At 42.3% G+C, this 144,179-nt stretch overlaps 1 protein-coding gene across 1 annotated transcript; it reads right to left on the minus strand.

Annotated features, from left to right (window-relative positions):
* Positions 1–15,361: 15,361 nt before the first annotated feature.
* On the minus strand, positions 15,362–92,641 carry LOC124788792 (gamma-aminobutyric acid receptor alpha-like). Its single transcript, XM_047256075.1, has 8 exons — positions 92,579–92,641; positions 89,575–89,795; positions 61,874–61,956; positions 51,430–51,564; positions 51,184–51,336; positions 49,113–49,273; positions 48,815–48,970; positions 15,362–15,787 (listed from the first exon to the last, which is right to left on the minus strand). Exons 1-8 carry the CDS (start codon positions 92,618–92,620, stop codon positions 15,362–15,364), a joined length of 1,377 nt encoding a protein of 458 aa, XP_047112031.1. The 5' UTR covers positions 92,621–92,641.
* Between the last annotated feature and the right edge of the window lie 51,538 nt (positions 92,642–144,179).

Genomic DNA, 144,179 nt, shown 5'->3' on the forward strand with positions numbered 1-144,179 from the left:
AACTAAAATTATTTTTAATAAACGAATTTACAATGGTGTAAGTATACTTGATGTATCTAAGGAACTGAAGTATGAGTTTCACTGTAAAGTTATGAAACTAAAATATGGTGAAAATTTTGATCTTTGCTGTGGAGACACATACAGCTATATCTGCAACCTACATACTAAAGGTTTCTATGAAAGCATGAAATCAATGACTGATAAATCTGGTACTAGTGACTGTGCAACAGATAATATATACAATATTGCACAAGTAAACAAGCAAGTTTTAAGAAACATGAAAGATGAATGTAATGGAAAAATAATGAGAGAACTTTGTGGTTTTATGGCAAAAATGTATGTTTATAAAGTTGGTGACAAGATAGAGAAAAAATTGGAAGACACCAATAAATGTGTTGTTAAAATCAAAATAAGCTTTGAAGATTATAAAGCCTGTTTGTTCAACAATAGAGAACCATGAAGTTTATATGAAACATTAAATATGAAATTTTTCAATTGCAGTGAATAAAAATGCATTGACTCCTCATGAAGTCAAAAGATATGTTTTGGAAAATGAAACAGATACATTACCATATGGTCATTATTCATTATTATCACACTCATAATCAAAGACTTTAATTTAGTTTTATCTCTTCACTACTATCACAGGATAAAATAAAATCCTAATAAAAACTTTTTAATGTAAATGGAGTACCTACTCAAAAAACTCAGTAACCCAAACAAACCTGATTTGTGTAAATACTAGCGAGCTAGAAGTAAATGCTTTGTATAACATTACTGAATGCAAATATTTTGATGCTAGATATCTAAAAAGAAGGGCAGATTAAATGGAGATACAATGGATTACAGAAAATTTAAAATAGTGGTAATGAATTTCATGATTTGGAATTTTTAGTTTAATTCGTTTTATTACTCTTACTCACTGCTGTGCTGGTGCATATATTTTTCCTCAAATGAGTCACATCATAGTAGTTTCTTACAAAATCTTGATTAATGCCCAAAATATTTTTTAAAAAAATATTAAAAATCTATATTTGAAAACTGGTTTTATAATAAAGGAATTCGTTGTCCTTATTTTATTACATTGATTTTTTATGAAAGGGGAACATTAGAGAAAATAAAATAAAGAATTTGAAGCTTTAGCTATTTTATATTTAATTTTTGTTAAGTGAGCTAGAAATAAAGTGGTGTACAGTAGATATGATTTGTAGGTTCTGAGTCACACACTCAAAATGTATCAAAATTATATATAAAATAGCTAAATTTTTCAATTTTTTAAAAATAAAAATAATATATGTACTGGAAAAATAATGGAAGAATTTTGTGATTTGAGAGCAAAAATGTACCCTTATAAAGTTGGTGACAAGATAGAGAAAAAATTGAAGGGTACCAATAAATGTGTCGAAAATAAGCTTAGGACAGTCATACATGATTTTTATTCGTAAAAAATTGAAAAATACAGCCATTTCTATACGTAATTTTGATATATTTTGAGTGGGTCTCTCACATTCCACTAATTACATATACTATTGGTAAGTTGTAGCCTGTCATGTCCCTAAAGACCTCGATGATGATGGGGTGCTAAACTATGACTCTGTTTGCTCCTGCCTTTCTAAAAGTAAGCATTAATTAACTGCAGGTATGAATCCAACTGAGTTGGGTGGCAGTAGCTTAGAAAACACCTAACGTTCATTTGTATCGTTTTGGGTATGTACAGAAGTCTTGCTTCAGTTCATAGTTGTTTTCGCAAAATTCCTAGACTGTGGCTGTGGTGTTGTTGTACTGCTTCGATACAGTAATATGTTTGAGTCATGTGTTCCGTAAGGTTAAAGTCTGACAATAAATCATTCTTTGTTTTGGAAATAAATATTCCTCGATTCCACTTTCTGTTTATTTTCTTATTTATCTTTCGTTCTTTTCGACTAGTTCTGGGGTCGCAGCTCGATTCCTATGCACTCATGCAAGCCATTAGCCAATCCATCAGGCGAGTTTCCGACATTACGACTGATCACAGTTAGTTTACCGAGCTATGGAACATCTATTTCCAAAACAAATTGTCCACTATAGACTCACAAATAAAATTCTTCATCAAAAGTAGTGGAAGAGATCATGAAGCGTTACTCTTTGTGCCAAAAACTTGCCAGCCTCTTGTTCTCAGAGGAACGTACGGTATGCTTTCCAATACCGTTATTATTCAACAATGCAAACAGTAGTCCCAGCCCATAGCGAGAAAGGACTTACTTTCCACTTGGAAGTTGTGCATGTTATTATTTCCCAGTGCAAGCAGAAAATTAATTGTGCAAAATATCTTCATCGATAGACATTATATCTCGCTATTAACCTAGTCCAATTTATTGCCAATGATAAGATAAAAAAATGACAGTGTCAGCAGAGAGAGCGATGGAATATGTTTTTCAAACTGTTTAAGTGCAGTTGACGATATGTGAATTGCAAAAGGCTCAACACGATTTAAAGGGATGTTTCACACCAGTATCTACTACAGAGAAAAAATATTTTACTCATGGTAGGCATTCCATTGTAGATATGAGTAAATATATTATTAGGTTACCCACATGCTACAAAAACTAAACTCTGCATTCGACTACAAAAACGTCACATCTCTTCAAAAATTTATGTACTTTTCTCGAAGAAGATCTGGAATCACTTGAAAAACAGATTTATGTATTGTCTGTATATATTACTTTAATTTTTTTTAAATGATCGGTTTTGATTCCACATGAGCCATCTTCAGGTTCAACTAATCAACATTTCTTTTACAATAACATCATATTTCAACAACAGTAAGCTCACCAAAAAAATTGTTATTAATTCAGTTTGGAAATATATTTTCATTCACATATGAGAAATGTATCAGACGTCTCCAGTTGGCAGTTGCCCTTTGGAATACAAAACCAATGTGTGTTCTTCCATGAGATAAAGTATGAACAGCTGCATTATGGACTGAGCGGACCTGAAATTACAGTGTGGAGAACGATGTTCTGTGTAACTTGGACCGGCTTTACCGTCGTCACTGGGGATCTTTTGAGTTTGGGTTTCAGTTTGTTACAGCATTCCAACGAGGAACGAGGAATATAGAGAACTTAAGAGAACGAATTTTATGCGTTGCTATAACAGCCCAGCTTAGAAAATTTTGGTGGCAGTTACTTTAGACATGACAGAATGTCTGTGTATAAATGGAACCAAGATATTTCCAGTTTGAAAAGCTGAATGGGTACTCTTTTATTAAACGCGTTCTGTTACGCCATTTAGAGTGATCAAGGTATTTAATAGCTGGAGGAGGTACATGGGAAGGTCAGCTGGGGCAGCCCATGGGGTTAACCAGTAGGCACCGGCGCATCTCCTCTAGTGCATAAACGAAACTCTCACTGTGAATGAGTGATGCAGAAATTCTACCACATATTATGGTACGACCCTTTAATGCACACACCACAACATTCAAAACTAGATCATATTATTTATAAACTTCCACATCCTCACCTAATTTTAAAAATGTGTAAATTATTTGTGTTCTTTAAGGAGAGATCCTCTGGGGTGGGTTCAACTTTTTGAAATCATCTATACAGTGGTTAGGGTCTGAGGTGTTGCACCCTGAAGCCATTCACCAAAGTCGGATGTTGTTTACAAATAATGGACGAAAAATAACTTTGCGTAGGCGTTGAAAATAATAGCATTCTGCAGAGTGGCAGCGTAGCTTTAATTAAGGTACATTCCTGATGTACAGGAGGTTGTGGTTTCGGATCCCATCTTGTGCTTTAAAATTTCTTATTGTTGAACCGTTTTCGAAATGATTTTGATCATTACTTTTATTCAACTGACTGGTTTTGATGTAAATTTTAAAGGTTTCTAATCCTTTGTCACATCACTTTAATTATTGTACTAAGTTTTATTTGCTCTCATTTTTGCTTATTGACATTTGTTTTTCATTTCAGGTTTTTTGAGCATACAATTTTCGTTGTTTTTCTTAGTATTAGTTTCGATTTAATTTCTCTCGTTTTATCATTTTATATTTTCGTCCATTTTATTGAATTCGTTATCTATGTTCATAATTTTCCTTCAATTTCGTTGTATTTATAGTCCCTTCTATAGTTTAAATCTTCGATTGCGTTATTTTGCTTATAATGCTACTATAATTTATGTTTTAAATTTTTGTGCTATGATTACCATCCAAAAAATGTGCATCTTGTAACGACAAATACATTGTTGACATTATTCATAGCTAATGTAAATAGATTATTTCGCCTTTTGTTTTTTAAGTGACAGATTGGCAAATGTTAAACATTTGAATGTTATGAGATATAGATAAAAATAATTGAAATCATCAAGATGCCAAATTAGAAAATAATGACAGGAAGAAAAAATGAGAACAAATAAAAAAGGGAGAACAACGTTGAGAAAGCAAAGGATCAGAAATAAAAAAGTTACATTTAAGTCAATTAATTGAATAAAAATAATAGTCATTTGATAAAAAGTTTAGTGAACTAAATTTTAAAATACATGACAGCATTTGAACCCACAGCATCCTCTACATCAGGAATGTATCTCAATCAGTACGCTATTTTGCCTCTATGTGTAACACTCGCATTTTAAAGACGCTAGAACATTACACGGAAATTCATTTGTGACGAATACTCGCAAACGAGGTCCTAGTTTTATAAATGGCTTTGACACGTGATATCTGAGACCCTAGCCTACATCATAGCATAGATGTCCACCCCTGAGGACCTTTCTTTGTTAAGTTAGAAACAAAATGTTCATATTAATGTATTATTTAATGAGAAGATATTCATTTTAAATACATAGTTTTAATGCCATTTAGATCAGCGTTTGAGTGCGACTTATTATGACCCCCCTTTTATTAATGTTAGTCAATTCGTGAAAAAGATCAATTTAATTGTAATTTAATGCACGTCATCAGGACGGAGCAGCATGGTAGGAAGAGAAGATAGCGGCAGCCCATAGGAATATAACTAAAAGAAGTAGTTGGCTAATGCGTAGTAAGCTGGTCTGTGGAGTCAAGGTGTTTTTAGCTATGTCATGTACGGATGCTGCCATTTTAGAAAGATTTTAACGGTGTGTGAAGCCGTAATGGCACCAATACTAATCAAGAATGTTTTATGTTACGTTTTCTGTAAGTTATTCGTGTACACAGACTTGAACCCTGCTACATTATTATGTGCAGTTCTGTAAGCTGTTTTGTGTTGCTAGCATGAGACAAATTGGTTTTAGATCTTAGATCTGAAAATGGCTAGATTATTGGCCGAAACTAGTAATCCACCCAAATAAAGAAGATTTTATGTGCAGTCTTGACTGACTCGGGTTTCAGTCCCTAACATAAATAAAAATTTTACAACAGATCGCGTCTCTCCTGCTTGACAATGTCAAAGAACTTGAAAGTAAATAACAATAATTATATCGAACTCAGACTTAGAGTCCAGGCTTGCTATAAATTGGCGTTTCACGGGACGCTGGAGTGGAAAGACCAAGCACTCCTGGGGAAGCGCTACGGTCTATTCCTCTATTTGGAACGAATTCCTAGAACTCACATGGCTAGAAAACAACACCCATTCTCTCTCACCATAGCTTTCTTCCCGAACGATTTGCTTTGTTTCTAATGCAAGCATGGTAATTACTTGGTCACCTGGGACTTGTCGTTTCATTTATAACAGTGGTCTTCAAACATTTTTCCTCAAGATCCAATACTGACATTGTGAGATGGTAGCTCGAGCCGCACCTTAATATTAAGTACGATATTGCAGTGCCTGCGTTATTCTGAATTACGATGCAAAGTTTCTTTGAACATGCATGCACGTCCAAAAGAACAGGCACTGCGACGACTAGAGCCGTCATGAAATACACGACTTTTTCGTATTTGTCCACCGACACCAAGCAAGCGAATTACAAGCAAAATGTCTCCTCTGTACGGGACTATACATAATGGATGCACGAGAATAGATTGTAGGCGCATAGTTGACGACATATGGAGGTTTAGCTCTGGCCGTGAGTCGTGTATGGATAGTCGAATGGCATGGTGACAGCTCCCGATAAGTGGGAAATCCGGGTTCGAGTTCCGGTCATGCACAAAGTTTCATTGTCGTCATTCCATTCTACGGCTGATGGTTGTCCATCTTGGCAGTTGTGAATACACTTAATGTATTTAATATTAATTGGTAATCTACATAAATTAGTTTGTTATGAGACTCCAATAGACAGGTATGGGCAACTGCCATCTGTCACCTGGAAAGGTCACCTGTCGCCACTCAGTGGGCGTCTAGTTGCGGTATGGGCGTGAAAATTCCAGCCTTCGTCGGCGAAAAACAGCAGTCAGCATGAGTGCACGAACCAGTCGCCTGCCGTGGAGGCCCACACGCAGCAACTTTCGCTGAACTGTCGTTGAGAAGACCTTGTTAGTAGCCCCTTTGTTCATCTGGGCGGTCAGCTGCACAACATTTGCACGTCTATTCATCCGTACGCAGCTCCGCAGCTCTCGTTCACGCCTTTCATCTATGGCCCATGTTCAACCACAGTTATCTCGGCGCCCGTTTTGCATAGAGCCATAAAAGTCTCTTCGGGTTTACTGCAAGATCCTAAAATCAACTCGGTTCAAATTTCGGCGATTCAGCTGTTCGCTATCTTCAGGAGAACGCTGCTTCTGCTGATGAGTCCCGCTGAGAAATGAGAGCCAGTTTGCCGTGCATGGTATACTTTAACCACTGCAGCACGTAAACTTACCAGGTTCGGAAATGCTTCCACCCTTAGACCGAAAGTCAATAATCGTTCCATTTTGGACGTCGGATAAATCGCTCAATTTCCGCGCTACGATAACAACTGCACTGTTTTCAGTGCCCGCCCGACACGCTTTACAAACCCTCCACTGCTAGTGTTTTCACCTGCCGGCTGTGAGTGGTTACTGCCCGTTGACGTCGAGCATAGGCGGTGGACACATTAACGCGACTGGACCGTGTAATCACCAAATGCATTCTGTTTTCCGAATCGACATGGTAGCTAGTGCGAGGTAAGACCGGCCGCCAGTGATTTAACTGGAGTAACTGGCGCCCAGGCAAAACCTCGTCCTTGTGCCCTCCTCCCCCTTACCCAACCCATTTTTTCTTCAATCCTCATTACTGCTTATTCAGTTTATTAGTTTACTGAGATCAACACGACATTACATTGATACTAAAGATTCATATTTCAGTAATTCTTTTTTTTATAATACAATTCAAAACACGGAAAAACACACAACGCAAAGTCACATTGTTTGCAACAACAACGCGAGTCGTTCATCATTGCAAAGCCACAACATACACAACAATAAACACAAAAGATACTCCTTACACTTTTCGTTGAGTTGACCTGATTGGTATAACTATATTTTGTTCATCATAAGAATAAACTTGGTGCAATCAAAAAGAAACGTGATGGTTGGTCAGCACATGTACACTGGTCTTGTTACGCTGTTGGAAGTAAGTCCTACTTGCATATTGGATGTCTTAATACTATGTTACGGTAAACGAAACTTTAAGATATTCTAATGTGTTGACAGTCACGAGCGTTTTTCTTAATTATGCTTTAGCTATGTAGTTTTTATTTCAAAAATCGTGTATAGTCGCAGTCTCTGAACTATTGTGCTCTGATTCTCGCTCTATTAGTGCGCAGTATGAAAATGGCTGACTCTGATTCCCATTCCGTAGTGAAACAGGAGCGTAGATACCGGTTAAAAAGTGACGAGAAAGGCTGTTCTTAATAGTTTTTGCCCGAGGCTCTGAACTGTTTTCAGGAAGTGTATTTACTTAAGCACTTTTTCAAAACACGATGCATAGTTGAATCGGTAGCGTGGAAGAGTAATAATTCTGTACGATCCGTGGATCAAGGGTTCGAATCTCGTATTGGTCTCCTTTTTTTCGTTCAATTTGGAATACCTACATCTCTTAAATGTAAAATTCATCAAATATATGCTAATTAACACACATCTAATCATCACCGAGCGAGGTCGCGCAGTGGTTAGCACACTGGACTCACATTCGGGAGGACGACGGTTCAAACGTGCGTCCTGCCATCTTGATACAGGTTTTCCGTGATTTCCCTAAGTCGGTTCAGGCAAATGCCGGGATGGTTCATTGAAACTGCACGGCCGACTTCCATCCTTCCATAATCCGATGGGATCGATGACTTCGCTGTTCGATCCCCTCCCCCCAAATCAACCAGCCAATATCTAATCATAATTTTGAATTAAAAACGCATGTCTTCTTGTTTCTAATTACAGTTTTCATTGCAAATATAAATTTTTAACACTTGACATTTTAAAAAAGGTTGTTTAAGTTAAGGAAACGCAACAAATTAAATTTTAGTACAAAAATGAAAAACAGGTACTCTTTATTTGGACGATGTCCACTGTTTTATGACACAGACGTGGTGTGACACGATCCAGTGTGATTAGCGTTGCGGAAACATGGGAAACAATAATTTTCACAGCAATGAGCAGACCATACAAGAGCTGCATTTTTGTCCGCAGCTCGTGGTCGTGCGGTAGCGTTCACGCTTCTCGCGCCCGGGTTCCCGGGTTCGATTCCCGGCGGGGTCAGGGATTTTCTCTGCCTCGTGATGACTGGGTGTTGTGTGATGTCCTTAGGTTAGTTAGGTTTAAGTAGTTCTGAGTTCTAGGGGACTGATGACCATAGATGTTAAGTCCCATAGTGCTCAGAGCCATTTGAACCATTTTGCTGCATTTTTACACCTGTGCCACTGCAATATGAACCCAACAGAATTGATTTGTCGCGAGAAGTAAAAAGACATTTCGCGCTGTCAGAAGCAGTGGGCCCAAGCCATGAAGCTTTGTCGCACGTTACTGTCGGACGATGGCGGGGTACAAAATGGCACGTCATACAAGAAGAGAAGAAAATGTGGCGCTTGGATGGCTTCGTGGATTCGGTTGTTGATTGACTCGTTGTCAGTATAGCAGATGACAGTTCCAGTATGAAATGTATTTCTCGATCCGTGTATGAAAGGAATTCAGAGACCACCAGGCGACTGACTGTAACTAATACCTTCAGTGGCTTCAGTATCTTACTATAAGGTGAAATCCCTGCAATACGCTTTAGCGTCATGCATATATCGCGTAGAAAAGTTACCCTGTGTTTGATTTAGGAATTTTCATCAATCTTGTTTTTAATTACAATACTATATTAGCTAAGAACGAGATCGAATTACGCTTTTCGTCGAAACCCCCAGGAAACATGTAGCATTGCTGGAGTTTTGCCGAATATTAGGTCTTTCCCTTCACAAAGTAAATGACATTCGAAGCTATATTGTTTCTCTGCTCGTGTCTTTTTACCTCGTAACTGCAACTGCTCGCATCACTCCAGGTCAGCTGGACCACTTGGCTGGGCAATGTCATCCCAGTTAACTGCGGCAGTAAAGCTGTTGTCCGGTATTATCGCTCTGTCGATGTTCGCGTAACGCAAACCGTAAAACATATCCCTATTATCACACTTGACTGAACACGAGACAGGTTGGCTTCTGCTCCACCTGAAACGAAATCCAATGAGATTCCAGCAAACGCGGAAGAATACATGGTGTAATGTTTACATCCGGTTTATTCTTATGATGAACACAGTATAGTAGCCGGAAAGAAGACAGTAACTCCTATAAATCTGTGAGAGTAAATCTTACGCAACTTTTGCTCAACACAGACCCATCCGAATTACCTCACTCATGCCAGCCCCTTTCCATTTTTGTGCGCACCAGTCCTGGCCGTTCTTTTTCTCCTTCTTCTTCTTCTCCTCCTGCTTCTTTCCCCTCCTACTTCTGCGCACCCATCTCTTCCCTTTTCCTTTTGTCCTTCAAATTTGTTTCGCCTGCAAAAAATCGTGCACCTACGGCAGCGGCGTCGGGGTGCGCGTCCCAGCTGCCAAGTCCTACTAACGCCACCGCCCCACACGCTGGTTAGACTGCAGAGTGCACATTGGACGCTGCCATGTCCATATTTTTACATTCGAGAAAACCTCACTTTTGTATTTTAATTTATTTAATCAAATAATTCAAGGAGCACATTGACCTTTCAGAATGACAAGGTGTCAACTGCCACTTCATTCGTTTCGTGTAAACTGATGTCAAATACTGACTAACTCATTATTCAGTTGCCTCTTCACCAATTACAGTGAGTTTTTGATGTAGTACTAGTCAATGCTTGTCACAATAAACTGTAAATAACATTTACAAAACCATTGCAATAAAAATGCAACTTAACTGTGTTAACCTTCCCCCTACCTCATTCTTTGTAAACGAGCTACTGCAAACAACCTCTGGCAACTACATGCATGTTCGCGTGGTACTTACCTCTGTCTCATTTCTTCAGTCAATTTATAGCAGCAAATTTCCTTTGTCTTGTTTCGTTACTTCGAAAAATGAACACTTTAAATGGTAGATATTTTTCCCATTTAAATCATGATGTTTGTTAGCATGATAAGACGTGATTGAAGAAAACTCATAATTATACTAATATTCAACTTTATTTATCATTACTTACAAGTAAAATAATTCAGTAATAAAAATAAAATTAGGTTGCAGCTGTCGAATAGAACCTCGTCATTCCAACGAATCAGACGTACTGATGTTAGTTGGAACTTCTGCGATCTCATAACTCGGCTATTTCTCCACAGAGTGTTCACGAGTACGTTCTACATGTAGCAGAAGCTAGATAGAACCTAATGACACTAACACCTCATTTTCTTAGATTTTTTAAGTCATCGACATATGAAAACATCGTGCTGTTGTTCTATTTATGGAATATACTTAATATTAAAAGATTGTAGTTAGGATGAAATTTTACTTCCAGTGCTTACTTTGGCAGGAAATAGTTGCGGCTCTAATTGTAGAGGAGCTGGAATTTCGAGGAAAACAGGATTATGTCAACGTTATATATTTTCATTGCAAGAATTTTTGATGGAAATAGTTTATATGGACAACAAATGAAAATATTTATGAAACCGCAATATTTCCTTTGGTACTAACACTGCAGCTGCTGATTTACTCGTCTTTAGTAATGTTGTCAGATACACATTCGCAGATTCTGAAGTCATTCGTATCTTCCACATCTTACTTTAACTTCTCCTCGATGTTAATAAACAAGGGCTGTGTAAGGATGACATCGGTTGATGTCCTATAACTATACTGTGGCCCTCTCTTTGTGTCCCCGCCTTTTGCATACGTGCAGCTCATGAAAATTTTCCGTTTTTTCCTTCGTTTTCATTTACTATCTGGTTGTTAAATTTAAACTGATCATATATTTAGAATTGCCTTTTGTTTGCTTGTAAGCCCCTGCCTTGCTAGATTGCAACTTCCTTTTTCCCGTCAAAATCCATAATTACAGATCATTTGATATGAAGTGATATCCTGAAATTACTCTCGTATCCCGCTACGTATGTATTTTAACTTTAAACTTGGAATACACAAATATGTAGCACACTGTTATGGTTTTATTTATTTTCATCGTATTTAGAATTGTTGGGAATGTTAAACTCCAAATCACAGTCTGTGATTTTGAATTCTTGATGGACGTGGTTATTATATTACTGATCAAAGGTCTCACTACTTAGATGTACAGAAATCTGTCAACAGATGGTTGTTAAATGTATAATGCAGTAAAACAAAGTGTTGTGCAAAATAAATGCCTTAGGGACCATGCTCATGCAGTGAACAGTGTCCTGTGTTTAGATGTATCACCTAATCATAAAGCATTCACAATATCTTTACTTGATCGATAACAAGCGATACATGCTTACGTTATCTCAACTGCGGGATAATTATATATAAATCATGTATTGGCGTTCTAAAATTTCTCTAAAAATACACAACAAATATTGTTTAATGCACATGTTTTACATAGTATATGCACTTGAAACTGCATAGTCTAGTAATGTGACAGCTAGAAAACAACGAGGATTAAAAAAAATCGACGATATTGTTCCGATTATATTTACATATTTTTCATGCTTCTCTTATTTCTTTGTTTGTTATAATGATACACTATACACAAGTAAACGAATGAGAACAGCATGCAGCAGCCTTCAACTATTTGACATTAATTACGAAAGAAAAACGAAAAAAAAGAACAGACAGATGTATTGGCCCAGTTGTACATAATTTTTACACGAATGTTTCGACTGGCAGCAGGCAAATAAGAAGCATCGCTACATGAAGAATTTAGCCTGAATCACTATTCAGCAGCTTTGGTCACGAATTTGTTCAAGCGAAAACCTCGCAGGTCTTTGTTGCATGATTTGAGTTACTCGTTAACGAATCTTTAATCTTAAAATGAAATACGTATGTACATAAAATTTCTTCTTCGTGCATCTCACCATTCAGCATGAACCCCATAAAATTTCCCTCCCTTCTGGCGTCGAAAAATTCAGCACTATGATATTATTGCACTAGAAAAGTACGAAAATGCACAACACTTCCTATGCCACATATGGAACTGGAGGTCCCAATACGGAGTAAACATCACATGAAGCAACTTCATCCGTACTGGGGAGAAAATTGTGATGCCAGAAACTTACTGTGGAATGACCTAAAAATAATATGTCACTTGATATGATCATGAAAATCGATAGAAATCGATGAATGAAGAACTTTGGAGACGTGACATTGGATTTCGTAGTATTTCGTTGTTTTCGTGTTATAACTTCCATGTTATGACAGTATGCCATTCATACGCAAACATGTCACTCTTGGTACGATTTCGTATAATTTACGAAGCCTTCAGGTGATAATTACATGGAAGACACTGTTGTCGAATGTTGTATGTCTTTACCGTGGTGTAGTGATTGGATATGTGGAGTCAAATGGTCGAAAGAAGTAAGTTCGCGTTGTGCTATGTTCTGCTATTTTCTTTTTTCATCTTCGCATTTTTAACAGATTCTGGAGCGCTCTTGTTAATGTAATAGAAATATAATGTGTAATATCCAGTGTTATTTACATATAGGGTGTTTCACACCTTGAGTCGAATTGAAATAGGTTATAATAGGTGCACAAATGATTATATTGAGGTAGGAAAGCTATGGCCGGAAATGAATATTTATTGTGTTATGAACATACATAGAGCATACCGCATAACAACAACGTAGCTCATAGTAATTGTTCAAAGTGACGACCACCAGTCTCAACGAATGCTTGGCATCGGCACATGAAGTTCTACCACACTCCCTCAAAGATCCCTGGTGTCTGGCGTACGAGACTTGGAACCTAGCAAACACGTCTTCATCTGTTTCTACAGGGGTTTCATACACCGACGTCTTGACGTAACTCCAGAGGAAAAACTCCAGAGATTTGAGATCTGTAGATCGCCCTGACCACGACCTCCCCTTTCAGTCCAACGACGAGTGTACGTGTTGTTCAGGAGCTCGCAGACGTTAACGTCAAAGTGGCTGGTGCACCGTCATGTTGAACCCACATCCTTTCGTCCACAAGAAGGGGTACTGTCTCCCAAGAACTGTGGCAGCGCATCTCGCAGGAACACCGAGTAACGTGGACCAGTCAAACGGGGATGTAGCAAATAGGGTCCTATTAGCTGATGTCGGACAATGCCTGCCCAAACGTTGACGGAGAATCGTTGTTGGTGGTCACTGATGTGGGTAGCGTGGGGATTGTCCCCACTCCAGACAAGGCTGTTGCGTCTGTTGAAAACACCATCATGGGTGAATGAGGCCTCATCTGTGAACAAAACAAACTGTACCAAGTTCGCCAGTGTAGCACTGCGGTGGATAATCATTAGCATAAGTGAACGCGGGACTCACAATGCGTTGGTTCAAGTTTTCAGAAGTTCTTTTTAATAGGGTATAATACTGTTCCACCAGTACTCTGTATTCTTCTAAGTGGTGCATTTCGTGGGCACGTTGAAGAGTGCTATTGTTGGGTGGTCGGCCACATGATTCAGCACTGTCTCATCAAAGTCTGGTGTTCGGACATGGGTTGGGCAGGAATCTTGGCTGGCTCTCTGTGGCGTGAACGACCTCACTCAAGGAGATAAACTTCTTCCAGTTAGGATGACGCCTTATGGGATAGTTTTCTATGTAGATACGTGTTGCTTTCGGGCACTGCATCCTATCGCACCCTATTTTAAATGCATGTGTGCCGACTCTCGCGATGAGTAACGATCTGTCTTTGAATACGTGATGAGTAACGTTCCATCTTTGACTACGCGTCATGCACTGTACATAGTAACACATGTCACCACGAACACAGTACAACCTGTCTGATGCAATGGACAACTGACACCAGGGATAATGCAGCACAGGTTAACAGGCCAGTGCTATGCATGCGGTTGTCACAAGACACACGTGCTATGAGCTAAGCTGTGTACGGTATATCTGTGTTGTGGTCAGGAGTGTACGTTACCTGTTCCAGTGTTCAACAGGCACCCAGAATCTTCGTGAGAGTACAGCAGAACTGCAGGCGCCATTGAAAACATGAACTGAGACTTGCGGTCATCACTTTGAACAGTTACTATGAACTACGTTGTCGTTATGCGGTGTCCGCTGTTTCTGTCCATAACACAAAAAAATGGTTCAAATGGCTCTGAGCACTATGGGACTTAACATCTGAGGTCATCAGTCCCCTAGAACTTAGAACAACTTAAACCTACCTAACCTAAGGACATCACACACACCCGACCGTAACGGTCGCGCGGTTCCCCATAACACAATAAATATATATTTTCGAGCAGTGGTTCCCTGTCTGAGTATTTTTTTTATTGCTTGTGGACTCACTATCACCTGTTTAAATTTGGCCCAAAAGGTTTGAGACACTCTGTATAAGAGCAATCTCTTGCTACGTACGAAACGAGCAGCTACATTTCTATTCTTGCTAACACAAATGTTTACCTTTTTTTTAATATTTTGCGATTTCCAAAGGTGTGGGAAGCCATATAAGCAGCAATGCCAATTATATTACTGCTTGCTACAGATATTTAGCCGATTCTTCGGAATATGTCGCGATTTCCGAGGTCCACTCACACACTTGAGAACTTAGTACCCTTCGCAGCTTATGGGATCGATCGGTGTCGACTTTCGTGGTGGCATCGAGTGATACATCATTTTGAAGTTAGTTCACAGCAACCTTCTAGTCACACTAGCCTCTCCCGAAAAACTGCAGACAGCAGCAACACGAAGGGAAAAGGGTGGCCATACTTTTCCTATAAATATGTTTGCATTCCACGACATGGTGCATTTGTTCCTGAAAGATCTCTGTTTGGACTACAAGAAGCAAAAATCGGCAAAATCATGCGTAGTCCACTTCGTTACTCAGGCGTCCATATTACTGGGCTATACGGGGGAAGCGGGTGGAGCTAGAGCTTGGCAGAGGGCAGCGCCGCGTCGTCCCACTGGAACTCCTCCTGGTAGGTGTAGTAGGCGAGCCAGTAGCAGACGTTGAGAAGGCCGAACGAGGCGGGGAAGAGGACGCGCGCCGCGCGGTCGATCTGCGAGACGCTGTTGACGTGGCGCGGCGCCGCGGCGTCCCTGGCTCGCTGTGCGGCCTCTCGCTGCCGCTGGCGCCGGAAGGCGTCGTCGCCCGCCAGGCAGTACAGCAGCTGGCGCCAGCGCGGCACGCGCCGCTCCGTCTGCGTGTGGCGCGTCACGCGCGACAGCGGCGCGCGGCCGCCGTGGCCGGCGGGCCCGGAGTGCACGTGCAGCGGCACGGCCGCCGCAGCCGCAGCCGCCGACGCGCCCACCGCCGGCGAAGGCGAGCGCGACATGCCGTAGCTGGGCGGGTCCTGTGGGCGGGGCAACCAGGCTGTCACGAGCACATCAGCACTGCACTACACTGCACTCATCATACTCTGTCGAGTGCAGCTTCTAAAAGTGTGCAAAGGAGTCAGAGATATACAGGGTGTTACAAAAAGGTACGGCCAAACTTTCAGGAAACATTCCTCACACACAAATAAAGAAAAGCTGTTATGTGGACATGTGTCCGGAAACGCTTAATTTCCACGTTAAAGCTTATTTTAGTTTCGTCAGTATGTACTGCCAGTTGGCCGAATTGAAGGAAGGTAATGTTGACTTCGGTACTTGTGTTGACATACGACTCATTGCTCTACAGTACTAAAGTGCGCGTCATTTATGTTGGCGGCCGAGTTTAGGTTCGTTCTGCGCATCTGACATAATAAAACACAGTCAGCCAATGAACAGAGAACGACGTTGCCAGATCTCGACTGTAGTGCAGAGCATGGACGAGTGTCTTCAGATTTAGAAACGTTCAGTCATAAATAAAGTAATAGAATAAAAGCAATGTCTTGATAGCAGACTTTCTTTTATAGAAAGTTTGGAAAAAACATTGTTTGTACCAATTGCTTCATATTGTATTAATTAATTAAACCAAACAAGCAATAAGACTCCTAATTCAGGCGACAGCAAGGAAAGGTGTTTGTATCAATCTCACGAACCGCTGTTTCGCAATAAAGAACAGCGGTAATTGTTTATTTCCTATTGTACTTCGACGAAGCGTGAGTAATTCATAGTCATACCAACAGTGTTTGTCAGTATTTTGCGTGACCCCTTATAGTCCTCATGGCATGTTCTAGGCAGACGAGCTGTGTTAGCGCAAGTGGTAAGGTGATGGGCATCTATGCGAAAGGTTATGAGTTCAAACCTTCTATGGTGCATAATATTTTCATTATTCAAAAACAATATCGAAGTGCCTAACTTCACGAATTATATTCGTTTGAATGCAATTTTTTGAAATTTCTAGTGCTTTGTCTCTTCATTAACCCTTTCGCTGCTGCAGACACGTGCTCCCCGCATTCCGCGCTGTGCGCGATTTTGTCATCACTGCACTGCTCGCCTGTGCAGACACATGGTGTTCTCACTGTTTTGACACACTTATCATTCGATTTCACAAAAAATATTTGGCCCAAAAATTTGATTTTTACAAGTCTTCTTGACTGATACCTTCCCCCTATAAATGACTTAATTTTGTTTCGATGTTCAACACATTTCTTATGCAGCATTAAATGTAGTAAACCATTGCACGAAATTTTGAAGAGTTTGCAGATGTAGAAGTCCATAGCGTATACTTCCCGTATGGTCGATTTTAGTTGCCACAATGTTGAGAATGAAATGTGGACAAGATACTTAAATTTCACATAAAATTTACTGTATAACAATATCTCACTTAATTTAAGTACCACATAGGTGTCGTATGTAATACTGAGAAATATTCCGTCTTTCGCGACTGTAATAAAAGTTTTATTTTATTTACACCGGACGCGTTTGGCTTTATTTTAAAGCACTTCAATCAATGAAAGGTATGGCACATACACAATGGTACTCATGTTCTCTTTCTTATTTTTGTTCCACAGTCGCAGTTTTAGCAATTGTGCTGAAATATATTCCTCTTCTGCAACTGTAATAAGCGACTTATTTAGACCAGACGCGTTTCTCTCTTTTGAAGCATCTTCAGTGGACAGTATTTTGTCTCCTCCATTGCCAAGTCACCTTTCGTAGTTTTGTGCTGCGGTAACACAATATTCAACGTTTGTGTTGGCTGATCAGTGTTTTAGCAAATAAATGATGTTCGTGTGTGCCACACAGAAAAATTATATTTGACATAGCTCAGAGCACTTCACTGATAGACGGTATATTCAAGTCCTAATGTTTTTGTAAGTCCACAGTTTTGTTTAATGTATTATGTCTACTTCCTTTTGATTGACTGAAGTGCTTTAAAATAAAGCCAAACACGCTCAGTGTATATAAAACTTTCGTTACAGTCGTGGAAGACGGAATATTTCTCAATGTTACATACGACACCTTTGTGGTACTTAAATGAGATATTGTTATACAGTAAATTTAATATGAAATTTAGGTATCTTGTCCACATTTCATTCTCAACATTGTGGCAACTAAAATCGACCATACGGAAAGTATACTCTATGGACTTTTACCTCTGCAAACTCTTCAAAATTTAGTGCAATGGTTTACTATATTTAATGCTGCATAATAACTGCGTTGAACATCGAAACAATATTAAGTCATTTATGGGGGAGAAGGTATCAGTCAAGAAGATGTGTAAAAATCAAATTTTTGGGCCAAATAGTTTTTGTGGAATCGAATGATAAGGATTTCAAAGCAGTCGGAACACGATGTGTCTGCACAGGCGAGCAGTGCAGTGACAAAATCGCGCACGGCGCGGATTGCAGGGAGCACGTCTTTGTAGCAGCGAAAGGGTTAATGCGGCCGTGGTGGCTTTACTTCATGAACTGCGCGCTCCCCCCTAAACGTAAGCTTGCGAACTATGCTATACTATGGTGCTGCTTCTATTGGCGCGTGTGTCGTGTGCAACTGGCAAAGCAGCAATCTCCCGCGTCTGGGCGGGCATGCGCGAGCCGCCAAGATAAAAGAATTGAACTATAGCATCAAGCACATCAGTACGTAGCATCAACAGGTTAGTGTTCATCACGAACGTGGTTTTGCAGTCAGTGCAATGTTTACAAATGCGGATTTGGCAGATGCCCATTTGATGTATGGATTAGCACGTGGCAATAGCCGTGGCGCGGTACGTTTGTATCGAGACAGATTTCCAGAACGAAGGTGTCCCGACAGGAAGACGTTCGAAGCAATTGATCGGCGTCTTAGGGAGCACGGAACATTCTAGCCTATGACTCGCGGCTGGGGAAGACCTAGAACGACGAGGACACCTGCAATGGACGAGGCAATTCTTCGTGCAGTTGACGATAACCCTAATGTCAGCGTCAGAGAAGTTGCTGCTGTACAACGTAACGTTGACCACGTCACTGTATGGAGAGTGCTACGGGAGAACCAGTTGTTTCCGTACCATGTACAGCGTATGCAGGCACTATCAGCAGCTGATTGGCCTCCACGGGTACACTTCTGCGAATGGTTCATCCAACAATGTGTCAATCCTCATTTCAGTGCAAATGTTCTCTTTACGGATGAGGCTTCATTCCAACGTGATCAAATTGTAAATTTTCACAATCAACATGTGTGGGCTGACGAGAATCCGCACGCAATTGTGCAATCGCGTCATCGACATAGATTTTCTGTGAACGTTTGGGCAGGCATTGTTGGTGATTTCTTGATTGCACCCCATATTCTTCCACCTACGCTCAATGGAGCAGGTTATCATGATTTCATACGGGATACTCTACCAGTACTGCTAGAACATGTGTTTGTACAAGTACGACACAACATGTGGTTCATGCACGATGGAGCTCCTGCACATTTCAGTCGAAGTGTTCGTACGGTTCTCAACAACAGATTCGGTGACCGATGGATTGGTAGAGGCGGACCAATTCCATGGCCTCCACGCTCTCCTGACCTCAACCCTCTTGACTTTCATTTATGGGGGCATTTGAAAGCTCTTGTCTACGCAACCCCGGTACCAAATGTAGAGACTCTTCGTGCTCGTATTGTGGACGGCTGTGATACAATACGCCATTCTCCAGGTCTGCATCAGCGCATCAGGGATTCCATGCGACGGAGGGTGGATGCATGTATCCTCGCTAACGGAGGACATTTTGAACATTTCCTGTAACAAAGTGTTTGAAGTCACGCTGGTACGTTCTGTTGCTGTGTGTTTCCATTCCATGATTAATGTGATTTGAAGAGAAGTAATAAAATGAGCTCTAACATGGAAAGTAAGCGTTTCGGGACACATGTCCACATAACATATTTTCTTTCTTTGTGTGTGAGGAATGTTTCCTGAAAGTTTGACCGTATCTTTTTGTAACACCCTGTACAGGGTGTAAATTTTAAGTTAACAAACCAGAATAACTCGAAAAATAAGCTTCACATGAAAAAATGTGTAGAATCCAAAGTTGATTATTTTCGAGGGGGACATCTGCTGGTGCTAAAATTAGCGCGCCACCTCAGCCCCTTGGGGGTGGGGCGGGAGGCAACTTTAAAATTTCAAATGGCAACCCCCATTTTTATTGCAGAATGAGATTCTATATAAAAACTACATACATTTTGTCTTAAACATTTGTTTTGATTCTCGGTAGTTGGCGCTGTAATTCAAGGAAATCCATGTTCTCATTTCTGCGTGGAAATGGTTACGGACAAATAACAACTGAGTTCACTGGTTATTAAGTAGGATGTTTGGTTAATTAGTTAGCTAGACAGATAATTCTTTTGATAATTAAAAGTTGTGTGGCCTCATGACCACGAAACAAGAAAAACTTCTCCAAATATGCGGAAAAAATTAATGTAGTATTTGGGTCAACATTTGTAAAACTCTAAATGCTCTCTCTCACACCCCACCCTATGGGGAGAGAGGGAGAGTTTTAGTTTTAGCGAATCAAAATTTATAAAGTAAATATTTTTTATTTATCCGTAACCATGTTCCACGCAAAAATCAGAGTATGGATTTTCTCGAATTACAGCGCCCACTACCAAGAATCAAAACAAATGTTTAATACGAAATGTACTTAGTTCTAGGCGCTTCAGTCCGGAACCGCGCGACTGCTACAGTCGCAGGTTCGAATCCTGCCTCAGGCATGGATGTGTGTGATGTCCTTGTGTTAGTTAGGTTTAAGTAGTTATAAGTTCTAGGGGACTGATGACCTCAGCTGTTGAGTCCCACTGTGCTCAGAGCCATTTGAACCATTTTTGCACTTAGTTTTTTATGTAGAATCTGATTCTGCAATAAAAATGGGGGTTCCCATATGAAATTTTAAAGTTGCCTCCCACCCCACCCGCAAGGTGCAGGGGTGATAGGCTAATTTTAGCACCAGCAGATTTCCCACTCGAAAATAATCAACATTAAATTCTATACATTTTTTCGTGTGAAGCTCATTTTGAGAGTTATTCTGGTTTGTCAACTTAAAATTTACACCCTGTATATTACATTAACGTAAAATAACTTAAAAATTCTGAAATATCACGATGTAGTACGTGCTGATATGAGGTATACACAGTGAGGCAGCTAAAACTGGCCACCATAAATATGGGATGCTTCACGATGAATAGCACAGAAGTGGCATTACTTCTAGAAACGTTGTAGTGATCCACTGAATATTGCAATCCAGAGTTTATTTTAGTATATATCAATCGTTATCCTTATGTACAGTATATAAACCAGAATGTATCTATGTATGATTGTGCGGCATCTCCTCATAAAACACTGGATCGATTTCAGCCAAATTTGGTACACTTGCTGTTTACGCTAAGAGAATCAGCACTGTGGGGGTTAGAAAATCTTACCTCCCACTGGAGTAGAAATAGGGCCAGGTAAGTGTTTGTACTCCTAACATGTAGGCTGTCCTGCATGATAAGCACCTTAAGTGGGTAGTATCCCCATGCCTTGGAGCAGCTACACGTGCAGATCAGCACTGCTGAGCAGAGGGATGAGGAATGGACGGTAATAGGGGCGCAGGATGAGGTGAACAGACAAGTAGGGGAGGAGGATATGGACATGCAGTGAGGTGGAAGAGGCGATCAAAAGAGGGGTTAGAAAGGGATGGACACAGAAAGGAGAGTATGAGACGCTCAGGGACAATGTGGAGAAGGAAATGGACAGGTAGAGAGGGGACGTGGTAAGTTGTGCAGATACACTATGTGATCAAAAGTATCCGGACACCTGGCTGAAAATGACTTACAAGTTCGTGGCTTCCTCCATCGGTAATGCTGGAATTCAGTAGGGTGTTGGCCCACCCTTAGCCCTGATGACAGCTTCCACTCTCGCAGGCATACATTCAATCAGGTGCTGGAAGTTTTCTTGGGGAATAGCAGCCCATTCTTCACGGAGCGCTGCACTGAGGAGAGGCATCAATGTCGGTTGGTGAGGCCTGGCACGAAATCGGGTTCCAAAACATCCCAGAGGTGTTCTATAGGATTCAGGTCAGGAATCTGTGCAGGCCAGTCCATTACAAGGATATTATTGTCGTGTAGCCACTCGACCACAGGCCATGCATTATGAACTGGTGCTTGATCGTGTTGAAGGATGCAATCGCCATCCATGAATTGCTCTTCAACAGTGGGAAGCAAGAAGGTGCCTAAAACATCAATGTAGTCCTGTGCTGTGATAGTGCCACGCAAAACATCAAGAGGTACAAGCCCCCTCCACGAAAAACACAACCACAATGTAACACCAACGCCTCCGAATTTTACTGTTGGCACTATACAGATGACGTTTACCGGGCATTCGGCATATCCACATCCTGCCATCGGATCGCCACGTTGTGTACCATGATTCGTCACTCCACACAATGTTTTTTCACTGTTCAGGCGTCCAATGTTTACGCTCCATACACCAAGCGAGGCGTCGTTTGGCATTTACCAGCGTGATGTGTTGCTTACGAGCAGCAGCTCGACCGTGAAATCCAAGTTTTTTCACATCCCGCCTAACTGTCATAGTGCTTGCAGTGCATGGAATTTCTGTGTGATGGTCTGGATAGATGTCTGCCTTTTACACATTACGTCTGTCTTCAACTGTCGGTGGTCTCTGTCAGTCAACAAAGAAGGTTGGCCTGTATGCTTTTCTGCTGTCATGTCCCTTGACGTTTTCACTTCACTATCACATTGGAAACAGTGGACCTATGGATGTTCAGGAGTGTAGAAATGTTGCATACTGATGCATGACACAAGTGACACCCAATCACCTGACCATGTTCGAAGTCTGTGAGTTACACGGACTGCCCCATTCTGCTTTCTCACGATGTCTGATGACTACTGAGGTCGCTTATATGGACTACCTGGTAGTAGGTTGCAGTACAATGCAACTAATACGAAAAACGTATGTTTTGGGGGTATCCGGATACTTTTGACGACATAGTGTAACAACAGCATGGCCTGTAGTGGCTACACAGGCCTATCAGCACGACTGGGCATAGAGACTTGGGGGAGGAAATGACAGTGAGAGAGGGGGAAGGATGAAGTCGACCAAAAAAGGGGGAGGAGAAGTTGGACAGAGAATTCGTGGGGATAGACAGAAAAATAGAGGAAGATGAGGTGGACAAAAACATTAGGAAGAAGGTGGTGGTCAGAGAGAGAGAGAGAAGGGAGGAGGAGATCGACAGAGAGCAGGGATGAGGAGAAGGACAGATAGAGAGGTGACGAGACGTGTTGTGTGGGTATTATTGGCATGTCTTGCAGGGGTTACACCTGTAGATGGGCACGACTGAGTGTAGAGAGTGGGGCAGGAGATGAACAGTGAGAGAGAGGGAGGATGAGATAGACAGATATAAGAGGAGCAGGAAATGGACAGAAGAGCGGCCAGGGGAAATGGACAGAGGGGGAGGGGGGGTGAGGAGGAGATGAAGAGACAGGAGAGTGGGAAGGGGGAGAGGGACAGTTGAAAGTGGGAGGATGAAGTGAAATGAGAGATGGGGGGATGGTGGAGAGGACGCCATAGAGAGGACGAGATGTGTGCAATACAAGTGTCGAATGCGTACATGAACAATCCTGCGGAGAGAATAATTCAGTAGAAATTTTCAAGTAAAGTTTCCTAACGTCTGATATTTGAAAATTATGGTTAACATTAAAAATTTAGGAATATTTCAAACAAGATACTCACAACCTAACAATTTCAGAAACTTTCGAGTTAAATGGTAAAAAATTATTGCAATGTTTCTCAGTACTTCCCGGAATAACCTGTTGATTTAATTGCTGCCTCGATTCTGCACGATATCGGGTATACCAGATGTCGAAGATCTTTTGGTTTAATGACTCTGAAAAATGAACTGATGAGGGTCTGTAGCAGCTCCCTCTTGTTTTTGAGATACCGTTGTGAAACCAAATTTTCAGTCCTGACTACAAGTTCTGGATCAGATTAAGATCGTGACTGCTAGCAGGCAAAGTCAGCACGCTAATTCCATGGCCAGGAAACCACTGCTTATTAACTATAGTGCTGTGACATGGCGCACTGTGTAGCTGAAAGTTGCGCTGATCGTTCTTACCCTGAAACAAATCATGAATAGAGGGCATCATTTTCAATATTAAGCCTTCTTCTTGGTAATATTTCTCGTTAATGTTGACCCGCAACACTTTGCAGACGCCCAATGTCACGTCTTGCCATGTAACCACACACTATGACGCTGATGGGATGCTTCATAGTGGCAGTGGTGCACTCAGGCAACAAGTCTTTGCCTGGACGACGACGAACGAACTTAATTCCATCGCTTCCAAAGATAATGGTCTTAGTCTCGTCACTCCAAATGTCTTTAGCTGCGTCTTCTTGCGTCCACTCCCTAGCCCGTTTCATACGTTTCTGCCTCTGCATTTTGTTCAATAACGCTTCTTTTCGTACTTGGAGCCCTCGCTACCAAACCATTTTCACAAAATTTTTGTCTCACCTTTCCACCAGAAGCTTCAACCCTTAAAGTCTTCAAGATGGCATATCCATCTTTTTCGATTCGCCGATGATCTTGCAGAGAAATACGACAAGTTCTATTACAGTTATCTATATCAGTCAATATTGGTTTTCTGCCGGTTCTTGGAGCATTTTTCGTTGACCCCGTTTCTTCATACAAATTGCAGGTTTTCCCCACAGCCGACCTCGCAGCGCCTCCACCCGGCATTTTTGCTATTTTTGCATACATGTAACCTTATTCACCGAATGATCAGTCAGGTTCAAGCTTGATTTTCATTAACTCTACCTTCGACTTCACTTTCCAGTTCTCTAGACAACACAACGTGCAACTGTCCTAATGGGGTCTTGTCGTTTCTTTGTGAGGGCAGTACTGCTAATAATCTAAAGGATCAGCTCCTCTTCTTTGTATTTATAGGCTTCGCCCTTCAGTCTTTATCACAGGCAAAACTCTTCGGGGGTTAGGTCCAGCGACCTTAGTGGCCAAACCAATTTCCGGGAAATTTTAGGTTTAGATGATGAGACACCTGACGACTAGAAGGTTCAAGAGCCCCGCCTGATGGAACAACATATCCATGCTTGAAACGATAGGAACCGCTTCCAGTGATGCTGGAAGCTCGTTTTCTACATAACGCTGTAAGATGGTGCGGTAACACAACAGCCCCGGTCTAATTCATATCTATCACACTGCACCATACATTTATAAAGATGCATTCTTGAAAATGCGCCACAATAAAATGAGGTAGGTTTTTGTCGGGTCACGGATGTCAGTTACTTGTGTTATTGACACCGTCGCGAGTAGTGGCTTCACCAGTAAACTAATGACCTCACACAGGGCGTCACTGCTCAAAGCCGACAAGTGGAACCAGATCGTGTGCCTGACTCCAATATGCGAGTATCCAACGGCAAAATTGCAATCGTTTGCATTAAACACCTTCCAAAAGTTGCTGAACCCGATGAAAATGACAAGCATAGAGGTCGTGCGTAAATGATGTCCTTCATATTCTTGTATGCTGAACAGCGATAGTCGTAGATTAAATTCTATGTCTGCTTGTTGAAGCAGCAACTGAATAACATTATTTGCTTCATCTGCATTTCTTTTGATTTGTAGGTTCAGATTAAATACGACTGCTGGGCACTCGACTAGTCTCACATAGTTTAGTGGAAACAGGAGTAAATGATCTTGAATCTGACACTCTGCGGTGAGAAAATCGTCGCCTGTTTTTCCTACGAGAAACAGCACGTTTCCATTACAAAACCGGTACACAAATACTCAGCATTTCTATGTGCGGTTATGCTTAAACGATGCAGTACTGACCAACAAATCACAACCACAGTTGAAAACTTGAATTGTGTGTTCTCAAGCGCAGCGTGAAAACATAAAAGACGATAGATAAACCCATAGCAACTGGAGTATCAACACGAGAAATGAAAATATATTCCTTTAACAGCAGCTGTATCTCGGTAACCAGGTGTATCTGTGTAACCAATATCAAATGGACACTTGTAGTTTAATAAGGAATATATTATGCGAATTAGTTTATACTACTACCTGTAACAAGTCCGCCCCCGGTAGCTGAGTGGTCAGCGCGACAGAATGTCAATCCTAAGGGCCTGGATTCGATTCCCGGCTGGGTCGGAGATTTTCTATGTTCAGGGACTGGGTGTTTTGTTGTCCTCATCATCATCATTTCATCTACATCGACGCGCAAGTCACCGAAGTGACGTCAAATCGAAAGACTTGGCCGGCCGCTGGTGGCCGAGCGGTTCTGGCGCTACAGTCTGGAAGCGCGCGACCGCTACGGTCGCAGGTTCGAATCCTGCCTCGGGCATGGATGTGTGTGTTGTCCTTAGGTTAGTTAGGTGTAAGTAGTTCTACGTTCTAGGGGACTTATGACCTCAGCAGTTGAGTCCCATAGTGCTCAGAGCCATTTGAACCATTTGAAAGACTTGCACCCGGAGAACGGTCTGCCCGACCGGAGGCCCTAGTCACACGACATTTATTTACCTCCAACAATATTTACTATTCATCCTGAAACTCTGTTTGTATCAGGAAGAATTGAATATATCCGAGTGGTTTCGTTAAATAATAGCAGCGAATGTGCCGAATATTCCGTCGTACACACCGGCGCGTATCGAAGGGAAGCTGGGGAGGGAAAAGGGAGGTGAAAATGGGAATATAACATCCCGCATGCAACGTTTTATTAGAAGCGTTTACTATAAATTTCAAAAATTTCGGCTGATTTTCGGAGAATATGATTGAGGTATAATCCAAAGATCGCGGTGCCGTAACAAAGTCGGCACCTCGCGTCGACACCAGGAGAGCTAACGATGTCTCGCGGCATTCCGCAAAGCCCGTATGGGAGGCGCTGGCCAAGTCACTCCCTCTCTCGCAGCGCCTCAGCGCCACCGCACGGAGGCCAATACACAGCCGATTAGAGGAAGGCTCGGCCCAGTTCGTGACCTCCGGTCGAGCACACAACATCGTCTAGTTAGCACACATGGGTTACTCATATCTTATTTTGAACTGCCATTCTGAACTTTGTACTTCAAGATAAGAGTTTAGTAAATGTGTCCTTCAAGTGATGCTTGGTCCTTTAGCAATGGATAGCATAAAGTTAAGAGAACCTTTTAATCATTCTTGTAATAAAGTGAACTTATGTTTCATATCTTTTAGTCCCACTCCACCATCTCCCAGCGCAGTCAAAGAGCCCACAGTTACAGTATACTGCACGATTGTTGTTTCGTCAGGTCATAACAGTGACAGCATGAATACTAGGATTCTCGAAAAGGGGAAGAACTTCTAAAAAGTAACAAGTTCCGTCTAACACGAAGTGCTTTTCAGTTCCATTCCTAAAGGTGACTCTCGTGGACTGGTGACTGGCTGCACAGAACACTCCAGTCCTAGCACCAGAAGATGATGAGAGTGACACTCACCGAAACATCACCCGGATGGGAGTATGAGAAGATTCCACCAATAATAAAAGTTTCTAAAAAAGAAAAATAAGGAATGAGTCACGAACGTCAACAGGAAGACAGCCTTTACTTCTGACAAGCGAGTGCTGATCATTCCCGAAAAATTTGAGTGATCCATTTCTCAACAGGTATTTATTTCCGGATGTAAGTTTATAGTTATAACCAATAATATCTCCTGTGAGAGTATGGAACACTGTTTTAAAAGCAACTGGTATATGTATTGTGAAGCAGATGTCAGAATATCAAAAGCTTTGAAGAGAAGTGCAGAACGTTTCAAAGTTAACACGAGACACAAATTTTAAAACATAATAATGTAATCTGAAAATGTTTCCTCTTTAACTCGAATCCAAGATCCGCCTCTTCCCCCACGTAAAAAAATTAAGATTCAGTAACTCATTGGTGAATGAAAACGTTTAGAATTTACTAATTCCTTCTTTTCAAAATAGCTCATAGCAGTAATCATAAGTATAGCAGATGGTATGAAATTGAGTCGAGTTTTACAAATCCGGTATGACGTCAACTGTTTGAGACAGATGAAAATTGGTGTCGGACCGGGACACGATCCCGGATTTTCCGCTTATCGCGAGTGGTCGCCTTAACCACTTCGGCTATCCGAGCACGCCTCCAGGTCCGACGCAAACTTGCGTATGTCACGTAGTCCACAACTTTTATGCTCGCAGATTTCGTGATTGCGGCACAAGGAGAGACTAATATTGTATGAACATTTTAGCCCGTTGAGGGTTTCAATTTCTGTGTTTATACAGTGTCTGTACTTTCCATCAATGATGTATCCATTCCTTGCTGGGCTAAAATGACGATAAAATATCTGTATCTCCCTGTGTGGGAATCACGAAATGTGCCAGAGTAAGGGTTGTGGATTCTGGGACAGACAAAATTTTAGATCGGGCCTGGAGGGTTGCTCGGATAGCCGACGCTTCTTTATTTTTTAAAAAAAAAAAAGCTCGGACGTCTGCCGCTGGTAACCGCGGATGTAGTATCTAATGTTGGTTCTGCCGGAAGGCCAGACTTTACGTTGTATTTATACTCTCTTTACCCATAGAAGGGCACAGTTGCACGAATAAAGAAACATTGATTGTTTAACCTGCCTCCCTGTTCCAAAAAAATAAAATAAAATAAAATAAAAAGAATTCGGTGGGGGCGGTTGAGGGACAGGATGGGGCACACATAGTGGCCAGGCCTCCGATTGCGGGCCCTGTCCACCCTGGCTCCACCAACCTAAAGCTAACCGCTCTACTTTCTTAAGGCAAAAAGATGTTGGAAAAAAAACAGGCAGTTAGGGCAAGTAAGCGGGAAACACGAGATCGAGTCCCGGTTCAGTACAAATTTTTGTCTGTCACGAGCAACTGATGTCAGGCTGAATTTGCAAAATGCGAATCCATTTCGTAAAGTTTACCACAGCTATAATCGTCAGAACAGCGTCTGTTCCTTCAGACATGCATGCATTGTAATATGAAGATACAGACACTTTATAAACAAAGATATTGTAACCATCAACGGTGTACAGCAGATGTGTCTTAATTATGTCTCCGACGTGGGTTTACCAGTTCCTGTTATTATCTGATTGTAGTTCCCATTAACGAACACTATATGTCTCCTATATTTGTTTCTATAGTTCACAGGAGGACTAATATTGTCTTTAATTGCAATATCTGTATCACAGACAAGAAGGAAAAAAATCATTCTGTGACAGTGCAAGTTTGACATCATAATGTATAACAAACAATAAAGCATTCTATAAAGAACTTTGTGGTGCACCATGCTTGACTCCTTCAGTTTCAGAGTCCCTGTTTTTCTGTGGTTAACATAAAGTTGGCATATATTAAGACAGAAACAAAAATCATATTGTGTCGGCCAATCCGTCATAGTTTAACTTTCGCATCAGAATATCACGCGTGCACTCCACAAGAGTAAATTTACAACTACTGCTCAACATATTCTGCACGATGAAGATAATTTGTTCTTAAATGGTATCAACAACGTGAGTTTTAGCGCCCTGATTAGAAATTTCTGAGAAGAATTTCGTTAAAAACAGCAAAATTCAAACATCTATAAAACGCAATCATCAGAATCTCGTATATCTTCCGTTCTCTCCAAAACGCTTAATTACCTCAATGTCCACTGAAGAGCCAAAGAAATTGGTACGCCTGCCTTATATCGTCTAGGGACCCCGCGAGCACGCAGAAGTGCCGCAACATGACGTGGCGTGGACTCGACTAATGTCTGAAGTAGTGCTAGAGGGGAATGACACCATGAACCCTGCAGGGTTGTCCATACATCCGTAAGAGTACGAGGGCATGGAGACCTCTTTTGAACAGCACGTTGCAAGGAATCCTAGATATGGTCAATAATGTTCAAGTCTGGGGAGTTTGGTGGCCAGCGGAAGTGTTTAAACTCATAAGAGTGTTTCTGGAGCCACTCTGTAGCAATTCTGGAGTTGCGAGGTGTCGCATTGTCCTGTTGGAATTGCCCATGTCCGTCGAAATGCACAATGGACATGAATGGATGCAAGTGATCAGACAGGATACTTACGCACTGTCAGAGTCGTTTCTGGACGTATCAGGTGTACCATATCACTCTAGTTGCAAACGCCCCACACCATTACAGAGCCTCCACCAGCTTGAACTGTTCGCTGCTGACATGCAGGGTCCATGGATGGTTGTCTCCATACCCGCACACGTCATCCGCTCGATACAATCTGAAACGAGACTCGTCCGACCAGGCAACACATTTCCAGTCATCAACAGTCCAATGTCGGTGTTAACGGGCGCAGGCGAGGCATAAAGCTTTGTGTCGTGCAGTCTTCAAGGGTATACGAGTGGGCCTTCGGCTCCGAAAGCCCGTTTCGATTATGTTTCGATGGATGGTTCGGACGCTGACACTTGTTGATGGCCCGGCATTGCAATCTGCAGCAATTTGCCGAAGGGTTGCACTTCTGTCACGTTGATTGATTCTCTTCACTCGTCGTTGGTCCCGTTCTTGCAGCGATGTCGGAGATCTGATGTTTTACCAGATTCCTGATACTCACGGTACACTCGTGAAATGGTCGTACCGGAAAATCTTCACTTCATCGCTACATCGGAGACGCTGTATCCCACCGCTCGTGAGCCGAATATAATACCACGTTCAAACTTACTTAAATCTTGATAACCTGCATAGTGTAGCAGCAGTAACCGATCTAATAACTGTGCCAGACACTTGTCTTATATGGGCGTTGCCGACCTCAGCGCCGTATTCTGCCTGTTTACATATCACTGTATTTGAATACGTATGCCTATACCTGTTTCTTTGGCGCTTCTGTGCATAATCACTCTAACTTTCTGGAAGTCATCTTTCGTTCTTCTTCTTGGTTCTTTTGAAATCACTGGATTGTATTTCTCACAGTAATTTATATATTTATTTTGAATTATCATTACTAGACTCACTGTTCTTCATTCTGTATGTAACTGATATATGTTACGCTTTCAATATTAGGCGGCTACTTAATACTGTATGCAGGCTACACTCACTCGTAGAGAGGTGAAGAGGCTAGTACATAATTTACGGAGAACAATTTGTTTGTAAATGCGATGTCAATAATAAGATTCGCAGGTTGTACCGCTGTCGGCAGTGAAGGTGAGAAAGAATGACAAGACCTACTGAACTGAAGGAACACCTACTGAACATAGAATATGAACTGGGACCGAACAACAGAAAGAAGAAAGTATTGAAGAGGAGAGAGAGACTAGTTCGACAACAACATTAGAAATCACGCGGTACACAAAGTGAACGAATTCTGCTACCTTAAAATCGAAATAACGAATGATGGACGAAGCAAAGAGGACATAAGAAGCAGACTACCACAAGAAAACGGTGAGTTCCTTGTCAAATGAAGTCTGCTAGTATAAAAAAAGACTTTAATTTGAGAAAGGAATTTATGAGAATGAATGTCCAATGCACTGCGCCGTATGGAAGTATTTCATGGATTGCAGGAAAATAGGAAAAGCAGTCGAAGCGTTTGCTGTGTGATGTTCAGAAGGAAGAAGAAAAGTAAGAGGACTAACAGGATAATAAATGAGGAGACTCTCTATAGAATCATCAGTGAAAAAAGGGATATGTGGAAAACATTGACGGGATGATAGGACATGGGGTAAGACCTCACAAAAAAATTGCCATGTTAGAAGGGAGCCGTAAAGTGAATTAACTATACGATAAGACAGAGGCCTTGATATATACAACAAATAACTAAGGATGTAGCCGCCCACATCAAACCATTCACAAGAATGACGAAAAAAACAGCTCTTAAAATGCCACACACAATCAGTACATGCAAAGAGATCACTACAGCCAAATAATATCTGTCTTATATATGCAGATTCAGTGAAACAGAGGTAGCGAATTAAAAATTCCTTGGCATTACGGTCGATAGATGTATGACATGGAAGAATCACATCAATAAAATTTGCTACAACGCAGAGACAAACATATTCCTAAGACAGAAATGGACTGGGATAATTGCTGCATACTCTGTAAACTAAAAGTGCTAATTACGTATTCTGCCCACATCTATCTAGTGCACCATAATATGGGGAAATGAATCCCATATACACACAGATATATTGGTGAAACAACAGAAGAAACTTTCCCGACGCACTATACGTTATCCTCGAAGACATTTAGCACAAATAAATTCAGACAACAAAATGTTTCGAGTGTCTGCTCATTATGCGTCTATGAAACGATTGTGTGCTTCAAAAGTAACGCCACAAGTTGATTAGTTACTTAGCCCCATGTTTCAAGTATTATTTACACTATAGATAGTCTTTTCAACACCTTTTACACATTACAGTAATAGAAATGTTTCTACGGAATAGGAGGATTTGTCACGGATAACTTTTTTAGATTGTTTCCCAATTTTGTTTTACTATCTCTAAGACATTTTTTATCACCGAGTTAAGTTATCAAAAAGTTTAGTTGGAGCATTCTGCACCCATTTTTGTGCTAAAGACAACATTAACATGGAGAAGTGAATGCTATTTTTCTCTCCGCTATCCTATTTATGAGCATCATTGTTCCTTTAGAACTGCAGTGGACAATTTACGACAAACTTCATGATGGAATAAATGTAGTGTAAAGCATTATTGAGAATGCCCAACTCCTTAAACAGATACCTACAAGATGATCGTGGTTGTGCATCACATGTCACTCTTGCAGCACGTTTTTGAGCGATGAACACTTTCTTTCTTAGAGGTGAGTTACCCCAGGACATTATTCCATATGACATTATTGAATGAAAATATGCAAAATATGTCAACCTACTGATTTGTTTCTCTCCAAGATTTGTAATTATTCTGAATTCTAATATGGCTGAAGTAAGCTGTTAAAGAAGCTTCAAAATATCATCACAGTTTAAATTCTACTCAAAATGGACAGCAAAGAATTTTGAAGTTTCCACCCTATTCATTATTTTCTCACCATGTGTTACATTTTTTGCTTGTGCAGTACCCATAGATATGGAGAACTGAATATGTGGCTTTTTAAAATTGACGCTAAGACCATTCGCAGGAAGCCACTCAGGGTACTGTTAAGAACATTGTTAAGCAGAAACTTACATGCCTACAATATACGCAATAAGACTGATAATCATCCTGAAATTAAATGGCTTAGACTAAATCAAATTAATGCTATCATTTCTAGTTTATGATCACCATCCCACTCTTAACTTGGAAGAACTTTGACATACAGTAAAGACATAGAAAACAAAGCTGCTATATTTCTGTCATTAGACAGGAAAGTCGATATCCTGCAATGTCTGCTATGAATGACTGCCGGCCGTCACATGGGCCTGGCTGCTGCAGTAAAACCGAAGATAAAACGCGGCCAACGTGCCGCTGCACAACACTTCGAATCGTGCCGTGCTAACGTCTCTACACTGCTTACACTATACTTTTGTCACCTCACTGTTTACTGGATTTCAATTGGACTGCGTTTTGAATTTGTATTTCAAGGATTATTGACGGATTTGCTTGACCGTGGACTTTCTGAATCATTCTCTTGGTGCGTTCTACAGTATGCGATAACACAGTGTAGACTGAAACTGTGAACTGTGAGTACCATGCGTCCACGTCTTTTTGTATAATAAAGAGTGTATTGCGCTGTAGCAGGTGTAGTATTGATGATAAGGACTTTAATTTAGCAAGTATTTGATGATAACAAACTTAAGTTCAGTGCTCACGAAACTGTGGCAGCAAGAGATGCAACTTCAAATGCAGTAGAAGCCACAACAAGAAGAACAACGGATGCAACAGGTGCAGCACCAGGCACGACAAGAAGAACTACAAAAGCAAATTCTGGAATATCAACAACAAAAGCAGGAAGTGCTTATACTACAGCTGTTCATCAAGCGGGCACAGCCTACATCTCCACCACTCACGCCATTTCCTCCAGAAGACAGAGACTGGCATTCACACTACAGACGTCTGGTGCTCCACTTACAGGCCAGTAGCATAACATGCGTTACTAAACAGTGTGCTTTCGTGCTATTTACTAACTGCCAAATACTGTCTCTTCTACGAAAATTACTCCTTTCGATAAATCTGAGTGTTTAGGTTTCTCTGAAACCAACTGTTTACTGTCCAAGAAAAATGAGCAGCAAACAAATGTTCTAGGAGCTAGGCTCCCAATTTTTCGCTGTTGTAACATATGGTATCACTCATATGCTGCATGGCCAATTGATCTCGAAGAGGTAACATGTAAGTGTCGACTTTTGTTTGAAAACCATAACTCTAAACAATCCTATTCTGAGTCGTTATTGTGTGATGTAAACACTGGGTGGTTATAATTGAAGTGTGAATACGAACGAATTAAGCTGGAAAAAAACTGGTTACAATTTTGGCCACCAGTTACAAATCTGGTGCATTAATTTCATGAAATACATATAGAAAAGTTACGATATGTGCTGGATTAGAAGCAGGACATGGGCAGAAAAGGTCAAAGAAGTGAGAAAGACACAATGTTGATATTATTATTAACTGCTGCTTACAAAATTCGTTCAATATGATCACCGGAGACGTCGATGAGATGTTACGTACCTAAAACGAAGTGATCAAGAGTTGCTTGTAGCAGTTCCGGTGGAATCTGAGCAACATGTCCCTGTACACCGGCCTGCATATCAGGTAGAGACTGAACATGTAAATGCGTTCTTTTAGATTCCCCAGAGCCAAAAATCACGTGGATTCAGATCGGGTGATCCTGCAAGCATGCATCTCGAAAACGTCTGGAGATACCATGTTCGTGGAAGGTTGCATTAAGAAGATCTTACATTGGACGAGCGACATGAGGTGCTGCTCCATCTTGTATGAAACAGTGGTTACCACACAGTTACGCTCCTCCAAAGCAGGAATCACATGCTGTGCAAGGCGGTCTCCATAACGTGCAGAGGTCTCAGTACGCCTGACAGGCCCACTGGGTGTATTCTCTTTAAAGAAGAACGGACCGAGCATAAAGGTACTTGTGAATCCACACCACACAGTCAGATACGACGAGTGCAATGGCTCTCTGTGCGCAATACGCGGTTTAACAGTAACCCAAATTCTGCAGTTCTGTGTATTCACTGCACCCTTTAGTGTAAAATTCGCCTCGTGACTCCATAAAATATTGACCGGCCACATTTCATCAATTTCGATCTGTGTTATAAACTGAAGAGAAAATGCAGAACTTTGCAGCAACGCGTGAAGTTACAGTTGCTGCACCCTGTGGATCTTGTAAGGGTACGAGTGTAAAACAGACTGAGAAACGTTCCTTAGTGTTGATTATGGGACGGACAATCGTTGTGACAGCGCACAAGTACTAGCAGTATCTGGGAGACATGCACCCGGTCAGCTGTAGCAACAGCAACCTCGTTGATAACTTCCAGTTGGATAGGACGCCTTCCTCTTTCCAGCATAAATCGGTTCTGCATAGATGCATTAGCACATCTACCAAGTTACGCTGTCGTATTACAATTACAGCCCACTTCTGTAAATAGCTGCACTTTAGTTATCCATAATTGCGAGGGTACAGCTGAAGACGTTATCCTCCAGCAAGTTAAGAAATACGTTCAGCAAGATTGGCTGGAACACCTTCCACACCGCTCCCTTCCAGAACTGTGGATGTATTGTTCTCCAAAAAACAGGATCCAGATGGTACTCGGAGTCCTGATCCTGACAGACGACGATCGTCCTGCCGCCACTACCTAAACCTCACCCTGGGGGATGACCTGCATGGATGCGCTCGCGAAGCTGCAGGCCCCCTGGCCACATCACTCAGGACATCGAGGGGACAGCCCGCTCCTGTGACACTTGTGCGTTGGCGCTGCCAGTACCTCCACAACTATCCCCGCCTGGCCAACCCCGCAGCGCCCATGTGAGCGTGTCCATGTGGACTTTGCCTTTTTCTTCCTCAGAGATGTGGCTCGTTGTCATTGACTCACTTTCCAAATTTCCTTGCGTAGTTCGAATGTCAAATATGATAGCAACAGAGACAGTAAGCACCTTCCAGAAAATATTCGCCATTGTATCGGTCCAAGATACAACCATTTGGGGCAATGGCCACCAGTATGTTCAAGGATTTCTGCACTTGGAACGGCAGAACGCACCCGGTAAAGGAGCCATTCCACCCAGTCTCCAATAGTCAAGGTGAGTGGATTACTCTCATCTTTATTTTGCCGACGTGGAAGATGCTTTAGCTGCACCCAAGGCCAACATCCCAATTCAGTTCCTGGCCTCCTACTGGACCACGCCGATTGAAGGATGCTCTCTGGTGGAACTGCTTTTTGGCTGCCGACGCTGTACCCTCTAGGACGTCCACAGGCCTGAAATGCATCCATGAGAGCCAAGTGTCGCCCCTGCTACTAGGTGGGCACAGGGGTATGGGCTTACACCTTCGGGAGAGTCCCTGGATAGATACGAAATGTCATCAGAGCCACACACACGGCAGACGTGCACAGCGGACGCCAGTAATGCCGTTCTGGCATGACACTCCAACCAGCTGCACCCACATTTAGCGACTTCCTCCACAAGATAACCACCACTGACCGTAGACCAGCTCTATACAAAATTAGATGCCTGGAAGACCTCAGGTTCAGCATCGTTGCAGCTGGTTCCCCACGGAATGGGATCTTTTCCCACCTTCAGCATCGCCGATTTCCAGCATGGAATCACAGACCACAATTATCCAGCATCAGCACCCCATCACTCCACCAAAACCAGAAGGCACAGTGACGCCAGAGATTGAGATGGAGAGCAGACATTTAGCTGATATGCCCACCAACACCTTCCCCTGTCAGTTTAGCGATCACGATACCAAAAGGGACACTTCTGGCCCTACGGCCAGTTAAAAATAGATGGTGGAGACGTTGTATCTGTATCACCAGACAGCGAGGTCGACTTCCTGAAACATCCATTATCAACGACTCTTCCGGCGGCTAGTAACCAGTAAGAGGGGCCTGTGGACTCTCACTGGGGTCTTCTGGCCACTGACGTCATGCGGTAGACAAAACCCGAATGAAAGTCGTTTCAAATTTTGTTGTGCTCAAGTCTCCAATAAGACCGCATTTTCGTTACCTAGCTATTTACTGGATTTCAACTAGGCTTCGTTTTAGTGTAGTGTTCTACGGATTACTGAGGGATTTGCCTTACTCTGGAATCCATGGCTTATTCTCTTGGCGTCTTCTACAATTTACGAAGACTGAGTGCGGACTGTAATTGTGAAATATCAAGTGAATACAGTGAACCCATATTTTCTGTGTAATAAAGAGTGTGTTTCACAGTAGAAGGTGTAAAGAAGGCACATTTAGAAACCTATTAAAAGATTACGTATAGTGTGAACAAAAATTCTCAGTCAAGGACATTCTCTAAACAAGAACGTCTTCATCATATAAGGTACATATGCAAACAAAATATATACTTTCTAAACGACGTCTATTTGATGAGATTATTCCTTCTGCTGGTTTTTACTCTTAGTTTCACTTATCTTCAAGGCCATAATAGTCTGCTGTGTTGAAAATGGTGTGATAGAAGGAAGGAAGGTTTATGTTTAACGTCCCATTCACAAGGTGGGATTGAGACAGATTACAAGTATACCTGTCCGTGTGTATTAACAGAGTAAATCAGAATAATATTGTAATATAAATGTAGTGAAATATGAATGAAAAGCTCTCAGGTGATAGTGTTGAAACACCATGACATTCCGACAAGTGTCATACTCATCTCCTGACGAAGGCCCGAGCAGTGGGAAAGTCTGTATTCAGGCGTGGTGTATTTCTGTTCGTAGTATGTTTATTCTTCTCTGTATAGCATGATGTATACTAATATCTGTTAGGTCTATGGACAACAAACACCCGCAGGTGCAAAACGTTTAGTTCAAGGAAAGGGACATCCCTAATATCATTCGGTATAGTTGAAATGATATAATTGCCATGCTAATATAAAGTACTGACAGGTAAAAGGGCCTGAAATACGATGTATATCATCAAGGTTATTCTAGACAAAGACCTGGATGGTTGTCATAAACTAGTCGCTGATTGTCTGTCGTCTTATGGCCGTAGGTTCACAACGAAATATAGCCGACCTGTGGTTATTTAGAAAAAACTGCTCGATTTGACGTATGATTCTTCGCTTTGACACTATGAGCTTGTTTTTCTCCACCCTGTAGATACGTAATATACAACTGATCAAATAATAGATAACACCTGAAGGTCTAGCTAACTTATAGACTCAGATAACGCAGAGAAAGGTATCAGTGACCTTAAGGCTGTGATAGCAACTATGACTATCGGTATCACAAGGAATGTTAAGAAAATATTTTTGCTCAGCAAGGTCAACAGGATACAAATTGCAGAGTATCTGAGTAATCAACAACAAATATTCAGCGCTGAGGACGAAAACGTGGAGCACAACTGGAAAAAATTCAATAGCATCGTTTAATATGCCTTAGACAAGAAAATCTATGTTTCGAGCAAGGTCTTACAAAATAGGAAAGACGTACCGTAGTTTAACAGCCGTATTAGAAAATTTCTGTGGGGAAAAAAAGAGAGCTTTATCACTGAATTTGAGTGACGTCAAAACCTAGAGGACAAACCAAAGCTGGACGAAGGGAAAATGAGAGTAAAGATATGAATGAGACATGCGTTCAGCGACTTTGAAAGTAAAATTTTGTCAGTCGATCTGACTGAAACCCAAAAAGGTTTTCGTCTTACGTGAAACCAGTAAGCGGTTCGAAATCGTCTATTCGGCATCTCAGTGCCTATAAAGGCACCGAAACGGAAGATGATCGTGAGAAGGCCGAAATATTGATTTTGGTCTTCCGAAATTATTTCACCGCGGAAAAATTATAATATGGTCCTTCCTTTCAGTAGTCGTACGAACATCGAAATGACAGATACTGAGAGAACCGATCGCGAAATACAAAAGCTACTACAGTCGTTTAGTAGTGGAAAAGCATCAGAACAAGGTGCCACACCTATAAGACTGTATGAGGAGAATGTGAAAGAACTTGCTCTCCATCTAAAAGCAGAGTACAATAGCTCCCTGGAGTAATGAAGGGTACCTACCGACTGGAAAAAGGCACAGGTCATTCCCTTTTTCAAGAAGGAACGTAGGACAGATGTACATAATTATGGGCCTACATCATTGACGTCAATCTATTGTAGAATTATGGAATATGTTTTATACTCAAGGATCGTGACGTTTTTGGAGAACAAAAATCTCCTCTACAAAAATCAGCATAGATTCCGCAAACAGAGATCTTGCGGAACTCCGCCCTCCTCCTCCAAGAAGATCGATAGCGCTGTAGGCAACGGCGCTCAGGTTGACACCTCGTTCCTTGTCTTCAGGAAGACGTTCGACACTGTCCCGCACTGCCATCTAATCAAAAACATGCGAGCTCACCTTGTCGAACCAGATTTGCGACTAGGTTCATGACTTCCCTGCAGATAGAACTGAACACGTCGCTCTTAACGGAACAAAATCAAAAGCTGTAAAGGTAATCTTCGGAGTACCCAAGGAAGTGTGATAGCACCATTATTGTTTGCAACATAAATAAACGATCCAATAGAAAGAGTCGGAAGCTTTTTAAGATTTTACGCCGATGATGTTTCACTGTAAGAAAGTAGCAAAGCCAGAATGCAATATCGATTTGCAAAATAACCTACAGAAGGTTGATGAATGGTGCAGTCTGCAGCAGTTGACCCTGAATGTCAATCAATGTAAATATTGTGCATATTTAGAAAAAGAAAACCACTAATGTACAACTACACTATTGATGACCAATTGCTGGAAGCAGTATATACCGGAGAACATCTAGGAGTAACTATCCAGAGCGACGTTAAGTGGAATGACCACGTAAAACAAATAGTAGGAAGAATCTTAAGATTCTTAATGAAACGTAACTCATTCACGAAGGAAGCGGCTTGAGTATCGTAAACCGGGTATACTTTGACCGTCGTGGTTACTTTGACCACTCACACACCAAAAGTTTTACAGGTGTCTTCAGGTTTTCAGTTGAGTGTTTACATTATACTGTTTGGTGGTAAAATTTCATCAATATAAGCTAGATGGCGCCATATAGTGCCGATTTTCTTACGCAACAGTTGGTGAAGCTGTTGCAACTGAAGTTGTACGCGAAAATGTGTTTAAATATCGTTGCGCAAAATCCATAGATATTTACCTGGAAAGCTATCGGCGTTTTCAACTATAGCACGTATGTTATTTGATCAATTCTCAAAACAGATCACTAACTAATTTTTTGTTCCCATGCACGTATGTGTCAGTACACAATGATGTGACAAAAGTAATGGAATACATCCCGTCGGCCGGAGTGACCATGCGGTTCTAGGCGCTACAGTCTGGAGCCGAACGACCGCTACGGTCGCAGGTTCGAATCCTGCCTCGGGCATGGATGTGTGTGATGTCCTTAGGTTGTTGTTGTTGTGGTCTTCAGTCCTGAGACTGGTTTGATGCAGCTCTCCATGCTACTCTATCCTGTGCAAGCTTCTTCATCTCCCAGTACCAACTGCAACCTACATCCTTCTGAATCTGCTTAGTGTATTCATCTCTTGGTCTCCCTCTACGATTTTTACCCTCCATGCTGCCCTCCAATACTAAATTGGTGATCCCTCGATGTCTCAGAACATGTCCTACCAACCGATCCCTTCTCAGTCAAGTTGTGCCACAAGCTCCTCTTCTCCCCAATTGTATTCAGTACCTCCTCATTACTTATGTGATCTACCCATCTAATCTTCAGCATTCTTATGTAGCACCACATTTCGAAAGCTTCTATTCTCTTCTTGTCTAAACAATTTATTGTCCACGTTTCACTTCCATACATGGCTACACTCCATACAAATACTTTCAGAAACGTCTTCCTGACATTTAAATCTATACTCGATGTTAACAAATTTTTCTTCTTCAGAAACGCTTTCCTTGCCATTGCCAGTCTACATTTTATATCCTCTCTACTTCGACCATCATCAGTTATTTTGCTCCCCAAATAGCAAAACTCCTTTACTACTTTAAGTGTCTCATTTCCTAATCTAATTCCCTCATCATCACCCGACTTAATTCGATTACATTCCATTATGCTCGTTTTGCTTTTGTTTATGTTCATCTTATACCCTTCTTTCAAGACACTGTCGATTCCGTTTAACTGCTCTTCCAAGTCCTTTGCTGTCTCTGACAAAATTACAATGTCCTTAGGTTAGTTAGCTTTAATTAGTTCTAAGTTCTAGGCGACTGATGACCTCAGAAGTTAAGTCGCATAGTGCTCAGAGCCATTTGAACCATTTTTTTTGAATACCTACCAATACCGTTTCGGACCTCCTTTGGCCCGGTGTACTGCAGCAACTCGACGTGGCATGGACTCAACAACTCTTTGGAAGTTCCCTACGGAAATATTGAGCCATGCTACCTCTGTAGCCGTCATTAACTGCGAAAGTGTTTCCGGTGCAGGATGTTGCGTACGAACCGAGCTGTCGATTATGTACCTTAATTGTTGATGGGATTCATGTCAAGTGATCAGAGTGGCAAAATCATTCGCTCGAATTGTCCAGAATGTTCTTCAAACCAATTACGAACGGTCGTGGCCCGGTAACATGTTTGGGAACATGACGTCCACGTGACTGTAAATGGCCTCCAAGTAGGTATTTCCAGTCAGTGATCGGGACCGGGCGATGTGGCCGAGCGGTTCTAGGCGCTTCAGTCTGGAACCGCGCGACCGCTACGGTCGCAGGTTCGAATCCTGCCTCGGGCATGGATGTGTGTGATGTCCTTAGGTTAGTTAGGTTTAACTAGTTCTAAGTTCTAGGGGACTGATGACCTCAGATGTAAAGTCCCAGCCTGCCGAAGTGGCCGTGCGGTTAAAGGCGCTGCAGTCTGGAACCGCAAGACCGCTAGGGTCGCAGGTTCGAATCCTGCCTCGGGCATGGATGTTTGTGATGTCTTAGGTTAGTTCGGTTTAACTAGTTCTAAGTTCTAGGGGACTAATGACCTCAGCAGTTGAGTCGCATAGTGCTCAGAGCCATTTGAACCATTTGTTAAGTCCCATAGTGCTCAGAGCCATTTGAATTTGAACCAGTCAGTGATCGCTTCAGCTGGACCAGAGGACCCAGTCCATTCCGTGTAAACGCAGCACACACCATTATGGAGCCATCACCAATTTGTACTGTGCATTGTTGACAATTTCCGTCCATGGCTTCTTGAGGTCTGTGCCACATTCGAAACCTACCATCATCTCTTACCAACTGAAATCGGAGCTCACCTGACCAAGCGGCGGTTTTCCAGTCGTCTAGTGACCAATCAATATAGTCACGAGCCCACGAGAGCCGATGGTACCAAAGGGACTTGCGTCAGTCGTCTGCTGCCAAATTTCGACGCTCTTTCCCAAAGGATACGTTCGTTGAACACCACACATTGATTTTTGGTGTTATTTCACGCAGTGTTGCTTGTCTGTTGGCGCTGACAATTCGACGCAAATGCCGTTGCTCTCGGTTGTTAAGTGAAGGCCTTCGGCCACTGCATTGTCAGTGGCGAGAGGTAATGCCTGAAACTTGGTATTCTCGGCACGCTCTTGACACTGTGCATCTCGGAATACTGAATTCCCTACCGATTTTTGAATTGCAATGTCCCATGCGTCCAGCTCCAAGCACTACCGTTCCGTGTGTGAGGTAACGGGCGAGTTGTGGCGACCTGAATATATTTTAAGTTCGGAGTTGGCGTGGCCGCGCGGGCCTCTCGGCAGGCCGACCAAGTGGTGCCGGACATTGGCCGGAGCAAGAGGGGTAGCTCCAGCGTGTGGTCCAGGCTGATCGCATGACTGGGAATTCCATGTTGATGCTGTGACGAGGACTGTGCTTTGTGTCGATGAAGGAGATTTGTACACCGGGAGTGCCAAAGATGGCGGACTTTGTGAAACCATAATAGCAGACATTTCACAGTTAATGTAGAAATTAATAATAGCCAGAGGAATCTTGATGCCTCAAAAAGAAACATGTGGATTACCACTATTTGCACGACGATTCTGATGGTGTAATCAGATTTTCAATATCTTTATTAGTTTAAAGTTTACTATGTGACTGTAAATCATACAAGTAACACCCAGCAACGAATTTCCAAAATCTAAATGGTTCATCCGATTTTGTCGATCGACGTGTCTTTAGACAGCTATTAGTGTAAATCTAAATTGGTATGAATTACTTGAGTAGTACATGCGTTATTGGAGATCAAAGTGGCTGATTACTATTAATCGCATCAGGCCATAAGTACTCCACAGTTACACGAAAAAACGGTAGCAGCATGCTTATAAATATATTTCTTCGTCTATGTCTTCGTTTATATCCGATATATACTATTCTTGAAGAAACTGGTCAAATATTTACTGTGTTTTAGAAAGCACAGAGACATTAGGCTACTGGCCTACTTTGTTTCTATTCTTTTGATATACGTTTATTTAATTTGTTTATGTATTTAATAATGTGTGTTAGAGCGTGTTTATGGTGCAGCCGTAGGAATATTTATTTAATTTCAAGTTATTTAAATGTAAATCCAGTATTTTGTTTGTGTTTCAATATATTTGTGAGTGTGCGTTGGCTTGGAGAAATGGGGAGAGCGCTCCAGCCAGTCACAGTGCTCGTTTAATGGGGAGACTGGATGGAAGTGGGGGAAGAGTGCTGGACAGGACAGAGGAGTGCTAGACGGGAAGCAGCAACGGGCGGGTGCAGGAAAGACTTGGGGAGAGGAGCAGTTTTGTGCGTGGTCGCGGGAGATAAAAATATTTCATAGTGCCGACTTGCGCACTTGCGAGATTTCTGTGGCTTCTGCAGTGGAGACGTAGTATGCCTTTAGAAGTGAACATCTCGCGAGCTATGTCGTTTTTCATAATTCAAAAAATTGTTCAAATGGCTCTGAGCACTATGGGACTTAACATCCATGGTCATCAGTCCCCTAGAACTTAGAACTACTTAAACCTAACTAACCTAAGGACATTACACAACACCCAGTCATCACGAGGCAGAGAAAATCCCTGACCCCGCCGGGAATCGAACCCGGGAACCCGGGCGTAGGAAGCGAGAACGCTACCGCACGACCACGAGCTGCGGACTTTTCATAATTATTTACGTGAAGTAGGACTCTATTGTTTCCCTGTTATGCAACTTATATTTTATTTAATTGCTGGACCATCGACACCAATAAGTGTTTTGCAGTAATAAACGGCATTCTTAAAGGTACTTCTGCTATCGTGCCCATCATTTAAAGTCGTTAAAAATAGTACCTGCAGATTTTATTTAATTGCAGTCTTTCATTTATAAATTTCTAGGTTACATTCAAAATCGCAATTGCCGAGTAATAGGAAGCTTCGACCATTCGATTCAGGTGTATGTTCAAACTGTATACTGTAGACTCAGCAGTATTTGGCTTGTAATGCGCCAACTACGTATCCTAGCCCCTACACAACGAAAACACCCAAAACTACACTCCTGGAAATGGAAAAAAGAACACATTGACACCGGTGTGTCAGACCCACCATACTTGCTCCGGACACTGCGAGAGGGCTGTACAAGCAATGATCACACGCACGGCACAGCGGACACACCAGGAACCGCGGTGTTGGCCGTCGAATGGCGCTAGCTGCGCAGCATTTGTGCACCGCCGCCGTCAGTGTCAGCCAGTTTGCCGTGGCATACGGAGCTCCATCGCAGTCTTTAACACTGGTAGCATGCCGCGACAGCGTGGACGTGAACCGTATGTGCAGTTGACGGACTTTGAGCGAGGGCGTATAGTGGGCAAGCGGGAGGCCGGGTGGACGTACCGCCGAATTGCTCAACACGTGGGGCGTGAGGTCTCCACCGTACATCGATGTTGTCGCCAGTGGTCGGCGGAAGGTGCACGTGCCCGTCGACCTGGGACCGGACCGCAGCGACGCACGGATGCACGCCAAGACCGTAGGATCCTACGCAGTGCCGTAGGGGACCGCACCGCCACTTCCCAGCAAATTAGGGACACTGTTGCTCCTGGGGTATCGGCGAGGACCATTCGCAACCGTCTCCATGAAGCTGGGCTACGGTCCCGCACACCGTTAGGCCGTCTTCCGCTCACGCCCCAACATCGTGCAGCCCGCCTCCAGTGGTGTCGCGACAGGCGTGAATGGAGGGACGAATGGAGACGTGTCGTCTTCAGCGATGAGAGTCGCTTCTGCCTTGGTGCCAATGATGGTCGTATGCGTGTTTGGCGCCGTGCAGGTGAGCGCCACAATCAGGACTGCATACGACCGAGGCACACAGGGCCAACACCCGGCATCATGATGTGGGGAGCGATCTCCTACACTGGCCGTACACCACTGGTGATTGTCGAGGGGACAGTGAATAGTGCACGGTACATCCAAACCGTCATCGAACCCATCGTTCTACCATTCCTAGACCGGCAAGGGAACTTGCTGTTCCAACAGGACAATGCACGTCCGCATGTATCCCGTGCCATCCAACGTGCTCTAGAAGGTGTAAGTCAACTACCCTGGCCAGCAAGATCTCCGGATCTGTCCCCCATTGAGCATGTTTGGGACTGGATGAAGCGTCGTCTCACGCGGTCTGCACGTCCAGCACGAACGCTGGTCCAACTGAGGCGCCAGGTGGAAATGGCATGGCAAGCCGTTCCACAGGACTACATCCAGCATCTCTACGATCGTCTCCATGGGAGAATAGCAGCCTGCATTGCTGCGAAAGGTGGATATACACTGTACTAGTGCCGACATTGTGGATGCTCTGTTGCCTGTGTCTATGTGCCTGTGGTTCTGTCAGTGTGATCATGTGATGTATCTGACCCCAGGAATGTGTCAATAAAGTTTCCCCTTCCTGGGACAATGAATTCACGGTGTTCTTATTTCAATTTCCAGGAGTGTATTAATATTTCAACACTGAGTCTGAGGGTAAGTAGTTGAGGGCCACCTCATTTTTAATTTTTAAAGCCCGCACGCGTTCAAAGTCTGTTATTTCCTGTGGTGTGACCATGATGACGTCGGACACTTTTTCACGAATTATTTGAGTGCAAATGACAGCTCCGCCAATGCATTGCCGTTTTATACCTTATCTTTGCGTTACTACCGCCATCTGTATACGTGCGTATCTTTTGTCACCTCAGTTCATTATTATTTCTGAGGTCATGTGCATGAATTTTCTGTTTCTTACTCTGTACACTAGTCATTGTTACCCTACGACTACAGATACACATTTGATTAATCCGTATTGATGCCAATGTCAGTGTGGCATAAAGGAATACAAACATTAACGATCGCTGTGCAGACAAAGGCTCATTTGTAATTGTTAATGTAACTACAACTAAGAAAAACAAAGTCAGTCATATAGTGGTCAAATAGCAAGCTTTTGTGGTTCAGGCAGTGATTCACGTATGACATATAACGTCATATATCTCCGGGAATAAGGAATGAAGTTTTCTTTGGTCACAAAAGCCAGATATCGACTTGATAAATCAAGAACAGATAACCTTAGTTCTAACTACATTGGATGTTTTGAAACGAAGGTTTAGGTTTAAGATGGATGAAATTGAAGGTATTACGTTCAACTAAACTTGGAGCTATGTGTGTGGTACTCCAGCATAGTACCTTCCACTATATTTATAGTTTAGACGATGGATCACACTGTTTATGTACTGGACTAGGTTTTCTTTTTCTTTTAGTCTGGATCAGTGTTATTATTTTGAGGTGGTCAAAGTTACATTACGCTTTTGAAATACTGACCGCAAATGGAATAGTAGTTGACAGCAGTGGAGAAATTGTAGGCTGGTCAATGTATCCCCAAATCCACGCTACCCCTGACCACCTTCAATTTTTTCTGTTAGTTTCTTTTTCTTTTATAAAATGTATTGTACTAATTAATATGTAATTCTTCCATACATACCTGTGTTTACTACCGTAAATATCACAGGAATTAAAAAAAAACAGTCATGATAATCACATTTGAATCTGAAAATCGGTTAAAGTGTATCCGATTTACGATACTGTTCATCAATCTGGGACCCTTACCATCAAGACTGACAGATTAAGCAGAGAAGATTTAACGAAGAGCGGCGCGTTTCATGATAGGATTGTTTAGTCGGCGCGAGAGCGTTACAAAGATACTCATCGAACTCTAGTGGCAGACGATACAAAGAGGCCTGGAATTTTGAGAGAATGCTTTCCGGGAAGAATCTGACAAGATGTTATTTTCTTCCACATACATCTCGCGAAATGATCACGATGAAAAAGATCGAAAAATTAGAGCTAACACAGAGGTTTACCAACTTTACTCTTCCCATGCGCTATCTGCGAGTGGAAGAGGGAAGGGGTAACCAGTGGTACCAGGAGTACCCTCCGCCACACACCGTTAGGTGGCTTTCGGAGTACTGATGTATATGTAGAAGGGCCATCTTGTGAATTTGTTTAATAACCGACTGGGAATACTGCGAAGACTAAACAAAGAGCTCTATGTTTCTTCGATCAACAAAAGCACGTGCATGCTTTGCAGGAATACGCACTAACATCAGAATCGACGAGAATGGGTATAAACCTCGAAACGTTCGACTTACTGTTTTCTTCAGTAAGTAGCACCCCGCTGGTAATTTCGTTTATACATCGGTGCTTAGTACATCGCTTCAGCTTAACTTCCAAGAAATAGCAAATTCAGATAAATACATCATCTGAATAGCACATCTTCAAAACTTTGGGAAGTAACTGCGCCATGCAGTTGGTTTAAGGACTATAATAGCAACAAACTGTCACAACTTCGACAACTTCATAATTTGTACGATATGTGCACTCACAGTTGTTTGTATTTCACTTAGCTCTAAGACTGTGGCCGGCCGCGGTGGTCTAGCGGTTCTAGGCGCTCAGTCCGGAACCGCGCGACTGCTACGGTCGCAGGTTCGAATCCTGCCTCGGGCATGGATGTGTGTGATGTCCTTAGGTTGGTTAGGTTTAAGTAGTTCTAAGTTCTAGGGGACTGATGACCACAGATGTTAAGTCCCATAGTGCTCAGAGCCATTTGAACCATTTGAACCATCTAAGACTGTGAACTGGCGTCTACGTAGTACTGCTATGCGAGCATGTAAATGGAGGGAATGCTGTATCTTTCGATAGTTCCCATCTATATTTCGGAAAGCTATCCTTGCTGTTATTTTTCTTAGTGATCTTTCATCTTCTGCCTAGCCTTTCCCATACTTCCTGTAGTTACCGAGGTAACATCTGTGGACTCGCGAACCGTGTCATTTTTGGCAGCACGTGGAATTATCCTGTGAATATGCGCATTTACCTGGCTGGAATGTTTCATACAGCCAGTAAGGCTGGAAACCAATCCACGTGGTTTAAATATGTGGAACGTAACTGAAAATTATTCTGTGTTAAACGAAACTTGTAACTTTTTAGGGTTTCTTGTCATTTAAAAGAATTTTAGTTCTCCGAAAGTTAACTGAAAAATTTGGAAATTAATGTATGCAAAAATATAGACACTTATGCTAACATATTGTTTGGAGGTGGAGGGTGTCGTATCCCCCAAGATCCCCCACCGTCCTCCTTTGGGTCCATGTTTGATTATTATTGTACACGTCAGTTCCTGTGGTTCTTTTAGGCTCCTTCCTTCATAACACATTAAAAACAATGTTACACTAGAAAATCGGCTTTAAAGCTGAAACCAAGGTCGTTTGCAATAAATGTTTATGACTATAGCCAGAAGTGTCCATTATATAATGATAGTGATGTGTCAACAGGAATTCATAGACAAGTAACATAAAAATAATGGTAAATTAGAACTGCTGGTTTTCTATTTTATTTGCTACTGATGGCCTACAGATGGGCCTTATATAGAGTTTCTGATTGCACTGTATGATGCACTAACGCGCTGGCAACAACGTTAAAAAAATTTTCAACATATTGCCACAAAGTAATATTGCTGGTCACAGGTGGGTCCAGGTGGTCGGTAGGGTGTTCTTACGTTGTAGATCGGGCAGATGAGCGAGCTGCGTCTGCGGCCGGTGCGCATAGCCGGACTGTTCTCTACCGGCTCCGGTGATGGTGAGAAGGTCTCTTCGAAGGGCCCCTCAATATCTTCCCATTCTTCTTCGTCCACGGGAATTTCACCGCTACCAACCTGAAGTATATGAGGAACGAAGATGTTACTGTAAGGAATTTGCCAAATGTGAGACCACTGGTTAATTGTGAGAACAACGCCACTGCAGCTACCAAATACAGCGATTCTCAGAGAGTGGTATGGAGAGGACGAGCGCTCCCACCTTTGTGAAGTAGTGGACCCCTGCGAACTCGAGCAGGGTGGCTATGCAGTAGAAGAAGCTCATCAAGAGGAACCAGTCGAGCGCCGTGGCGTAGCGGACCTTGGGCAGGTCGGTCCGGCTGTCCAGGCTGATGGTGGACAGCGTCAGCACGGTGGTGATACCTGGGGGGCCGAACACAGGGTTCTCAAGTTCAGGCACCAGCCCTAGCTTCTCAATATCTTAAATACAATTTTTGGTTAATCGTTTCAGCAGAGCGAAAATAACACTCTGTAGAAATTACAGAATGGAGTTTTGTCAGAAGTTTCATAGCCAAATGAAGGGTGGGTAATGGTCATCAGCGAGGATCTAATTTCGCAAAAGAGATTTCATTACTTGAAACTAATCGGAATAATTGAAGAAAGCTTAATTAGTGCTTTGAGGGAAAATTCTTCCTTTCACGTTGAAAAAATAAAAAAATAAATATGAAATTACAGCACAAATCATACTTTTCTGCTTACTCTTGATCTCTGTACTTTTAATGACAATACCGATCCATTTTGATATACATTATATTTCGTGCTTTTTGAACAAAACCTGGAAATTTAAATGAAAATGTTTGAAAACAAAAGAACGGTCAAAAGCTCGCGACGCTGTATGTCTAAAAGTAAGAAATAAAATAGATAAGAGAAATATTTGACGTGACTTTGATTGGTACTCTAAATCATAATCCACCAGGCAAATATTCTCTACTACTTCTTTGAAATTCAAAGTTACACATTAAATTTTAAATTGTCAATCGCCACTCCATTTGTTGTATGCGATTTCGAGGGTCTTTCACATGTTCCCGTAATCTATTTCATTTATTACTTTTACATTAATCCCTTCACAAAGCATTTGACTCTTCTTTTCAGATATTTTTTATCATTCTCTTCTATCAGTTTGTTGAAAAACTTCCTCTTCTGTACACAGGCCTCCTCTTCTACACAACAGATACCGGCGTAGTCGTTATCAGTTATTCTAATGGGACGTGCCCTTTTTTGTGATAAAGGATTTGTTGGAATTCTACAAAGGGTGGTCAGAAACAGACCGAAATGCTTTTAAGGGTGTTGCGACGATTCCAAGTTAAATAGCATTCAAGTTAGCCAATTAGGCCTTTGCGCACGCAAATTCAAGTGGCACCCCAGAGACGTTGTCGTCAAACTATTCTTCGTTTCGTTTCCGACAACCGTACGAGAGAATGATACAAAAATTGGACATGGGACGAAGTAAGGATCGAACCCGAGTCAAAGGCTGAACAATTTCGTGCTCTATCATCTACGCTATGACAGCAACTGTCGTTTCCTACAACCGGACGAGAGAATGATACAAAAATTGGACATGGGACGAAGTAAGGATCGAACCCGAGTCAAAGGCTGAACAATCTCGTGCTCTATCATCTACGCTATGACAGCAACTGGCACTAATTGTGTCTGGCGGGCACCTTGAATCTGCGCGCGCAGCCGGGGCACCTTGAATCTGCGCGCGCAGCCGCCTATTTGGCTAACTTCAACGCTAATTAGCTCGGAAATGGCGCGATGTACCGAATTTTTTCTTAACAATTATGTCGCAGCACAACCTCCTCTGTAACAGCCTTACAAGCTTCTCAGACTGTTTCCGACCGCCATGTAAATGTGCAACTGTGATGATTATGCAATATGTGGTTTTCTATGTCAGAAATAGTTATGACATTGAGCAATGTTAATCTTTTCATTCCGAGAAGGTAGTGAATTATCGAAACCGGTAATAGTAATAAAGAAGATTGATACAGCTCTGTAGCATGGATTTTATACGTGACAAAGTGCAAGAAAAATTATGCACGTTCATTGGGATTGACGGTCTTCTATTTGAACAATTGCTATGAGCAAAGTCGTTGTTGTAAGGTGTACGCTATTTATGTCAATCGGAAACTTTATATTAAATTCTGACCAGTAGCCTCTTATCTCAAAATAATCAGAATCTTCTACCATATGCATAGTTCTGACCCCAAAGGTTTGCAACACTTTAACTACAATTATTTTGAGAGATATCTCAGCACAATTATTATGAGTATTACCCAGTCCAACTCTATCACTAGTTGCTTCTCGATGTATCCAGAAGGATACCCACGAGAGAACCACTATCAGGATGCAAGGTACGTAGACTTGTATCAGGAAATAGCCTGTGTGCCGCTGGAGATTGAAGTTCACTTGGAGGACGGAGAATTCTCCTGCAAACAAAAACAGTTTGCTGTCGGCCACTATCCGTAATGCTTTGAAAAGTCTGAAACTCAGACGAATGTTTGTGAGAGGGTGTTAGCGACCTTCTCGGCGCTTGTAGGTGAGGTTCCTCTGCGGGTTCCCCATGAGGTCGAACTGGGAGAGCGCCATGCCGGCCACGAAGCTGACGCTGCCCTCCGACTGCCACTGGTACACCAGGTGCCTCGTCGTGTAAGCATCTGCAACAGCAAGGGTGAGCACGCTCTTTGCCATCGCTTCATCACGTGCTTAAAAATTCGATAGGTAACATGCATTGGACATTTCTAAAAACGGTATTTACAGATGTTGTACAGACAAAGACAGTTATAAGAAACAGGTGCGAAGAAATTGTAGGCAGCAGAAGAAACATTGCAGCTGATCGACGAAACAAGAAAATATAACAATGATCAGGAAAAGATGGGAATACAGCAATTTAAGACACTCAGAAATGAAATGAATATGAAGTCCAGGGAAGCGAAAGGGTTGCAGATAAAAAGATGAACAACTCGAAAAAGAAGTGTCCGAAGCACAGATGTAACATAAAGGAAAGTCAAAATAACTTCCGGAGATTTTAATAGCAAAGTCGTTAACGTTAAAAGGGCAAAAGCAATTCCACTACTTAACGCAGAAAATATAGCAGATATGTGGAAAAGGTACATCGAAGATATTTCATATCTCAAAATAATCATTTTACGTTCCCGTACTGTTTATAAAATTTTGACCCTGAAGGTTTCACATATCCAGCGTATTCTATTACATCCATTAAAGTTATACAGTGACGGAACATTTAAAACACACGTCAAAACCTGAGGTAGGACTGGAACCCGTGACCACTTTACAAGGCGGTGGACGTTACCACCATCCTCTGCTCTCTCATACTCCTCATGCTTATTGTTGGTGTGGTCACCGGTCCTTAGGCTGGTTTGGCGCAGTAGTCTATTCTTTCACTTTTATCGCTTGTCACCTATCCTTTCCATTTTAGCACATTTGCCGCATCGTACATTATAAACGACCTGCCTTACGTACTGATATCTAGGATTGCCACTGCAGTTATCATCTTCCATTTGTTCAATTAAATTTTCACCAGTGATGGTTTTCTATCTTCATTTAATTATATTTTTTATTAAAAGTTTTGGCCGGCCGGTGTGGCCGAGCGGTTCTAGGCGCTTCAGTCCGGAGCCGCGCAACCGCTACGGTCGCAGGTTCGAATCCTGCCTCGGACATGGCTGTGTGTGATGTCCTTAGGTTGGTTAGGTTTAAGTAGTTCTAAGTTCTAGGGGACTGATGACTTCAGATGTTGTCCCATAGTGCTCAGAGCCATTTGAACCATTTATTAAACGTTTCTTCTCGTTGACCGATTGCAGGACGTCTTCATTCCTTACTCGAACATTCCATCTAAGCTGCAAGTACAGATTTTCATTAATCTTCTTGTTGTCTCGAGATCTATATTTTTGGTTGATATCAGTTGTGTCTTTTTGAAATAAGTCCTATTGTCTCGTATAATCCTAGTTACTACGTATTTCATGGATCTTATTTCTTTATCCATCAGCTTCTGTGATTAGCAAAAGTATTTCAACTCTGCAAGAGGTTTTCCAAGATGAAAATTTAGCTATCCAGCTTGCTCTATTGCTCACCAAATTATCTTAGTTTTTTTGGTTTATACGCATATTATTGCCATAAACTAGCGTACCTACCCACAGTTTCTGTTAACTTTCGGCGATCCATCGAAATAGTCTTTTGTTTCCACATCACCTCTTCAACATAACAATTAAATATCAGTGACGAGAAATGATGATCTTGTCCTATAGCTGTTTTCATTTGGGCGTCTCCTGTCGTTCCATTAGTACTCGCCAGTCCAATCTCCTTCGCACAAAATAACAGATTACCTTTTCATCACTGTATCTGATACCACACTGACGAGGAGCTGAAAATACTCATATTTGCTTTCATTCAACATTATCAAAAGCCTTCTCCAACTCTACTAATGTAATGTACGTTTCCGTGTCTTTTTTTCTAATCTGCCTTCTATTAATAGCCGCAGAGCTATAATTGCTTCTCTAATACCCCTGCCTCTCCTAGACCTGAACTGATCCTCTCCTGATCTACATTCAGTTTTCCTTCCCTGTCTTGGCTAAAGTATTCCTGTGGAATTTTTGATGCAATACTTCACTAATACTTGATACTGTTCTTATTCATGCGATCCCCAGTTTTATAAATCTCATTTACATGCTAATATAGTTTTTGCTCAACCGATTAGCCTTATAACCATGAGAATAAACATTTTTAAAATACAAAGCAAATCATTTACTCTCCCCCAACCATCATCTTACTCAACGTCCTAATTTTGAATTGTACTAATTTCTTATGGGCTGCTGTAACGTTTCTCCAAGTATTGATTTCATTTTCTCCCTTTATTTTCTGCTTCAGCCAACTACACATCTCTAATGACTGTGACTGTACTACTTAAAGTAACTGAATATTATTCTATTAACAAGATCAATGTTATCCTTCTTAATTTTGTAATCACTGCATAACATATTTTCACTATTTCCTCTTTTTTTTAAGTTTTCTCCATTATCAGTTACTTTCATTTCTGAATGACCGATATTATGGTCACTTTCAACCCTTTTCTGTTTTCTTTGTTTCTTCGCTAATTCCAGTTAGTCATCCGTCATCCATGGGTAGCTGTTTCAATTATAGCACCCATTCTGCTGCATTTACCATGCTCTTTTACGGGAATTATATTGTTTTTCCATACCAGTAACTCCTGTAAGTGACATTCTTCTTTTGTCATATGTTATTCCAATGCATTCGAAATCTTGATTCTTCCTGCTTATCTAGGTGCCAAATTATCGGCTGCTTTCTCTATATCATATTAAATGTCAACTAAACTTCATTAGTACTGGGTTATGGTCAATTACGACGTTAGTACCTGGATAACTGTTCCAGTTCTTAATTTGGTTACAGAATCTTTTTTTTTAACAAAGTACAGTCACTCCGATATTTTCTTTGATCCCCTTACAGGCCTACTTCCTTCTCAACGTGCTCTCGATAAAGATGTTCGTAACAAGTAACACAGCACAGAATTCTATTAATACGTCTTCCATCTCACTTCACTCATCGAGGCCGAACTCTCTCGGTATTTTCTTTTTCCTATCTTTACCGACAACTGCATCCGTTCTTCCGTTATGACTGTATTTTTGTCTATTTTAACATATTTGAGAAGCTAATTAATATCATCACACATTTCTTCAGTTTCATACGTTTCTAAGCCCGAAACATATGTCTTGAGCTTCAGTGACAATCTTTTTGTAACCGTTTATGACTCACTGAAGATTGAGTAAACGAAGAACTCAATAATAAATATATTTTATTCTTATGTGCTGAATTTCCGGAAATAATTTATTTTCAGTTGGTAACCACTATAAGTTAAAATTGTGCTGTTTGAAACTAAACTGGAGAAAGATCGTGGAACATAGTGGAATTTTTTATTTAGACTGGCAAGAGTAATGGCTATAAAACGATAAATAATACGGAATTTTAAGGAGTATAAGTGCAATCACAAGTTAATGAAATTTCAGGATTTAGAATAGAATAGATTAATCGATAGCCATATGTTGTAGTATAAATTTCGAAAGAATACAATTCCTGTCCGTTAGACCTTTCATAATTGTTTGTGCAAAAAACTGAAAATAATAGTATTTAAAAGAGCAACATGAATAAGAAGTGTCAATTGTGCTGCTGCTGCTACAATTGCGAAGAATATTACTTTTATTTCAGAAGCTGCCATTTCGTGTATGGTGCGACATGTTTTTCTGCTGCTATTTTGGTCCAGTGCATCAACAGGGCTCGGTTTCCAGTATTGTTATTGTTTTCATGTCATGGTTTGCAGAAAGATTTTGATGTGTAAGTGAAAAACAGTTTGTGCAGAGATGCTGCCAATATCTTAGTTGGCGAAAAAGAAGTTTCAGTCACAAGAGTTTTTTAACAACTGCATGATTCCACACTGAACTAGCAGTACCGTGTGCAATACTTCCTTAAATTTGCGTTGCAGAACGATACTCCCAATATAAACGATTTTTAAGAATAGACACTACAATAGAATTCTGAACGATATCCATTCTTTATACTTGCATAAAACAGAGGTACAGTGAAGAGGAACGTGCTATGACACACGGATTTAAAACTGTTCAGCTTGGAGTGGCAATGACTTACTAAAAACAATCAAAGATGAAACATCTCAGTTTCAAACAAACGAGTATAACTTAGTCATACCCGTGATTACATCAGACATCCGAGTGTAACATAACTATTATGAACCACTTCTAGAGAGTAGAATAAGAAGCAGATTTCTTTCTTTCTACTGAAAATGAAACTGTTACTTTTCTTGATGAAATGGGCATCAAATTATCTTGCACATTCTTATGACTTTTGTAAATAAACTAAGAAACGAGTACAGGTATTTGCAACCTTGCTAAAAAGATAAGACTTGGTACAGGAAAGTAATGCAATGCATTTTTTGAACAGAAATTTAATTCTTGGGTGATATTATGAATAGTTTAGAAGTTAGCAGCTTGGAGAATTTTGAGTTAAGATGTTGGCGTGCAAAAGTGTCAAAACTTCATTTGCTATAGAATTACAACTGTTTGTGCTATGCATAAAAGAGAATTCACAGAAATGATCCAATCCAATTTACTCGTGCAAATATTTTAAACTAAATTTTCAAAAATCCTACTATACACATTTGAGCTCTCTTTACACCATTGCATGTAACCTCTCAAAGCACCCTTAAATCTGGTACTCAGCAGCTACTAAAAGCATTCAGCAGGCAAGATGACATAAATACAGGGCTATTACAAATGATTGAAGCGATTTCATAAATTCACTGTAGCTCCATTTATTGACAAATGGTCACGACACACTACAGATACGTAGAAAAACTCATAAAGTTTTGTTCGGCTGAATCCGCACTTCAGGTTTCTACCGCCAGAGCGCTCGAGAGCGCAGTGAGACAAAATGGCGACAGGAGCCGAGAAAGCGTATGTCGTGCTCGAAATGCACTCACATCAGTCAGTCATAACAGTGTAACGACACTTCAGGACGAAGTTCAACAAAGATCCACCAACTGCTAACTCCATTCGGCGATTGTATGCGCAGTTTAAAGCTTCTGGATGCCTCTGTAAGGGGAAATCAGCGGGTCAGCCTACAGTGAGCGAAGAAACGGTTGAACACGTGTATCTGGACATGCTGGAAAATTGGCTCATGTCACAACTGGAGACCGACAGCGCCGACTTCATCTTTCAACAGGATGGTGCTCCACCGCACTTCCATCATGATGTTCCGCATTTCTTAAAGAGGAGATTGGAAAACCGATGGATCAGTCGTGGTGGAGATCATGATCAGCAATTCATGTCATGGCCTCCACGCTCTTCCGACTTAACCCCATGCGATTTCTTTCTGTGGGGTTATGTGAAAGATTAAGTGTTTAAACCTCCTCTACCAAGAAACGTGCCACAACTGCGAGCTCGCATCAATGATGCTTTCGAACTCATTGATGGGGACATGCTGCGCCGAGTGTGGGAGGAACTTGACTATCGGCTTGATGTCTGCCGAATCATTAAAGGGGCACATATCGAACATTTGTGAATGCCTAAAAAACCTTTTGAGTTTTTGTATGTGTGTGCAAAGCTTTGTGAAAATATCTCAAATAATAAAGTTATTGTAGAGCTGTGAAATCGCTTCAATCATTTGTAATAACCCTGTATTTCTTTATTTAAGGGGAGTTAGAACGGAAAAAATTGTTCACATTTTCGGATTTTTATCTCATTATAAAATTTGCAATTTTCCGAATAAAATGATATATTTACATCACATATAAACTCACATGGGAAGTATTTTATTTTATTTTTTTAAATATAATCTACACCAGTTGACAATGTTAAAATTTTTACTTGGATTACTTCAAGATCTAATAAAATCTGTAATTTTTTATACAGATGGCTGTGGATTGCTGTGTTATAAAGGTTAACAGTGTTGGTCATGTCCAGAAGAGGATGGGCACCGGGTTGAGGGAGTTGAAACAAAGTTTGAGAGACAAGAAACTTTCTGATGATAAAACCATAAGAGGCGGGCTGACAGACATAATGATTGATGAACTTCAGCAGAATTTTGGGATGGCCATTAGAAATAATACTGAGGATTTGTTGAAGCACGCAGTATGGGCTACCTTCTTCAACAGACTGTCAACTGATGAAAAACCAGTCAGTACACCACCTTTGCCCCCCTGGACCTGATTCATGGTGCAATTACCGCAATGCACAGTACTCAAACAGATCATACAGCCATAAACATTCCATCTCAGCCGCAGTCATGGATATCATAAAACCTATTTACAGAGAACTGGCAAATCCTGAATTACTGAAGAAGTGTCTGCATGGTCAGACTCAAAATCCCAATGAGTTGTTCAATAATCTTGTATGGACTCACTTACTAAAAAATGGGTTTCACACGATCGTCTTTTTCGAAACCCATGCTGATTCCTACAGAGTAGATTTCTAGTTTCCAGACGGTCAGAGTGGCCGAGCGGTTGTAGGAGCTACAGTCTGGAACCGCGCGACCGCTACGGTGGCAGGTTCGAATCTTGCCTGGGGCGTGGATGTGTGTGATGTCCTTAGGTTAGTTAGGTTTAAGTAGTTCTTTCTAGGGGACTGATGACCTCAGATGTTAAGTCCCATAGTGCTCAGAGCCATTTGAACCATTTTTTGCCAAGCTGAGGGAGCCTGTGAATCATTGAGTTATATCATTCTGTATGTGGTTTCACTAAGTTGATCATTAAATTAGATAATACAGTCAAATCAAGGAGCATCAGATGTATCAGAGAGAGTAGGAGGAGTCATATAAACTGACGAGTCCAGGAGGATTGCGAGCTCAAAGAGGATTCTATCATTCGGAAGTCCTTCAGAGATCATTCAGAGGTCACATTGTGGGACTGATTCAGAGGCGATTGGAACTTCATTCTGGGATGACTTGAAAGTTGCACATCGTTTCAAGAGATTCTCGTGCATCATGCTAAGTGATTTGCTCGCTGTTTCGCATTAAGTGTTCTGACTTTGACTTATGAAAGTATGTCAGCCTATTGTCGACTCAGTTTTCAGACGCTGAGAGGGATCCCTGCACTCATTACAGTGTCTAGTGTCACTTTGTGACTCCTACTTTTTCATTCCATGTCAGATGGTCTTTCTTACAGTCCAATGCTTGAATTTTTAGCCAGCCAACTGTCTTCTCCTTGTCTGACCTCAGCTTCTAGACGTAACACTAATACTAACATTGTCTCTGCCTGCTAAATACTGCAACAACGAAGGCAGTGAGAATGTTGAGGGTTGGTTGGTATCTGTACCTGGCGAACAATAGGTTCATTCGAGTAACTATCGAAACCAATTGTGACACCCGAATGCGTTCGATAGAGACATTCCCCTAGTTGCAGTGGGTCATAATTGGTCACAAGGTGTGCGAGTGCTGATCAGTGGATGATGGTCATGACTAGTCTCGACTGATAGCTGAAATTTCTTCTGGTGATTGCAAAGCGTTTAATATCCTTGCTCTAAAGAGATAAGATCTAGCATTCGCATAGCTTTTCGTGTTCAGTCTCTTAGGCTTCTCGTTGAAGGAAAAAACTACAATGTTCCTACTAGCTTTTAAACGGATGGTACGTCTCAAACTTGTGAAAATGTAATACACCGTAGTGTTACTTTATTCAGTTAAGATATTTCTCAACAGAAATGTGTTGTGTACATAAATCCTGGGGTATGGAAATCAGACGGATCTCACATTCCCCTGTTAACGTCACTGTCAAATTGAATAATTTTTCCCTCTTCCCTACAACTGAAAGATCACAAGATCCGACAGTTGTGGGTGACATATTATAATCGGTGCTATAAATGACATGCACACATAAACTTGGCTCACATTAGAGGGGAGGTGACGTAGGTAGCAATGCGCGTGCGATACTGTTACACATATATTAGTGAAGTTGAGCTGCATATTAGAATCTTAACCACTGTTGGCGGTGACCACACAAAACACTATTTGAATGACTTAATGAGCACATTTAATACTCGGTTGTAAAGCAACAGACGTGTACATAAAAAATGAAACATTTGCTTAAAGTTTTGCTCAGCATTATAAATACACCACCACTGACTTACTTGCTATCAAACGCCTGCCAGTGCAATGACAAAAGTTTTGAAAGACATGCAGCATACTGAGGTATGAATCTCACGACTTAAAACTGATTCTACACTACCTGTGGCTTTCTAAATAAAAAAAGCTTTCCCATATGAAATTAATTTATCGAAACTTGTCTGGAACACTTATATTAGTTAATAAATTAAGGAGGGATAGGAACACGGCAGTCAGTCGCAATCCCACTGGCTTTTTGTTATTCTTGCTTATACAGTTTCAGCTGTAAATAGCATCTTCAGTACATTTGAGTGAGTTACCATCCAACAGAATTGCAGGAGTACCTGTCACCATATGAATTTACCGGTGTACAGACTCACAGAGGAGAGGGCACTTTTAATTGAAATTCGCTGCCTGGCGCCGCAGTGCCTGTTGCTTCGGACATGCATGCATAAAACAATGGACTCGTTTGAGTCAAAGATCAGAGTCACAAGTGTTATAATGTAAGTCATATCAAAAGGCATTCTGTGCAGACAGAGGGTGCGATGTGGAAGGAAACAAGGACTAAATCTTAAGCAGTGGCAGAGAGGGCGGCACCACCAACCACTTTGACAGCCTGTATAGCACCACTAAAATTCAATGGCTGCTAGTGATTGGTGAAGATGGAGATGCAGAAAAGTTTTTTAAAAAAAAGTGCTGTTGTCTGACGTGATATGTATTAAAGCACGAGGATTGATTGAAAAGTAATGCATCCACCTTCATAACTCTTCAACAGTTGACAGCATTGGTACGCGGCAGGTACTGGCTTGTTCAGTAGTCTCTTCTCTACAGCTCCAGTCGGCGGGAGGCCATAGCATTGAATGGTTGTGTTGTTACAGTGCAAAGTATGGAACCCTGCGCAGACGGTCGGTCAATGCGATTTAAGCAACGTGGAGTCATTGAATTCTTGACAGCAGAAGGTGTCACCCCAAAGGAGATTCATCAGAGAATGAAAGCAGTTTATGGTGATTGTGTTGATGTGAGTAGTACTGTGCGTCGTTGGGCGAGTAAGCTTAAAGATGTCGAGATGGGAACATCCGACCTGCGTGAAAAAGGGTTGGACGTCCTGTAACAGCAACCACCGAGTTTCACAGGCAAAATGTTGACATTGATTCAGTACGATCGTCGTATCACTCAGAGAGAAACTGCAAGCACAATCGGCATTTTACAAAAACGTGTGGGTCACATTATTGCTTTGCTTGGCTATCGGAAGATCTGTGCACAAGGCGACGCCTTTCTCCATTCAATTCTGACAGAAGACGAAACGTGGGTACAACATTAAGACCCGGAGACGAAACGTTAGTCTACGGAATATCGACACAAAGACTCTCCCCACAAAAAGAAGCACAAGGCGCAGCCCTCAGCTGGAAAAATCATGGCCACAGTGTTCTGGGACGCAGATGGTGTTATCCATGTTGATTTCCTTGATCGTGGAACAACAATAAATTCAGAGCGTTACATCACAACGCTGCCAACTCTGAAACGACGGCTAACAAGGGTCCAAAGGTAAAGGAAAATGTTTTTAGAAAGCATGACAATGCCAAACCACACACTTCACGCGCCACCACAGTAGAACTTCAGAGACTGTATCTCACCACCGTACGGCATCCTCAATACAGTCTAGATTTAGCACTGTCTGACTTCCATCTGTTCCCGATAATGAAAGACGGTCTGTGGGGACATCATTACGCCTCTGATGAAGACGTTGAGAGAACTGTGTGACTGTGGTTGCGGAAACAGTGTCGACTTCTTCCGTGACGGCTTCATAACACTTGTTCATCGTTGGCAGAAATGTATCCAATTGGCTGGTGATTATATGGAATTATTAAAATATTTCCACACAAACCCAACTAACGAAGGTGGAGGCATTACTTTTTATTCAACCCCCGTAAATTCTTTCGTTTTTTGTGTACACATTGAACATGAATCTCTTACCAGCAGACGCACTTAACTAAGTATTCATTGGCCACCCTAAATTGATTAAACTTTTTCATAAATCATCCCCATGACAATTTACGACCACGACAGTGCAGAAAAGTGAGAGAGTTTAAAAGCCTCAAAGATCATGGGAAATGCGGTTAAGCAAGATAAACCTGCCTTCTCATGAGTGTATGCAGACTATGAGGATGACACTGCAGGAGACAGACAGCTTTTAACTACTAACAATGGTGGTCAGGAACTACATGACATTCTGGATTCTAAAGACAGTAACGTGCACACATTATTTTAAAACAGATCAAACGTTTATTGAAGTTTGTTTCTTAATGATAATACTATTTTCAATATACTTACAGCTGCCAAGGATAAGAGGGCAAGATTGTCTGTCCATAGGGAAGTTCCTTAGTTCCATCGGACATTTAGCTTTGATAGTCAGTCTGAAAACAGAAATACGTCTGCGTAAGACAACAGAAGAATTAAAAAACTTTTTCTGCGCAAATTTTTTTAGACATCATTTCTTCTTACAAACATCTATTACATTGAAAATGATCATAAATAGCCTCATAGCACAATAGCATGGATCATGATCATTGTTACATTCTCGCAGGTGTCATACTCATAGAAGAAGCCACGAAACTTTATTAAATCCACTTACCATCTCAATCACTCTTTAAAAGATCTGAATTTATGTTTTGATTTCCAATCGGTTTCATTTTTAGGCCGCTGACCAGCCAGAAAGTGTTTGAAATCACTAATTCGATGTTATAATTGTTAAAAATCGTGATCTGGTAGTAGTCTCCAAAGATTTATCTGTGCTCGATATCCTCCAGACTTAGGAACATTTTGAAAATACTAACTAATGCCTGGTCTCTGCTGTACACTGCACAATTTAATGCACTTACAACCGCCTTTAACCTTATTGGGCTGTTCTATCACTTCCACGAAATTCATAAACAAGATGAACATATGCATGTAACTCGGGAAAAATGTGTTTTTCACTTGAGTAGGCTTGTTGGCCTATTGGTGCTCTGATAATGGCACTGAGCTCTGTTCCTAAGTCTGCATCCAAACAATGGCCAACACCTGCTAATACGAGGCGCGTTTTTAAAGTCGGTAATGTTCCGAAATTCCGCCGCTGCAGCGCAGCGGTCGGCATTTGGCGCATGCGCGCTGTGAACTGCACTCTGTTGGCAAGCTACAGACGCCACTACGTAATTATTTGGCGTGTTTCAGTTTGCTTGTATATGAAACGCCTCCTCCGACTGAGTATCCAACCGACTGTGAAGTCCGCGCGGTCATCCGTTTTGATCAGTGAAGTGTATGGAAAAACATTATGAGCGATAGGATGGTACGGAAATGGGTGGAGTTTTTAAAGATGACTGTACAAATGTGGGTGATGAGGAAAGACATGGGTGACCTTCAGTCATTATTGACGATTTAGTGGAGAAATTGATGAAAAAGTGAGAGAGAACAGACGCCATACCATTTCGATATTATGTGATTAGTTTCCTCAAATATCAAGAAAAGTGCTCTATATAATTGTTGCACAAAGTGTAAATTATCGAAAGTTATGCTCACGCTGGGTACCGAAAACGCTGTCTGAAATGCACAAGGGCAAACGTTTAGCCAGTTCTCTGACTTTCCCAGAGTGGTGCAGTGAGAAAGGTGACGGGTTTTTAAGCCAAACTGTCACATGTGACGAAACATGGGTGGCTTATGTTACGCATGAATCAAAGTACCAGTTTCGGCATTCAACATTACCCAAGAATGTGAAGTTCAAGCAAACTGTTTCAGCCCGGAAAATGATGTGTACTGTTTTCTGCGACAGAAAGGGGGTATTGCTTGTGGATGTTTTGCTTTGTGGTGACACAATAAATTCTACGATGTAATATGAGACCTCAAAAATACTGCACCGTGCGATCCAGAACAAAAAGGCTGAGTAAGGGAATCGTTTTGCTTCATGACAACGCCCGTCCATACGCGACTAATCGAACTCAAGAGCTGATCAGATCATTCGGCTGGGAATAACTAGATCGCCCTCCAGACAACCCCGATCTAGCGCCCAGTGACTACCACGTGCCTCTACCTTCGAAGAAACATCTGTGTGGTCAGCACCACAACGACGATGATGTCAAAATTACCATGTTCCAGTGGTTGCCTAATCAGGTGGCAGGTTTCTATGATGATGGTATTCAAACACTGGTTGCGCGATACGGTAAGTGCCTTAATATTGGTGGGAATTATGTAGAACAGTAGATTAAAGTATAAGCTCTCACCTAAAAGTAAAATTGCTAATAAACGTCTATTTTTTTGTTTTAAAATGGTATTTCCTTAAAAAACACACGTTGTGCCTCCTATATGTGCATAATTTCAAAGAGTCCAACGTCTTACCCATTAGGTCAGTTCCCTCAGTCTCATCTAACAATAGTGGCAGTGAAACTTCCTGGCAGATTAAAACTGTGTGCCCGACCGAGACTCGAACTCGGGACCTTTGCCTTTCGCGGGCAAGTGCTCTACCGGAGACGAGATACTGGCAGAAGTAAAGCTGTGAGTACCGGGCGTGAGTCGTGCTTCGGTAGCTCAGTTGGTAAAGCACTTGCCCGCGAAAGGCAAAGGTCCCGAGTTCGAGTCTCGGTCGGGCACACAGTTTTAATCTGCCAGGAAGTTTCATATCAGCGCACACTCCGCTGCAGAGTGAAAATTTCATTCTGGAATAGTGGCAGTGTTGTAAAATTAACGACACTCAAAAACTGAAAAGAATTAATTCTTAACTGACGATGACTGGAGAATACTCAAACAAGAAACTCATACTTTCATGAAATATGGGATACGAGATCTCCAGACAAAAGATTAGTTTCCTCATCAAAACAGCACACTGTTTAGTTGGAGTGCTATAGATGGTACATAATTGGTACCATGTAGTCATACGACCCTCCGCTACTTACACAGGTCAAGGCATTTAAGCCGAGTGTATGTGCCAGTCGATTGTATAGAGTCAGAACAGCAAGATGGATCGACATGACAACGTGATAAAATGAGAGAAATGAGCTATTGTGTATTGACACGTGCATGATCGCGTCGTGGAGTAAGGTGCTTATGTATTAATGCGAACTGTACAACTGGGTGTACCACTCGAAGCCATGTAATATGGCGGATGAACAATGATTGTAAAAAGATCCTGATGGGTAGGAACTGGAGACAAATGTTACTGTCATGTCAATGACAGTCGGTTTGAAATCCGACAGGATGTAGGTCCACCTCAAACAGCTTCTGCGTTAACAGTGAGCAGGGATCAGCATGCGGTGGACATTTGCAGTCAGATACGCCAGAAAGGCCATCGCCCGCAGGGGCACACAAAAGAGAACATCGTCAGTGAATCATACAATGCAGAAATTGGGCAGTAGCGGAATGGAGACTAGTGGTGTGGTCGGAAAAGTCGCAATTTTGCTTATTTTTCAAAATATGCAAGGCATTACGAGCGCACACAGTCCAATAAGGAGTTTAACCCAAAATGCGTGATTAGAGTAGTTCAGGACAGAGGTGGTTCTATGGTTTTTTTCGTACCATGACTTGGCTCCATTCATTCAAGTTACCGAGGACATGAACCACGAAGTTTATTTCAACGTCATCGGTAACGAAGTATTGCCACTGGTTTGACGTTATCATGATGAGTATGTTGTGGACACTCCTTTCTTCCAAGAAGACAACATCTGTATTTACAGGGCTACATGTGTACGTCTCTTGTGAACGAACACTTGGGCACTTTAACGCACTTCAACTGGCCCGTTAAATCACCAAGCCTCAGTCCAATTTCCAGGGACCTCCAGCTCCTTTCTGGCCAGGCATCTCTCCCACCTTCACCCTTTTATCCCTTTCTCAGTTCCACTTGCTTCTGTCTGCTTTCTTGATTCTCGAGAATAACAGGGTTCTTTGGGATTTGTTTTTTATGTCCTTTCTCACTGGGGACTATTCGCGGCTTGACACACAAAGGTCTGAGGAACCCATGACTTCATAGTTTGGTCCTTGTAATCCCATCAAGCCATTCAACTTAATCCCATAGAAAATAAAAGGGACTATTTGGATCAGTGGATGAAACGTAGCAGTCAACATCCCTGCAGTTTGCTAGCTCTCTGAGATCCAGTCATCAATGAGTGGTTTTTATCTAAAGACGGTATACCTGAATAAACTTAAGAACTCTGTTCCTCTCCATATTTTGGTAATTATCAAGTTTTGAGGCGGTGTTACACAGCATTAGTGTGATGATTCTCCAGATGATTATTATGCTGTCCAGTGAGATTTTTTGCCTAAGTATGGACACAAAAATTAATTAGGATTTAATAAACGGACCATTCCTCGAATTTGTGACATTTGGCAGCGTTCCCCCATCGTGAAAGTGATGAGTGTGAAATTTCCATATTTACATACTGTGAAGCATTGAGTAAAAGTTGAATACGCGAAATATCTTCCAACAGTAATCTAGTGTCTGCTATCATATAAGGGAGGGGGGCGGGGGGAGGGACAAAAATGTGGAAACACCACAAACGCAACACATTACTATGCCTAATTCGACGTCAGAAAACTGTCGACATTCAAAACAGTTCGCAGTCGTCTCGGAATGGACATATACATGTCCTATAAGGGTTCCAAGGGAAGTTGTACCATGCTTCCTGCAGAGTAGCGGCAAGTTCAGGTAACGATGATGGAAGTGAATAGCGATCCCTCATCTCCAAAGAAGACCAAAACGGCTTAATAATATTCAGGCCTGGCAACTTTTGTCGCCATGGAAGATGAGACAATTCATCCTCCTGTCCACAAAACCTGTCCTGGACGATGCGAGCTCTGTGAACGGGGCCCTGTCTTCTTGAAACACTGAGTCACCACTGGGGAACAAACAATGTAATGTGGTATGGACCTGATCAGCCAAAATGGTCACATAATCCTTGGCAGAAGTGTGACATCCGAAGAGGAACCACAATATGGCGCCCAAGTCATCACCGAAGCCTCACCACGTTTCGCTCTTGGGATGAAAAGTCGGCCAGAATTCGGAAACAAGACTCACCCATTGCTCCATAGTCCAGGTTTTATGGCTTCGGCACCAAGGGTTCCTGTTACGGGCATTTGCGTCACTGATGAGTGCTTTTGGAATTCCAGTTCGACCTGCGGTTCCCTGCTACTGGAGTTCCCTTCGTGTTGCTTTGTTGCTGACAGGATTCGCGAGTGCGATATTCAGTTCTGCTGTGATTTTTGCAGCTGTCGTCCACTTTTTTTTTGTCACAGTCCTCTTCTATGACCGTCCGTCACGATCACTCAACACACACTTTCGTCACCGTCGTAAGTTAGCGGATGATGTTTTCTCGCTTTCGCTGTACGCGGTGTAAATATTCGATGGTGTGCCTCTTGAACACTTCGGCTACTTTGTTTACTGAAGCATCCACAATACGTGCCCAACGGCTTTCCCACGTTCGAATTCACTTAGCCCCGACATAATAGCCGGCCGGTGTGGCCGTGCGGTTAAAGGCGCTTCAGTCTGGAACCGCGTGACCGCTACGGTGCAGGTTCGAATCCTGCCTCGGGCATGGACGTGTGTGATGTCCTTAGGTTAGTTAGGTTTAATTAGTTCTAAGTTCTAGGAGACTGATGACCTCAGAAGTTAAGTCGCATAGTGCTCAGAGCCATTTGAACCATTTTTGAGCCGACATAATGCACTCACAACTACACAGAACACTGGTCTTGTCACGACTGACACCTGCAACGTATTGATGACATTGCCCAGGTGCCTTTCGATAAAATAGCGCATCCTGCAGGCTTGGCTGGAATCTGTGTTTACGTTCAAGCTCGCATTTCTCGTGATGCTTCCATATTTTTGTTCAACTCCTGCACTTGCGTTGTACCTTATGGAAAAAATGAAGACGATGTGTTACTTGACCGAATATTAAGCATTATGTATAGTGATCGTAACCAGACGGACGCAGGGAGAGGCGGAATCTGTGCTCGCTTTATGCTAGGTAATCGCTTAGTGAGAAGAGTGTGTAGCGGATGAATACTTAAAAACCTGCTAACGCGGCCGCTTCTCGAGTGCGTAGTGCAATCGATTATTCAGGTCGTCGGCCGGCTGGAGGACCGCTACGAGTGGCTGTGCCGCCGCCGCCGCCGCCGCCCCCACACAGCGAAGAGCCTCCAGCACAACGCCAGACGTTACCGTCCCGAAAATCGCGGTATCACTTAAAGTACGAGTACGATTTTCAGTTAACGCTGATGAAGCTCAGTTTATTGTTCATATCCGTCAATTAGAAGGATATCAGAAGTAATTTTAACTGTCCTACTCGGCATACGTACCAAAAAGTTAAGTATGACTCGCTACTGAATGATGTGGTGGTCGGTGTAACAATAATGGCACTGTGATTCTTCAATTTCTCCAGGCGTATTTTATGACGAAATAAATCTCGGGTGAACACTGGTATGAGTGTGCATAGGACACAATACTTCGGCAATCGACCACGTTGCCATCATCAGGTGTGCTGATGTACTGACCGGCGGTGGGCCAGCGCCATGTATATGTAACATTGGTCTACGTAAATCAGGGGTTTATCAGATACCTTGCCAATGCGGTAGTGTATACATAGGGCAGACCATTCGTGCCATTGAGGACCGATGCCGAGAACATCAACGGCACACTAGACTGCAACAGCCTAGTATGTCGACAATCGCTGAGCATTGCCCGTCGGAACTCCACAGCATGGATTATGACCAAACCAAAGTCCTGACACAGACTTCCAAATACTGGAACTGTGTCATTAAAGAAGCCATAGAGATCAGAGTAAGGGAGCCACAACTAAATCGTAACAGCGGTTACATCATTAGCAAGGCGTGGGAACCCGCGATCACCCGGATTCAGAAGAAAAGGGATACTTCTCAGGGTGTACCGACTTCGGGGAAGGAGGGAAGAATAACGAGAGCGGTGCCGGCAGACCCTCCTGAAGGAGAAGACCTAGGGCGCAGCGCCCAGACGGCGGGAGAACGGACGGGGCGCGGACCGCACCGACTTGTAGGAAGCGCCTGAGGGAGGAGAGGGAGGGGGATTGTCCTATATATACATGGCGCCGGAACACCGCCGGTCAGTACATCAGCGCACCTGATGATGGCAACGTGGTCGATTGCCGAAATATTGTGTCCTATGCATACTCATACCAGCCTGTTCACCCGAGATTTATTTCGTAATAATGGCACTGCCGAACGGTCGGTGATGACTGACAAGGGGCCGCGTTTACTTGTCATCCCCTATGTCGATCAGATTTATAATATATGCAGGGCTTGGTACAGCTGAAAGTTACTGAAGTGAGAACTCCAGATAGCCAACCGTTTAGAAAAAATATCATGTTTGGCACGGGTCGGGTGAAACATGAGCCATTTATGTTAGCTTAGTTTCCAGGTAGCAGTTGGCGCGGCGGAAAGAGGACAGAACGCTAATCATAGGGATGTGAGATCGAGTCCCTACGTGGACACTTATTTTCTGTTTATATGTTGCTTATGCTGCAGAGAAACCGAAAAAATTCTCAGTATATTGCCTTTATTAATATTTTCATATAAGGCGTGAAAATAAAAGGCGAAGCAAAGTTTCGGATTGCAAATGAATTTCCAGTAAGGGATTGCAAGGCATACACGAACACTTCGTGTATAACATTAGACACTTTTATTGTTTTACAGCTGATGATTTACAAGTGTTGGGGTAATACTCATCGTAAAAACAGGCGAAGCGATAATTTTCTCGGCACCTTGCACACGTTATAAACGCTCCATTTTTACAATTACATGGTTGTTGTAAAGTTTCTATAGAAAAACAAACTTGGTTTACATTCATAAAAGGTCTCTCTGGTCACACATTAGCAACGAAACGCGCGGACCACATCGTTTCACCAAGTATTGGCATGAAATGTATTTTGATACAGTCTTCTGGGGATGTCACTTCTTGTTCTCTCTCGACGGGATAAGAGTAGTTTTGAAGATTTCTAGTTTTGCAGATTTCTGGTTAAATTCTTTACCTGCGTAGAAACAGATGTCACAGGGTTGCAAAAGCGGAGTGCAGCGTGGAAATCACTTTAATACTGTACGATGGCAATCTTTTTTCGTCACGGAAATACAATATATTGAACATTATTTCAGTTTATTTGCAGTGTAAGCAACGCAAAACTTTAAACTGAAAAAATAATCCCACGACCTTCAGATTCCCATTCTGTACTCTTTTCGCTGCGCCAACCACTGCATGAAATCCGCGCTATCATAAATGGCTCATGCCTCACTCGACCATCGCCAAAAATGCTGTCTTTTGCAAACGCTTGACCATCCGGAGTTCTCATTTCTGTTTCATTTCGGCCAAGATCTGCATATACCATGCATTTGGACGAAATAGGCAATGACAAGTAGGTACGGTCCCATTGTAAATTCTTGTAGTGAATGCCTGGCTAGATGAGCAGCACTGTCACCGTACATGTATAAGATCAGTCGAGAACTAACACCGAAAGAGAGAAGACTGTAAGCAAGTAAGACTCGAGCACTGTATTGAATGGCGCGGTTCGACAGTTTCAATTGAAAACACACGGGTGGGAGGAAATCTGCTCCAACCATCATGGGGCTTCATACGGTCCAGTCTGTGAACAGAAATTTTAGTTTTCCAGCTTCACATTCAGGCATAAAAATAGTACGAAAAACACAGAAACCAGTAAAAATTATGATTAACGTCCTTATATTTGCGTTTTTTATTATATGCGTACACTGCCTAACAAAAAAGGGAAGCATCCAGAACATTTGGTCAGATGTCACTGTACTTTCATACAAGTACGCACCAACGGCGGGTATGATTAGAGTTGCAATTCTCTGTGGCAGGCAGAACGGCCACCGGAATAGATTAGTGTTGTTTGCATTTTGTGTTGTTACCAGGCCTGGTAAGGTACATAAGGGGCATGAACAGCGTCAGATGAGTGACCACAGTGAAAGAAACGAAGATGGCACAAACTCGCGTGAGACAGCTTCATCAGCACCAGACAGAGTTTGTGATGAGTCTCAAATTGGCCGGCTGGTCAAATCGCGCAGTATCCAGATTTGTGGGGTGTTCCAGACGTGAGAGTGGTCTGATGCTGGACTGTATGAGAATTTAAGGGCAGAGGCGCTCGTCATCAACGTTGCAGTCGACCGTATCTGACCACCAAGCGCATTGTAACACCTTCACATCTGCGCCTGCCATCCGAGAACAAGTAATGGACTTGAGAAAACATTCAGTGTCATCCTGAACCATTGGTCGGAGACAAGTAACTGCCTGACTAGGGATTTACCATTCCATGCCTAGGTTGCCGTATGGGTCGTTGATGAATGGCATCGCAAAGTGTTCAGCGATGAAACGCGGTTTTCCACTATCCCGGCTGACCATCATCGGAGAGTACAGCGGCGATATAGGTAGAGGTACCATTCTTTCAAAGTTTTGGAGAGGCCGAGGTATAGCTACTGGCCTCGTAGCGTCAGGAACAACCAGACATGACCTCAGATCTCGGCTGGTAGTGACTGAGAGAAATCTGACGGCACAGCGGTGCGTCACGGCCACCCAGTGTCGTCAAGTGTTACCTCCGTGCGACAGAGTCGTGGTGTCATTTTTGTACATTGCAATGCTCCTCTAAACATGGCACGTATATTGCTATGAATAGTCTGTGTGATTCTGAGGTACTCCCATGTTTAGCAAGATCTCCAGATCGTTCCCAGTGGAATATATGTGGATCCAACTCGGACTTTAAATCTGTCCCAGTTCATCCAAGATATGAAGCATCAGCTACAATGCTTGTGGGCCAGCTTTTTGAAGCCCTTTCCAGCCGAATCGATGCACGCATCCTGGCTAGAGGGAGAGCAACGCCGTGCAGATAAGTGACCTCTTACTGCCAAGTTCTTTCTAAATTTTACTAGATTTTGTAATAACTGAAACGTGACCACATGCTCTCTCAACCAGTGAACCTTCATTTTGTTTCCCTTTCCTCAACCCACTCTCATTTATGGATATGTATCATAAATGTTACTCTCATGGCTGGTTCAGTCAGACGAACTTGTAAATACCATTCGGTAAATTTTAAATCACGTAACAGCGGGGTTGCCAACCTCTCGGCGAGTGGTTCGAACACCCGCGCAATTTGGTGTAACATTTCACTAATGAATGGCACCTTAGTTGTTTGCTGTAGTTCCGCTGACGAAGCGTCAGGACGTGACCATGCGCTTTAAACGCAGAAATCCTTCAGTGTAGTGTCCGCTTGTGCCGTCTGCACAGCAGCGGGGAACTGTGGCTGCTTGCTAGCCACATTATCTCTGATAGCCTATCGATAATCCGAGTTCCCTTCCGAATAGCTAGTTAGTTTTATGTTCCACGGATCATTCGCACGATAAATCGAAATGTTGTCCGACGAGTCATTTTGCATTCAGACTGCAGATTAATTTATAAATATGGCTACATGCTGAGCATTTACAAATTTTTTAATGATTATTATTAAATAAACAGATCTGAGCTAGTAATTCCTGCCCACCACCTTTCATAACTTAACAAAAACAGAAATTTTTCTACGGAGTAGAAGGAGCTGCCAAGAAAAAACTTTTTCGGTTTGTTTCCAAATTTTACTTTGTTGTCTGTCAGACATTTTATATCACTGAGTAAACGATTAAAAATTTTGGTAGCTGCGTTTTGCACAGTCTTTTGAGCTAAAAATAATCTTAATGTGGAATGATGAATGACATTCTTTTCTTTTGGTATCGTAATTATTAACATCATTGTTCTTTTGAACTGTTGTGGATTTCTTACGACAAACTCGATGAGGGAATAATTATATTGTAAGGCAGTAGTCAAAATGTGATCGTGGGTGAGCACCACATAACATTCTTACAGCCCGTTTTTGAGGGATGAACATTTTCTTTCTTAAAGAAGGGTCACGCCAGAACATTATTCCATATGACATTATTGATGAAAATATGCAAAACATTTCTCTCCCCAAGATCTGCAATGATTCTAAGCGCAAATGTAGCGGAACTAAGTTGTTTTATGAGCCCCAAAATGTGTTGTTTCCAGTTTAATTAATTCTGAAGTTTCCATCCCATTTATTATTTCTTGAGCATGTGTTACACTTATCATTGGTGTAGTACCCATAGATGTGCAGAACTGGATATGCGTGTCTTTTTAAAATTGAGACTGAGACCATTAGCAGAAAACCAGTCAACGACACTTTTAAAAAAAGATTTCTTCTGTTCCTCTAGGTATTCTTGGATTGATCACAGTACTACTGTCATCTGCAAAGCGAAACAATTCTGCTTGTTGCATATTAGACGAAAATTCATACTTATGTAAGGAAAAATAGCGAACCTAAGATTGAGCCGTGGGGAACCCCATACGTGATTTCTCTCTAGTCACAATACTAACGCCAGACTACATACTACTAAGTACAACTTTCTGCATTCGTTGGGTTTGATATGATATTATCCAAGTTTGGCTACACCATCAATTCCATAAAACGTCAATTTATCTCGGAGAAAACTGTGATTCACACAGTCAAATGCCTTATATAGGTCGCAGAAAATATCGCCTGGCGCTATTTTGTTATTTAATGCTTTAGGACACAAGGTGATCTACAAAACTACCATCCAATATCTGTGACAACTGCTTGTTGTAGAGTCGTAGAAGATACTCTGAGCTCAAACGTAACGAGATATCTCGAACAGAATTACCTCCACCTTGACTACAAATATGGATACTTAAGAGATTTATCATGCCAGACTTGACTTGTGCTGTTGTAACATCCTGAAAGTTATGAATCAAGTCATTCGAACGGATGCAATATTTCCTGACTTCCGAAAAGTATTTGCCAAAGTGCTACATAAACGTTTATTAGTAAAAGTAAGATCAGACGGGGGTATCAAATGAAATGTCCGACTGGTCTGAGAATTCCTTCTTGGTTAGGAAGACGCAACATGTTCTCTTTGATGGAAAGTCATCGATAGATGTAGAATTAACTTCCGTCCGTATTGTGTCTTACAGTTGACGCTTTCCTGCTTCCCCTATATGGGATATAAATCTTCGATGTGAAGCGTCTTGAAACATCAAAAGCTTCGGTCACTTTCGTTACAGAAGCACCATAAGAGCACCAGCAGTTTGCCGAAGTTTGAATTGACTTAGCTCCGACGTAATAAAATAATTACTGACCACGACTGAGCACAGGTGCCCTTCGTGGCCAAATACTACAGCGAGACCTGCAAGTTTGGCTAGCATCTGTACTTGTGTTCAGGCATCCATTTTTTTATGTGTTTCCACATTTTTGTCCAACTCCAATGTATTGCCATTTAAAAAGGGTTGATAGTATAGATTTTGTTACATACTGTCGAGAGCTGTCTCAAAATCTACGAATTCCTGACACCAGACACATGGGAGTAGTAAAATTTTTGAACTTTCCTGTACATGAGGAGAATGATACTGAGTAATTTACGGCTGAGTCCAATATTTTAATACTTTCGACAGCTCTGTCAAATCCTGTTTCTCGATCGCTATTGTTTCGCATCAGTGACAATGATTAAGTGACAGTGGTATGAAAGGATTTCACAAAATCTCTCATGCGTCGTACCGGATAAGGCCACTTTAGGTGCGATCAAAATGCCTGTTGTTGCAAAGAACGTAAAAGAAAATAGATAAAGGTGTCATTCCCGTTTAACATTGTCTTAATGCTCCTATCGCTCTTAAGAAGACATATTTTCTTCTGATTATCTGCTACTTGTACATCGTCGAAGTGCTATGTAGTGACACCTTGAAGTATTGAGAATAAGTGCTGTGAAGTTATATAAATGCTGTGAGGTTATATAGGATGTTACATAACGAATGGCCATTTTCAGGGATATAAGAGGAACGATCATTCGAAGCAAGAAAGGTCAGTAAAAATGGCATCTAAAATGCATACCTTAAGAGCTATGAGCACTTGTTCAGTAGAAGGGGTGTGTTTCACTGTAGCGAGGATGAACAAGTACTCGTACCTCTTAAAGTATGCACTTTAGAGCCCATGCTTACAGGACTTTTTTTCTTGCTTAGTCTATACCTCCACCTCTCATAATATGGAAAGCAAAGAGCTTGCAGTAGAAGAGATTTATTTCACAGTGCCGAAGATGAAGAAGTGTTCACAGCTCTCAGCTACAGCTTTCAGAGGCTATGTCTGCTACAGTTGCTTGCTTCGAAAGATCGTTTCTGTCGCATCTCTGAATACTGATCATTCATCCTGCGACACACTGTATAATCAAGATACTTCTGATTACTTACAGGTCGTAAGAGACATCATCATACTCACTGGACGATTTTGTGATAAATGAAATTTTTCACAACACATTAATTGAGACGGAGAAAACAAGCCTTGCGTAAATGATAAGATTAATTACGATACACACAAGACAGTGGAGATTAATTACCTAATTTAAGAATACGTTTTTTATTTATGTTTAATGTTATTCGTCGACTGTACATCATCTTGATCTTCTGCCTTCCGATTAAAAGTTATTAATGTCGTGTAACGATAAGCAGACTCTACTATAGCCCAGTTAAAAAGTGGAGCAATACTACTGTGTCACAATAACTAAAAAGCGAGTAAAGCCACGCCGTCAGAAACGTATGAGAACTTAAAAAAAATTAAAAACTGTGTTTCTTTTGTAGAAACAACAATAACAATTAGCTGTTCAGAAATATAGCTGCCATTATTATAAACTATACTAAACGAGCGGATGAAGTAACCAAACATTAATTATTCCATCTAATATATGAATTTTTTTTGCCTGCCCCTGTGTAACTACAGGGTAATATTTTCCCTCTGTCACTCAGATGTCATTATTTTGATGTGGGAGTTTAATAAGTCCTGTGTAAGTGGTCAGTCACAGCAAACATTGTCTTCCCGTTATGCCTCGGGCGGTACCCTAACAAAAACGGTAATAGTTTGCACTTGTGTGCAGCAACATCTTATAATACCATTTGGAAAGTCCTCTCGATGTCCGCAATTTATTAGAGTAGCGTAGTAAAGTGTTTTAGATCCAGAAATATTTTCGGACTGAAATGCAGGTCCTTAATTTTTTCCTTAACAGCTGAGCCCATAGTAATAGCTCGTCTTCCTTCCATTCAGGAAATTTATGGCGCAAGCTATACAACGATTTACAATTTTCTGAAATAATATTGAAACGAAATATTGAAGAAACTGTTGCTAGGATCAGAGAGCTCTTTTTCCCCTCCAATGTTAGGTGCCTCTGGTATAATCAGTCACAAGTGAGCTTACGTTTAACACACTTCACCTCCATTTCATGAGCGTATGAGCCAGCGGCAGCATACATGGAATGACTGCAAAGGCTGTTAGGGTTCTGATGTATACTGTCATTGTTCGCCGCCCCTTATCATAAGCAGTAAGTTTTTTAACCTAGATGTGGCACAATTCTGGCTGATAAGCAGGTACATAAGTTATAGCTCCTGAACTTTCTCACGTCTCGTTACTCACGACAAACTGTCTCTCGAAAACAAGTGTAAGCTGTAAAGGAAGGCAGGTAGTAAACAATATCTACAATAACCAAGAGAGAACAATAAGAAGGGAAAATATGAAAGAAGTGCTTGAATAAGAAAGGATAGAAGTCAGGGATGCAGTCCTTCGCCCCAACTATTCAATCTGCACATCGAAGAAGGAATGACGTAAGTAAAAGAAAATTACAGGAGTGGGGTTAAAATGCAAAGTGAAAGGATATCTGTGAAAAGATTCGCTGGTAAAGGAAAAGACAACTAGGAAAGAAGAGGAATTGAAGCTGTTGCGTGATCCTAGCAACTGAATATGAAAATAAAAAATTAAAAAATAAAATGGTGGTTTCAGGCAGAAACCACGGGCACTCAAAGGGAAATAGCGGAAAATGTAAATGGTCGAACGAGGGCTAAGACCTCCATAATTCAGAATACAAGCCCAGCGTATTATCACTAAGCCAACTGGCTCAGTAGAAGCTGACAGATGTGGAAGCTACGTGAGTTGCGCATGCGAAGCAGCTGTCGAACATCTGGACCGCATCAGCAGTCTTTCGTAAGTATCCGAGCGTAATTTAAGATCCGAGTCAACCGCCTAATAATATTTTACAAATATTGCAGCTGAAATGGCAAGAGAGAATTTCCCGGCGTTATTCACAGACGGTGTGTTTTCAGATGTCCAAAAGCCAATGACATTTGCATTTGAAGTACGTATTGGACGATCGGAGTGAAGACACTCTCGCCAGTTCTTATGAACACTCATGACATTTCGTGCAACTGTTTCAGCGCCATGATCGGCCTCATCTTAACGCGGCTGTTAGGGTCGTTAACATGGGGCTGGAGAAGGCACTGCTGGCAGAGGGCATGGGTCACATTGTGCCAGCTGAGTCTGTCAGTAGATTGGGTTTCTCTAGGCATGGCCTGTACCTCAATAGGTACGGGAGGGGGAGGCTGACAAAGCCTATAGGTGGCATTGTAGTGGGGGGTGGCAGCATCATTCATGGAAAAATTCCTGTAGTAGCTGCTGTTAGAGCTGCACCTTTTTTTAGAGTTAAGTCAGCTTATAGGTATACCTGCTTAAAGTAAATCCCTCTAAGGACTCACCTTCAGAGGACGTCATGTTTCCAAGTAGAAAACGAATTAGGATATTTCATTAAAATATGATGTATTAGAGATAAAGTTAGTGAACTGCTTACAGACGTTGACTCTGAAATTATTGGTATGTCGGATCACTTAAATAATTTGACAATTCAGAGGCTTCCTTTACCAGAACACAGATTAGCCCGCTGTTTTTCAAGGAGTTCTTTGCGGGGTGGGGGAGTGGCTATGTACGTAAAAAACATTATTCCATTTGAGTCCATAGACCTATCACGGCACTGCACTGAACAGATATTTGAATGTTGTGCAGGGGCAGTTGAATTTATGAAACTAAACTTCTAATTTTTGTTGTTTATGGGGTCGCCTAATTCTGACTTCAGAGCATTTCTGCTCAAGCTAGAGAGGGTTCTTGATTCACTTAATAAGAAAGTACCAGAAATTAGTTATATGTGGTGACTTCAATATTAATTTTATATGTGATTGTGCAAGAAAAAGGACGTTGGAAGATCACCTAAATTCATATGACCTGATGCAGATTGTGTTTTTTCCAACTAGGTTGCAGGGGAATAGTAGCAAAGCCATGACAATATTTTTATTCATTGTTCATTACTAGATGGGCATTCTGTAAAAGGATGAATGGCCTTTCAGACCATGATGTACAACTTTTAACACTAAAAGGCTCTTATACTCAAACAAATCTCACATATAATTACAAACTATGTAGGATAGTTAATCGAACGGCAATAGAGAGTTTTTAAAACCTCGTCAAGGAACAAGAGTGGCAGGATGTTTATAGTGCCGATAACACAGTTGACAAATATAATTCTTTCCTTAACACATTTCTCATGCTCTTTGAGAGTGGCTTTCCATTGGAACGTTCTAAACGGGGTACTAGGAGTAAAAGGCAGCCTGGCTGGCTGACTTGTGGCATCAGGATATCATGTAGATCAAGATGGGATTTATATCAAAATGTTGGAAGCAGTCACAATCAAGCTACAGCTGCCCACTACAAACAGTATTGTAAGGTGCTTAAAAATGATATTAGGAAGGCAAAGAGTATGTGATGCGCAAACAAAATAGCTAATTCAGAGGGTAAAATTAAAACCATGTGGTCAGTTGTGAAGGAAGTATCTGGTCAGTAGCACAAGGTCGACGATATAAAGTCAGTTCGTAGTAAAAATATTTCTGTTACTGATAAATCAGATGTATGTACAGTATTTAACAATCATTTTCTGAGCATTGCTGGTGAATTAAATAAAAATTTAGTTTCTACAGGGAATTATATAACTCTCCTGGCAAAGGCATTTGCCAGGAGATTAATGTCTGAAATACTCCCCTGTGTTACAGACAAGAGGGCGATGGGTCATAATTAAATCACTGAAGACTAAGGACTCTCATGGATATGATGGAGTGCCTAGCAGAATATTGTACATGCACATGTTAGCCCTGTACTTAGCCATATTTATAATTTTTCGTTTAGGAATGGTGTGTTTCCTGAACGCTCAAAGTACTCAGTAGTAAAGCTGCTTTATAAAAAGGGAGAATGGCTGTGATGTGGGGTCTGAGTGGGACGGTCAAATGGCGGGGGGGGGGGGGGGGGGGGGGGGTGCCTCAGGGATCAGTGTTATAGCCACTCTAGCTGCTTATTTATATAGTATTACGGGTAACTCTAAAATATTTCTGTTTGCTGATGATACAGCTTGATATTAAAAGATGTTAAGTCCAACACTTGCGCAGTTTTAAATTGTGCGGTTCATGACACAAGTTCTTGGCTTGTAGAAAATAAACTAACGCTAAATCACAGTAAGACGTAGTTTTTACAATTTCTAACAAACAATTCAACAAAACCCGTCGTTTTAATTTCACAGAATGGGCATATGATTAGTGAAACTGAACAGTTCAAATTTTTAGATGTTCAAATAGACAGTAAACTGTCGTGGAAAGCCCACGTACGGGATCTTGTTCAGAGACTTAATGCGGCAATTGTTACTATTCAAACGGTGTCTGAAGTAAGTGATCGTTCGACACGAAAATTAGTCTACTTTGTTTATTTTCATACGCTTATGTCGTATGGTATTTTGGGATAACTCTTCCATTTTAAAAGTATATATTTGGTTCAGAAGCGAGCAGTTTGGGCAATAAGTGGTGTAAGTCCGCGAACCTCTTATCGACCCCTGTTCTCTAGTCTGGGTACTTTGACATTGTCCTCTCGATGTACATATTCTTTACTGTCGTTTCTTGTTACCAATATTATTTTATTCCCAAGAATAAGCAGCTTTCACTCAGTTAATACTCGGCAGAAATCCAACCTGCATTTGGATTAGACTTCCTTATCTCTTGTACAGAAGGTATGCAGTAAACTGCTGCATCCATTTCTAATAAGCTACCACAAGAATTTAAAAATCTTGGCAGTAATTTACGCGCTTTCAAAACGAAACTGAAGAGTTTCCTCGTGAGTCACTCCGTCTATTCTGTTGAGGAGTTACTTGAAAAATTAAGCAGATTATATTGTTGACTGCGTTTACTTAAACTTATAGCTTGACTTTTCTGGGTTCATAAACATTTTATTTTTATCTGTTATTGCATTTGTGTCATAATTTTATGTACTAACACGTTCCATGACCTTGGAGATTTGCTCCTCAATTTGGTCCTACAACTTGAAGCTTAAAAAAAAAATCACTCATAGCACATTGCCAAAAGATGAACGGGCAATTCGTCGTAATGACGTAGTTACACCGGAACTCAGAAACATAGTCAAAGAGAAACTCTCTTAATTTAGCTCGCTGTAACACTGAGTTCTCAATCATCATTCCAGTACCGTTTGCTTTTGGGGGTATCTGTAACAGTACAAGGATATTGTCCTCGCTGTCGAGGAAGCAATCAAAATCTAAGAAAACTTGTGTATTGCTCGGTAATATATAAGGGGCGAACAAAAAGTTTTTGGTCAAAGGCCGTACAGTCCAGCATCGGTATCCTAATCAGGCAAAATTTACATGAGCACTGAGGCAATCATTCCACCTACGCACGAAACATCGTACGCTTCTGCGTGCAGAAATCCGGAACTTCGTACTGCACATCCTCATCAGACAGGAATCGTTGACCTTTCAAGGCTTGTTTTAAGAGATCGATGGAGTGATAATCGAATGAGGAGAAATCAGGATTTTAGAACGGGTGCTCGAGTACATCCCACTCGATTGGCGTAATTACAGACTTTGCGGTATGGGGACATGCGTTATCATGAAGCAGAAGCATCCCCATTCCAAACAGGTGGTTTTCGACAGACAACCTGCCCCATTCACATTCTTCGTTCTACGATGGATGTCTACCGGTTTTTGTCCTTCGGCAGCTAAGAAAAGCACTACGGTCGCAGGTTCGAATCCTGCCTCGGGCATGGATGTGTGTGATGTCCTTAGGTTAGTTAGGTTTGAGTAGTTCTAAGTTATAGGGGACTGATGACCACAGATGTTAAGACCCATAGTGGTCAGAGCCATTAGAACCATTTGAAAAGCATGACAGCACGCTGGTCCCACCTGGACGCATCCGGTAATAACGTCGCCATAGTTTGCGTTTCTGTATTTACGGCACGAGCTGGGGAAGACACGAGCGCCACACTAATACCTTCCTTACATGTCGGTGCTTATATAACCCCATTGCCAGCCGGAGTCGCCGAGCGGTTCCAGGCGCTACAGTCTGGAACCGCGCTACCGCTACGTTCGCAGGTTCGAATCCTGCCTCGGACACGGATGTGTGTGATGTCCTTAGGTTAGGTTTAATTAGTTCTAAGTTCTAGGCGACTGATGACCTCATAAGTTAAGTCGCATAGGGCTCAGAGCCATTTGAACCATACCCGCATTGGGGTCGCCATACTTTGGATATACGCTACACCAACGTCCTCAAACGGCAACTTTTTGATCGTCCATTATAGTGGAAATAAAAGTAGCTCAATAACTTCCTACTAGGCTCATGTAACATATTCCTACCAAACAACGAATTATAAACTTTGTGTGAACTCTGAAATAAACTGATGAGAGAAAAAGTTATGATCACCCGGTTAATAGTGTGTCGGCCCACCTTTGGAACGCAATACAGCAGCGATTCTACACGGCCTGGATTCTGCTGGTTCTTGGTAGGTTTCCAGAGGTATATAGCTCCAAGTGTTACCGCACAGCTCAAGTATTTCCCGCAATTTACTGGCCGGTGGTTGTGAAAGCGTATCTGGTGTCCGATAGCGTTACAGATGCTTTCAATCAGATCCACTTCACGCGAAGTTGGTGGCCAAGACGTCGATGTGAGTTCACTAACATGATCCTCAAATCACTGTAGTACTGCAGCACTGTGGTCTCGTGACATGGACAGTTATCATGCTGGAATATGCTATGACCGCCGAGGAACACACCAAGTATCAAGGGATACAGGTGGTCTGCAATAGTGTTCACGTACACCACAGCTGATATGGTGTCTTCGATGAACACCACAGGTCCCATGTGAGGCCAGGTGAAAGTACCCCATAAAATATCTCAGCCTTCACCAACCTGCGTCTGTGGACCGGGGCACGTTTCTAGGACCCTTTTCGTCTAGATGATGGCGTGTTAATAATGGCTAGTCGCTGGTGCGGAAAACTTGAAAAGAAAGTAACTTTGGCATGATGTATCATTGCCAAGTAACAGATCGATGAAACTTGGGCCTTGCAAAGATAGAACTGCTATGCAATAGAGCAGAAAGTAACCGGAAGAAATACGCAATGAGTCGAACAGAAATGACACTTTTGTTCACGGACAATTACTACTCTGAAGTCATCGCAATTCATGATGGTCTCCTGGACATTACAAAGGGCGGTACTTGGTTCTTAATACAGACATTCAAAATTCAAATGGCTCTGAGCACTTGGGACTTAACTTCTAAGGACACCAGTCCTCTAGAACTTAGAACTACTTAAACCAAACTAACCTAAGGACATTACACACATCCATGCCCGAGTCAGGATTCGAACCTGCGACCGTAGCGGTCGCGCGGTTACAGACTCTAGTGCCTGGAAGCGCTCGGCCACCCCGGCCGGCCAGCGTCTCAGTAATGCTGACCGGTGAGTGTACTGCGTTCAATGAGCTGGAGCTCAGGACACCTATGCAGCCTTATGCATACCCACACTTTATACTTGAAGTATCAAAATTATCGTGTTCCCCAATGTTCCTGGGTGTATGACACTTTCCTGTTTCTCATCGTGTTAGGGCACGTCCAGAATTACTATTCAGACTGATTTGCTCTCATCCGAGACTCGTTATTGGTCCTGTCCGTATGCTCTTGGCGCCATCGCAAAGGAAGCCGCCGATGTGAGGGTGGTATCGGAACGGTACGTACTGGTCGTCGGGCAAAGAGACGACCCCCACGCCGTAGCCATGCCACTGTGGAGCCTGTGACAGTGTGCCTTGCATTCGTATTAAATACTGCAAATGAACCTGCTGTTTGATGTGGGTCCTTTCGAGCCTACTGCACGATGTAGCGGTCATCCGCTGCTGTAGTCGACTGTGGTTTACAGACTTCTCTTCCTCGCGTAGCAGTGTCTGTAGTTCGGAACGTTCTCAGTGCACGCGAAACAGTGCTACGAGCAATACCCAACTCTTGTATACACTCGTCTGTGAGAAGTCATCTAAATGTCGTCTCCGGACCATGTGGTAATGAGGAACACTATCACAGTTCACCGTTACTCAAAAAAATGTGTGTGAAATCTTATGGGACTTAACTGCTAAGGTCATCAGTCCTAAATTATCCTAAGGACAAACACACACACTCATGCCCGAGGGGGGACTCGAACCTCCGCCGGGATCAGCCGCACAGTCAATGACTGCAGCGCCTTAGACCGCTCGGCTAATCCCTTCACCGTCACTGCTCGCTGATTTACTCGCACTGTCTTTCCTCGTTCCTTCAACTGTCTTGTGTTGCGGTGCCAGCTACATTTGGTGCTACAGTCACATTGAACTCGCGCCATGTGATGTCCAACTGTCTGTGCACGACTGGGAGGCCCCAGACAATATGCTCCCGTACTGTCATTCATTTATACCAAGTTGGTAATATATTATCTATCTTTTCCCTAAGTTTTGCTGAGCGGTGTACATTGGGAGAATTAATTTTTAGATCAATTACCATTGAAATATGCATTTGACGATAATTCATTAGAAACGGTAACAGCAGTAAAATACCTAGGAGTAACTGATCGGAGCTATTTGAAGTGGTTGTGATCAAGTACAACTAACGGTAAGGAAGAGCGGCGCCAAGCTAAGATAGACTGTGATCCACGAAAGAAGGGGCTTACAACATACCAGGCAGGACGGATTCATGTAGTAAACGCGAGACGCTCAAGAAGCTGCAGTTGCAGTCGCTGTAAGAGAGGCATTGTGTGTCATCGAGAAGTTTTCTGTTGAAATTTGGAGAGCGCACGTTCCGGGAAGAGTTGAGCAACGTATTGCATCCTCCCGCATTCATCGCAGGAAGTGACCATAATGAGAAGGTAAAAGAAATGATCGCTCATACGAAGGATTACCGACAGTCGTTCGTCCCGCTCCCCAATGGTAAATGAAATCTGAAAGGGGCTGGTGATGGCTGTACCATAAGTATCATCCGCCACGCAACGATGAGTGGTTTGCGGAGTGAGGACCGGGATTAGACGTACAAGTAAATTTTCCTGGATACGTAAAGACAGTACCATGGCCACTGGAAGTGTTTACAATGTGTGCGTTTCTTATTGTTGCGGTCTTCAGTCCGAAGAATGGTTTGATGCAGATCTCTATGCTATAGCACCCTGTGCTAGCCTCTTCATCTATAGACAGCTACTGGAATCTACAAGCGCTTGATTCTGTTTATTACATTCGAGCCTTGGTCTCGCTCTAGAATTTTTACCCCTCCCCCCACCTCTTCCGCTCCAGAGCCTGCCCCCACCTCGCCACCCACATACACCCTCCCCCCCCCATTACCAAACTGATGCCCCAAAATGTGTCCTATCAATCGATCCCATCTTGTAGTCAGCTTGTGCTATAAATTTGTTTTTTCCTCATTTAGATTCAGTATCTCCCTTTTGTTACTCGGTTTATCCATTTAATCTTCAGCACACTTCCTTAGACCATTATTTCAGGTCTGTTCTCCTATTGTTTGAACTGCTTACCGTCCATCTTTTGCTTAAGTACAAGGCTACATTCCATACAAATATCTTCGGAAAAAACTTCTTAACAGTTAAATTTATATTCGATTTTAACTAATTTATCTTTTTCGCAAATATCTTTCTTGCTATTGCTAGTCTGCATTTTACACCCTCTCTACTTCGGTCATAATCAGTAACTTCACTCTCCAAGTACCAAAACTCATCTATTAGTTTTGGCGTCGAATTCCGTTATCTAATTCTCTCAGCATCGCTTGATTCCATACGACTAATTCCACTACACTAGTAGTGACATATGGAAGTTTGGGTCGGTCCGGGAGGCGTGCTCGGGTAGTCGAAGTTGTGAAAGCGACCACTTACGTTAAGCGGGAAATCTGGATTCGAGTCCCTGTTCGGCAGATGTTTTCGTATGTCACCGACAAATAGTGCAGATGAAATGAATTTAGATTCGCAGGTTGCGAATCAGATTTCGTAATATTTAGGTTTGTTATTGTTGGCTCTCCCAAATATCTCTTGGATATTGAAGGAATGTATTCTACACCAGGAGCATTGTTTCGACTTAGGTCTTCAGTGCTATGTCAAATTCTTCTCGCAGTATCATATCTTCCCTCTTATCTTTATTTGCTTCCTCTTCCATTCCTACAATACTGTCTTCAAGTTTGTTTACTTTGTATAGCTCTTCTATACATTCCTTTCAGCTTTCGCTTCTTTGCTTGCTCTGGGCTTGTCATATGAACAAGTGATAGTCAAACAACTGATTCTCTTTTCTCTTCAATTTCCTATATTGATACATGGTTGTACACCCTTCCATTTTTGAGTTTGTTATTCCAGTTTCACCATTTTGCAATTTCTGTCAATCTCATCTTTTAGAGGTCGGTATTCTCTTTTTCCTACTTCACTGGATGCATTTTTATCTTCTTGCCTTTCAACAATTAAATTCAATATGAGTGTTTTATCCATGGATTTGTAATGGCCTTATCCTTTTATTTATTTGATCCCCATCTGTGTTCACTACATCATCTATCAAAGCTACTTATTTGTTTTGTGTTGTGTTCCTTTTACCTTTTTTGTCAATCGTTGTCCAATGGTTTCTTTGATACTTTTAATACCATCCTGCTCCTTTAAACTCACCCAGGCCTTATCTTAATTTCCTACCTTCCTGCAAATTCTTCAGTTCTGTTCTGAAGTTCATGTCGAATAAATTCTGCCCTTGCAAATGTTTTGTGATTTAAAATTTCTAAATCTGTCTTACCATTATATAGTCTACTGGTGTCTCCAGACCTCATCCATGTACGTACACCACCTGATCGAGAGTATCCAGACATCCGTATGTAATGTGGAAGTGACCCTGGGTGTCACGAGAGGCAGACCCGGTAGTATTAAAGGGGACAGCGAGTATTGTGTTGTCAGCAGAGAAGCAGTAATAGTAGAATGGTTCGGTTAGAAAAGCTAAGTGACTTCGAACATGGACTAGTCATTCGATGGCACCTGAATAACAAATCCATCGGAGTCATTTCGACGCTTTCAGAGTTGCCCGAGTTGACTGCTGGTGATGTGATTGTGGAGTTGAAACGCAGATGAAGAACAACAGCTAAACAAAGACCAGGTAGACCTCATGACCTTATGAACAGGGACCGTCGATCGTTCCAGAGGGTGGTTGTAAAAACTGCATGAAATCAGCGGAAGGAATCACTCAGCCCAGCTAGGTACATTGACGATGCACCGGAAGTGAAAAATAATGGGGTATAACGGTCGAGCGGCGCTCCTCGTTAGCGATACATTTCTGTAGGCAATGTTAAGCGACGCTTTAGGTGGTGTAAAGCGCGACGTCACAGGACATTGGATAGCTGGAAACAAGTGCTCTGGAGTGATGAATAACGCTGTACAATGTGGCAATCCGATGGAAGGGACTGGGTTTCGCGAATGCTTGCAGAACGTTATCTGCCATCGTGTGTGGTTTCAAAAGTGAAATGCGAAGGAGGCGATGTTACGGTATGGGGGTCCTATTCGTGGTTTTATTGTACACCCTTATCTAAGTTAAGAAAGCGCAAAATGCGAAAGGATATGATCGCGCTGTATTGTATTATGAACTGTGTACTGTAAAGCAACAATTCGGGTACGATGATTTTATTAGTATGACAGTGCAACAAGTCAAAGCAGGAACTGCAGGGCAATGGTTTGTGGACAGTAATATTCCTGAAATGGACTGGCATGCCCATGGCCCTGTCTTGAACCCAAAGGAATAATTTTGGGGTGAGTTAGAACGTCGAATTCGCTCTGGACCCCAGGTCCTACATCACTATCTTATCTGATTTTGGCCCTTCGGGATCTATGGGCTGCCAATCCTCCAAGAAGAAGCAGACACCTCATTGAAAGTGTGCCGAGAGGAGTTCAAGCCGTCATAAAGACTAAGGGTAGACACGCCCCATAGTAATGTCCACTAACACCTATTTGGATACTTTTGATTAGATGGTTTATATTACAAAGTTAATCTGCAATATGACAATGTTTTTTTTAAAGAATTTTTGAATATGTACGACACGAGTAATTGTAAATATCGAAATATCGTCAGTGGACCATGGATCATCCTCAAGGAAGTAGGTAAAATATCCCTAGGTATGTAATGTATCAGAGAGAATATAATCTGGGACGCGACGATAACTGTTAAGGGAAATACCATTGAGTTGCTTAGCTAGCAAGACGCGCGGCGAGTTATGGAGCGCGAAACAAAATAAAGGGAGAAAGATTAGTGTTTAACGTCCTGCCGAGGACGAATGCTGTTACAGATTTTGCTTGCAATGGGGAACGACAGGGAAAGAAATTGTGTCCTTTTCAAAGTACTCGTTCCAGCATTTGCCGTAAACAGTTTAGGGAAACCACGGTGAACTTTACACTGAAAGGCTGGATGCGGAGTTGAACAACCGTCCTCCCGAGTGCGAGTTCAGTGTGTTACAACTGCGCCACCTTGCTCGGTAAACAGAGACGAGTCCGGAAAAGCAAACTTATCACACCGACACATTAACGCATTGCCACGGATGCTGTGAGGAAAAATGAGTAGATCAGAAAATGCACTTAACAGGGTACACACCCAGTTGGCATAAGGGAAATGGCATTTTTATCTTGCACCCGACTACTTAAGCCAGTTGGAACTACGTATGAACAGTTCGTTCCGTGGAGGTAATGGGCCAAGATACCATGGTTCTCACAAATGAAATCTCGTGTGGCTAGGGCCTTCCGTCGTGTAGACCGGTCGCCTGGTGCAAGTCTTTTGAGTTGACTCCACTTCGGTGAGTTGTGCGTCGAGGTTCTCACAAAAGGGCTACACCACATGCAGATTGTAGGATTGTTCGACTGGATCTGACGAGCAAATGGATGAAAGTAGTTGAAACTCGCGTTCACGTTAGAGCCCCAGTGTCACCGCGATCAGCCAGGAACAGATTAGTGGAACTCAGGTAGAGACCTCGAGTTACCATGCATCGTTTAACACTGACACCACACACCACAGACGGCAGAGATTCACACAGTGCAGAGCCAGAGTCAACTAGGACAGTGAGTGGCATTCTGCAGAGTTTAGCAACGGGTCCCAATTCCGTCACGACCTGGTGAAAGCTCACAGAAAGCAGCGACTCTCGAGGCCCATAGCTCACCAACTTCTGGATGATATGTGTGGAATGCTATTGGATAGTACAAAAGGACTGATTTGGTAATTGTTGAAGGGAGGCTGGTTGCTCCTCAGAATGTAGCAAGGAAGATAAATTGTGTTGTATTCCCTTCGTGACCAAATAGAATATTTCGGCAGAACAGTGCAAGACCTCGCAATGTAGTTCACACCACAAACGCCTTGTGGAATGTACAGATCCTTGACTGGCCTGCCCAGAACCCTAATTTATCATGCTTAGAGCATGTCTGGTATGCGATGGGAAGACATATACCTTCATACAAGCCTCTAGCCAGAAATCTTCATAGAGCATGTGTTTTAAGCATGGCAAGAAATTTCTCGAAATTACATTCCGAAATAGTTTGTTTCTGTGTCACAACGAATACAAGAGCGTATGAGTGAACAATGAGTTCACACGTCATACTAATGCTGACGATGGACATCATTTTCGAATAGAATGTAAGTCAGGGTATTAGGGGTATAAGTACAGATATTTCTGTTGATATATTTAACAACACTGCATCAGTATTTACTTCATTTGAGAGTAATAATTATAGCTGTTAGAAGCAGTAGCTTTTTAGGGTGGTTAGTACCTCCAAAAATGTGTTCCACAAGCAAGCTATTAATGTTTATTTTCCTCTGGTCAACAGGTCAAGTATTGAAATGTGGATGCATTGACGCAAAAAAAAGATAACACACACTCACAAGCATAGCCTCTTCCACAGTGCAATTATGACTGTGCAGAAAACATCAGATAGTAAATTATGTGCTGAATTTGCAGGAAGACTCACAATATCTGTACCTATACACCTAACACCCTGTATATAAAACAGAACGTATATATATATAACGTTATAACCTACTGGCTCCGGTAGTATTGGCATGTCTTTCAGGGGCTACTCATTCGGATGCGTACGACTGAGCAGAGAGAAAGGGAGAGCAGATGGACTGTGAGAGAGAGGGGAGGAAGAGGTAGACAAGGAAGAGGAAGGACGAGATGGTCAGAGAGAGGGGACAGGAAGAGTTTGGCAAGTAGGGGGTATGGAGATGTGCAATATTATGGTCCAACACGTAGAGATACGAAGCTGTGGGGAAAAGGTATTTGATAAATATCGGAACGGTGATTCATAGTGTAATACTTTCCATTTCCGTCAGTGTACATTACACGCCTTTAGTAAATATCTTCTGGTGACAACGTTGATTCACACATTAGACACACCATGGCAGCGCAGTGCTGTAGTATTTACCACTCTTAAAATAAGATGGTAACCAAGCAAAGACTTTTTAATTTCACAAGTCGGCCTACTGGCTTAAGGGAGTGACTTTTAGAAACCATATAACAAATTAATCAGTCCAATGTCGTAGGGAGAAACTTTATTCACCAGTTTTTCAGAATTTGGAAGCGCTATCTGTTGATAAGGCAGTTAAGTGAAGGCCATGTTTGCAAAGTAGACAGTTTCTGGTGTGGCTGAGAAGCAGTCCAGGCCTGCTTCATTGTGTGACAGCATACACAAATTGTTATTATTATTATTTTATTGTTACTGAAGACATGTTGAGCTCATTTCTTAGCATGGGCTAGAGGCACTTGCCTCACTGGGACAGAAAGCAGTGCTCACCTCATTGAGTAGAGGATGTCCCCGTCCTGCGAGATGCGCAGCAGCTTGTTGGGCACGGTGATGGTGTGGACGTACGAGTTCTGGCCGTTGTAGAAGTAGGTGTCGGGCCGCCAGATGCGCTCCAGCATCTTGATGCTCAGACTCAGACTCTTGATGGGGCCCAGGAAACTGAGTCGTGAGTCGCGCCAGTATTGTCGGAAGTAGCAGTCCATAGAGTAGTCCTGGAAAACAGTCACCCAGAGCAAAGTACACCGCATTTTCCTGTCACTTCATTTGTTTTTTTTTTTTCAATTCCAGCTGTTTTCTGGTAAAAATATGGAATACCTGTATTTACCAGACTCAAAAGAAATCAGTTCTCTTATAAACATATTTTACACTTTGTTTTACGGCTTCTGTTTTCCACAGTCGCAGTTATATAAGTGCTGTAGGTTAAATAACGTGTTTTATGACTGCAATGAAGTGTGATTAAGACCAAACGCGTTTTGTTTTATTTTAAAGCAGCGATCACCAACAATATAGTTTTTCTCATAATTTTGGTTTGCTAGGATCATGAACAGTTCTTATGTTTTAACTTACTACTATAAACAGTATTAATTATTATCGTTACTCACGTTTTTTTTTATTTCTTTCGCCATTCTTTCCGTTTTTCCACACATAAGTGGTAGATTTTACCACGTACCGTCTTCACTAACACTAATTATATTCATTTTTTTGTGTTGTGAAGAACCAATGCAATTTCGACATTTTGTGCACTTTGTTTTGACGTGCGGAATGCGTTTTTCTCTTGTTTAGTATTGGTAGTAGTAAGAGTGTCTGCTACTGCTCTGAGTGTGTGTCAGTCTTTACATTTGGTGTTTGTGAGTCTGTGTGTTTGTGTTTGTGTATGTTTGTGTGTGTGTGTGTGTGTGTGTATGTGTGTGTGTGTGTGTGTGTGTGTGTGTGTGTGTGTGTGTGTACAGATACTGATTAACATAACTCGTGCTATTTGGAACAGGTTCCTACCCCATAACGTAGAATTTTGTCTTTAGCGTTAAAATATTAACAACAGAATAAAAGACTGTACTGAGAATGGCTGTCATTCTTTGTTCAACATATGTGAGATATTACAAAACAGGCTTTAGTAAAATACAATATTATAATTAGTTTTTGCAGTTTTAATAATTTCAAATTAAATGCACAATTCTTATTTAGAGTATATCTTGAAACTTATAGTAATGTTACGAAAGGTTTAGGCTGTGATTCTGAAACTGTATTACTAGTTGCAATAAGTGTCTCTTTGTTTGATGTGCTGTTTCCGTGGTTTTATCAGCCTCTTACTGTGCAATTGATTTTTCAACTGCAAATTATTGTTTGAAGCTATAACGTTATAATATTAATGAGTCATGATAGTACACGTTATGACAAGGACGGGGTTTCGTTAATGGATTTCATTACTGTTCAAAATTATATACCATTGCTGCCTCAGTGAAGTGATGCATTTCATTTTAGAACTATTTCTACGTATTGTCATTTGAAGTGAGTTGTTAAAATTGTAATGAAAATTTTGAAACTACCACAATTTGCGTGAGTAGAGTTTTATTAACAGACATAATCACTCTATGCTACCACTCTTCTACAGGATGGACGCAATGAAACAGGCTTGGAAAATATTTCATGCACCTGAAGATACGTAACCCAACTTGCATCATCTGCGCCCAGATTATGTGAGTTGGGATGCCTATCTTAAGGTGCGTGAAATATTTTCCAAACCTGTTTTATGCTGCCTATTTTGTGTATTCACAACAATACCGGTTTTAAATTCATTTCAAGACCAATACATTACAGGGAAGCGTATTGCTACATATTTATATCAGTCTCTACCACATGAAATCGGATAACTTCTCCAAAATTAGGTAACTCTTCCACTATCGAAATTGTTGCAACACCGTTGAAATCAGTAGGTGTAATTGTAATGAAACGTGATTAGTCTTACGATAGTATTCCTCACGAATAGACTGTTTAATAACCATATTCCAAAAAGGAGAATCACAAGTTCTCCTTAGAGAACATACCACCTTGCTGACAAATATACCATCTGTTAACTGTTTCATTTCTCATTTTTATACTAAAATATGTATTATCCTCGGGCTGAGGACTTTTCTAATTACATGTTATGGACACTGTGGTGTAAGGGGCGATCAAAAAGTTACCCTTCCGAGGGCTTTGCTGCCGCGAATACGCAACATAGCACTACCTCGACGCCGGTATATAAGCACCGACATGTAGTCAAGGAATTAGTTTGGCATTTGTATCTTTCCGATGTGTGTGCGGTCAATTCGGAAACGGGAACTATGGCGACGTTATTACCACATGCCTCCAAACAGGACCAGTGCGCCGTTATCCTAATTTTGGCTGTCGATGGACAGCCACTGGTAGACTTCCATCGGAGAACGAAGAATTACGGCGTGCAATTAAAGCGAAGCGTCCGGGAAAATTGCGACAAGGGTTGCTGCTGCTTCATGATAATGCTCATCCGCAAATCGCAAATGTAGCTTCGCAGAAGTTAAACCAACTCAAGTGGAAGATACCCGAGCATCCGACCTGATCTGTGCCCACGCGATCATCACGCCTTCCGTCCCTTGAAAAAAGTCTTTAAGGGTCCACGATTCTTGTTGGACGAGGATGTGCAGCAGGCAGTTACGGACGTCTTCACGCAGCAGGACAGCGTGCTTTACCATACCTCGTGGGTCGGTGGGATGGTTGCCTCAATGCTCACAGCGATTTTGCCTTATTCGCATAGCGATTCTGGACTGTACGCCCTTCTAAAGGACGATTTTTGATCGTCCCTTATATGATACGTGTCTTGTGGATCAGTTACCACAGTTTAGTGTCTTCAGACTTCTCATTCTAGAAGTATGTCCTCGTATCTCGACCATGTAGCATCGTGAACTGAGAGTGGGCAGTGCTGCAGCAAAAGAAAGATATTATACTAATAGTCTACTAAGTAGATGCCGCTGAGTCTTACCATATCCAGCTCCGATATTGGTCCCATGCTTCGGATCAGCATGTTAGTCCTCACAATGGTTGGATGATCTGTAACACGCACAGGGACGATTAGCTGTTACGATTACTGCCTGTTTAGAATGTTATATAACGGAACTTAAACTAAATAAAGAACAGACACTGAGGCCTAGCCAAGCAATGTGTAAGTGACGGAATGTTCTGATTGCTCTTCTGTATGTATAGGATCAGACACGTAGTTAATATGGCTTTCAATTCATGTGTTGTAATGATGAATCGTTTATATTTGCATATCAGATTTTTGGGTTTCTCAAGGCTGAGAGAGAGATGGCAGTTAGATCAGAGCATTGCCTAAGTTCTGATGTAATTTTGAGTTTTGGCTACTTACTTCATTCGTCTCTTTGTTTCTCTCTGGACTCAAGATTATTCAAGGATTCCAGCAAAACATTTTCGTTGGCTGTGTTCTTCCGCTTGGGTTCGCACACTTGCAGCTTCTCGTCTAATTTGAAGCAGTACGCAAATGAACTCTAATTAGGTGCCATGCTGACTTAAGTTTTATTCTGTGGGCTTATCTACAGCCATAGTAAATCACCTGTGGATTTAGACCTCGCGATAATCAGTGAAGTGTCACGCTCCGCGACGCAGGAAAACAATGTCCAGGATATAACAAATTTATTGAACAAAAAATGTCTGCTTCGGTGGTACGGAAATAAAGGGCAAAATTACAGTTACAATAGATACAAATCAACTGTGGATCACAATAAGGTCAGACTGATAATAAGCGCCGAGGCCGCTGATCGGAGATTAAGTTCACATAAAAAACACTGGTGGACTGTTCCGCTGGGAAATAAACACCGCCTGGAGCCAAGTCGGTAGTGAGTACTTGCTGTTCGGCAATGATCACTGGCTGATTGTTAAATGCGTGGCCTGTAAGCCTGAGTCGGTAGATGAAGACTGTTTTGGTTTAGATTCAATAAGAACACTTAGAGTTTAAGGCGGAAGGCCGGGAAGTCCGATTCAGAATAACTTAACTAATGATGAAGACACTGTGCTGCTGCAGAAGCTAACGTCCGGAAGAAGAAACGATGATGATTTCTGAAGCAGCTTTATCCCAATGATGTGCTTCGAGAGCAATCCTGTTCGATGGGGGAGTAGCGGCAGTCGTCCGGACCAGGAGAGGCCCTCTAAAACTGACTGACTCGTGTTGTCCTGCCGCCGGCTTATGTAGCGGAATGCTGTTGAAAGAATTTCCCTCTCGAGTGGCCGGTCTTGATGGCGTCGTGTCGTACTAACGATGTGCAACGTGCAACGGCAGTGGTGGCTGCCCGCGTGATAGAGATGTCCGAAGGGTTGCAGATGCGGTAGGCGAGAGCCTCCGAAATGGCATTAGTGATCAGGATTAGCCAATTTTTTACGCGGATCGGAGGACACACCGCCAGAAAACTGCAACAGTGCCCCTGATTGACCCACAAGATCCAAGGCCCTATGGTCAGGTAATATCGAGAATTCTACTGCCACTGCTCGTAGCTGACATGCTGATTCTGGTTCAGCTCGTACTCTATATGTTGATTTTATGCCAAAGGGCGTTTGTGATGAAAACTGAACTGTAGCCATCGTTGTGCGTTAGCAGGGTGGCTACTGAAACTAGAAAAAAATTCCCTGAGAATTCCAGGCATGGAGAGGAAGATTAAAAGCTCCTGATAAATTAACGTTGGGGGCAGGGGGCATATGCAGCAATAACGACTTTTCCTTCCTCTCAGCTGAGATATATTAGCCATAAGCAGTATATCAATCGTAGTTTTCAAACACCGATAATTTATGTGGAATAATATGTGGAAAAATATTCATATAACTAACTCACTTTGAAATATTAAGTATTTTAAAGATTATGATTTACGAAAATCAATAAAATTAAATTTCTGTACTAGCTTAAGAACTCATACATCCGTGAGAGTTTAGGAAATTCGAGGAATTCCCTGAGATTTCTCTGATTTTTCCACGTAAAATATAATTCCATGAGAATTGGTTTTCCAGAAGAATTACCACCTTGGTTAACAATATGGCTAATGCACATTTTCTTTAATAGAACTGTCTGAAACAAATCTGTCTTCCGTATATAAACTGTTCAACAATTTTTCTAGGAACTTTATGTCTCCTTTTTTAATACTGTTTGTTATTTAATGAATGTGTTGTACATGAACTATATCAGTTTCATGAGGGCAATAAAGTTATTAAAGGAGTCGTTTTGGACTCTCTTATTCCGCAGTTTATGAACATTGCTCCTTCCTGTTGATCAGCATTTATTTGTTTAGTCCGGCTACGCTGAAAGTAATTAATATAGTTATAAAAGTTGTTTACTAAATTCAATATTTTTCATAAAGACATAAATTCCTTGGATGGCAGGCTTTACTGTGCCAGACGAGACTCAAGCCGTGGAAACTTTTTGTCCCTCTCTTCCGCTAAGATCCAGGGAAGGTGGAGTAGTTCGGCTGGAAAACTTTCCCCTGCCGACACAGCTGCAACAAGCAAACTCTTCCATTGGCGATGAATGAACTTTATTACTGCAAGCTTCGGGTCTCAAATTCTGAACTCGGAGAGCATTTAGTTATGTATCTAGAGGAACATCTACTATACCGGCAGGTATAATGCAACGATGTTCGATCCTATGGTATGTGCTTCGAAAACTGGCAGTAGAAGTACTTTTTCAGATTTTTCCTGTCATCAGGAGACGAGTTATTGCTCAGCCGAACAAGTAGCTGATCTCGCTGGCTGCCTTAATGCTTTCCGAGTAGAACGAGTTACCGGACTGCATATCCGCAGTGCCACTCTGTCCATACTCATCGACAACAACAGAAACACTGGCGCACCTCACAGTCGCCGGCACTGTGCAGTTTCACTAGAGCTAGCGTGGAGATGCAAGGCATCTACTTGAAGTTCTTGCTTATTACCCATAAGAAAAGTAAATTAGGTAATACGTGAAATGTATTCGCAGTTGCGAATATCGACAACCAACAGCTGTATAATGGAATCACGACAGTGAAAATTTTTGCCGGACCGGGACTCCATCCCCGATTTCCCGATTTATGCCAAAGGTCGTCTTAACTGTTTTTTTCATTTTGTTCATCGTCGTTCCATTAACTCAGTTTTTTTGTTACAGAGGGCGGCTAACCCTCTGACCGTACACGCTGAGCTACCGTTCCGGCACCGTTTTGGCTATCTGCGCAGGACTCAAAGCCAGACCCAAAATTCCATATGCTTGAATGTCTGAAGGAACACTTCATTGTACTTTTTAACAACACAGGCACTGCAATATCGTAAATTAAGTTAGATACACCAGGAAGTTTGAATATGTTCAGTACGAATTATACGTCGTAACAGTCATACTAGGAATATCTAGTATGCTCAGTAAATTTGCCTACGGCTAGAACGCAACACGCAGGAACAAGTATTAAAAATGTGTGCATGCGAATGTGCTTGAAGAAGCGTCTCGAGAAGTGCCACGAAGGATGGAAAACATCAAACTGTAGTAGGTACGTACGTCTGTTGTGGGCAGAGACAGTGAGTGGGAAGACTCGCATCACATTAGAATGGAGCAACGCGTAAGCACAGAATCATGCTGCAAACTACTAACAATGGTCCCGGTTCAAATGGCTCTGAGCACTATGGGACTCAACATCTGAGGTCATCAGTCCCCTACTTAAACCTAACTAACCTAAGGAAATCACACACATCCATGCCCGAGGCAGGATTCGAACATGCGACCGTAGCAGCAGCGCCGTTCCGGACTGAAGTGCCTAGAACCGCTCGGCCACAACGGCCGGCACAATGGTCCCGCATAGGATATTGTTGTAAGTAATAAAGGCGGCGAGCGGGAAACTTGCTGGTAACTGGTACCAACACTTTGTAGCGAGGACTGCTGTGCCACTCTCGGCTCAACAGTCAACAAGCATAATGACAGACAACACTGAACAAGCGCAACAGACGCTGGTGTTGTCTTTGAGATTGATGTTAGAACATTTGTTAATGCCATTATTCACAAGTTTTAAGACAACTGGAACAGCTGTTCCCAATTTGCGCCATATGAATTGACTAAGAAGCGTCAGAATACGTGGTTAGATACTGTTAGAGATTCATCTTTTCATGCGACGTATTATTTCAGAAAGACTGTAAAGTATACAGCCATTGTAGGCGTAATGATCAACGGCAATCGACAGCACACGTCAGAGTGCGCTCAAGTGTGTTTTTCCCACCTTCACACACGAATGAAACACATTAAAGAGATTATGACATTCTTTCTTGAGATGCAAGGAATTAAAGGTGTTACGAAAACATTGTTTCAATTATCTGGAACAGAAAGAACACAAGAAATGGTTCTGAATAATTCTGATAGGGAAACTCAAGAATCGTGTCTCAGAGGATTCTGGTTTGGTTCCACTCTAATAGCTGGTATATGTGAATGAGCTTCCACCCAACAGTCAAGCAGAGTTGGTGTTTTGGCAGGTGACACATATGTTGTAATCAGTCCTGTTACAGAAGCAGTAGAAAAAAAATTGTTAATAACGTCTTTGAAAGATTTAATATGTTGTTTTTTGTAAATGGGCTCTGTCTTACTTTTGAAAAGACGCATTTTATTCATTTCTGTACAACAAGCAGTAATGAAACTTCCTGGCACATTAAAACTGTGTGTCGGACCGAGGCAAAGGTCCCGAGTTCGAGTCTCGGACCGGCACACAGTTTTCATCTGCCAGTAAGTTTCATATCAGCGTACACTCCGCTGCAGAGTGAAAATATCATTCTGGAAACAGCAGTAATGTAGCATGCTAAGCGGAGTCAGTTTTGGGTGTACATATTGATGAACTTTTGAACTGGAAAAAAATTACTGAGTTCCTTTAACAACTAAATTAAATAAATTTTGCTCTTCGCATAAATCAAGATATTAACAAACGTATAACTTAGTACAAAAAATGTCATTTACTTTGCTACAAAAATCTGTGTAATACGAATAGTGACAAAGACTAATGTATTGATCTTTATTTAATACTAACGGCAACCCTGCCGTTGCCTCTGGGTAGCTATTCATTTCGCAGATTTTCCATTACAAACGAAAACAAAAAATGAACTGTGTTTGCAATGTCATATAAAAAATTCATTTCCGTGTATTTCCATGAATTCATTTCCATGTATTTGTGCCCTTTCGATTCACGTAAGCTTTTAAAAAACGGAACTGCATGTTAATGTACAACATAGCCAGGAGCGCCAATCATCCTACACGCTGAGCTTCGCGATAGCGTTAGACGAACTCCCTGATTCTTAAATCAGACTCAGGATTTCACGGCAGAGACAGTCATTCGCCAGTAAACGATTTCAGCAAAGTTGTCAGGTTTCTTTGGCAGATATATTACGCAGTGCTGGTGTTTGGTGAATAACAAGAGCTAACGACAGTCACATTTGTCAGATCTTTCAGGCAGAGATTCAACACCAGGTGGACGGTGAAGACATTGAATTTCTTTCAGCAAAAGGAGAAATCTAGTGACATTATTAATCCAATTTCCTCTGCTTCGCGTCTGGTAGACATTCAATTAATTTCTTAGCTTGCCAGCAAACATTCAGTTATATAGATATTGTTTAAATATTCTGGTTAGATAAAGTTAAATATTTCCATTTTTATAATATGTGTGGATTCTAACGAACACCTACAACAATAATTCAGGTATACAAGCCGACGTCGCAAGCGGCAAATGAAAAGACAAAGTATGTAATTCAGTAGGTAAAGGTAGATAAAAATCTAATAGTCACGGGGGACTTGAATGCGATTGTAGGGTGAGAGGTAGAAGAAAAGGTTACAGGAGAATATGGGCTTGATAGTAGGAATGAAAGAGAGGAAAGAGTAATTGAGTTCTGCAATATATTTTAGCCAGTAATAGCGAACATTCTGTTAAAGGAGGGGAGGTACACTTGGAAAAGGCCGGGTGATGTTGGCAGATTTAACTTAGATTACATCACGGTGAGGCAGAGAATCTGAAATCAGGTCCTGAATTGTAAGGCGTACCGAGGAGTTTAAGAGACTAGTCAAGAAGAATCAGAGAGCAAAGAAGTAGGATACGGAAATATTAAGGAATGAAGACATCCGCTTGAAGTTCTCTGAGGCTACAGATACTGCGATAATGAATAGCTCAGTAGGCAGTTCAGTTGAACAGGAGCGGACATCTCTAACAAAGGCAATCACAGAAGTTATAGAGAAAACTGCGAAAAAACTACGGGTAACAGAGGAAATAGTTCAGTTGATCGGTGAAAAAAGTAAGTGCAAAAATATTCAGGGAAATTCACGAATACAGAAATACAAGTCACTTAGGAACGAAATAAATAGGAAGTGCAGGGAAGCTAAAGCGAAATAGCTAGAAGAAAAATGTGAAGAAATCGAAAAAGGAATGATTGTCGGTTGGATTGACTCAGCATACAGAAAATTCAAAACAAACTTCCGTGAAATTAAAAGCAAGGCCGGTAATATTAAGAATGAAATGGGAATTCCATTGTGGAATGCAGGGAGAGAGCGAATTGTTGGAAAGAGTACACTAAGGGTCTCTATGAGGGGGATGATTTGTCTAATGTGATAGAAGAAGAGTCGATAGGTAAGAGATAGGCGATCCAGTACTAGAATCAGAATTCAGAGAGCTTTGGATGACTTAAGATGAAATAAGGCAGGAGGGAAAGATAACAGTCCATCGCAACTTCTAAAATTATTGGACGACAAAACGATTATACACAGTGATGTGTAGAATGTATGAGACTGGCGATATACCATCAGACTTTCGGAAAAACATCGTTGACACAATTCACAAGACTGCAAGTGCGAGAACTGTCGCGCATACGGCATAAAAGCTCATGCATCCAAGTTGCTGACAAGAATAATTTACAGAGGAATGGAAAAGTAGGAAAACTGAAGATCTGTTAGACAACGATCAGTCTGGCTTTAGGAAATGTAAAGGCACCAGAGACGCAGTTCTCACGTTGCGGTTGATAACGGAAGCTACAGAAAAATCAAGACACATTCATAGGATCTGTCGACCCGGAGAAAGCGTTCGACAAAGTCAAATGGTGCAACATGTTCGAAATCCTGAGAAAAGTTATGGGGAAAGAGGGGTACTATGCAATACGTACAAGAACAAATTCGGAACAATAAAAATGGAAGACCAAGAACAAAGTGGCGGATTAAAAATGGTGTAGGAAAGGAAATGCGTAGTACGGAAAGCACACCAGGAACACTGGGATAGATTTATTTCTAATATCGAACATGATAACCACGGAAGACAACAAACGGTATTCAAGGTTTTAAAACCTTAAACACAACAGAAAGAGAGAAGATACAAATAAATAGTATTGAAGAAGAACAGTGGATAAATCATCACAGCGAATTGTGGTATGATCGTACAGCACAAGAAACTGAAATTGAACAACTAGACGAGAAAGGATTAGATGAAATACAGTCTGATAAATTAACCTCTGCACTAACATCATTAAGAACAGAAAAGGAACAGGAAAAGATGGCCTTAATGCTGAATTATTAAAATATGGAGAAATGATGCTACACCAACGACTGCTACATCTCTTCAACGATTGTTGGAAGAAGAAGAGTGTGGTGTCACCGCCAGACACCACACTTGCTAGGTGGTAGCCTTTAAATCGGCCGCGGTCCGTTAGTATACGTCGGACCCGCGTGTCGCCACTTTCAGTGATTGCAGACCGAGCGCCGCCACACGGCAGGTCTAGAGAGACGTCCTAGCACTCGCACCAGTTGTACAGCCGACTTTGCTAGCGATGGTTCACTGACAAATTACGCTCTCATTTGCCGAGACGATAGTTAGCATAGCCTTCAGCTACGTCATTTGCTACGACCTAGCAAGGCGCCATTATCATTTGCTATTTATCTTGTGATGCATGTACCGTCAGACCGATGTTCACCAATTAAGGATTAAAGTTAACTATTCCCGCAGCTACGTACGTTCTTTGCTACTATAACTTCCTTTACCTGTTCCAGACCTCACGCCAGCCTGCGTGAGCTTAAACGCGTGCCTTTCGGCTTCCTCGAAACCCCGTGGATTGGCTCCTGCCAATACACAACAGAGAGTACTCCTAAAGACTGGAAAACAGCTAGAGCGATATCAGTATTTATTGGAGATAAAAGCCTATGCAGTAATCACAGAGGAATAAGTTTGCTGACTCAGAATACAAGGTGTAGGCTAAGATTTTAAATACAAGACTTAAAAACATAGCAGAAGCAGTACTGCATGAGGAACAAATGGGTTTTAGAAAAGGGCGTTGCACAACAGATGCAGTTTTTATCCTACAGCAAATAATAGAAAAACGACGAGAGTATAATAAAGAAACACACATTGCTTTTACTGACTTTAAAAAAGCTTTTGACAATGTCAATATACAGAAACTTTGGGAAATAATGACGAATCGCGGATATCCAAAGCATCTAGTAAATGCGATAAAAAGTTTATCATTCTAGATCTCAATGGTAAAACAACCGAGGAGATACCAACTAACAAAGAGGTACGAGAAGGCTGCTGCATCTCTCCAACTTTGTTCAACATATACATTAATGAAATAATACATATATGGCAGTCAGAATTTCAGAAAGGCATCTATCTCGACAGGAACATTCTTTTAAATAATTTAGTATATGCTGATGATGCAGTGATCCTAGTAGATAAGGAAGCTGACCTTCAGAAAGGAATCTACTTGCTAAAACAAATAAGTGCAAAATTTAACATGGGAATTTCAAAAGAAAAAATCAGAACCAAAATAGTGAAAGATCAGAAGATTTTAGAGCAAGTAAACCATTTCAATTACCACGGATGTGAAATGACATATGGCTACAGCAGAGATATTAAAATTAAGCTTAGTAAATTAAGCCGGGTATGTGGGACGAATCAAGATATTTGAGAACAACTGCGATTCTTTAGCCTCAATGATAAAATTCGAGATTACAGAAGAAAATGGAACGAACATTTACAAAGAATGGAGAGTGAAAGACTTCCCTTAAAGGCAAAAAATTATGAGAGACAGAGAAAGACCCCGACAGAGATGGGTACCGTAACAGGCAATTTCTGCCAAATACCTGAAGAAAAGATGAAGATGAAGCAAGGGATGTAACCTTTCACCCTACTTTCAATCTACACATCGAATAAGCAATGACGTAAATAAAAAAAAAAGTTTCAAAAGTGGGAATAAAATTCAAGGTGAGATGATGTCGATGTTAATATTTGCTGATGATATTGGTATCCGTAGTAAAGGCGAAGAAGAATTACGGGATCTGTTGAATGGAATGAACAGTCTAATGAGTACGGAATATGGACTGAGAGTAAAGGGAAAAAAGGCGGAAGTAACGAAAAGCAGCAGAAATAAAAACAGCGATAACATTACAACTGGTGATCACAAAGCAGATGAATTAAAGAATTCTGCTATCTAGGCAGCAAAATAACCCATGACGGATGGAGCGAAGAGGACACCAAAAGCAGACTAGCACTGGCAAAAAGAGCGTTCCTGGCTAATAGAAGTCTACTAGTAGCAAACATAGGTATTAATTTGAGAAAGAAATTTCTGAGAACGTACGTTTGGAGCACAGCATTGAGTGGCAGAGAAAAACGGCCTATGGGAAAATCGAAACAGAAGAGAATAGAAACATTTAAGGTGTGATGCTGCAGAAGAATGTTGAAAATTAAGTGGAATGATAAGATAAGGAATGAAGAGATTCTCCGTAGGATCAGCGAGGGAGGGAATGAATGGAAAATACTGATAAAAAGAAGGGTCAGTTTGGTAGGACATCAATTAAGATATCAGAGAATAGCCTCCGTAGTACTAAAGGAAGCTGCAGGTGGTAAAAACTGTAGAGGATGACAGAGATTGGGGTACATTCAGTTAATAATGGAGGACGTACGCTGCAATTGCTACTATGAGAGGAAAAGGTTGGCACGGGAGAGGACTTCTTAGCGAGCCACATCAAACAAGTCAGAAGACTGATGACTAAAACAAATGGATTCTATAAATGGCTGTAATGCTGTTACACATCCAAGCAAATAATGTGTATATAATAGCGTGCTTTTGAGAGTTCTGCCGAGTTGTTTCCATTTTATGTGCAATACTAGCAGAGAAACTCGGCGTTGCCCAGATATTTATTTATAGCTGTACGTCGACGCCCGTACCACGCACTGTCTGACCTTGTGGTTAATGTTTATGACTTGACATTCGTGAACTATGTCTCACACAATATTACAATACCGTAGGTATATTCAGCGGCATATCTGGATATGGTTTGCGGAATTTATTGCTAAAAAAGTTAGTAGCAAAGGAGTAATAAATTTAAACGTCATGCATGATGCGCCACTTTTTGACGCATCTCAATGTTCCTGAACTACGTGTCCTACAAAGATATAAATTTACACTTACATTTCAGTGGTGTATATGCATACTGCATGTAAAATGTGTCATGAACACATTTGGTAGTAAAGAAGTAATAAATTATAACGTCATGCCTCATGCGGTACTTTCACTTCATCAGCAGCGGATGAGGAATAAGCGATAAACTTCTTTATTTTCATCATTATGTGGAGGTAATCAGCGAGAAAAAAATTCTTAAACGTTTGAAATTATGGATAACGTTTGTTGCAAGTCGGTAAGTACTCTCATTCTCAAATACTGGATCAATGAAGTCTTGGAACCCAGGGATCTCTTGCTACGCTTCTTTGTCACTCCAGTCACAACCTCTTTAATAGGTAGGTGGTTCTTACTCCCACAGTGATTAACGCCTGACAGTAAGGTATATGTGTCCCACGTTTGGTTGGAATCGGTCAACTGGTTTTGGAGAAGTAGTTGATCTGTTGATCATCATACACAGACACACAAACACACACACACACACACACACACACACACACGTGTATAAGTATATTCATTTTTAGAATGTGTATGGATTTCGAACATCGACCCAGTCGGTTTTCCACGTGCTGCAAGTTTTGCTATTATGCCTGTAACAGCAAAAATTGCAGCGCCTGAAGAAGGCGGCTGGATCGGCCGTCGAAACATTGTGTATGAAATGGAAGCGACAACTCGGCAGAACATCCGGAAGTACGCCATTAATCAACCGTGCAGAGATAACCTGAGCAATTACATTGGTACATAGCTTGTAAAATGACTATCTGTCCATAATTTCGATAGATACTTGCGCAGTACGTATGTAGATGTAACTGCAAATAGGAATCGCCAACTTCATGACCACCATTAGAAAATGAGTTCAAAAGAATTACATATAACTGATTTCAGTTCCTGTTTAGTAGAGGTCATATCTGGACACTGATGTATCCATGCATAGAGGGTGAGTCGCGTAAGACGTAACACCCCCTTTATTCCGTATCGGCATGCGGTTTTCGGCGAATCATAGCGGACTATGGGGCACATACGTTGGTACATGCACAATAATCACAACGTTTATATTGACCGAGATGATGAGCCAAGTACATGTTTTTTAAATGGGACGCTATACTTTTTTTACCATCATTCGAATGCTCTGGAAAAGACGCGTATAGTGATGTAACGCATGTTGTTATTGTGATTCAAACTTTGCTTAAAAGAGGGCGGATGAGGATTTACCTACGTAGCGTAGGCCGTGCATGCTGCATAGAGCACGGCAACTTGATCTGCGGGTCGCGCGAGGCGTGTTTACAGTCTGCAGCCGCTTCCGACCGCCTCGACCTTCAATCGTACAATATTTCCCAGCGCCTTTTAAGCAAAGTTTGAATCACAATAGCAACATGTGTTACATCACTATACGTGTCTTTTCCAGAGCGTTCGAATGATGGTAAACGAAGTATAGCGTCCCATTTAAAAAACATGTACTTGCCTCATTATCTCGGTCAATATAAACGTTGTGATTATTGTGCATGTACCAAAGTATGTGCCCCATAGTCGGCTATGATTCGCCGAACACCGCTTGTCGATACGTGCAATCACCAACGGAATAATGGGGGTGTTACGTCTTACGCAACTGACCCTGTATATCATACAAGTAATACACGGGACGGGACAGAGATATTTGGTTAGCACAGCGGAAGTGTAACTGCGCAGACTAATAAGGCATCGGTGGCACGAGACAGTAGCTTCGCACTACGCAGTGGTACGCCCTCGGGCGCCTTAAGTAATGGATAACTAGTCGTAAAAGTAAGAGATTCGTATTCGGGCCCCCGTCTTGCGGACTTTCCACGAAGGTTTATGGGACATCGAAAATCCAATCTCCCATGAGCAGCCACCACTTCATTCTTCGCTCGTATATAACACGTCGCCGAGCCAGTCAGTACGGGGCGAGAATGAATTTTTTATCTACTAAATAATTTAGTTAGTGGCTAGATGGAAGTCCTCTTCGAGCTGCATGTTTTTTGTCCAGAGTGACCGCCGTTCCTGGAAAGGTGGAAATAACGTGTTGAATTTATTTTCTGGCGCTGTACTTCCGGAACGGTCTTGACAGCACCTGTCTAAAGAACGTAAGGTAACATACACCGTCCTGACAGGGTTGGAGCAGGTAATGTCGTATTAGTTGACCACGTACAATTCCAGCCTTCAAATTGACCGAGAACCTCATTTTAAATGGTTTGATTTCACCGGAAAACGTCAGTTTGTTAACAGTTTGAACATTAACAATCTTGTTTGGATATCTGAAAATAGACTATGATCGAAGCTGTATCAAAGTTGAGAAAACAAACCAAAAACTGGCACACTTACGCCTAATGCTAATGTGAGTGGACAGGGTGTGCTGTACACACCGAAAACCCCGATCACAATGGAAATCTTACAACAGTTATTTAAACAAAGCTTCAATGATTTTAAGAACCAGTTTAAGGAAGAACAAAAACGAACACTCAAAGTACTGATGAAACATTTAATGACTTTTCAAAACAACAAAACGAAAAATGTAATGATTTTACAAAACAACAGATACACAACAGGAAATACTTGAACGGCAAAAGCAAACTCTTGATGCTTTCAAAACCAACATAACATAATAGTTCAATGACTTGACAAAAGATTTGCATGCTGATCTTTCAAATAAATTTTCGGATACACTTGTGAGTATGGGAAAAGACCTAAAAACACAGTTGTTCACTGATTTGTCACAAGATATAAATAATTTAAGCCAAAAAGCGTCATCAGTAGGCAACTCACAAGAACAGTTCGCGGAAAATGTGATGGAAGTCTCTGAGGCTCAGAAGAAATGCAGCAGGAGCAATCACAATATAAATAAATACACTCGCAGGTACCGTTGGCGGGTTGCAAACAGCGTGCAAAAGTTCGACCTCAACAGGTGCAAGACCTGTCATTGCAACTAAGTAGCATAAGTTTAAATATTCATTTCAAAAATGAATACATAAAGACATTAAGGAAATAGGCTGGTATCCTATACAAAGGCAGTACCCTGGCGCAGAAGGTAGTCCAGGAACACAAGGGTTATGTAGATGTGATCGAAGAAGCAGTGAAGGTACAGAAGGCAGAACTAAGAGCTGAAAAGGATCAGAGATTGAAATCAGGGGAGTAAAAATCGTGGACTATCATCGTTAGTAACATTGAAAAGGAAAGGGAACATTCAACCCCCAGCTATCAGACGTCAACAGACAGAACAGATAATCCGAACATCTATTCGCACTTGAACCCTAACCTGTCACGTGAAATAGAATGCAACTATAACATGCAGCAGGCGCTACCGACTTCTGTCTGTCGCCCAGAGGTATTCGGAATACGATCCGATACATCAAAACAATGCCACGCCGCCAACGGACAGTGCTGCATGCCTTTCTACTTTGCTCGCGGAGGAAGGTATTACGACACAGGCAGTTTCCGATGTTTTCTTCCGAAGGTAAGCAAACATACCCAGTCGTGTACATAAGAGCCTTCCAGATTGTTTTCCCAAAGAGTTGGACCGAAGCGCAGAAGATATGCTTTGTGATAAGTTATACACAGGGTGATGCCTTGCTGTGGGCCACTGACATGGCGGAAAAATGTCACACCTACGAACAGTTTGAAAGGGCATTCTTAGACAAGTTCTGGTCCCTTGCAGTGCAAGAGAGACTGAGGCGCGAATTGTTTAACCCGGCACCACTCAGCTGTAAGCACGGAGGGCTCAGAACATACTTCGAGAAGTATCTAAATAAAACTTGTTACTGGACAAACCCAAATCACACGAAGATGTCCTAAAAATCTTGACTAGCCGACTACCGGCCAACATACGTGAGAAATTAATCAACACTTCTGAGTACGATATAGAGAATTTCCTCTCAGTTCTCCATTATGTTGATCTTATTTATGAAGAGAGACCTGCGCAACCATAAAGTGATAGCGCGCAGGAGGACCACACACGAACTAACGTACAACACGCCGGGAATGATAATAACAACTAACACGACTGGCAGCCATATCCCCCTCGCAACAATACCAACAGCAACCAGTTTGGTAATGGATAGGGGCACAAATTCAAGTGAGGATACAAAAGTAACCAAGGACAGAATTTCAATTGGACAGGATTTAATGGCCAGAGGTTATAGTCAGCAAGCGTACAATGCGCCGCCGTCCGGGGGCAATGACCCGAACGTCCACTGGGAAGGCCAGAATGCAACCAGGCGACAAAATTACCCGCCGCCGCCTGGATATAACCAGTACAATCATCACCACATTTCGAATAGCGGCCTGGGACTACGAAATTCCGATTCGAGAGCCGCGAAAGATACCAACTGGCGAAACCACACGCATAATGGACACGTAGTTGCGGTTAACCCTAACTCAAAATAATTCAGAAAACGGCAACTGTGGTGATATCAAAGATGACCTGTGTCAGGGAGATATTACTAACTATGTAGTTGGAGGAAATGAAGACATAGTACAGGCAGCAATCAGTGCACAAATACTTGGTTTACGGGTACCCATAGTACTGGGCACTGGCGTTACCACGAATATAATTTTAAAGGTCTGTCTGAACAATTACAAAAATGAGGACACATATCGACGTTTCAAGTCCAAAATTGTAAAATCCAAACAGCTGTAGGAGGTAAGTCTAAAGGCGTAAAACTGCAAGCATGGATTCCTATTCAAATTGATAGCTTCTCTTTTCAATGCATTTTTCTTGTGGTTGAAGTGCTGATAGTAAACTGCCTTACCGGCATGGACACCTTAGAAGTACCAAGCACAAATTGACTTTGGTATGGGCAAGTGTCATTTCATTGTGAACGACGAACAATATTCAGTAGACCTGGTCAAGTCAAATGCCAGAGAAAGCAAACCAAAACACACTGCTGACGTTCGAATACTGTTCTTCTATCCTACTGTAATGTTTGTAAATACAAGGGGAACCGAGTAATCACAGGAGGAGGAAATAGACCCTGAGATCGTGAGTGCTAAGGCTGGTAGGTTGGGTTAAGGGGGGGGGGGGGGAGGGACCAAGCTGCAAGGTCATCGGTCCCTTGTTCCCAGTTGAACAATTACCCAAGGGAAAGACAACAAGGAAGACGTACGGCACAATAACAGGAGAAAGGAAGAACCAGAAGAATGACAGAAGGACAACAAACACTGCAATGGACAAAACAGGACAAGAAAACTACAGAGAGACGCAAGAAACAGGGAGAAGAGATTAAAAACAAGAAAGCAGATTACCATGGCTGGCTGACCATGAGAATAAAAAAAGAGAAGACAGCCACTCTGCAACACATTAAAACCTCCACCCTAAAAGCCCTAGGGTGGAGGACACAGAGGGACAAAGGACATGCACTAAACTCAGATCAAATGATAAAACCCACCCTCAGGAATAAAACGTAAATCTAAAGCAGCTGTTGAGGCATTGTCGCTCAACACTGAAGGTAGGGTACTGGGAAAGTTAAAAGTCCCCTGCAGAGCGGCAAAAAGTGGGCAGTCCAGCAAGAGGTGGACGACTGTCATTTCAGAGCCACAGCGACACTGAGGTGGGTCCTCGCGATGGAGGAGGTAACCATGTGTGACCCACGAATGGCCAGTGTGGAGCCGACAAAGGACAACTGATTTCCTGCGAGATGCCTGCAGGGAAGACTTCCACACATTCGCAGTCTCCTTAATGACACGCAATTTGGTGTGCATACTGTAATGCCACTCTGTCTCCAAAATCCGAAAAACCTTGCGGTGTAAGACAGAACGCAGGTCAGTTTCAGAGATGCCCATCTCCAAGAGCGGTTTCCACGTAGCCTGTTTGGACACCCTGTAAGCAAGTTCGTTGCCTGGGATGTCGACATGTCTTGGGGTTCACACAAACACCACTGAATGACTGGACCGCTCCAGAGCAGAGATGGACTCCTGGATGTTCGCTACCAAAGGATGGCGAGGGTAGCACTGGTCGATAGCTTGTAAGCTACTCAGGGAGTCAGAACAGAGAAGAAACGACTCACCACAACAGGAACAGAGGTACTGAAGTGCACGAGCTATGGCCACAAGCTCTGCAGTGAATACATTGCAGCCAGCGGCTGAGGTGTACACCTTGGAGGTGTACGTGAATGGACCTCAAGTAGAGGTGGTAAAGGGAAGGACTCCAGTTCCGAGAGAAAGGGTCGCATGCGAACCGCAACCGTTAACCCCGACCTGGACTGCCAATGCGGGAGATGAACTGCTGCGGGGTGGAAAAGGAGACAGTAATTCGGATGCTCAGGAGAGCTGCGAATGTGTGCAACATAACTGGCGAGCAGTTGTGCACGTCGGATCCGCAGTGGAGTAACTCTGGCCTCCACCAGGACACTGGTCACCGGACTCATTCTAAAAGTTCCCATCGCTTGGCTAACGCCACAGTGGTGGACTGGATCGAGTAACGCTACACTGAGGGCGACGTCGAACCCTAAACGAGACTCCCATAGTCAAGGCTGGATTGAACAAGGGCTCTGTAGATCTGCAGCAGCGTAGAGCGATCTGCACCCCAGCTGGTGTTGCTCAGGCAGCAGAAAGCATTGAAGTGCTGCCAGCACTCCCACTTAAGCTGACGAAGGTGAGGTAGCCAAGTCAATCTGGCATCGAAAACCAATCCTAAGAATCAATAAGTCTCCACTACAGTAAGCGGATCATCATTAAGATAAAGTTCAGATTCCGGATGAACGGTACGTCGCCGACAGAAGTGCACGTCACACGACTTCGCAGCTGAAAACTGAAAGCCTTGTCTAGAGTCCATGACTGCGCCTTGTGAATGTCTCCCTGTAGGCGCCGCTCAGCAACACCAGTACTGGAGGAACAATATGAAATGCAGAAGACATCCGCATACAGAGAAGGGGAGACCGACGGCCCTACAGCTGCTACTAGGCCGTTAATAACCACTAAAAATAGAGATACATTCAATACAGAGCCCTGTGGAACACCATTCTCCTGAATACAGGGGGAACTATGGAAGGCACCAACTTGGAAACGGAAAGTATGGAGCGACAGGAAGTTTTGTATAAAAATCGGGGTCCGCAGCTCGTGGTCGTGCGGTAGCGTTCACGCTTCCCACGCCCGGGTTCCCGGGTTCGATTCCCGGCGGGGTCAGGGATTTTCTCTGCCTCGTGATGACTGGGTGTTGTGTGATGTCCTTAGGTTAGTTAGGTTTAAGTAGTTCTAAGTTCTAGGGGAGTGATGACCATAGATGTTAAGTCCCATAATGCTCAGAGCCATAAAAATCGGGAGCGGGCTCCAGAGATGTGGGCAGAGATACAATGTCGCCAGGTTGTGTCGTATGCTTTATGTAAGTCAAAAAGAGACGGCAACCAGGTGTTGGCGTCTGGAAAATGCTGTTCGGGTGGCAGACTTGAGGTATTGCAGACTTGAGGTATTCTTCCAGGTTGTATGGCTGTTGTTCATGGAACTCTTCTATCCCTGACGTTTCGTCCAAAGCTACGTTGGACATCTTCAGAGGGGTTCCTGGTTGTGCTGAGTCTTGCCGACTGACGAGTCAGACGTCAAAGAACGGCCTAAATAGCGTGGAAAGTGGGCGTGGTCTGGATTTCACGTGAATACCGTGGAAAGTGGGCGTGGTCTGGATTTCACATGAAATCCAGACCACGCCCAATTTTACAGTATTTAGGCCATTCTTCGACGTCCGACTCGTTAGTCGGCAAGGCTCAGCACAACCAGAAACACCTCCAAAGACGTCCAACGTAGCTTTGGACGAAACGTCAGAAAAGTTCCATGGGCCACAGCCATACAACCCGGAAGAATTCTCGGCAGCTGAGACATGCGGTTGTGGAAGCCTTAATTGTATGATTAGACTTGAGGGACTCAAGATTATCAGTGGTAGAGCGACCCTGGCGGAAGCCGCGCTGACATGGAGCCAGTAGGCCACGTGATTCCAGGACCCAAATCAACCGCCGGCACACTATGCGTTCCAGCAGCTTACAGAGAACGTTGGTGAGGCTGATGGGCCGATAGCTATCCACATCAAACGGATTTTTGCCGGGTTTTAGCACCGGAATGATGGTGCTCTCCCTCCATATAGACGAGGAGATACCGCTTGTAGTCAGACAAGAGATGTTTAACCATCAGACTGTGGATCCGATCCGGCCCAGGAGCTGTGACGGGGCAATGTGCAAGGGCTCTGAGGAGCTCCCACTCTGTATATGGGGCGTTATAGGGGTTCACTGTGGCGTTTAGTGAACGAGAGGACTTTCCTTTCCATCCACCGTTTGAGGGTGCGAAAGGCTGGGAAGGGGGGGGGGGGGTAGTTCTCCGACGCAGAGGCTCGAACATAGTGCTCAGAAAACTGCTCGGCAATCGCGTTTGCGTCGGTAGGAGAGCACGCCATTGATGTTAACGCCAGAGACGCCTGTTGGTGTCTGGTACCCAAAAAGACGTCTGACCATCGTACAGACTTGGGAAGGTGACGTATGGCACCCAGTGGTCGACACGTACCTCTCCCAACCCTCCTATTTCCGTCGTTTTATAAGCAGGCGAACGTGGTCATGGAGCTGCTTAAAGGCTATTAGGTGCTCTAGGGAAGGATGCCGCTTATGTCACTGTAGACGTCGCCGACACTCTTTCATTGTCTCAGCGACTTCTGGCGACCACCAAGGAACTGTCTTTCGCCGGGCGCATCCTACAGAACGAGGGATCGCGTTTTCCGCCGCAGAAATTATCGTTGTAGTGACCTGCTCAATCACAACATCAATGGCACCACGTGGGGGAGATTCAGTGGTGACAGCAGAAGTGAAGCCTACCCAGTCTGCCTTGTTTAAAACCCATCTGGATAGGTGTCCATGGGCATGACACCGGTGGAGTGACAGGAAGATGGGGGAGTGATCACTATCACACAGGTCATTATGTGCTCTCCAGTGGATAGATGAGAGGAGTCCTGGGCTGCAAACTGATAAATTAATGGCCGAGTAACTACCATGAACCACACTGAAATTTGTGGTGGCCCCGGTATTTAAGAAGCAGAGGTCGAGTTGGGACAGAAAATTTTCGACAGTAAGCATGGTGCTACCCTGCAAGCGGTTATGGGTGTTAAAATCTCCCAAAAGTAGAAAAGGTTAAGGGAATTGACCAATCAGTGCAGCCAATACGTTCTGGGGTACCACACCATCTGGAGGGAGATACACATTGCAGACAGTTATTTCCTGGGTCGTCCGTATCCTGACAGCCACAGCATCAAGAGGGGTTTGAAGCGGCACAGGATCACTACACACAGAGTTCAGGACATGAACGCAAACTCCACCTAACACTCTTTTATATTCGCTACAATTCTTGTAATATCTCCTGCAGCTGCAAAGGACAGGGGTCTGCATGGCCTGGAACCAGGTTTCCTGGAGGGCAATGCAGAAAGCAGGTGTAAAGCTATGTGATGGACGTCCACAATCTCGACATGTTATGCTGGAAGTACAGCAGGAAGACATATGGCCGAACTTCCAGCACTTAAAGCACCACATTGGGGGAGGGATAAATGGCTTTACATCACAGCAGTAGACCATTGCCTTGACCTTCACGGGTAATGTGTCACCCCCAAAGGTCAAGATGAAGGCACCGGTGGCAACCTGATTATCCCTTGGACCCCAATGGACGTGCTGGATGAAAGAACTCCTCGTCCCTCTAAGTTGGCATGCAGCTCGTCGTCAGACTGCAAAAGAAGGTCCCTGTAGAATGTAATACCCTGGACCATATTTAAGCTCTTATGAGGCGTGATGGTAATGGAAACATCCCCCAGCTTGTCACAAGTGAGTAATGCCCATGATAGGGTAGAGGATGCTGTTTTGATCAAGACTGACCCTGACCGCATTTTGGACAAGCCCTCCAACTCCCCAAACTTATCCTCTAAATGATCTACAAAAACCTGAGGCTTCACTGAGACAAAGGAGCCCCATCAGCTCTTGTACATGAGGTACCGGGATCAATGAGGCTCGCTGCCATCCTTAGCCTGGCGTACCTCCCATGGTGTAGCGAGCAGCTTTTAAACAGTGATGCTCTATTGAATCTTCCGCGGTAAAACCACGCTTGGTTATGAACCAAGCAATGCCAAATTGATTTTGGCAGCAATAAACAAGCTCTTTTGAATGCCAACATCTTACATCATCTTGACATGACCCAGGATTTACGTCTGTGTACAGACGATCCTAGCAAGGGCTGGGCGCTTGCTTATTCCAGATTACTGACACGAATGGGGAGCTTATCCCCAAGGTAATCAGTTTTGCTAGTAGGACCCCATCTGAAGCTAAACGATCATATTCCGTGACCGAACTGGGAGCTCTCGCGGTAATATGGGCTTTCAAAAAGTTCGAATATTGCCTGTGGGGAAAGCATACGAAGGTGTACTGCGACCAACAGTCTTTGTTCTTCGCCGGCCGTGGTGGCCAAGCGGTTAAAGGCGCTGCAGTCTGGAACCGCGCGACCGCTACGGTCGCAGGTTCGAATCCTGCCTCGGGCATGGGTGTGTGTGATGTCCTTAGGTTAGTTAGGTTTAAGTAGTTCTAAGTTCTAGGGGACTGATGACCTTAGAAGTTAAGTCCCATAGTGCTCAGAGCCATTTGAACCATTTTTCTTTGTTCTTCCTTCTCACTTGTAAACTCTTACACAGGAGCATCGCTAGGTGGTTTTGTATTTACAGGAATATGATTTTGAAATTGTGCGTCTCAAAGGTAATCAAAACGTAATTGGTGATGTCTTATTGAGACTACCACAAGACCCAGACGAGTTTTTGGAATTCGTGGAGAACAATTCAGGAATCAGGGTTCTGTTGATGAAAGAAAAAACGCAACAACCATACTGCATTACGACGAGCAAAAGCACGGAGAACCTACAGCAGAAAGATCCCTAATGGCAAAAGGTGAGGCTAAAACTGGTGCAGAACAATGGAGACAAGTTTAAAAAAATTTTTATGGTTTACCAAGGTGTATTGTTTCACCGAAACCACCCAGAGCAGAGCCAGTGGTGTGTTTCCTTACCAGACCCTCACGTTGACGACTTTTATATTATACATTCACGATGTTTGGGCGTCTCCAAATCCCTTAGTAAGATAAGCATTTACTGTTACTATCAAAATTTAAGACGAAAAGCTCTGCAGGTAATACCGAAATGTGTTGTGTGCCAGAATGACATCATCGGAAGGATTACAACGGATTATCTACTCAGTGTAGGCACGCCGGAAATACTGCTAACGGACAACGCGTCGTACTTTACAGGCAAACGTTGGAAAGAGTTCATGAACACTCACAACGTTAAACATATACTTGTATCCAGATTTCGCCCAGAAGCAAGTCTCATAAAGAGGATATTTAATGAATTTAACAGATTTATCCGAACTTACACCCTTCACAAATACACAAGGTGGATCGAATACGTTACTCAATTCCAGCACGTTGTTAATCTCCCACATACGGGGTAGCTCAACCAGCTTTATACTACGGAACTGCCGTGTCTTTTCGGGTCAAGCACGTTTTATCGTATCATATCTATTTAATAATGGCGTTTAATATAAGAGGCGATAATACTCTTTTGTAGCGCGTAGTGAAATTGACCGCTGTCGGTCGATAGAGTATAAGGGCGATGAAAGGGCGTTTCACGTCCGTTCACGTAATTACCATATTTTTTACATGTAAAACGTAATTTGACCTAAGCTGGTCATTAGCTATTACATGGCGATGAAGTGGCGTTGTTCGTTCACTCAAGCATTATTTTTAGTAATAAGATAAAAAATTAATCTTGATAATATTCTTCATTCAGTGCATGTCAGCAATAAGAAGTATATCTACATCAACTGATAAAAACACCTACTCGACCATCTGTGTACAGGTTAACCGAGATTATTGCATTATGGCGTTTACATACTACAGTTTCACTGTTTTATGTCCTATGTCATCTTTCATTAATAACGATGGGTGCGGTTTTCAACATTCGTTGTGATAGGGCCGACATATTCTAATAGTGTAAGCCGGGGTAGTGTGTTCGAACTTAACATAAATCGATGCATAGTTTGTTACATTTTAGTCACAATCTGGTGCAGAGGCTTTATGTTTAAGATTTTCAACCTTTCTATAAGTTATTTGTTTTAAGATATAACTGCGTTGGTCTTTTATCTTTGACAGTCATGGTCTCAGACATGCGCAATGTTCACCCCCGTGTTGATTTGCAGCGCGCTATCTAGTCCTACTTAGTTTCACGTGAGCTCCCGCGGCCCATTGCGCGGCGTCCATGGAGACGAGGCGCACGCCAGAGCGTAAGTCAAGTCTTGGTGTTGACTTAGTACGTATGTACCGCATTTTTAAAATGTGACTACGCCTATTCAGGCTGTTTTAATTTTATTTCTAGACCATGCCCTTTCAGTCAAATTACACTGTTCGACATGGGTTCTATTTCTGATATTAAAGTATGTGCTTCTAGACCATTTTACCGTGGGAAATTCAAATATGTAAACAAAATATCGTTGTCAGGGATACTTTTTATGTAATATGTATATATATGTATATTCACAATTCATGGCAAACAGAGAGACGTTATAGAGAAATACGGGTATGTTGCCGCATCCAGTAGTGATAGAACGTGATAATTTCTTGTGCAGCAGCAGGTGGGAAGAATCAGACATCATTAGATTATCCCCCGCCACACCTATGTCATTAAGGCCACCTGAAACATCTCATTAACTCGAAAGGTGACAGCCGGTCGCTGCCTCGGCAGTAAAGCTTCACGCCTCCTAGGGGCAGCTGCATCGAGTTTACGACAGTGGTGTTAGCCGCAATTTGTGTCAGTCTTAACGAGTGGGTGTTTTGGCTGACAAGTAACTGTCTGTCATATTTCCGAGCACGGTTGAATTTTTTAGTTCCTGTGTGTAAACTGATTGAGCCTGGTGCTGAAGGTAAAACGACTGCTTGTTTTTACACATCAGCGTTCCTCTAGTTCCCTACTATTAATTTAATACAGGTGTATTACCAAAGTGGTATTTTTAAATTTGCAGAAATGCCACGTCGTCGTGGATGTCGATATAAGCCGGACAACTTCTGCTACATCTGTGGGAAGTTCACTTTTGCCAGAAATAGGAAGAAAATTTCTTCAGTCGTAATGAAAGCATACAAACATTACTTTGGAGTAGAGGTAGGAGACCAAGATAAAGAATGGGCACCACATTTCTGTTGTGCTACATGTTACTGCAAACTAATTGAGTGGTGGAAAGGTAAAGAGAATGTGGCGTTGTTTGATGTTCCCTTGGTGTGGAGGGAGCCTAAGGACCATGTTACTGACTGTTATTTCTGTCTAACAAAAATTCAGGGTTTTACAAACAAAAAGTCGAAGAGGCACATTGTTTACCCAGATCTGCCTTCAGCGAGAATGCCAGTGCAGCATTCCGACAACCTTCCAGTACCTTCAAGAGCTCGAGGTCAAATTCCGAGTGACAGTGAAATAAGTAGTACTGAAGAAATCAGAGATGATGATTCTTTATATCACTGCACAAGTGAGTCATCACCATATTAGTTAACACAGGCAGATTTAAATGATTTAGTACGTGATCTAGGACTAAGTAAACAAAAGGCGCAGTTGCTTGGTTCAAGATTACAAGAGTATAATCTACTGCACCAAAGTACTAAAATCAGTGTGTTCAGGCACAGAGAACATGTCTTTATTTCTTATTTTTCAACTGATGAAGCACTGACATTTTGCAATGACGTTGCTGGCCTGATGAAAGTGCTGAACTTCACTTATATTTCACAGGAGTGGAGACTTTTGATAGATGCATCGAAAACAATTCTGAAGGGTGTTTTGCTCCATAACGGAAATAAAATACCCTCTGTTCCAGTAGCTTACGCTAGTTTGACAAAAGAGAATTACGAATTCGTACAAAAGATGCTAAATTCATTAAAATACAATGAACACAAATGGAAAACATGTGCAGATTTCAAGGTAATTGCTATGGTACTGGGAATGCAACAAGGCTACACAAAGTATGCCTGTTTTCTTTGCGAGTGGGATAGTCGAGACCGAAATTCTCACTACGTGAAAAAGAAATGGCCTAGGTGAAGATGGAAAGTTGGCGAAAAGAATGTACAACGTGGAAATCTGGTAGCTCCTGAATATATACTACTTCCACCGCTTCACATCAAACTTGGCATGATGAAACAGTTCGTGAAGGCCATGGATCCAACAGGCTGTGGGTTTGCATATCTAGCTACCAAATTCCCCCGTCTTTCAGCTGCAGAAATAAAGGAAGGTGTATTTGTGGGCCCACAAATCAGGGAGCTGCAGAAAGATCCAAATTTTTAAGCATGTTTAACTGATAAAGAAAAAACCGCATGGGACTGTTTCAAGATGGTGTCGGAAAACTTCATCAGAAGAAGAAGAGCTACTAACTACAAAGCAATGGTGAAGGATATGATCAAAGCATATCAGGATTTGGGGTGGAATATGCCTTTGAAGGTACATATGATGGACTCTCATCTGGACTACTTCACAGAGAGTTGTAGTGACGTATCGGATGAACATGGGGAAAGATTCCATAAAGACATTTCTACCATAGAAAGGCGCTATGAAGGGAAGTGGGTACCTTCTATGTTAGCAGATTATTGCTGGAATATCATTCGAGAGAAGAAAGATTCACAATACAAGAGAAAAAAGTGATGGGCATTACAAGGCAGTGGCTCATTGTTTGTCAATTTTCTGTAATTTCTCATGTCAAATAAACGCTTCAAAGTGTATACACAAAGGTTACTGTGTTATATGTTAGATCCCACCCTCCATTAATGTGATGAACTTATAACATCATAAAGATGTGCATTTGTTTGTTGAATTTCACCTCACGTTTGCTGCACTATATCAGAAACTGAAAAGAGAAATAAAATTGTGATTACTCATAAACTATCCCTGACAGAAGAAAACCAAAAACAGTTTTCAATTCAGTACTCGAAATACAATTAGGATCACAATATTTTTTATCAGAAATAGAAAAAAAGTTTTTTTTTGTAGAACAGTGTTATAGATTCAGGTATATTTTCTGAAGAAGGCTCAATTATTTGGGCTGAAACCTAGGTAAAGGTTGGTTTCATTACCGCAATCGAGGCTGATAGTTTCTTATATATTAAAAATGATAATGTAAAAACTGAAAGATGCTACGTGAAATAATGACACAAAATATGCACGTATTATTAACTGTTTTGTATGTATAATTTCTGTACAGTGTTTATAGAAATTTTTGTATAATATTTATGTAAAGAAATGTAAATCGAATATGAAAATTTACGTGTGCGGAATAAGAAAAACACAAACCCAGCGTGACAATATATTTTAAAATGTAAATACTTATCGTAACCTGGATTAAATATAAAGAATATGTAAAGCTGAATACGTTTTCCAGGACTGCATAGGACCATGTGAACTAATAACTGTAAATGTGTTACGAACATTTAGTGACGGTTTTAAAGCCGTAATTCCGTGTGTTCCTGTGAAAAACGTGTGCCGATGCTGAGCCGTAACGAACGTTTAATCCTCGGTGGACTCGGGTACCGACAAGACATTCTACCACGGAGAGGGTATGGAAATGAATAAAGGCACTGGAGACAGCTTGAACCCAATCAAGTGTATTCGGGATGCTGATAGCTTGAGCCTGGTTCATCCACTGAAACGCGTGGATACGACAGGAACAAATGTCTGGGCCGTAAACAATGAAACTCATCGCCACAGCATCGATGGTTCCATTATGCACAAGCCTCAGCACACCATGTTGCAGCAATGTGATGAATACTTTTATTGACACTTGGTAAACAAGTGAAACTGTAGGACGCTCATGGATAGCACACCTTAACCGTAGCGTTAACAAACTCAAGTGCACGAGCAGCTCACGTCACGTGAGATGTGCGCGATGGACAATGCCGCAATACCAGCCTTCACATTCCAATAATCAGACTAATTCTGAATTCCAAATGCGCCTCTTGACGCAACCTTTAAAAAAAAAATTTTTTTGTAAATAGTAGTAGTAACAATTTGTGAAGTATACAATAAACAAAATTAGATATATATTATATAATGACACGTTCTGGGAGTAAATAAGGTAAACTAGGCCACGAATAATAGTCTCAGTACCCTGACATGCCAAGAGTTTAAACTACAAAAAAAGTTGCAAATAGTGTAATGCACGGCCACTGTATACTGACGTCCAGTGATATGGATCACGCCAGTATGAAGTGGGGGGAGGGGGGAGGGGGGAGGGGCAGGTGTGTAGATTCTTTAAATGGCCTACACACATAGATAAATATTCGCGCCGTCTCCGTACGGCAAAGATCTCGTCGGGATGTATGATTATATCATCGCTGACAGAAATTTAAAGACCAAAACAGCAATTATTTTATGTATCTCATTTGTCATTTTCCACAGATCTCATTGTCCTTCGGACTTCTGAGCTGGTGAGAGAAAGACGCATGTAATTGAGTTCTCAGTATTTTATTAAGTAAAGGTTCCAACAGGCGGAAGTCGCGAGTTTTTTATTCTACTTCGTCCTAAATTCCTTCTCCCGATACGACGTGGACTTTTATTTTAAAATTTAGCTCTTCGGATACGAAGTCACTAGGAAGACAGAATAGCCGCCGCAGCCACGACGGCTGTATTGCATATAAGTGGGGAGAAAAGTTAAATTACCAAGCCGCACACTGAACTACAAGACAATTAACATGAATTCTGTGTTTTAGAACTGCCACAACGTTCTTAACACGAAGGCATCTACGCCTGCGCAAGTTTCTGGGAAGACAATTTTTGGTGTGGCTTAACGATAACTGCTGCATATATCTCTCTCCCCAACCATTATAAGCAGCACACCACTAATACTGTATTCGAACATTAAGAGTTTGTTTTGGCTACTCATGAGCATTAACTTCCATTTTTCTAAATTTAGAGCAAGTTGCCATCCATCACACAACATACACTCCTGGAAATTGAAATAAGAACACCGTGAATTCATTGTCCCAGGAAGGGGAAACTTTATTGACACATTCCTGGGGTCAGATACATCACATGATCACACTGACAGAACCACAGGCACATAGACACAGGCAACAGAGCATGCACAATGTCGGCACTAGTACAGTGTATATCCACCTTTCGCAGCAATGCAGGCTGCTATTCTCCCATGGAGACGATCGTAGAGATGCTGGATGTAGTCCTGTGGAACGGCTTGCCATGCCATTTCCTCCTGGCGCCTCAGTTGGACCAGCGTTCGTGCTGGACGTGCAGACCGCGTGAGACGACGCTTCATCCAGTCCCAAACATGCTCAATGGGGGACAGATCCGGAGATCTTGCTGGCCAGGGTAGTTGACTTACACCTTCTAGAGCACGTTGGGTGGCACGGGATACATGCGGACGTGCATTGTCCTGTTGGAACAGCAAGTTCCCTTGCCGGTCTAGAAATGGTAGAACGACGGGTTCGATGACGGTTTGGATGTACCGTGCACTATTCAGTGTCCCCTCGACGATCACCAGTGGTGTACGGCCAGTGTAGGAGATCGCTCCCCACACCATGATGCCGGGTGTTGGCCCTGTGTGCCTCGGTCGTATGCAGTCCTGATTGTGGCGCTCACATGCACGGCGCCAAACACGCATACGACCATCATTGGCACCAAGGCAGAAGCGACTCTCATCGCTGAAAACGACGCGTCTCCATTCGTCCCTCCATTCACGCCTGTCGCGACACCACTGGAGGCGGGCTGCACGATGTTGGGGCGTGAGCGGAAGACGGCCTAACGGTGTGCGGGACCGTAGCCCAGCTTCATGGAGACGGTTGCGAATGGTCCTCGCCGATACCCCAGGAGCAACAGTGTCCCTAATTTGCTGGGAAGTGGCGGTGCGGTCCCCTACGGCATTGCGTAGGATCCTACGGTCTTGGCGTGCATCCGTGCGTCGCTGCGGTCCGGTCCCAGGTCGACGGGCACGTGCACCTTCCGCCGACCACTGGCGACAACACCGATGTACTGTGGAGACCTCACGCCCCACGTGTTGAGCAATTCGGCGGTACGTCCACCCGGCCTCCCGCATGCCCACTATACGCCCTCGCTCAAAGTCCGTCAACTGCACATACGGTTCACGTCCACGCTGTCGCGGCATGCTACCAGTGTTAAAGACTGCGATGGAGCTCCGTATGCCACGGCAAACTGGCTGACACTGACGGCGGCGGTGCACAAATGCTGCGCAGCTAGCGCCATTCGACGGCCAACACCGCGGTTCCTGGTGTGTCCGCTGTGCCGTGCGTGTGATCATTGCTTGTACAGCCGTCTCGCAGTGTCCGGAGCAAGTATGGTGGGTCTGACACACCGGTGTCAATGTGTTCTTTTTTCCATTTCCAGGAGTGTAGAATTTCTGTGCAATTGATCCTGTATCCTCCAACAGTCCCTCAACGCCGATTCTTCCTTGTACACCGCAGCGTCATCAGCGAATAGTCGCAGAGTGCTGCTCACCCTATCCGTCAGTTCATTTATGCATGTCCGTCACACCTCCCTGAGACACTCTTATCGATACCCTCGTCTCTGATGATCACTCGCCGTCAAGGACAAAGTTCTGGATTCCATTACGAAAGCCTGCTAGTCACTCACTTATATGGGAATCTATTCTCTACGCTTGGAACTTCGCCAACAGTCTGCACAGCGTGGCGCCTTGTTAAATGCCTTACGGAAATCTAGGAATATGTAATCTGCCTGTTGCCGTTCGTCCATAGTTCGCAGAATATCATGTTAGTTTCGCAGAAGCGATGCTTTTTAAGTTCATGCTGATTTGTGCACAGAAGCTCTCCTGCCTGAAGGAATATTTCTGACTTGCCTTCGTATCTGTAAAAAGGCCTATTGTGTGGGCATAGATTCCCGGACTTTTTCACTTATTGTGAGCCCTCGTGTTTAACTATAAGATACAGAATCGTTACGTACATTTGGACCATAAATTCTACTTTTAATAAAATTTTCTCGGAATTCCAGTCTCGTCAGGTGGTTAAAATCCCACGAGCTTTCGACCGAGCTCTCCTCAGTCATTGTCAAGTGGTAAGACTGACTGCTGTGCCGCGTCGTTGTATAGCTGTACAGTTGGCTGTGACGTCACTAGTGCTATCTTCCTCGCCATATATGGCGACACAGCAGTCAGGCTTACCATTTGACAAAGACTGAGGAGAGGTCGGTCGAAAGCTCGTGGGATTTTAACCACCTGACACGGCTTGGAAGCCCGAGAAAATTTTATTAATTCATAACTCCGCGAAACCATGCATTCATACATAAATTCTACTTAATTTGAAATCCATGTACTAACAGCACAACTAATTTTCTGCGAAAATTCAGCGGAAAATGGTGTGAGGTATCCGGTAGTCGTGCAGTGGGACAAGCTCCGAGGCCTACTGGCCTACTGGTGGCGTGTGGCTGGCGGATCCATTTCCGGCGCACAGGCCGGGCATGCCTGGCCGCGATGTGTGGGCTGCGGGCCCCGGATTAATTTGTTCCCGAGTTCCCTCGCGGAAAGAAAGCACCCCCTCCCCCACTCCCTCACTAGTATAACGCTGATATGCACTCTCCAGCCAGCCGGAAAACTAGTATTGCGCATCGACTGTGGGCTCTGATTGGTTTGGCCGAGGGAGACCGTTCCCGAAGGCTTCAAGCCATCCCGCGTGCGTTTAAGTCGCGAGGCCACCTCTGCAGTCACTGGTAACACGTAGCAGAGACTATACACAGCCCAGCTACTATCATTACTTCCATACGTTGCTATTTACACAGCCAACAACGGAAAGGATAAACAACAACGGTATCTTATTATGCGCGTACAGTACATAAAGTAGGATGGGAATATATCACTAAATATGTAAGTCGTTTTGGTGCCCACAGGGTGCAAAATTTAGTGCACAAATCTGTGCAAGAGATCCTTGTGTTTCAATCATATTAGCGCTAAGATTATACAAGGTGTCACAAAATAAAGTTTATATTTGAAGAGCACTCTCCAACAAATCGGAGAGAAGTGACGGGGTACGTTCATCCCTTTCTTGGCCTTTAATTCAGTCGATATGAAGCGCTCTTCCTGGGCGGACCGCGCGTTCTGTGTGCCAGAATTGTACAAAAATGGTGAATCGGCGACTGTAGCATGGAGGAAATTTTGCAGTTATTGTGGATTGCAAAATATAAATGATGCTCCAAGTGTTCCCCTTATCCGGAGACGGATCAAATCGTTTAAGGACGCAGGTTCAACACTGGCCAAACCGAAATCCGCGCGACCGTGCTCATTAAGAACGGGCGAATCCATGGAGAGTGGAAATTGGTCTATTCGTGACGATCCTAAACTCTCAGTTCATAAGCGTGGGCGTTGTTTAAATGAGCATGGATCATCACTGCACGAAATTCTGCAAAAACACCTTGAACTGCACACTTAAAAAATCAAATTGGTGCTAGAGCTGAAGCCTCAGGATGACAGACATAAGCTGCAGTTCGTTAAGGACGTGTCTGAGTGCCCATCATTCAACAACATCTTGTTTTCTGACGAGACTCATTTTCACCTGAACCGTCACGTCAATAAGCAAAATTTCCGCTGCTGGAGTATAGCGAATCCTAAACAGAAGCATGAGAAACCCCTTCTATTGCCTTCTATTGCCAAACGTTGCTGCATGAGCTGCGATGTCAGCTCAAAGAAGTTGAATGAGCCCGTACTTTTTCGGGGACGAGAGCGGTCGTGCAGTTACAGTGTATTCGGAACGTTATGTGACGATGTTAAATGATTTTTTCTTGCCTGAATTACAAAACTTTCCTGGTTATAACCAAAGAACATGGTTTCAGCAAGACTGATCCACAGACCACACATCCAATGCGTCTATACTGCGAGTTCGTGAAATTTTCCCTAGTATAATTATCTCCAGGGGGGTTACATAAATTGGTCCTTACGCAGTCGACATTTGAACCCCATGGATTTTTTTTCTTATGGACATATGTAAAAAATGAAGTGTATATCAATAATCCGACTTCTCTGTAGCAACTGAAAGAAAATAACATCCATTCATTCACTTAGTGACCATACCGGCACCGAAACGTAAGATAACAGAGAGAAGGCCGAAATAATAAATTCGGTCTTCCGAAATTGTTTCACCGCGGAAGATCGTAACAGGGTCCCTCCCTTTAATCGTCGTACGAACATCTAAATGGCAGGTACTGAGACAACCGATGGCGGTATATAAAAACTGCAGTAGTGGAAAGACGTCAGGACCAGATGTGAAACCTGTAACATTCTACAAAGATTATGCGAAAGAACTTGCTCCTCTTCTAGCAGGAATTTATCGTAGATCGCTTAAGCAACCAAGGTTGCTTAGCGAGTGGAAGAAAGCGCAGGTCATTTCAGTTCTTAAGAAGACCTATATCGTTGACGTCAATCTGTTGTAGATTTGTGGAACATGTTTCATGCTCAAGAATTATGACGTTTTTAGGTAGTGAAATTGCTCTATAGAAATCAACAAGGATTCCGCAAACAGAGATTCTGTAAAACTGAGCTCGCTCTGTTCCTCCATGAGACCCGCAGCGCTGTAGACAATGTGTTCCTTGACTTCGGGAAGGTACGTGACACCGCCCTGTACTGCTATTTAGTTATCGACTAGTGGAGCAGATTTTCCAGTCGATTCAATGCTTCCTTGCGGGTAGAACTCAATACGTCACTCTTAACGGAACAAAATCGACAGATGTAAAGGTGATTTCCGGAATACCCCAAGGAAGTGCGATAGGACAGTTACTGTGTACAATATATATAAATGATCTAGTAGAAAGCGTCGGATGCTCTTTAAGGCTGTTCGCAGATGACGCGGTTGTCTACAGAAAAGTAGTGAAACGTCCCCATAGAAAAATTATACATGACTGTGCTTAAACTGACACTCAATAATTTTAGCGCAACGCAATCTGACTTTCAAAAATCCCTACAAAAGAATGGCCCTGACTAACATTAACCTATACCTTTCACAAATCACTTACCTCACAAAAATCTTCGTTACTCGAACTACTGCAATACAGCGGGCGCCACTACTGCCAGCTAAATAAAAGAGTCAAACTACTGAAGGCACTACTGATAGGCACAGTTAGCAAAAGAAAGATTTTGATAGAGAACAAACAATGTATTTACCTTAATATTGTTCAAAAGTCATATTATATATATCAGTTCATGACATCCAGTCTTACAAATGTCCAAACTCCGCCATCTCACTTCCCCACATCCACCACTGCTGGCGGCTCACCTCCAACTGCGCAACGCTACGCGCTGTTAACAGCCAACTGCCCAACGCTACAATGGCGAGTATTACAACAATGCCAACCAGCCACAGACTGCACACAGCACAGCCAGTGATTTTCGTACAGAGCGCTACGTGGCGTTACCAATATAAAAACCTAAACAGCCTACTTACAGTAGCAACGCCAGACGATAATAAGAATTTACAGAACGACCTGAAGAGGATTGATAAATGGTGCAGGCTCTAGCGCCTGACCCTAAACGTAAATAAATGTAACATGTTGTGCATACATAGGAAAAGAAACCCACTACTGTAAAGCTACACTATTGATGACAAACCGCTGGAAACAGTGTCTACCGTGAAATATCTAGGAGTAACTATCCAGAGCGACCACAAGTTGAATGACCGCAAAAATAAAATAGTGCGAAAAGGAGACGCCAGACTCACATTCATAAGAAGAATCTTATCAAAATGTAACTCATCCACGAAGAAAGTGGCTTATAAGGCGCTTGGTCGACCGATTCTTGACTAGTGTTCATCTATCTCGGATCCCTACCTGGTAGGACTGATAGAAGTGACAGAGAAAGAGAAGACCCAACAAAGAGCGGCACGTTTCGTCACGGCTTCGTTTAGCCGGCGCGAGAGCGTTACCAAGATGTTCAACAAACTCTAGTGGCAGACGTTACAAGAGAGGCGTTGTGCATCACGGTGAGGTCTGCTATTGAAATCTCGAGAGAGCACTTTCCGGGAAGGTCCGGTCAACACACTACTCCTCCCACAAACGTCTCGCGTAATGAACACGTGGAGAAATTTCGCGAAATTAGAACCAATACAGAGGCTTACCGACAATCTTTCTTCCAATGCGCTATTCACGAGTGGAACAGGATTGGAGAGCACAGGTTGTGGTACAAAAGTATCCTTCGGCACACACCATTAGGTGAATGGTGGAGTATGATGTGGATGAAGTGTCTACATGCCGAGCCATCAAGTAAAATTTTGATCATCGTTTAAATGAGTGCTGGACTGCATTTAAATGACTTTATTTTTAAGAAGTAAATTCCTAAATTTTCATTTCAATAATACATAGAGATTCTGTCGATAGAGTAAAACCTCTATTTTATTTTAACACATCAAATAGAAACTTTCTGTTGAGACACTTTATTTCGATAATGTTGTGGGGAAGGCGAAGCAAAGACTGCGTTTTTTGGCAGAACTCTTAGGAGATGCAGTAGGTCCACTAAAGAGACTGCCTACACTAGGCTTGTCCGTCCTCTGACAGAGTACTGCTGCGCGTTATGTCATCGACATCAGATAGGGTATCGAAAAAGAAGCAAGAATGACAGCTCGTTTTGTATCATCGTAAAATACGAAAAAGAGTCTCCCGGACATGATACACGAGCTGAGGTGGAAATCATTAAAACAAAGGCGTTTTTGGATGCAGCGAGATTTTTTCATGAAATTTCAGAGTAGTCATGTAGCTACCGACGTAGATATAAATCCAGCCACTGTTGAGTTTCGACTCGTGCCGGTTGACTTCCTGCTTCGTGCTCGAATAACCGACATTCAGATGCCATTTCTGAGAAACCTGCTGAATGGTCTTATCAACGAACAGAATGTATATAGTATTAGTACTACTTGTTTGATGTGATTAGGCGAAATTCTAATTATTTGCATATCCAAGCATGTAGAATATTCCTTGATGATTTTTGCACGTCACCGGCTTGTGTTGAAATTTTAAGGGCGAGCAGTGTAGAATCGGCCAGGGAATCTGCAACGCAGAGACGGCGAACCTAGTGTCTCAAGTCGTAATCTGAGGTCCATTAGGGGCCACTTAAGGTAAGTTTAAAGTGCTGACAAATGTTATGATGTCCATATTTTGTCTGTGGAACTTTATCTGCAGTTTTCGAAGGCAAGTGTTGTAATTTAGCGTTGGCGAAAGGCTTATTTGATGATAGCTGTCAGACAATTTCAAGTCGAGGTTGTTGTGATTTGCCCAAAAGGGTGTTGCTATCCGGCAGAAGCCGTGTCTTACATTGCTCACTAACAGCTAGCCAGAGGACGTGTGTATCGATAATTAGTAAAGCAGCGGTATCCTCAAGTGACTCAAAAGTCTCAACCTTGTTCAAACTATGTAACGTCTGTAACGACTTGCACGAAGTGTTTACAGATGGCTCCAAGATACTGAAATTTCTTACATTCTATGATGATGTCGTCTGGCGCAGCCGAACTTCCTTGCTTCGCATAGAAACGTCCTTCATGACAGCGCAATTACACTCTAAAAGAACGTATCATGAAGGAATTATTCGAATGGGACAGAAATCTGTAGATGAGATGTACATGTACAGACAAACAAATGATTAATATTTTAAAAAATTGGATGGTTTACTCAAGAGAAAGAGCTTCACGAATTGAGCGGGTCAATGACGCGTTGGTACACCTCTGGCTCTTATGCATGCAGGAAATCGGTTTTATATTGATTGACAGAGTTGTTGGATGTCCTCCTGAGGGACATCGTGCCAAATTCTGTCCAATTGGCGAGTTAGATCGTCACAATCTCGAGCTGGTTGGGGGACCCTGCACATAACGCTCCAAACGCTCTCAATTGGGGAGAGATTCGTCGACCTTGCCGGCCAATGTAAGGTTTGATAAGCACGAAGACAAGCAGTAGAAATTCTCACCGTGTGAGGGTGAGCGTTATTTTGCTGAAATGTAAGCCCACGATGGGGGCATAGAATACCGTCAACGTACCGCTGTGCTGTAAGGGTACCGCGGATGATAACCAGGGGGTCCTGCTATGAAATGAAAAAGCGCCCCAGACAACCACACCTGGTTGTCGGACCGTATGGCGGGCAACAGTCAGGTTGGTATCCCACCGATTCCCGGGGTGTTTCCACACACATGAGTTCCGCTTCGAATTGAGCCCCGACGATGAGCGAAGATGCGTCTTGAGACGCCCTAGGCAGTGTTGGGATACCAATCTGACTGTTGCCAGCCGTACGGTCTAACAACCGGGAGTGATGGTTTGGGGTGCCATTTCATTACATCCCTTTGGATGTCATTCGCGGCAGCCTTACAACATAGCGGTACGTCGACGATATTGTATGCATCGTTTTGTTGCCCTTCATGGCAAGCCATGCTGGGCTCACATTGCAACAGTATAATGCCCGCCCACACACGATGAGAGTTTCTACTGCTGGACAGAATTTGGCGGTCGTGCGGTTCTAGGCGCTGCAGTCCGGAACCGCGGGACTGCTACGGTCGCAGGTTCGAATCCTGCCTTGGGCATGGATATGTGTGATGTCATTAGGTTAGTTAGGTTTAAGTAGTTCTAAGTTCTAGGGGACTGATGACCTAAGATGTTAAGTCCCATAGTGCTCAGAGCCATTTGAACAATTTGAACAGAATTTGGCACGGTATCCCTACCCAACGATTCCATGCATGCTTTGTTGTCCCTTGCAAGACAGACTTCTGGGAAAATTGTAAACTGTCTAGTGCGGGACATCATAAAAATTCTTACGAGAACGAAGAATCTTCATAAATCCATCTGTTTCAGTGGATCTGTTTCCGGCTCACATCTGCCAAAATCGTGCAGCAGATTGCACCCTCTATAATATCTCTTCCTCACCGTGGTTACTAGCAATGGCTTCCATTTAAGGCCAAAGAAGGATGGTTATCTTTAGTAACGTGGGCATTCATTTCAAAGGAATTTTGCGCTGGGCTATCCAACAACACATATTTCATATCTTCTTAATTCTGGTTTTAAGTGTAACTGTTACCTTTAATCAATTAATGGCAGGCGATATACCTACCGACTAAACGAAACAGCAATTAAAGTTAATAAATATTACTTTAAAAATTTCATCGTGTTCATGTATTGTGTATAAGGGAGCCACAACTTGATTTTGCCTATTTGTGAATTTTGTACTTGTTTTGAAACAAAATAAAAAAGGTACTGCAAATTCTGCTGGTCACATTTCCCACAGACATGATTTATTAGCCGTGTTACAAAGTCAAAGGCGTCTCCAGTTGCACGAAACACCTTTCCCCCCGCGTAATTGTGCGCTTGATGACAGATGCTTGTCTGTCTCAAAGATCTGCAGTCACCTGTCTGGCTGCTGGGGCAGGTTGGTAGATGTTGATGTACCGTTACTTCAAAATTTCAAGGATCAGCGAGACGAGAAGAAAGAACTGTTGGAGACAGACAAAGCGAGAACCATATGGCGAAGATTATTGAGGGTATATCTCATTCTATCACTGTGCGCAGTGCAAGCAGTGGCACTGTGTTCCCTTTCCTATTATCTGTCTTTGTGTTGTGTAAGACTCGAGTGAAAGACTTGTTGACTCCTTTTCCTGCCGAATGAACGGTGCTATAAAAAAGACGTCCGTATGAGTTATCTAATGAGGTACGTGACTGCAATGAGAACGTCTTGGAGACAGAAACCAGTAAGCGTAAGCCCAGCTTTCAGGTAGCCCGATGGACATCGAGCATTGTAGTGCTGACAATGCGATGTTTTTGATTCGAGCGTGCGTGCGTTTCCGTGTAGTCACGGAGTCGCTGGAGTCTCTTGGGAAGTCTGCCAGATAGAAAGAATAAAATATATGGAAAAAATTTCAAAATATTGGGATTTGCGCGGGAGCTGTTGTTCAATTAAATATTTTAAAACAAAATATTGCTTTTTATTTTTAAAATCAGCACCATACAAAAATAATAATATTATTGGCACATAATTTATTTAAACTTAAATTTTACGTTGCCCCAAGTATTTAGCATTGGGTTTTACTGAGTTCTTCAATTTGGATCCTTTAGTAGAATCCAGAAAAAAAATTAAAATCCAAACCGTTTGCATCAAAGTTTAACCTAATTATTATCTCTGCCTTCATGAAAGGCTGCGTGATTTCTCTATTTGGTATACAAATTATTTAGCAGGCTAAACACCTTTTCATGGTAATCATTGCTTAAGACATTGACAACAAAAATGATATTTTTTTAATAAATTTATGAGCTCGTTTTCGTTGCATTCTTTTAAGAAATATGCCAAAATTTTTTCATTTGAAACGTCTTTGTCTTTGGGAATATGTTCAATATTTCTGGAAGGCAACAATAATCGGTATACAGGACAGCACTTTCAATATAATTTGAAATGTTAAGAACATTGTGCTCCTCTCATGTAAATAAATTTGCAGAGACAATACGGCGAGCTTCCTGTAAAGAGTCCTCAGAAAGATGACAACGATCCTGCAGTATTGAAGGGCTCACTTTAAAAATGTTCCAGATTCGACGCAAAAAAGTGTTTTATTGCTATTGTAAATATTACTACTAAGGATCTATTTTTGCTTCCAAAGAATTTGTTATGCAACTTGTTCTTAAGGTTGTAAGGTGGCAGAATAAATGAAGGTAAATTTCGCACCTTGCATAAGAACTTTATACATTGCAATGGGAAGGTGAATATGATACCTAACTTAATTCAGCGGTAATGAGCAAATTTGCCTATCAGTATGTAATGCAAAAAGGAAGTATACTCAATCGAAGGTACTAACACACCGATCCTATTTAATGCATGTCTATGAGCAGAAGATGGGCCAAGCAGCGAGAGGAAACGTGTTGATTTGGAAGCAAGGGGAGGGGGGGGGGGGGGCAGAGGCGAATGCCACACCACAGTAGATACCACGAAAACCACTAAAGGGGTGTCCCAGGCGAGAGTCAATGACTGACCGACCAGGTGCAGTTAGTTAATAGTTCTCGCGAGAACTGAGAGGGCATTGTAATATGCACGCTGATCCAGTCATGCCTGAGACTAAGGATGAGTTCATGTTTTCTCACATATCGAGAAACAGGGAGAGTTTCTGCTGGAAAATTCAGCAGAGTAACAGGCCGGGCCACCAGGAGGAGGACAGAAAAAGACTTAGAAAACTGCATTTCAGAATTCCAAATGGATATGAACAAAACCAGTAACGCATTTGATCATGTGAACTGCGAGTGTTACACACGTGATAGACACATGTAACTTTTTAGGCATCTGGAGTGGGCACAAAAACGTCCGATTGGCGGAGACGCACTGGGAAAGAGTAAAATGCCGAGATTTCGACGCAGTTTAATGGTAGGACCCTTGCGATTGGTAGAGAGAGTTTCCACAAACTAAGAGGAACGCTCCTATTGGTGGAAAAAAACTGTGACATGGAGAACGAAAGAACGCAGGTGAAGAGACAGTTCGGCTATGAGAAAGACAAGATGGAAATTTTCGGGGGACTCATCTCTGAACTGGCGTCTAGTGCAGAATGGGGCGCATAACGCTCTGTATGACACAGAGGAGAAATTTGTGTGAACACTGCTTTCACAGCGGCTGACATCCAGCTACAAATTAGCTTTAGCGTCGTGAGCTCCAAGTGTGGAGAAAGAAACCAGCCGGTTAGTTAATTGTTCTTGCGAGAACTGAGAGGGCATTGTAATATGCACGCTGCTCCAGCCATGTGCGTGTATATCGCCAGAGTCTGAGACTAGGGATGAGTTCATGTTTTCTTGCATATCGAGAAACAGGGAGAGTTTCTGTTGGAAAATTCAGCAAAGGTTTAATTAGTTTTGTAGGAATTTCAGAGGGCAAGAACAGCCGGGCAGACGACAGCTCATCGCAGCTAAGGTAAATACCGCATGCAGAGGTGTAAATTTGTTGGTTCACCAGCTTGCGTGCACTGTAAACTCGAGCGACCTCGAGTAATCTTTTTGCTCAACTCTTCACAAAACTAACCATCCTCCGTAGACATGTCATCCTAAAAATAGTACTGAACTTTGAACCGGAATCGGATGATTTAACGTAGTACTGGCCAACATCATAAAGTAATCGTAATAATAATTTTGTACTGAAACTTCTAGCTAATATTTAATATTGTTGTGTTTAGGTTTATTTAACTTTCTGAGAGTTAAAATTTAATACTGTTGTGTTGACTTTCAGAGGAAGATACGTCATTTTGACAACTGTCTTAACAGTGTCAGATTGTAAACTGTGTAAAAGCGTGTATTTTCGTGACAAGATTGCAATATTATACAATGTCATTACAGCTTACACAGTTGTGTGCAGTCATAGAATAAGAAACCACCAAATCATAAACTTACAAGATGGCTTATCAGTTTTTCCATTGCACTGCCTGTTTCAACGCCAGTGCATGCATCACTTTACAGCGCTAAAATTTCTGCTTGAAAGCTTCTGAAATCCTTTCCTGTTTATATTAATCGACCCTTTAGAGTTCTCAAAATGGATTAGACTTTTGATACAAATTATCCTAACTACTTTCGGCATTCCTCTTCCCCTTTCAACAATAGATATGGCTTCACGTCAGGCAGGCAACGCCGTAAACGGTCTACAGCTGGTAAAAGAGGTAGCGCCATCTTGCTGGGACACGACGAAGAAGGTTTTAGTACGCTACACTTAGAGTAGCCCAGTTGTAAAAGCGGCTTTGCGACCAAAAATCGAAAATTGAGTTAGAGGCACTTTCTCGTACAGGTTTTCACGGTAATAATGTACCGATCCGGTTCTAAGTATTCTAATCAGGTTCCAAGTATTTTAAAATGAGGTACGAAAATCGCATGCGACTATGTTAGGCTGCAAAAGCGGCCAAATCCTATCCGGTTGCAAAAGAGGCAGTGTCTTAGTGGGATAATGGATGCCGACAAAGAGTAAGGTTGCAGAACCGGACATATCGACTTGTCAGACGAAACACTTTTAAAAAGTTCCGATTTTTAGCTACATGTGACTAAGATGTCTGGGTTGGCAGTACTGGGTGGATCTAGTATGTTTTTGATTCTATTGCTACATTGTAGGAAAGAATGTGCGAGAAGGCATTGTTATATGATAAGAAGACTTGCCATCACACTCGATCCACTGTGTATTTTAAAACTACTTTGTAGGCAGTTTTATTGTAGCACATTTCGAAATGGAGAAGGATAATGAAGAGGAAATTCCTACTATTGAAGTACATTTCGACGAACCCGACGATCGACGAACCCGACGACAAAAGAGCTGAGATTGGCGTTAATGATGAGAGGGAAGATGCCACGAGAAACTCTACTTCTAGGAAGAGAAGGCGGAATGTACAGCAATGGAAACGAAACGTCGAGAAAAGGAAGAGGTAAGGAAAATCACTGCTTACAGTAATATTCAAATATTCATTACTGGATTAATGTTGTTAGAATTAATGACCTAGCAACATTACCTAACCGTTTCTTGAACACATTTCTTGTAAATTCAACGTACTTGGAAATGGAAACACTGAACTTATGATTGCATTGACATAAAACTACTATCAGTTGGTTTTCAATTTCATTTTTCATTTACCTGTAGGTAGCAACCGGAATGGTTTCCACAGATGCCAAACTGTAAACATCCTGCTGGAAAGCTGACACGTAAAGAACTCACTATCACGACGTAAGACGGATCCACCAAAAATTTTACGAACGAAATAACCGAGAATGGCAGAGCAAGTACATTCGACAGCATGCCGCTGTGTCATCTCCTCGAACATCTAAGCTTACAGGAGACGAAGTATCAAGAAAGCAACTAATCACGGAGTTTGTGTTCCCAAAAAAATCGGGAAGGAGTTTCTATAAACATCAGGCTTTGCAGGGCGGCTTTCATGGGGATTTTGCAGGTCAAAAAAATGAGACTCAACAAAATTTGTCAGAGTATGATGAGCGATTCCGCACCTGCAACCGCTGAAAGAAGAGGAGGTATCAGAAGAACGTCGGCAGCTCGTGGTCGTGCGGTAGCGTTCTCGCTTCCCGCGCCCGGGTTCCCGGGTTCGATTCCCGGCGGGGTCATGGGTTTTCTCTGCCTCGTGATGACTGGGTGTTGTGTGATGTCCTTAGGTTAGTTAGGTTTAAATAGTTCTAAGTTCTAGGGGACTGATGACCATAGATGTTAAGTCCCATAGTGCTCAGAGCCATTTGAACCATTTTTTGTCAGAAGAACGAAGTGGTACGAAGATAGGAAAAATTCAGTTGTCAGTCACACTGAACAATTCAAGCCGATCGTTAGTCACTATTCTAGAGGAAAAATGCTACATCGCCAATATGTGGGGAAATGTTCTATGACGAACATCCTGATTTGGACGTAAAGCATGACTACTATCCGACAATATTCTGCAATAATTTCAATATTGGTTTCGGAGCACTTTATATTGACACATGCTCGTCCCTACAAAGCACGATTTCTTGGAAAATCAGCCAATGGAAAAGAAATATTTGGATCATCATCTTACAGCTCACAGAGTTCGGAGCGATGTTCTTTATGAAAGACTGAAGGAAGACATCGAAGGTCAACTAATTTTAAGTTATGACTACCAGAAAAATTTAGTCCTTCCAAAAGTCCCAGATCAGGCGGCTTATTATTCCCAACAGATGTATTTATATAATTTCACGGTTTGCCGAGGTTCCTTTACGAGCAGTCAGACGAAAGACAATGTGACCTCGTATGTTTGGCTGGAGGACGAATGTGTAAAGGGGTCGAATCAGGTTGCTTCACCTCTTCATTATCAACTGCTTAACACCAATTTGCTACGCCTCTTTTCGGATGGATGCGGTGGGCGAAACAAGAATATAACAATGACTGGGCTGTCGATGTACTGGTTCCTGTACGTTGCTCCAGTACACGTAGAGAGCGTTGAAGTGTGGTTCCCGATCATCAGTCATTCTTTTATACTCCCTGATAGAGTTTTTGGAAACATGGAGAGAAAATTTTCAAAATTGAGCGTAATCGAAAACCCTACAGTATAAGTCGGCATAATGAAAAAATTCGCCACAGTGGTGCATTTGCGGTCGGATGACTGCAAAGTTAGAGAATGGAAGAAGATCTCAACTGACGTCATCAAAGCTCCTGGATTCTGGCACTTCCAGTTTCAAAAGTCGAAGAGAATTATCATCACAAAGACAACAAACAGAGAATTATGTCTTGTGCAAGGAGAAGCATTCTTCAGTTTTGAAAGTGTGTGAGTGTGTGGGTTTTATTCTGTCAAGTTGCGCAATGGATTGATCCAACAAGTACCTTTTGGCTCCTGCAAGAAACAATTTCCACCTCACACTACTACAGAAGTTAGACAGACGTTCCTAATGTACCAACAAGAATTGCTTGTAAAATATTCAGCACCAAATATCTTCTGGAGTCGTCCGCTGTAAGGAAAAGACACAAAAATATTCTGTATATTCTTACATAACTAGTGGAATGCTTGGATACAGGAGTGTTGCTAGTTAGTGTAAGAAAAACATTAAACGAACGAAAAATTTTTTATTACAAAAATTCTGAGAAATCAAGTGAAACTTTTTCTTACAAAATAATAATAAATTTCCAGGTTCTTTTCGGAATAGTGGATTGTCTCTTATGGATAGGAATGCTATTATTTTACAAAGTATGGAAAAGTTCTTTTCTCCCTTTTCTTTAAGAATGTTATTTACTTGGCAGAATGGCTGAGAGCCACGCCTACACAGCTTGAATAACTTTTCTAGGTATGGTCAAGGCTGTCGTGTGAGAAATGAAATGGAGTGTACTGTTAGGGAGGACAGACGAGGCTCGCATACACTGTAGCACACAATAGCGTGAGCTGCGATGACTGCTGCCAGCGTTGCTCGCTGCTGACAAATAACACAACTATCTCTTTCTATCTGGACTGACCTTCGCCAATCAAACTCTCCCTATGCCTTGATGAAGTCAAGGACTCCTATCCACCCCTAGTCTAACTATTGGCGTGGTACACTGGTCAGATAATCAGTCCACCGTGATGCCACTCAATGTTCGCTCGCAGGCGTTTAACTAGTACTCTGTCCGTGTTCACACCGCACAATAAGTGTGGCGGCCAACACAGTGAACAACGCTTAATTGCGAGCGACTCAATATAGAGTGTCACTCCGATTTGCTAACGACAGAGGTGCTCTCCCACCGGAGTACTGAGGAGAGACTTTGTTCCTCGCTCTTTGCGTACACGTATGAGCGCACTGCTCCAAGAGGACAACGGACGGCCCCTTTTTCTTGAAAAGTTGCAAGGGTATATCATTCGCTGTCTTCCCTCACTCCTCTGGCTGTTTGTGTCAGAAATATTGCGCCAATCAGCGTTTCGCTTTTAAATGGGAGAATGACGTTTCGTTTGAGTCGACCAATGCGGAAATCTGTAGCATCTCCGTTAGGCGTATACTGTCCTCCTGTGAGAACTCTGTAACTACGCTGTCGGTCCGTGAAAAAAATGCCTCTTCTGGGCGCTCCCACACAATGTAGCAGAATTTCCTTTTAAGTCGAACGTGGGTGTCATTATCCCTTCGCTCTGGCAAAAGCTGTCTTCTCTCTGGGCGGTTGCTTCGGCCGAAGTAGGTATGTTGTTGACCCGACCCTCTGAAGGGACGGTCTTCCCAGTGGGTTGGTTTCCTCTTTAGAACGAAAATTCCTGTGGCCGTCATATTGTGTACGCCAGCCTCGACTTTTTTCAACCTCGGTGCACACTTACAATTTACTTATTAGATTTGCATATTGCTTACATGAATTCATACAAAATTGACTCTAACTTATCGAGTCTGGGTTCGAATGAAGCGTCTTGATGTGAAGAATACGATTTTGAGGACGGAATATGTAAGAAATGAAGGTCAGGAGACCACGCCACCTTACAAGTGGACAGCCGAAATCTATTCTTAAAAGAGGCAAACGTATCACGAAAAAAACTCTACCTGAGGAGATTCCAAAAGGCGTCCCACTGAAAAAAGCTAAAATTATGGACGTCAAGCGGCTCTTAGAATTACACTGGGGAGAGACATCGCCCGAGGAGGAAAAGTTAAAATTCTACACTGATGTTTTTGAGCAGCAGAAGATCATGGAAACAGAAGAATGTCAAAACGGCGAGGATGAAAGACTTGACTTTGAGCTCTTAGGTGACAACAATTCCCCGAACATAGCTTAGACGCTGTATACTTCATGTTACCTTGTGATCGTTTCTTTGCTGTATTTCATTTTTCCAAGATTTGTTTCCAAAGATTTCTCATGTTCATGACAGGTGTTAAGACTGAATTGAGTGATTAAACCTGAGTAATATTAATATTGTACCTTATAGTAGTTCATGTTTGGTTTTTTATTTAAAGTTTTCAATCATTTTAAATATTTAAAATAAAGCAGTATTTCAGCACTTTGTTCGTTTAATTTTCTTCCTTTCGCATTATTTTCGTATACTACAGTAGTCTACTATTCTTACCGACATAGCCAGATAAACAGCGAAATTAATTTTTCGGACGGTTTTGCAACCGACTGCATTCCATCATGGCCGTCGATGCGGTTTCAGAAGCGGCTAACTGGCCCATTCTGTTGCAAAACGGGATAAGTACAAATATTTACGTAAAAATGCTAATAAGGTGTTAGTGTAGGATTATAGAGACGTGCGTGATTTGGTCGCTAAGTTTTTTTTCCTTTTTTTGAGAGACATTAACCACCGTTGTGATATTGCTGTAAGAACAAGTCTACGTTTTTTCGGCTTTTCCCAAAAATCTTTTAAAACTGACTTAGTCGCTTTTGCAACTGGGCTACTCACTTGCAAATAATAAACGTTTTTTTAGTTTCTCGGTGTTTGTAGAGATGTGTTGAACTCATTGAAAGTATTTGATGCACTTGTTAATTACGTGGTAGTTAGGTTCTCCGCAGACGGAACGACTCAGAAGCAATTCGTTGCCGACGTGAATTGGTAACCGGTCCGCAACGAATCACTTTTATAATTAAATAGGGCCCCGCAGAGAGCGCGGTTGCAGAGTGACTCGCCGTCAGTCGCTTGCTAAACGTTGGCAGCCAGTTGCCATCAACTTGGCGTCCGCGTTGCCAAGCGATCAGAGTTGGGTTATGTCCTCGAACACATGTCTGTACTGGTTTAATTTGAAAATGAACGAACAGGTTGTAAACATTAGGTTTGCTCCCAGGCTGCTGCAGGAGAGATTTGACAGAAAAAGAGGGGTGTGACGAGGGAAACGAATTTCACATGACGTATGTGTACTGTAGGTCTAATGTTTAAAATGTCAGTGGAAGGTAGCAAATGTACGAATTCTGTGTGACTAGCAGCCTTTGTTGTTTTGTGAAATTACATTGTCAAGTGGAAACAAACAGTGAAAAGCTACAAATCTCCGATACGTGTAAATGCAATAGTGATTTAACGAACACAAACCATCACCACATTTCCGTATGCATAAATCTAAAGATATTTGGGTTTCCAAAATAAAGTAACGATGTGTTATGGTGGACAAAATCAATTGCGCCAAATCACTGTAGCACTGTTTAGTCGTACTAGAAAAAGCTATGAATTTCGAATCTGTCTATTACAGCTCCTCGGCAGCTACATACAACCTGGAGTATATATATATTCCATTAGATGCACGGTATGGATGAATCTGGAATTTTCTTCGTTTTCTTATCCGTGTGTAATAATAATATAGAATCAGATCTATCTCTGAGCTAGGATCTGTGCTCGACATGCTGAGTACAACCAACAGATGTTCGGGTGGCACAAAGGATATTCCATCTAGTTCCCGCGCGTATAACGGCAACTTCAGTTTCTCATGTCTGAGAAGTCCGCCCCCGGTAGCTGAGTGGTCAGCCCAACAGATTATCAGTCCTAAGCTTCCGGGTTCGATTCCCGGCTGGGTCGGAGATTTTCTCCGCTCAGCGACTGGGTGTTGTGTTGTCCCAATCATTATCGTTTCATCCACACCGACGCGCAAGTCGCCTAAGTGGCGTCAAATCGAAAGACCTGCACCCGGCGATCGGTCTATCCGACGGGAGGCCCTCGTCACACGACATAAAATAAAATCTCTGAGAAGCTTTGTGTGCGAAACTGTGTTGTAAGCCCGTCGGCAGCCAGTTGCCGATGTTGATCGCCTGCCAATTGCGTTCCTTTTCAGGCGGTCCGTGTGCGGACTACCTTACAGTTTGCTTCAAGAAGATGATCGTCTGTCCCTTGCAGTTTTTGGAGACTGAATTGTTCACATCATAATTCACGTAAGCGTTACTCGCGCTGTAAGCAGTTAACTGAGTTTTACAATATTTTTTGTGACTTTTGATTTTTTTCAAATGTATCCTTGGACGATTCAAACTTATCACCATAAAAATCTACCAGCTTTTTAAATATTTCTCTTTCTATATTAAAATAATGCACTGCATACGGATACCCTTTAATGTTTCCAACATTAGAAGCATCGCGTGCGTATATCCAGTAGCGACTTGTTCCATTGCGCACGTTCTGTGCTATTGCTACAGCTTTTGTGCATCCACAAGACCTTTTGCTGTCATAGTCCATGAACCATGGACCTTGCCGTTGGTGGGGAGGCTTGCGTGCCTCAACGATACAGATGGCCGTACCGTAGGTGCAACCACAACGGAGGGGTATCTGTTGAGAGGCCAGACAAACGTGTGGTTCCTGAAGAGGGGCAGCTGCCTTTTCAGTAGTTGCAGGAGCAACAGTCTGGATGATTGACCTGGCCTTGTAACACTAACCAAAACGGCCTTGCTGTGCTGGTTCTGTGAACGGCTGAAAGCAAGGGGAAACTATAGCTGTAATTTTTCCCGAGGGCGTGCAGCTTTACTGTATGATTAAATGATGATGGCGTCCTCTTGGGTAAAATATTCCGGAGGTAAAATAGTCCCCCATTCGGATCTCCGGGCGGGGACTACTCAAGGGGACGTCATTATCAGGAGAAAGAAAACGCGTTCTACGGATCGAAGCGTGGAATGTCAGATCCCTTAATCGGGCAGGTAGGTTAGAAAATTTAAAAAGGGAAATGGATAGGTTAAAGTTAGATATAGTGGGAATTAGTGAAGTTCGGTGGAAGAAGGAACAAGACTTTTGGTCAGGTGAATACAGGGATATAAATAGAAAATCAAATAGGGGTAACGCAGGAGTAGGTTTAATAATGAATAAAAAATAGGAGTGTGGGTAAGATACTACAAACAGGATAGTGAACGCATTATTGTGGCCAAGATAGACACAAAGCTCACGCCTACTACAGTAGTACAAGTTTATATGCCAACTAGCTCTGCAGATGATGAAGAAATTGATGAAATGTATGATGAGATAAAAGAAATTATTCAAGTAGTGAAGGGAGACGAAAATTTAATAGTCATGGGTGACTGGAATTCGAGAGTAGGAAAAGGGAGAGAAGGAAACGTAGGAGGTGAATATGGATTGGGGGTAAGAAATGAAAGAGGAAGCCGTCTGGTAGAATATTGCACAGAGCATAACTTAATCATAGCTAATACTTGGTTTAAGAATCATAAAAGAAGGTTGTATACATGGAAGAATCCTGGAGATACTAGAAGGTATCAGATAGGTTATATAATGGTAAGACAGAAATTAGGAACCATGTTTTAAATTGTAAGACATTTTCAGGGGCAGATGTGCACTCTGACCACAATGTATTGGTTATGAACTGTAGATTAAAACTGAAGAAACTGCAAAAAGGTGGGAATTTAAGGAGATGGGACCTGAATAAACTAACTAAACCAGAGGTTGTACAGAGTTTCAGCGAGAGCATAAGGGAACAATTGACAGGAATGGGGGAAAGAAATACAGTAGAAGAAGAATGGGTAGCTCTGAGGGATGAAGTAGTGAAGGCAGCAGAGGATCAATATGGTAAAAAGACGAGGGCTAGAAGAAATCCTTGGATAACAGAAGAAATATTGAATTTAATTGAGTCGAAACAAGGCCCCGGGAGTAGACAACATTCCATTAGAACTACTGACAGCCCTGGGAGAGCCAGTCCTGACAAAACTCTACCATCTGGTGAGCAAGATGTATGAGACAGGCAAAATACCCTCAGCGTTCAAGAAGAATATAATAATTCCAATCCCAAAGAATGCAGGTGTTGACAGATATGAAAATTACCGAACTATCAGTTTAATAAGTCACAGCTGAAAATATTAACACGAATTCTTTACAGACGAATGGAAAACCTGGTAGAAGCCGACCTCGGGGAAGATCAGTTTGGATTCCGTAGAAATACTGGAACACGTGAGGCAATACTGACCTTACGACTTATCTTAGAAGAAAGATTAAGGAAAGGCAAACCCACGTTTTTTGCATTTGTAGACTTAGAGAAAGCTTTTGACAATGTTGACTGGAATACTCTCTTTCAAATTCTAAAGGTGGCAGGGGTAAAATACAGGGAGCAAAAGGCCATTTACAATTTGTACAGAAACCAGATGGCAGTAGCCTGTCCCCGATGTTATTCAGTCTGTATATTGAGCAAGCAGTAAAAGAAAAAAAAGAAAAATTCTGACTAGGTATTAAAATCCATGGAGAAGAAATAAAAACTTTGAGGTTCGCCGATGACATTGTAATTCTGTCAGAGACAGCAAAGGACTTGGAAGAGCAGTTGAACGGAATGGACAGTGTCTTGAAACGAGGATATAAGATGAACATCAACAAAAGCAAAACGAGGATAGTGGAATGTAGTCGATTTAAGTCGGGTGATGCTGAGGGCATTAGATTAGGAAATGAGACACTTAAACTAGTAAAGGATATTTGCTACTTTTGGTAGCGAAATAACTGATGATGGTCGAAGTAGAGAAGATATAAAATGTAGAATGGCAATGGCAAGGAAAGCGTTTCTGAAGAAGAGAAATTTGTTAACATCGAGTGTGGCAATGGCAAGGAAAGCGTTTCTGAAGAAGAGAAATTTATTAACATCGAGTGTAGATTTAAGTGTCAGTAAATCGTTGCTGAAAGTATTTGGATGGAAGTGAAACATGGACGATAAATAGTTTGGACAAGAAGAGAATAGAAGGTTTCGAAATGTGGTGCTGCAGAAGAATGCTGAAGATTAGATGGGTAGATCACATAACTAATGAGGAGGTATTGTATAGAATTGTGGCACAACTTGACCGGAAGAAGGGACCGGTCGGTAGGACATGTTCTGAGGCATCAAGGGATCACAAATTTAGCATTGGAGGGCAGTGTGGAGGGTAAAAATCGTATAGGGAGACCAAGGGATGAATACACTAAGCAGACGAAGAAGCTTGCACAGGATAGGGTAGCATGGAGAGCTGCATCGAATCAGTCTCAGGACTGAAGACCACAACAAGAACAGTACAGAGAAGGATCAAAATGGTTCAAATGGCTCTAAGCACTATGGGACTTAACAGCTGAGGTCACCAGTCCCCTAGAACTTAGAACCACTTAAACCTAACTAACTTAATGACATCACACACATCCATGCCCGAGGCAGGATTCGAACCTGTGACCGCAGCGGTCGCGCGGTTCCAGACTGTAGCGCCTAGAACCGCTCGGCCACACCGACTGGCAAAGAGAAGGAGCAAGTTTATCTGGCAGTCAAGGCTGTTACAACTTAAGCCAAGAAGTATGTTCTAAAACACACACGTTCAGATTTTGGGATATCATTTTTCTCATTGGAACTTCTGGACATTCACTGATACTTTCTGTGACAATACAGTTTTACAGTGGTTGTTTGAACCACAACTTCCTTAATGCCTGATTAAAATATCAGATAGAAACAATTTGCATACAGTGGTATAACCATTTTTCTGTAGGCATTTCGATTAGGCAGGATAATTTTCCATTGTGAAGAATGTAGCGCATAAAATTTTCTTCTCTTAGGTGGCGTACGTCCGGTCGCCTCTCGTCTGATGGTTCGTATTCCGACATTAATGAAAACAGAAAGGCATTATCGGCAACGACCAGTACACCATAAAACGCACTCGTCGTGTCATAATGAACGAAACATAAATCGTTCAAAAAGAGGCAAGTTAGTATTTTTCATAAGTATTAAAGCAAAAAATCCTAAACGTTGCGGTCTCTTTCAGCTGCTAAGCGCAGACGACTGCAGGCTGAGACAACACTGAGGCGTTGCCATAGAGACGTTATAGAATCGCGTTACACGATTGTTTGTTGGTACGCGAACGTGCCGTGCCCAGCCTGCTGCAACTGTCAAGGAATTCTTATGCCGCGTGGCCTACAAATTTAATAAATAAAAATGTCATATTAATGTAGACGATAGATACCGCAAGAGAAAGATGGTGGGAGCAAAAATATTAATATTATTATTAGCAATACGGTTGAAAAGATGAAGGTAACACGGACTTGTTAAGGAATTAGTGCTGTGATTCAAAACAATCACGTTGAATGATAAGAGACAATAATTTCATTTACAATGTTTCATCCCAATTTTTTTGATTTTCATGGGGAACAATTCAGAATGACATTGACTAGTGAAAATGGTATTGTAGCAACAGTGACGGTTGATATTTCAAACTGAAACTGTTATAGTTGAAACGTATGTAGATAGAATTAAATGCACGAAGAAGGACAACAGTTACTGTAGTTTCATATTTTGTTCTTCCTGAATTATTGAATGTAAACCATATACATAGTAGAATCTAGGTTAACTGTAGTAAATAATAATCAAGCTGTGTTTAAATCGAAACATGGACATCGGTACTAGGCACGCGGACGCACCTCTTAACCTTTACGTGTTTACTTGTTTGTCAGTTCTACACCCTTCACAGCTAAACGGATTCCGCCTGTCTTAATGAAGTTTCTGAAATCTAATTTCCACTGAATTATAGGACGTAGCGCCGGTAGAAGCTTGTAGGGGGAGAAAGCCATACAAACAGCAACAATTTCCTGAAAAGTTAGATGGAGCCTATTATTTTACCTAGTATCCTCAGGCAGTAGGGCAACAGGCATCTTCGCACAATTTTCGGTGAGTATATACATTCCGTTTATCTGTATGTACCATACCTATGACGTCACGATCCACGTGGCCTTTCTATATCATCGCGCCCCTCCCTTCTCCACCCCACAGCCTTACCACTTTTTCTGCAAACAGACCAGTCAAAGAGCTTTTAAGAATCTTACGCCACATCCTTGGCCAAGCAGAGAGCTTTTAAG

The sequence above is a fragment of the Schistocerca piceifrons genome, chromosome 3 (assembly GCF_021461385.2).
Source record: "Schistocerca piceifrons isolate TAMUIC-IGC-003096 chromosome 3, iqSchPice1.1, whole genome shotgun sequence".
In the NCBI taxonomy this organism is placed as follows: domain Eukaryota; kingdom Metazoa; phylum Arthropoda; class Insecta; order Orthoptera; family Acrididae; genus Schistocerca; species Schistocerca piceifrons.

Coding starts and splice junctions, on each gene's coding strand:
- LOC124788792 (XM_047256075.1), bottom strand. CDS start 92,620: ATGCTGATCCGAAGCATGGGACCAATATCGGAGCTGGATATG. Junction 61,957..89,574: donor GACATCCTCTACTCAATGAG/GTGAGCACTGCT, acceptor TTCTGTTTTCAG/ACTGACTATCAAAGCTAAAT. Junction 15,788..48,814: donor TCATCTGCCCGATCTACAAC/GTAAGAACACCC, acceptor CCCCGCCCACAG/GACCCGCCCAGCTACGGCAT.